The 119,611-nt window shown below is 51.1% G+C and overlaps 1 protein-coding gene and 1 long non-coding RNA gene across 4 annotated transcripts; both read left to right on the top strand.

Moving 5' to 3' along the window:
- The first annotated feature begins 56,680 nt into the window (after nucleotides 1-56,680).
- On the top strand, nucleotides 56,681-80,363 carry SNX19 (sorting nexin 19). Of its 3 annotated transcripts, XR_004244442.1 has the most exons (12): nucleotides 56,682-58,926; nucleotides 59,271-59,409; nucleotides 59,920-60,020; nucleotides 60,169-60,288; nucleotides 60,537-60,667; nucleotides 61,792-61,888; nucleotides 62,106-62,292; nucleotides 64,401-64,530; nucleotides 75,024-75,208; nucleotides 75,946-76,033; nucleotides 76,814-77,510; nucleotides 79,814-80,363. XR_004244442.1 is itself a non-coding variant. In XM_032133762.1 (11 exons), exons 1-11 carry the CDS (start codon nucleotides 57,403-57,405, stop codon nucleotides 76,944-76,946), a joined length of 2,835 nt encoding a protein of 944 aa, XP_031989653.1. In that variant the 5' UTR covers nucleotides 56,682-57,402; the 3' UTR covers nucleotides 76,947-80,363. The 3 variants fall into 3 exon arrangements, 2 of the variants coding, with proteins under 2 accessions (XP_031989654.1, XP_031989653.1); XM_032133762.1 differs by having other exon boundaries at nucleotides 76,814-80,363; XM_032133763.1 differs by lacking the exons at nucleotides 75,024-75,208; nucleotides 75,946-76,033; nucleotides 76,814-77,510; nucleotides 79,814-80,363 and adding an exon at nucleotides 67,523-68,906 and having other exon boundaries at nucleotides 56,681-58,926.
- A 3,108-nt stretch (nucleotides 80,364-83,471) lies between these two features.
- Nucleotides 83,472-117,250, top strand: LOC116455765. The gene is made up of 3 exons (XR_004244471.1): nucleotides 83,472-83,505; nucleotides 94,784-94,820; nucleotides 117,215-117,250. It is a non-coding gene; the product is annotated as an uncharacterized LOC116455765 (long non-coding RNA).
- The last annotated feature ends 2,361 nt before the right edge of the window (nucleotides 117,251-119,611 follow it).

The raw sequence follows: 119,611 nt of genomic DNA, 5'->3' as shown, positions 1-119,611 counted from the left end.
CCCATGTGCACAGTCACGGTGGAAAACATAAGTGGCACATATAGAAAAATATGTTGCACTTGTAGCTGGCATCTTGCAGTAACGATGTGCTTGTAGTAGGCATCTTGTAGAAATTCCTGTGTTCGTTTAACTCCTGGCTTGCTGGAGGTGCTGTTTTTAAGGGTCTGGAAGAGAGAGGAGCCCTTGCAGGCAGGAGCAGGCTCCCTTCCCTCACCGATGCTCAGGATCCCACCAAGCAGGATCTGATTTATTAATTTGAGGGCCCCCATCCCTGGCTACTGTACCTCTGTAGGCCCACAGAGACCTCAAATCATCTCATCCAGCATCCTCTGGAAGACAGCGACAGCCTTCTCCTCTCCAAAGGCTTCGTACATTGAGCCTCGTGCCACAAGGGCATCCTTAGCTGATGGACGTTCCCAGCTGACGGACATTCCCGACATTCCCAACATGCCAGGGGTTCAAGGGGTTCAAGCAGCCCACCCCAAACCAGGCCAGGCACTCTCCTCCCTCAAGTTGCCCTCAAAAGCCACAGTGGGCAGTGACACCTGATTGCTCTCACACAGCTGGTCTCCACTTCAGGGTCCTGCTGTCCTTTGCTAGAAGCTGGCAAATCGATCCTCCCTGGAATTCTAACCACCCTGCCCTGGCCCTGTTCCCCGGGTTTCTGGCCCCTTTCCCTGGCACAGCTTCTCACCAGGCTGCAAGTCCCTCTGCCCAAAGTCCCTTCTCCCTCCTCACATCATCACCTCCACAGTCAGCACTCTGCACACAAATCCCTCGTTCCTCTAGGTCCCGAGTAGATAATTCCAGGAGTAACTATGTTTCAGAAGCCTTTCCATCATCCCTGTCCCTGCATAACCCTGGTCCATCTCCACAACACCCTCTGTGTGCCTGCTGCTCTCCACAGTTCCCACTCTATCCAGATGCAGGATGCAAAGCTTCAAAATGCAAAGAGCTTTCCCCAGCCATGCCACCATTTATTGCTCTGTGGAGGAACAAGAAAACAAATTTAAACAGTGCTGGATTTGATTGATTTCTCCATGATTCCTCAATGGAAGCTCAGCGGGGAAAGTTGGAAGCACAATGGATGCAGAGGAGCAGCAGTGTGGGGGCTGTCCCACACCTTGGCACACAGGCCAGGCTTTACATTTTCTTTAGCAAGCATTAAGGCAGTTGTAGAAACCATAAAAGTCAAGTTTCCGTGTTTCTGGAGGAAGTTTCCCTCCTTGCAAAGCTTAGGGGAACACTAAAAAAACAGAATTTAAACGATCGTCTGTAGAAATAAGGTCATCACAGGTCTAGAGTTCCCCAAAAATCTTCATACTGAAACTTTCCACCCCAAAGGGGAGTTTGTGGCAAAACCTCAAGAAAACTCACAAATTAATCTGTTTCATAGCAAAAAAAAAAAAAAAAAAAAAAAAAAAAAGAAGAAAAAAAATCCATGTTTGAATAAAAACCACAAGTGCTTCTTTCTGGCCAGTGCCAACAGGCTCTGCCAGTGCTTGGCTGCTGCTCACAGCCCTGGCTTGGCTCCACATGTCCCTCCAACCATGCCCAGTGCCAGAGCATCACACCCGTGCCCAGGAGATGATTATGTTATAGGGAATGAAAAGGACCATCAGTTCTCCCCACCTGCTCTGTGGGGGATTTTTAATGCAGAAAGATGCTCGGAAACCGAGGGGAGCATAAACACCCCTAATGAGCGTAATTAGAATTCCGCACCCGCTGCTGATGAACAAAGCACGTGGAAGGTGAAGGGGCCAGGGTTTGATGTGCTGCTTGGTGCCCACTGCGGACACGGCCCCAGATCCCAAACACGGGTGGACTTGAGGGGGGAAGATGACAGTGATGCCTTTTCCTGGTCTTAAAATCAAGAATCAAACATGGTTAGAAGGGAAAAAGGGATTTTACCTTGGTATTTATTTTAAGGATCCTTAGGTGCACACATCCAGGTGGAATGCACCTCCATGCCCACTGCAATGCCCACCCACGATAGATCAGGTATATCATTATAGGTGTTACTAATTAGCAGATCTATCAAAGATTCCCCAGTGAGAGGCTCGAGTGAGCCCCCCTCCCCAAGGAGCCTTCCCTGGATGGTTCTGTCTTAGTTTACAGAATGTGTTCTGGAGAGGACCTTGGGCTCTGGGGCACACTGATCCCGGGCTACAAAGCTTCTAAAATGTTGAGTCTCTTAGCTTGACAAACAAGTCCAAGAATGTAGGCAAAAAGCACTGGGAATACAGAAGTTGTAAAAAAGTATAACAGGGGTATAAAAGAAAAGGCAAAAATCTTCATGGCATCAGCAGGAGGGTGCTCGGGACTGGTGCACAAAAGGCAGGCTCAGCTTGAGCACAAGCCCCGCAGCAGCTGCTCGAGGACATTCCCAGTGCCACTGGAAAGAGGGAAGGAAAGAACAGCAAGACATTTGAGCCCAGCCTCAGGAGATTATGTTAAAAAAGCCTTTCTGAGCACCACGATGCTGCCAGAGCAGCGCAGCTTGATGGGGACAATCACAGAGTCCCAGGATGGTTTGGGTTGGAAGGGACCTTAAAGCTCATCCCGTTCCATGCCCTGCCATGGGCAGGGACACCTTCCACTATCCCAGGGTGCTCCAAGCCCTGTCCAGCCTGGCCTTGGGCACTCCCAGGGATGGGGCACCCTGTGCCAGGGCCTCCCCAGCCTCACAGGGAAGAATTTCTTCAATATATTCCATCCAACCCTGCTCTCCTTCAGCTCGAGGCCATCCCCCCTTGTCCCTGGATGTGAGGGATGCTGCAGAGGAACGACAGCCACAGGAAAACCCAGCTCGGTTCCCAGCTCTGGCATGTCTTCCCACATGACCTTGGCCAAGGCATTTAATCTTGCTCTGCCTCATTTTCTTGGTGCTTTGCCTCGGAGGACTTTGGGCCTGGACTTTGCCTTACAAGGGGTTTGGCTACACTTGAATGCTTACTTTAAATTCAGTAATTGCCAATTAAATCAACATGCTTAGCATACTTTCATGGACTGTGCTTTTTTTTTCCCAGCTAAACATGTTCACCTTAATTAAAGGAGTCTGCAAGTCATTGCAAAGCCATCATGTCCTGCCAGTTCAGCCTCGGCACTGAAGCATTTGTATGCCCACGAAACCAATTTTGTATGATTGGCACTAAGGGATGGGACCTTCTGTTCATTAGGGGCTTCTCAGTGCCACTAGGCAAGAAAATTAAATCTGATTCAGATGGGAGGAGAAGGATGGATGACAAAGACAAGTATTTTCAGGAAAGGGAATTGACTGTTTAACACTGAATTTAGAGATGATAAAACATACGGGACCTGTTCTGAGGCAAAAGGGCCAGGTCTGGGCAAAGCTGGCCACAGAAGTTACATTTGCAGATCTATTTATAGCTTTTCTGCTTTTTAGCGGGGGATGTGATTGCTGTATTTATGGTTTAGCAGGCATCTGCTGTGTTTGGGATGTGATTCTCAACCCCTGCTCCCCAAACACTGGAGGGACCCGTGGAGGAAGTCACTGACACTTAAACTGATTTCAGCTCAAAGTCTGCTCTCACACTGAAGAGCTGAGATCTGGCAGCAGAAGAGGACAAAGGTGATGAAGCAAACACGAGATTTGCCTGTTTTTCCAAGAAAAACAGCTCAGCAGCCCCTCAGAGCCCTGGGCAAGGCTCACACCTGCATGAGGTCCATGCCATGGGAGTTTGGACCCAGAAATGAGCCCCTCGTTCTAAATGATGCAGCCCCTTGCTATCGGTCTGTGCTTGGAAATCCCTGCAAGAAAGTGGCCAGTGGGAAACTGGGCTGGACTGGGAAAAGGCCAGACCCCAACCAGCCAGACCAGTGATGCAAATAGACCGAGGGCTGGGCAGTGAGGGATGGGGGAAGGGGCTTCAGCTGCATGGGGAGGATGATGGGTTGTTACCTGGGGGCTTCTAGGAGAGAAGTAGAAATCAAACACCCTGCAAAGGACCCGGCTGGGACACAGGGACACACCTGGCACAGGCACCTCCATCCCAAACCCCCCAGCCTCTCCTGCCAGGACCTTGCACAAGCACCAAGCAGAACTCCATTATCAGCAACAGTGACAAGCTACAGGCAGGAGGCTCCACAGCACCCATGGGAGCAGCCCAAAGCTGCCCCAAAATCCTGCTGGGATCACCTTCACCAGAGGGCTGCTGGAGTCTTTTAAGGTAAAACCACCAAAACTTTGCAGTGAAGCAAAGATTTAATTTTTTAATTTTTTTTTTTTTTTTTTAAGATTTGTTTCAGAAAAGCTGTCAAAAATGTTTAATTGATGAAAAGCTGGATTTCCAAGGAAAGACATGTTTGAGAAGTGACACTGATAGCCATGTGAGTAGAGAGTCTGGGGTTGAGTGTGAGGAGTGGGTGGGAGCACAGGGGAAGAACACATTAGAGTTGCAAATGCAGAATGGAACAAAGCCCTCCATCATCCTAAAATCTTTCCTAAAAGGGAGTTTTACTTTTTGACCTGATCAAGAGTTCACACAGAGCCGAAATGCCAGGCCTAGCTGAGAGCAGCAGAGAGGTGTTTTAGTCCCTTAAACACCCGTTTTGAGCTCACAGGCAGGGTTGGTCTGACATTTCCCAGCAGGAACCAGGACTGGAAAATTAACCTCTGTCCCAGTGCTGGCTGAGACCTGGATTTCAGCTACCCCACTCTCTGAGCACTGCAAAGCTTGTGCCACTCCCTGCCAAGGAGCTCAAAGATGGACTCCTTGCTCCTGTACCATCTCTTTTGAACAGGAGGTGCTCATTTACAGAATTCCAGAGGGATGTGGGATGTGTTTCTGCTGTACAACTGGCGAGAGCCAGCAGCCAGACGTGGTAGGATACTGAATCCTGCAAACGGGTACCAGGAGAGCTCAACTCCAGCTTTGATGTTGTAAAACTGAAGTTTAAATGAGCAGGAGAACGCAACGAGGATAGAAATACTCCCTGGTATTTTCAGAGAAAAACTTCTTTTTTACCCCCGTGGCTTATAAATCATGCAACAAAACTACAAAGCTGGAGATTGCTGTGTTTGACTAATGGGGCTGTGCTTTCCTCAGAGAGGAACGGTTTGACCTCAGGATGTCAGCATTAAATAAGACAAAACCATCAGCCACGCTCTCCTTTTTGCATCAGAACCGTTGTCGCCGTGTTTTGCCCATTTCAAAGTGCCTCATCTCCGCAGCTGGATCTCTCCAGGGAGCCTGTTTGCTGTAGGACACCCACAGAATTTCAGGAGCCGGTGCAAGTGCTGCTTAGACAGCCCCCTCCGTGCTGAGGCGCATCCCCCAAAGCTCAGATTCCCACGGATAAATTCATGGAGCAGGGTGTGAAGCTGAAGCACGGCCCCAGGATGGGGAGCAATGCCCAGGAGCAGGGATCACAGCCCTTGGTGGGAGGTGGCACCGGTCTGAGCAGCCCTTCTTGGAGGAAACAACAGGTTTGTTTAGCAAGAAGGAGCAAAAGACTTCCAGAGCTGCCTACAAACAATCAGGGTCAGCACAAACCAGGCCCAGACACTGCCATACCCCACAGTCCCAGTGCTCCGTGTTTCCAGGTCCTTTTGATGCCTTGGAGAGGCTGCCTGAAAACAGAGGCTAGACAAGATTAAGAGAATAAAAGCAGGGATTTATTGAAGGGCCTTCAATAACGACACACGATGGGTACAGAGCCCTAGGGCTACACCCAAAAGGGACGCCGGATCACGGGCTTTTCACACTTTTATAGGTTTGGTTCATTTGCATGTCAGGGTTAATTCTCCAGTTACAATTTCAGGTAATGATGCCATTACCCCATGTTTGTTCCACCTTTCCAGAGGCTTAGTTTACATATTTCGGGGCCTGGGACAACAAGGTGTCCTTGAGTCCAGGCCCAGAGAGGGTTTGTTATGTCTAACCAGAATGGGAGAAGAGTAGCTAACAGGCCATGGAGTTTTAGAGTTACACACTAAAGCAGTACAGGATCTGAAAAATAGAAAAGCTAAATCCCAAGGCATCACTTTCCCATAAGGATCTGCCAGTTCCCCATCTCCCAGACAGCCCAACGGGTGTGGTGTGAGCCTGAAGGGCTTTGGGGAGAAGACAGAGATGTCCTCCAGCTTTATGAGGCAAAACACCCACCCAAGGGTGGCTCCTGGGGAGGCCAAGTGTTCAGCGCCACCCCTGTGGTGACCTTGTGCCAGTCGAGGCTGGTTCTGGTCTGGCAAACAGCTGGAAAACAGCTGGAGAAGAATGAACCTCAGTCTTTGCGGCTGAAGGAAAGGGTTAAGCTATTCCTTGAAAGTCAGTGGGTCTTCACATGGAAAAAAAAAAAAGCATCAAGGTGATGCCTGGAGACCTCCAACATCCAGGTCTGAATCTAAAGTTGGTCTTAAGAGATCTCTGATAGCGCAAAATAAGATAGCTCCTATTTTAAATCTTCCCCCTCAAATTTCCCATGCAGGGAACACCTCCAGGATGTTTGGCCTCCTGATAAAGCCCGGAAGAACAAGCAAGCAGCACAACAGGTCAGTTAAAAGCACGCACCTGTGCTCCTAGTGCTGAAAACATGAGCAGAACAGTGGAACCAGCTGAAACACCCTGCTTTCCGATGGCTTTTTTCTTCCACCATCCCTTCAAAAACATCCTGTATAGCTGCCTTTATAGAAAACACGCACCATTTGGAAACAATTTGCCTCTTTTTTTTAATTTCTTTTTTCCTGGCTGAAAACATGTGCTGAGTCGACCGCTTGGGTCAGCACAAAACCACGTTTGGGGATGAATAAAGCAGTTGCTGGGAGCAATTTGCCCAGCGCCGCTGCAGGCCAAATTGGAGAGTTAAACTCACCGGCACTGCAAGCTGGCCCGAAATTACTCCATGGACTCCGAGGCCATTTGCTCCGAGTGAAAAACTAAACATTATTTACCAGGAATAATCCAAGAGGATGGTTGCGTAACCCAGGCAACCTGGCTGCTGCTCCAGCACGGGCTCTGCAAGGTGAGCTTGGAAGGAGGGAAAACTCCTGCCTGATTTTGGTGGGTGTTTGAAACTTAGGGAGGGAGCCCATGCTCAGGTGCATGTGGCGAGGCTGAGTTTGGATGGTGTGTAGGGGAGGATCACACTTGAAGCCACTTCTCCTGATCCCTGCTCCTTGCTCAGCCACGAGCATCCAGAGCAGGACTCAGTGGGAGCTGCTCCAGCCCTGCTCCTCCTACAAAACCATGAAGAAACTCCTTTGAGTCCACAATTTGCCCATTTTTAAAGTAAACGTAAGTGTTCAAAGTGCATCAAACCTCAGGCAGGGCAGCAGGGATGGAGAGGGAAGGTCTCCAAGGAACTTCGAGGAGAAGAGATGGGTTTCTTCCCTACTTTTAAGAGGTGGACCCAAACTCAGGAGGAGAGCAAGAACACCTCTCTTTCTCCAGGTGATGCTCAGTCCTTATTAGAGATACAAGAAACCCAAACAGGATGTGCTGAATCACATGGGGCTGGGAAGAGGATACCATTTTAAAGCAAAAAGGAGTGAACACAAGCCCAGCTCCAATCTCTAGCCACAGGTTATTCAATTTAAGTCTTTTTCCCCCATTAGGGTAAATCATGGAGGGAAAAAACATTACAGGAAACAGTTTGCTCGAGACTAAGTTGCTGGTGGAATAATTGAATATTCAGCAAACCTGCAGCCAAAAGTGATGGGCAATTTTCAAATAGTCTCTTACAAGGATCAGTCCTCAATCAGGGCCCTTCTGAAAATTGGGTCCACTCACAGGCACCTTAAATAAAATTTTGAGGAAAAAGCTACGGACGCAATTTGAGATTCTCAGCCTCTTGTCAGCTGTGATTCTTTATTTCTGAGCTCGCCGTGGTCATCTGGAGGCATTCGGGATCAATTCTGCTTCCTGATTTTTAGATAGCCAGCAAGAAAAATTTCCAGTACAGACATGGAGGTGGCAGTCTCCCACCTGCTGGCCCTTTGGAGAGGAGCCAAACATGGGGCAATGAGGAGGAAAAACCAGCCCAACACAGAGCCTGCACTGGGTTTGGTGACTTGTAATGAAGCAGAGGAGCTGGATGCTTTAATCGAGATCAAGCCAGCCAGATTGGGAAGGAGGGAGCGAAACCCCCCGAAAATGAATTCTCTGCGAGACGCAGCTTGCCAGTATATCTGCTTGGTGACACCTCCTGTAAACTCCAGAAATGCAAATCGCAGCCGCACGGTCCCACCTCTGCGGAGAGACCGAAAGGCGACGAGCAGGATGGCACCGAGCAGCCGCCCGGAATCCCAATGAGGCTCCGCAGGCACCGTTCCTGCAGCGCTGGCGGATGGCTGGGACGGATGGATGGCTCGCACAGGCTGTGGTGGTGATGCTCTGTGGGCTGCTAAAGGATGCTGTGGCTAATGCCTGGTTGAGGCATCCAAAATCCTGCGGCGTGGGAGGGATGGGTGTGAAGATCACCTGCAAGGGGCTGCCTGGCACCTCCTAAGGCTGGCAGAGGAAAAACCCCGCAGATTGTGAGAACAGCAATTCAGGACCTCCACAAGGCCCTTCCCATCCTCCAAGACTCAGCCTCCCACTGAAGCAATGCTCACCCAGAGAGGAATCCCTGGGTCTTGGCTGTTTGTACCCACCAGGCTCCTGGAAAGCCCAGGACACAGGAATACACAGGGATTGTCCTCCAGCTTCTGAGGGCACAGCTCAAGCTAATTACACAGCTCACCACCCTGCCACCCTTTTCCTTCTAGTCCCACCTAACAACATCCAGACCCAGCAGATCTCCAGCACCTAGGGACGCGGTTTAGTGAACATAGCAGTGTTGGATTAATGGTTTGACTTGATCTTAGAGGTCTTTTCCGATAATAATTAATAATTCTATGATCTCCTAAGTCCCCCCCTCATCCACACAATGGGAGCACCAGGATGTGGTGCTGCCCCGCATCAAAACTCCGACAGCTCCTGCCTGGCACAGCAAATCCCTTCACTGCCTCTCCAAAACCATCCCCAGCGCTGGCTCCAGCTACATTCCGACCCTCGTGTGCCCACCAGGCCACGCTGGCGCACAGGAGGCCAAGAAAGCGTTAAATATTGCAGCAGCACAGAGCCAGGTGGGAACCCAACCACAGACCCTCCATCGCTCCCACACCGGCCCCAAGGAGACCAAAAACTGACTGAATGACTCTGGCAATTAACTTCCTGAGTCTCTAACCCAGCTCCTTTTAAGGTAAATTTGCTCACGTTAATGGAAAAGGGTATTTTGGTTTTCCATCACCTGCCAAGTCATTTAAAAAATTGTTTTCCCCCTTCTCCCCTCTGCATTCACGGCTTAATTGCAACAGCTCTTTGACAGCAGATAGGTTCCAGTGGGCTGCCACTCCAGATGTCAGGAACGTGTTAGCAGGAAGGGGCCCTGTAGGATATTTATGGCTTTAATTCCTCGGTAGAGGGTTTTGTTCTGTCATGCGGTGACACACGAATTGCTACTCATTTGATCCTGTATTTCCACATCAGTGACACTTTATGAAGGGCTCCTGGTTCTCTGCACTGTCTCCAGAGTTACTGGTCCCTCTTCTGCCAGCGCTTGGCCTGGACAAGCTCGGTGGCTGGAATTGCCAAAAGGGCTGTTCAGCAGCAGGTCTCCCTCCTGTGCAGCACTGGCAGAGGATGAGAGAACTAAGAACTCAGAAAAAAAGACCAAAATGTGGCTGAAAAGCAGCCACAGAGGTCATTTACCTCCTCCTCTCCTCTCCATCCCTTATCCACAAAGCCGAGGCATTTGCAGTGACCCCCTTGCTCAAGTGTCTGCAAGGCTTTCCCAGAGCAGATCCCTCATCTCATCCCACAGCCAGGAGTCTCCAGTCTGGGTCTACGCCCTGTGATGCCTTTTCTCTGGTCTTAGAGTCAAGAGGCAGACATGATTAAGGGATAAAAAGGGTTTTTACCTCGCTATTTAGTAAGGACCCTTACGGTGCCACAATCTGTCGAGGTGGAACACGCCGAAATGCGCACACACATCAAGTGTACAACTTACAGACCTTGCAAATTAGCATCTCTGACACAGATGTCCCAATGAATGGCGTGACGTCCCCCTACTCTAAAGCATTCCCCCCCAGATGGGCCTGATTTCGTTTGCAGGACATGTTCTAGAGAGGGCCGTGGCTGCTCAAGATGGGGCAAGGCTTTTCGGCCTCCAGCTGTGAGGCCTTTAGGATGTTTGGTCTGCTGGCCCAGCAGAACACCAGGACTGTGCTGAGGTATCAGGCTCAAAGAAGTACAAGCATGCATGGTAAGGGTGCTGAGAATACATAAAAGGTGTATAAAAAGAAAAGGCATAAAATCATCATGGCATCACCTGAATGAGCTGAAGACACCAGGCCCTTCCCCATGGAGCTACACCTGCAGCTCTCGTAACAAATACCAAGTGATGCACAGCCCTAAAGAGACCATAAATAGATTCAGGATCAAGCCCAGCTCCAAACTGCCGGAATATTGGCAGCTTGATCCCAGGTGTGGGATCAGCAAGCACGTTAAGCAATTACTCTTCAGCAGCACCACTCTCCATCATCTCACTCACACACGAGCATGTGATGAACCACTCCATAAAACAGGGGAAGCTGAAGGGAAGGGATTGCAGAGAAGCTGCGGCTGCTGCGTCCCTCAAAGTGTTCAAGGGTTAGATGGGGCTTGGAGCAACCTGGGATAGTGGAAGATGTCCCTGCCCATGGCAGGGGGGTGGAATGACAAGAGCGTTAGGGTCCCCTCCAACCCAAACCAGCCCGGGATCCTATGATATTGAACTGGAAATGGGTTAAAGGAGCAGATTTTACCAAAAGAAAAAAAAAAATACCATAAAAAATCCCACTGTAGTGTGGGCTCAGCAGTAGTGGCCAGGTTTCCTGACAGAGGGAAGGAGCAGAGCTGCTGGAGGGAAACCATGTGTTTTGGGAAACCAGCCCCATGCTCACACAGATCCCACAGGCTTGGCCACAGCGGGACGGCCTGAGAGCCAACACATCCCCCAGCTCGTGCTCCTTAGTCAAAAGTCACCCTTTAAATTAGGGAGCATCCCGGGAGACAACAGATGGTCTGCGAGTTGTGTCTGTGTCGGTGGCACGGGCAGGACTAAACCCCATCCCTCCCTCCTGGGGCAGGAGTAGGGTGGGACATGAAGTCAGACTGACCTGCCAGTGCACTGAATTCCCATCATTTCCCAGTTCTGAACTGCCTGAGAACAGCAACACTAAAAAAAATAATCCTGTGGATTTCTATTTGCTGCAGTTTATACACAACAAGAACAAGTGCATACAAATACTTTCATTATTTTGTCAATACAATTAGCTCGGGAAGCACCAATCTGAGCCACCGCTTCCCTCACCCTGTTCCTGGAGGAAATTGGCTTTGCTAAACGCCGCAGTTTGATTTTCCCCTCTCCAACATGCACATTTGCAGGCAGATTGGGCTCTCCCCCCTTTCCCCGGAAAAGCAATCTCGCTGGAGCATTGAGATTTCTCTGGTTGATGGGGACACCCTCCTGGGAAGCACACTGGGGGTCCTTCCCTCCATCAGCGCAGCATCCCTGCTCTTTGCTTCCACCAGGCAGCTTGCCAGCAAGCAGAGGAAAATGGCAAGGGGAGCAAGGAAAAAGGCCAGAGAGGATGGGGGATGACAGCACAACGCAGCCTCGCTCTAGGGCTCCTTGTAGCACATCAAAAATCCTGCAGTTACACCATAAAAGCCAGGAAGGAGCAGTAAAGTCACTCTGCCATCGAGGAATCAAGTCACTGTGCCATCACAAATTTGCAAGGAATAAAGGCCCTCTGCCGCTGAGGAATAAAGTCACGCTGCCATGGCAAATGTGCTCGGCGGTTTCTGACACATCAACTTTGTCACAGCCCGGATCAAACGGTGTCCGTGCGTGTGGCTGCACAGGGAGGGAGATCTCACCTGCTTCCCCAGGAGCAGCGTCCTCACAGAGCTCAGCACCGAGGATATTGAATGAATCTGGGGAAAACAGCTACCAGAGGACATCGCCGCCCCTTGCAGGGCGAAGTGCTGATGGCAAAGCCATATGGCTCTTCCAACAAGGGTCTTGCAGAGAGCCCCAAGCCCCTGGCTTGGGTACAAGGAGCTTTTCGGCTCTCACAGAGTTTTCTCGTGCCAGGGAGCTGTGATGTTAACAGCATTGCTGCTCGGTCTGTGGGGAGCTGGCACCAGGATAGGACGAGGGGGAATGGCTGTAAGCTGAAGAAGGGTAGATTCGAATTAGATACCTGGAAAAAATCCTCCCTGTGAGGGTGGGGAGGCCCTGGCACAGGGTGCCCGGAGAAGCTGTGGCTGCCCCATCCCTGGCAGTGTCCAAGGCCAGGTTGGACGGGGCTTGGAGCAACCTGGGACAGTGGAAGGTGTCCCTGCCCATGGCAGGAGTGGGATGGGATGAGCTTTAAAGTCCCTTCCAACCAAAACCATTCTAGGATTCCACTATAGCACAGCAGTCCCACTGCTCCCCCCAGTACAGACTGGCTCCACACACCCCCTTCACCACTCGACCCTCCAGCACCCGTCTGCCCCACAGACACAGAGCCCTTTCAGGGCTCACTGACTTCCTTTTCCCAGTCTTGTCCCATCCACACACACGGTCACGCAGCCATTCCTCTTGCACAGGACATAGAAAAGCCATTCAGGCTTGGGCTATTAATTAAAACCCAGTAATGCTAATTTTACTGCCAAGTTGGAAGATCCTTACTGCATTTTATTAGGTAATTGCCACTTGTAAGGGGTTTAAATTGATGTCTTTATTAGACGATGCAATACAGGATAGTTATGATAATAGCTGAAATCATATCCTATAAATGTTCAGCCACTTCCAGACGTTGCTCCAGCCTGTTCCTCCCAGCTGAATGAGGAATTGCTTTGCCCTCAGAGACCCTGATCCCAGGGTAGAGATAACCCAAACCAAACAAATCCTGCAAAAATGATACATTTCTGGCATGTGATATGATTTCCCCAGTGAGGAGAAAGGGAAAACCAAAGGGCAGCCAGGACGAGCCTTTGATCACCCCAAAATGTTGCATTTCCACCACCTTTTTGTGTTCTCTTTTGATCTGTCCTCCAGCAGGGAAAAGCCAGGCACCTGCACTGCTGAGTCATTTCAAATCTAAGCTATAAAGCCAATGCATTTTGTCTTTTCAGAAGCTTTTTGCCCATTCAGGGAGCTGATTTGTGTCAATCTGCATCTCCTGGGTTTCCTGTTGCAGGGATAACTTATTTCCCAGCAGACGTTGTACACCTTCCCCTTAACAGAGTCTCCTGGAACATGCTGATCCCTGACACCGAGCACCTTCCAGCCATGCCTTGGACACACGTGACATCCAACAGGAACGTTGGATTTCCCATCCTTTCCCTGGGGAGAGGCACATGGGAATGATGCTCATGGGTCAGCAGGCTTTGCTTTTCCTTGAACACCAGGTCTGTGGAAGAAGGGAACAGAGGGACCAGCTCTCCAGGACCACCCTGAGGGCTGATGGCGATGCGAGATGTTCCCATCACAGTGGAGAAGCACAAAGTCTCACGAGCCACAGCTTCCAGCCTTCCCAGCAGCAATCCCAGGATATCAATTTCCCTACTCCTTCCTTCGGCTCCACCAGGGAATGTGAAATAAATAACTCCAGCTTAAAGCCCAGGGATTTCAGGACTTACAGCCTATGGACAGCTTGAGAATGGGTTTGGGGGTCACCGGAGCTCAGAGGCAGCAATGCCCACGAGCACAGGGTTTGGATCCCGCCAGTGCTGGGAAGGAGCCAGGGGAGGTGATGCCCGTGTGGGTGGGACGGGGCTCCCCCAAAATGAAAGATCCCAGGAAGCTCCTGCTCGAAGCTTTGCTACCCCACACACCACCGGTCTCTGCCTTCAGCTCTTTGTCCTCTTCCTCACATCCCTGCCCACAAAAGCTGCCTCTTCCATCTGATCCCTCTGCATGCCAGCTTCCCTCCACACCTTCTTGTCCACCCTTTTCTTTCTTTGCTTTCCCCATTTCTTTGTTCCCTCACCTTCTCTCCCTTCACAAAGATTAAAGCTGAGGATTTTTTTCCCCCTCTCTTTGGCAGCCTGGAATTGCTGGCCTGCACTTCTTGGGAGGAAAAGGCCCATAGCAACTGCAAATGACATTGGAAATCCCCTCTGCAGGCGTGGAAAGGGGAGATGGTGGCTTCAGGAAGGCGGGGACCAGCATTGCCCCAACCTCAGAACAGAAAACAGGCAGTGAAATAGCCTGGGGAGAATTGTTTTGTATTTAAATGAGGGAACTTTAATTCCCAGCTAAAAGGCAGGAGAAGGAGATTTACTGGTAAATGTGGGGGTCTGAGGGATGCCCTTGTGTGCCAGACACCCTCAGCCGAGGGATCTCCCCTGCCAGGTACAGACAGGAGAGAGCAGGGGTGCCGGGGGGCAGGAGAGCAGGGATGCCAGGGAGCAGGGATGCCAGGGAGCAGGGATGATGAGGAGCAGAAGTGCCCGTGGTCACCTGGCAGCGATGACTAAGTTTAAAAAGCAAACTCAAATTAACCCAGGAGGTTTGAAACCAGGGAAATTACAGGTTCCCTGCACTAACAAGGACCCAGGGCTCTCGTTTCCCATCAGGCTCCTCTCAGCTTGCAGCAGACTCGACCCTGACTGATAAATTTACAGCGAAGGAGAAAATAAACGCTGGAAATAAGAGGATTCACCTTCTTAGAAGTTTAAAGCCTATTACCAAAATAAGTGCACGGTGTTGCCATTATGAATGTCATTCCTAACACCTCCTGATTTCCCCCTTCCCGCCTCCTCCACTTTCACACCGAATTGTTCAAACTATTAGGGAACAAAAGGAAGCTGCCTTTTAAATCTCATTCACTCGGGCTCCTTGCCTGATAGATGCCTTCCCCTCTGAAGCTCTGTTTCACATAAAAGCATCTCAGCACGGTGCTGTAAATCTGGTCTGCACCAGCTTTTATAGGAGGCTGGGCTGGGTCCACGACTAAATTACCATTTATTTATTTGCTTGCTTCAAATATTTTTATAAAACGCCGCTGCTGCTCAGATTGGAGGGCTGCCATCCCTAAATGCGCGTTGGGAAGGGGGCTGGATGGAGCAGAGGCACCCCAGGCCTCACCTCTATCAGGATAGAGGAGGAGGCTGAGCTGAGCTTATCCATCCGTGGGATCCGCCCTCCCCGACCCGGTGCCCGTGAGGGATGAGCAGGGTGCAGCTGATGTGGAGCCAGGAGCTTCATCCTTGCAGCTCCAGGGTGCCCATCCAGCTGCTCCGTGCCCCCACACTCTCTGAATAATTACACGTGAAATAATTACGAGTTCAATAACGACCTCTGAGGCGGGGAAACTGAGGCACGGAGGGGTCTCACTCACCAAAATCCACATAGTAAGGGAGGAGTAGCTTTGCCATTCCCTCTGCCCCACCCCTTGGAGGCAGCACATTCACATCCGTTGCAAGAAGAAGGGGATCAGGTTGGGGATTTTACCAAGTGTTTTGGTTTCCTTTCAAGCTTTTATCCTTTCCATTTGTTGGAAAAGGGAACAGCAATGTTTCAAACAAAAGGCCAGCTGAACCAAAGACCGCTTCCATTCATAATGGAGGTTTTTATGTGTTTTTAAACTGATTTTTCCCAGACAAACATGAAAAACAGTGAAAATCCTCACCTGATTCCTGTCTCCACCCAGTGGTTAGCGCTGCCACATCCCACTGGAGAAGTGGGGATATCCCAAACCCATTGTGAAGCTCCTGGATCAAACACAGCCCCTCCTTCTCCTCACTCTCATCCCTTACAGATTCCTGTGCCACGGCAAAGATCCCAGCGAAGAGCCGAGCGCCGTGTTCCCCAGGAAAAGCCTTCACCCACCCCCCACCCGCCTGTCCTCGCTTACCCAGCTGCTCTCCGCAAAAACCTTCCCTCTGCCTCACTGTGAGTTTTACGGCCTCCTGCCCCCTCTTCTAATAATCAATATTGATTTTACTGCCTGTGCTATTATCCCAGTTTAAAGATTTATTTCCCTGTTTTGCAGCGTGTGCAGACGGGTGGTTTACAGCACGAGCCCTTCTCCTCCTCCTCGGGATCGTTATCCAGCCCCACCGACGAGCCAGGGCGCTTATTCCGTATCGGAAAATAATCATCGGCTTTTAGGCGGAGGCGTTGGGGTTACGATCGGGGCACGCCGGGGGGACACGAGTGCATGAGCTCATGGCAAGCCCTTGGACCTGCTCTTCTTCCACTTATTTCCATCAGCTCCTGTGTTTTAGGCTTTTCCTCTGGTCCCGGTGCCAGCTGACCCCGTGGCACCACGGGTCTGCCAACCCCTGCACCCAATTAGCAGAACAGACCATGTGAAACACACGCTTGACGTTGATAAGATTTAACATTAATAACCAGGTTTCAAATATTTATTACAATGGCTGTTTTTAATAAATATTTCATGAGCACCAATTTTTTTCCATTTTTTTTCCACCTCTCTCCCCCATCCATTGCCAGCTTTGTGGGCTTAATTTGCCTTAATGAGAATAAAAATCACTCTGATAAATTGCTCCTTTGCAAATGCACGCGACGTGAGAGCAACACTTGGCTGAAATATTTGTCATGGGGAGCTGAGTGCTGCAAACAGACTCTGGGAGGGAGGAGGCCCTCGGGTACCCCCCCGGGACAGGGCTTGGAGCAGCCTGGGCTCGTGGAAGGTGTCCCTGCCCATGGCAGGGATGGAAGGAGAACTTTAAGGTCCCTTCCAACCCAAACCATTCTGGGATGATGCCGTTTTTTGGGGACTGTAGGAGGTCCCAGACACAAGTTGGAGCACAGAGGCAGCTTCACCACGTAACACACAGGAGAAGATAAGGGATCTCCCACTTCTATCAGCTATTGATGGGAGCATCCAAGACTTCCCTTGCAGGAAGAGCTCCTGTATGTTCATGCCCCGAGCCCAGGGAACTCTTGGGTTAATACACTGAGGCTCAGCACTAAGAGGTATTGAACTAAAAGCTTTACTGAGCTAAAGCTGAGACTTTTACCAAAACCAACCCAAGCAGAAATCCTTTCCCTGCAGGCACCAGGCTGGGAGGACCCTCAGCATCACCCCCAGCCCCAGGGCTGCACTCAGCCCATCCTCCTTTCCAGTGGGAAGCACCTGTGGCTCCCGGTACCCGACTCTTCCCTCCCACAGGCAGCAGGGGTTTATTTTAGGAGCTTGGCTAGCTTGGCCAGCTCAGCAAACAGTATCTGGGTTTCTCCCTGCTCCAGTATTCCAGGCATGGGAGACAATTAGAGCTGTCTAATCAGCAGTGCCAGGGGCAGGGCTTTCATGTGGGGACTCTTAGGAGGGGATATTACCATATGAAGCATCCTTGGCTCAGCTTTGCTCAGCCACAGCTTTCTGCCCCCTCCTCCAGCCCCAAACCAAGAGGAAATCCAAGCAGGATGTGCAGGGACAGCCACAAAAGGTGCTTAAGAAGCAGAGCTTCACTTTCTTTTGCTGTCGTTTCATTTCTTTTGATGTTTCATTTTCCTTCTCTCCTTAGCTTTATTTATTCTTTTATATTTATTTTATAAGGCACATTTTGGTGCATATTACAACCCTTCAGCTTTCTCTCCACACACATTCCCCTCTTTAGGATGCTGGGGAAAGCATCCCTGATGCAGAAAGTGGGGAGACAAACCCCATCCCACAGCCAAGAGTCCACAGCAGGGGCAATGAGGACAAAATCCGAACAAAGCCAGGTTGGAAAGGGCTTGGAGCAATCTGGTCTAGTGGAAGGTGTCCCTGTCTCACCCACAGCAGCTATTTCCAGCAAGAACAGCAACTTTATTATCCAAACTGAATGGTGTGGAATCAAAAATAAATATATCGAGCTTTCTCCTAGAAATCCTCCTCTCAGCAAGCCCAGAAGGAAACAATATTTATTTATACCAGCTGAAAAAAAAAAAAACCATATATTGGAACCATCTCACGAAACCTCCCCTCCTCAGGAGCTTGTTTCAATAATCCTGAGGTTTTGGGGGGAAAGGAACAAAAAGCATCATATTCAAGAAAGCCCTCTCCAATGGGTCAGAGAGGCAAAACACAAAGGGATCTTTGCCACACTAAGTACAAATAACCCCCCAAAAAACAAGGTAATGGTCATTCGGGGCCATAAATATGAATAAATGAAGCAGGAGCTGAACACATTGGTTTTAATGAGAATTATCTTGAAAAAGGTTTTTTTTTCCCCCATCAGCAATTCAGGATTTTAATGCCTTGAACTTTTCCCCCCCCAATCTCACTTTTACCAGGTGTGCAGAAAGTTACCAAAAACATCAATTGGGAGATGTCAGAATGAAAAATCTCAGCATTTCACTTCAAAGCAAAGCGTTCTGCTTCAAAATGTCGGTGGTTTATAATTCAATAAGCCAATTTAAAGCATCTTATCTGGCAGGCCTCTGTCAAAAATGGGAAAATCGACTTTTTCTTCCAACAGTTTTGGTAAAACCCTATATTTCTTAGGCCCATTTTCAGTCACATTCAATCACCTTTTGTTTTCGTGTTATCTCTGCTGAGACTCCTTATAGAAAATCTTTTCCTGCTTAGGAAACAGGAGCTTGTCTCCAGTCAAATCCTGAAACACTAATAAACAAGATTCCTGGAAAAACACACCCAGGGCAGGAATATCACTTATTGCTTAGGCAGGTGATGCCACGCAGGAAATATCAACCACATATTTAGGGTAAAGTTTGTGTCTTGTGCTCATTGTTCAGCAGAACAATTGGATTCTCGCCCAGCCCCAAGGCACTGGGGGATTAAACACGACCAGTAAAACCAGTTTCATGGTTTCTAACAACAACACACACACCACTTCCCACTGGAAAAAGAAACACTTAGAGACACAAACTTGCAGCAGGAATTAATGTCAGGGATGATCATTATGAAACTCAGCCCCTCCATGGAGGGAAAATCAGTTTTAAAAGCCTTTGCAAAGCCCAGCTTGAAATCTAGCAGCCAAAAATCTTCCCTGGACAGGATAAAACGTACAAAAACACAGGAATGAGAGCAGCCAGGATTCACATCTCTGACCAGCTCCCAGTGGGCAGCAGCATCCCAGAGCCAGGGGATCTCTCTCCACGTATTATTGCAGAGCAAAGTGACCAAAATGGATGTTTTTTTGCAGCTGCAGAGCGTGACTCCATTTTCTTTCCCCCCCAGCAGATAATCATCTTCCCAGGGTGTTTTCTGCATACGCACACATGTGGAGACACAAGGAAAATCTGTGCTCTATTTTATAAGCTCATCGAGATTCTAATCTTACAGCAAATAAGGCATGGCATCTAGATGGACGGTATTACAGGAAAATCAATATTGATTATTAGGAGCAAAGATGCGGGATAGAGCTGACAGTTAAAAATCCTTTTAAGATCTTGGGAGAAAAATGACAGCTCGACACAACAAATACGGCAGCGCTGATTCAACAGCTTCATCACCCAGGGGATCAATGGGGACTTTGGAGAAGGCTGGGGACCTGCAGGAGCCTCAGCCTGGGGGAAGGCAGGACAAAGGTGCGTTATTTTACACAGGGGGAGCACCACAGAATCGTTAAAGCTGGAAAAGTCTGTAAGATCAGGTCCAACCATTCCCCCGGCACTGCCAAGCCCACCACCAAACCGTGTCCCCAGGTGCCACATCCACAAGGCTTCTAAATCCCTCCAGGGATGGGGACTCCAGCACTGGCCTGGGCAGCCTTTTCCAGTGTTTAACAACGCTTTCCATGAAGAAATTTTCCCAATATCCAAACTAAACCTCCCCTGGTGCAACTCGAGGCCATTTTCTTTCATCCTGTCACTGTTCCCTGGGAGCAAAGTCTGACCCCCACCTGATTCCGGCCTCTTTCAAGGAGTTGTAGAGAGGGAGGAGGTCCCCTCTGAGCCCCTTCTTCTCCAGGCTGAGCACCCCCAGCTCCCTCAGCCACTCCTCATCAGACTTGCACTCCAAAAGGGATGTGGGAGGTTTGGGATTTCTGAATATCAGCTACCGGGATAGACAAGTCTGTAGGTGCTCCAGGCTGAAGGAACAACCAGTGGGAGAAGCACCAGGCGGGTGTAGGAGTCGCTGGTACTCCCATTTAGGGTCAGCTGACAGCTGTATATCCATATCAACACACCTGTGCAGGGAAATCCAGGGATTTCCTCTCCCTAGCCGGGTTTAAATTTGAGCTCTGGGAAGAAAAGGAGTTTCCCTGCCTACTGCACAGGGAGGCTTTTCCTGCCTTTACAAGCACTTGTTTTCCACTCTGGACACAGGACAATCCAGCCTGGCCTTGGGCACTGCCAGGGATCCAGGGGCAGCCACAGCTGCTCTGGGCACCCTGTGCCAGGGCCTGCCCACCCTCCCAGGGAACAATTCCTTCCCAATATCCCATCCAGCCCTGCCCTCTGGCACTGGGAAGCCATTCCCTGTGTCCTGTCCCTCCATGCCTTGTCCCCAGTCCCTCTGCAGCTCTCCTGGAGCCCCTTTAGGCCCTGGAGGGGGCTCTGAGCTCTCCCTGGAGCCTTCTCCTCTCCAGGCTTTTCCTCCCCTGACAAGCACCTGTTTTCCACTCTAGCCACAGAGAAAATCCACAACACAGGGTGTCCTCCAGGCCTGTGGGAAGCATTTCACATCCTCAGTTACGAGCCTCGGGAATCACACAGCCGCATCCCCTTCGTTCCTTGCTCCACTGCAGCCTCACTCCTGCAGCACATTCCCGCACACAGACATGGATGTCACCTCTCCTGTTGCACCCTGCTTATCCTCCCTTCGTTTTTATCATTAATTCATTTCTGCTCCCTGGGCAGCTGCGCCCCAACCCGCGAGCGGTGGCGGCGGGGGGAGCCTCCCCCTGGGAATGACCCTCATTCCTGTGCGCTCTCTGGCCTTCCACCTGCCCAGCTTTCCGTGGCTCTCCAGAGGCTCAGGCCGAGGGAATGGGGTCTGTCAGCGCCCGGTGTGTTCCGGGGGAAGGTGTGATGTGTGCTGGCAGGCGGCCGGGGATGGCACGGTAATGAATGTCACTGCCACGTGCACCCCTGCCAACAGAGGGGAACATCGTGTTCGATTCCAGCCGAGCACGGCGCCCGGGAACGTGTCCGTGTCTCCCAGCGCCTCCTCTCCCCTCCTCCGGCCTCCCCTCGCTCCGCGCTGCAGCATCTTCTGGGAATCACACAGCCAGGGATGGCCTCCAGCAAGCCCCAGAAGTTTGGGACTCCGCTTCAAGGGAAGCACTCCGAGCCAAACAGGGAGGTGAATCCCTTTGCCCAGCACACCCTCAGTAAGAAATCAATTAGGGGTCCAAAAGAAGAAAAGGAAAATCATAGACCCACAGAATGATTTGCGTTGAAGGGACATTAAAGATCATCTTGTTCCAGGCCCTGCCATGGGCAAGGACACCTCCCACTGTCCCAGGCTGCTTCAAGCCCCCTCCAGCCTGGCCTTGGGCATCTCCAGGGATCCAGGGGCAGCCACAGCTGCTCTGGGCACCCTGTGCCAGGGCCTCACCACCCTCCCAGGGAACAACTCCTTCCCAATATCCCATCCATTCCTGCTCTCTGGCAGTGGGAAGCTATTCCCTGTGTCCTGTCCCTCCAGCCCTTGTCCCCAGTCCCTCTCCAGCTCTCCTGGAGCCCCTTTAGGCCCTAGAAGTGGCTCTAAGGTCTCCCTACAGCCCTCTCTTCTCCAGATGAACACCCCCACACCACAGAAAGGCTCCTCCTCAGCCCAGTTTGCTGTGCCACCCTCCCCTTGCAGGGGTGTGGAGCCACTCAGGACCACAGAGCCCTGGTGCTGCACACGAGGCTCTTCAGGGCTTGTACCTCTGGTGCCAAAGGCAGCTGTGCAATAAAACCAGCAGCAACGAGCCCCACGATGAGCCAGACTGGGCAAATGGAGACCTTCAGTGCTTTTGGTCATACACCGTCTCCCAGTGGGAGCCAATTATGTCCTGGGAAGCCCCAGAGTTCCCAAAGTCTTTGTGAAAGCAGGTTCCCTACCAAAGATGTTATTTTTCAAGCAATAAAGGAACAAATTAGGGAGTTTGGGATTTCTCCTGCCTCACAGAATTCTACAGCAAGGACTCGCCTTGCTCAGAGCGCTGCAGAAACAAGGACCTGCCTGCTCAGAACACTTGATCCCAGCTGATCCATCCCCACCCTGATCCCGACTCCCACAATTACACTGAGGGTAAAGCAGCAGCTGAGGTGGGAAAACAACAGGGATCGAGTGGCTCTAAGGCAAGAGGTGCTCAGGGCACTGAGCTGATGAGGCTCCTCAGTTCCTCCCTAATTGGGATGGATGTTTAAAATAAAATAATGCTGCCTAATCACCTTGAGATCCTCCCAGGCGCAGATCTTTGGGAAGACTGATACCTTAAAAGTCACCTTAAAGGAAGCAGCACCAGGCTCATCCTCTGCCTAATGAATATTGGGGCTGATTATTTAAAGGCAGAAAACACAACGCGTTCCCTGCGGACACCCAGCTTGCTGCAAGCGCTGGTTTCTTTGGGATTGCTGGGATGCAGCCCTGCTCCCTAACGCTGCAGCTTCACATGCCAGACCCAGCGATTCCTCCGTGGAATAACTGGGAAGCCGTGCTGCAGAGACATTGAGGGACGTGCTGCTCACACTGCGGAGGCATCGATCCCGCCGATCCCTTCACAGGGACGCGCTGATGTCACACCCCAGCCCGGAGAGGAGCTGGACGGATCAGAGCCAACCCTCAGAGGAGGATCTGCCCTCTGGGCTTTGGGTAAAGACCAACGCCGCTTCCTCTCGTGCTGGAGATAAGGACCAAAGGACAGCCAGGGAGAGCAGGGATCCCTGCGAGGGATAACGTCGCTGCCCAGGGATACCTGCCTCACCCCTAGGTCTCCCACCATGATCCCAGCTACCCTTCCAGCCATCCCACTGCCTCCACAGCCCCTCCCTCCCAGCCTCAACACATTAACTCCACACCCCGATGCCCTCCAGCAGCCAGGATTTCCATCCCAGCTGTATTTTCAGCAAGGCACAACCTGAATCTTAACCTTTTCTGAAGGAAACCCTGTCCCAAACCTCACCTCCACTGCACGCCCCATCCTTAGGCAACCTCCATCCCCTCATCCTGTCTCTCACAGGCGGCCCTGCTAAAAGCAGCACCGATGATGAAGTTGCAGCCAACTTTTCCAGAGTTCAGCCGGAGCCAGCTGCCCTCTGTGCCGCCAGCACGATCCACCTGCGGTTGCCGGCTCAGTGGGCGTGAAGGGGCCGTGTGGAATACAAATGGACTCTTTCACTTAGCAGGAGGCAGGTAATTTCTTTTGTCCCCGCTGATGCATTATTGATTGTGATGAATGTCAGAGCAGGAGCCTGTTCCAAAAGCCATTAAACAATAATTTCATCTCCGGAGGGTAATTGATTGTCAGAGGGAGCAGCTTTGCCAGGCACAAGGTGGCGGTGACGGGGAATGTTTGTATTTGGGTGGGGACGGAGGGAGTCTTGGGCAAACTGCATGATTTATTAATCAAACATGGAAAAAAGAGTTGGGAGAGGGAGTGCACTGGAAAGAAGGAGCCAACTTCTTCCAAGCTGCTGGGCAAGGCTGAGAGCCAGCCTGACCCCAGCCCGGCTCCGTCACGCTTTGGAGAACATCCCTAATGGCACTTTGCAGGGGGCTGCTTGGCTCCAGTGACACATCCCAACACTGACCTGTCACCTCCCCGTTATTCCAGCCCGTGACCCGCACATTAAAGTGCTTTTCTGACACACCTCAACTCCTTCCCTGCCTCTCCGTTAATGCACTGCCAGCACAGCCAGAGCAGTGAGCATTCTGCACCCCAAAGCCCCCGGCTCTCCCCCTCCAACGCTCCTCCAACCCAGCACAGCCCTTTCACTGATTTCAGAGGGAATCTAAGGAATTTCAGAGGGAATCACATCCCCATGAAGAGAGCACAGGAAGAAGCAGAAGAAGAAGGGTCTGGATTTGGGAATTGGGATTGGAGTTGGCAGTTTGTGGTGTGGAGCTGGAATGAGATGAGGGGAGAGGGGGAAAGACCCTCCCATCCCAGAGGAGAGGGACAGGAGCCCAAGGGCCCCAGAATTAATTACTGGTAATGGTCATTTGCCAGCATTTAGAGACACAGCCCTATGAAGGAGCAGGGGGACACGTCCCCAGCTGTGCCCAGCCTTCCCGGAGGACACGATGCACCAGCCCTGGGTCTGTCTGTCTGTCCACCCACCAGGGGCAGAGGAGGGCAGGGATGGAGCAGCATCCTCACCACATCTCCTGCAACAGCCACAGGAGAGACAAATCCCTCTGTCAGGAGAAGAGAGGGAGTTTATCCGTCTCCTCTGTGGCACATGAGAGGTGGATTTATCACGGATTTCCCTTTCTCCCATGCTTTATTTAGTAGTTCATTATCTTGTCAGCTGGAACTGGCCAGCTCCCACAGCACACTCTATCACTCCCAAATCCTTGCAGGAGCCACTCGAGGTAAAATGCCCACCTGGACCATCTGAAGGCCACATCTGATCTGGGAGAGGACAGTTCCCAGTAGTGGGGAATAGGCTGGAGTGCAGAATGAGACAGGAATCCCTGTCCTTTGGGTGTGAAGATACAGCACCGAATAAGCAACTCACTATTAAACGCCCTCCCTGTGTCAGGCTAGTTAAAAAAAAAACCAAAAGACAAAACAATAAAAGATCAAAACCACAAGGAAGTTGAAAATTAAAGTCCTTCCACGAGCATTAGGCAATGTCTGTTGCCTTCATATCAATCACAAGGCCTGGAAATATTTCTAATAAAAAAGCAGATTCTGTCCCCACCACAAATCTCTCCAAGGAGCAAGAAAGAGCAGTGAAATGTCAGTTCTAGGGAAGAAGGAGTAATGCAGCCTTCCACGGCCTTTCCATGAGCTGAGGTGGTGCAATACACAATTTCTGGCCATATTTGCCAGTTATCTTCATAAGAGGTGGTTGTGATCAGTATCTACAAGTAGGTACCCGCCCAGCAATAGAATCCCAGGGTGGTTTGGGCTGGAAGGACCTTAAAGATCATCTCTATCCCACCTTCCACTGTCCCAGGTTGCTCCAAGACCCTTTGAATCTGGCCTTGGATGCTTCCAAGGATGGGGCAGCCACAGCTTCTCTGGGCAGCCTGTGCCAGGGCTTGACCTCCCCTCCCAGAGAAGAAATATTTGCATATTTAAACCCCTCCCACTGCCATAATCATGTTCCACCTCCACACTACCTGAGCAGGTACGAGCTGCATCACCCTACAGAGGACACAGACGCTTCCTTGACTTTCAGGACCAGACCTTGAAGAAGTTCAGTACAAACCTTCTGTGTTTGTTTCCATTTATTTTCCCCATTACTTTTTCCACGATCAATACCATTATTTGAATAAAAATGCACAATGTACAAGAGGAAATGCCACACAGAGAATACCAATTGAACGCAGCGCCTTGAAGTGAAGCCATCGAGAGGGAACACAATTCTCGCAGGGAGCAGGAGGCCATCAAACCCTGATAGCAGCACAGCGCTGAGCCGCGCTCCTTACGGAGCACTGAAGGCAACAAAGAAGAAAACCAAAGCAAAGAACCAAATCCCCACTTCAAAAGCCTCCCCGTTTCAAAGCGCGGCACAAACATTAACTGCCTTGTCTTCCCAACAGCCCTTTGTGGGAGCACTGTTATTTCCTGTGCTGCAGGAGCAGCTCGGCTCAGGCCGAAGCTTCACGGGCTCTGTGGTTTGAGGTTTGCAGCAGACAACGAACAGGGGGGCCCCTGGGTGCCATCCTGCCCTGGGAGCTGGTGGGCAATGCCAGGGTGGAAAGGGGCAGTACAAGCTGTTTCTTTCTCCATCTAAACCCTCGAGTTTATTAATTATTTTATAGCACCTTCCCCACACTTAAAGGGGCTCCAGGAGAGCTGGAGAGGGACTTTGGACAAGGGATAGAGGGACAGGACACAGGGAATGGCTTCACACGAACAGAGAGTGGAGTTAGATGGGATATTGGGAAGGAATTCCTGGCTGGGAGGGTGGTGAGGCCCTGGCACAGGGTGCCCAGAGCAGCTGTGGCTGCCCCTGGATCCCTGGAGATGTCCAAGGCCAGGCTGCTTGAAGCAACCTGGGATAGTGGGAGGTGCCCCTGCCCATGGCACGGGGTGGAACGAGATGAGCTTTAATGTCCCTTCCAACCCAAACCCTCCTGGGATTAAGCTGTTGCAGATCCAGTGGGAAATCTCATGTGGAACAACATCCATCCTCACGGTGAGTCCCTGCCAGACAGATTCCAAGACCAGAACCACCAGGGCGCTGTCCTGCATTGCAGGAGGACACGGGGTCCACGCTAAGGAGACACAACACACCAAAGCCTCCTCCTTACACTCGACACCAGCAGGAAATACCCAGGCAGGGTCTGAGCCCTGGGTTCCTCTCCCAAGCACCCTCCACAACCATTCCAAGCCACTGCTCAGCTTAGGAAATCAAAGCACGGCAACTCGAGGCGCTGCTTCCAGCTTAGCTCTCGCTGCTGCTCTTAACCCCAACGACCTTTCCAGCTCTGCCCTGCCAACACAGAGGAAAACAAGCCACTTGACAGGCTCCCTTCTGCTCCAGAGGAACATTTCCCCAGGAAAGGAAGATCAAGGAAGGCACCAGCTCTCTGTCTAAAAGATGAGGAGATATATTCCAGCTGACATTCAGCACTATCAACATTTTATGAGCTTTGGAATCCAGTTAGTTAGCCAGTATTTTACTTAACTCCAGTTTAGATTTAAAAACTTGACCTTCTCCGAGCGGGTCTGCGTCACATTTCACTGGGCTCGCACAGCTCCGTGTGCAAAGTACCAGGTTATTTATCCCCCCTTTTTATTGCTGCACTGTTATTTGTTTACTTGTACTATTCAAAAATCAGTAGAAAGATGGGGGTCCCTGAACAGGCGCTTGGGGCACCCACAAGGCTCTCCAAGGTGCTTGTCACACGTAGCAGGAGGCAACCAACCCGGAGCAGCTCTTCTGCTGGCCAGGAGGGCTGCAAATCAGGGCACAACGCAGCCCTGATCCTGCTCCTCTTGCTGAGGGAATAGAAAATTGCTTTTTAGCTCAGAGTAGGGGAGCAGTTTGGATGTTCAGATACAGATCAGAGCCCCTTTGTGCCTGGAACTGGGAGGAAAAGTCACCACTGCTTGGTCATGGAAAAGGCCCAAGGACAGAGCAAGGCATCCATGCCAGCCCTGGCAGCAACAAAACACACAGAGCAAGGAGGGAGATCTCCCAGAGGGAAAGGGAGCAGTGGGACAACCACCCACAATATCAGAGCTGGAAGATCACCCCAGGAGTGTGAGCGACGGGTGACAACAGCAGTGACAAGACACCAACACGTTCACCTGGCTCCTTTATCTCCTCTTTGCAGATAGAAACGTTGCAATAACGAGGCTCATTAACACCCCAACACCTGGCTGGCTGGACACACGACTTCCCAGAAGATGCTCCTCACTCCACTTGCCCATCTGGGATCACACACCAGACCCCACAGTTTCCTGATCACATCTCAGCACAAGCAGCCTGTGGTAGGCAAACAACCCCATTCCCCTTCTCACACCACCTGCCTAAAGTAATACTGGATGAAAGAAATGTGTTTTAATAAAGAAAATTGATTTAGTTTGGTTTATTCATTAACACGTCAATCAGGAATGATTTATGGCCACAATTTGCCAAATTATTTCTCTATTGATCAGCCCAGGGTTGTTTTCTTGTAGGTTCAGTCAATTAGAAGGAGTAGCACTCAGGTGGGTAAATTAATCAGTCTTAAGTAGAGCCCGCCCACAGAGAGGGGCTTGGCAAGCCCTGGTGCCAATGCAAACCCTCACTGAGCAGCCCTGCTGAGGTGAGATTTCTCCTCACAAAACAGCCAGCAAAAGGTGTTCAGCACCTCCTCCTTCCCAATAAACACAGGCTTCAAAACTCTATTCTCCTTCCCATCACAAGCAGAGTGATTCAAATCTGCAAGGCTTCGCATTCAGCCCTCTGAGCCCAGCTTGTCTCATCTTAGAATCCCAGAGTGGCTCGGGTTGGGAAGAGACCTTAAAGATCATCTTGTTCCATCCCCTTCACCAGCTTGCTCCAGCCTGGCCTTGGGCACTGCCAGGATCCAGGGGCAGCCACAGCTGCTCTGGGCACCCTGTGCCAGGGCCTGCCCACCCTCCCAGGGAACAATTCCTGCCCAATATCCCATCCAGCCCTGCCCCCTGGCTCTGGGAAGCCATTCCCTGTGTCCTGTCCCTCCAGCCCCTGTCCCCAGTCCCTCTCCAGCTCTCCTGGAGCCCCTTTAGGCCCTGCAAGGGGCTCTGAGCTCTCTCTGGAGCCTTCTCCTCTCCAGGTGAGCACCCCCAGCTCTCCCAGCCTGGCTCCAGAGCACAGGGGCTCCGGCCCTCTGATCATCCTGATGCCTCCTCTGGCCTGGCTCCAGCAGCTCCAGGTCCTTCCTGTGCTGGGACCCTCGAGCTGGAGGCAGCTCTGCAGGTGGGGGTCTCACCTGAGCGGGGCCGAATCCCCCCCTCCCTGCTGCCCACACTGTGGGGTCAGCCCAGGACACAGTTGGCTTTCTGGGCTGCCAGGGCACATCCCCAGGCCCCATCCAGCCTTTCATCCAGCAGCACCCTCAAGTCCTTCTCTCAGCAGGGCTGAACTCCCGCTGTTCAGTGATCCAGTCAGCCGGACTCAAGGGGTCCCTTGGCTCCAGAAGTGCAACTCCTGTGATGGACAGACCCTCCCTGCAGGCTGCCATCAGCAGAACAAGGGGCAAATTGTCGAGAAAGTAGCATCCACATGGATCAGCATCGTGCCTGCCCAGGACAGAGCAGCAAATGCAGGAAGGGCAGCTGGCCATCTCCCCAGAGCAGAGCAGAGCAGCCCAGCCCCTTTTTGGGAGCAGGTACACAGCTGCCAGCAAACCCTCTGAGTGTGGCTTGATGCTCTCCTGCCTCCTGCACCCCCATCCTGCCCCCGAGGCAGCGCTGATGGATGGGGCTGTGCCCTCTCCTTATCTGCTCCAGCTCCAAGCCAGGCAGCGATGGGGCTCGGGGAAGCCCAGGCTGAGGCAGGCAGAGAATAATCACACGGGCTCATCTCTGCTCCCAAACCCAGCTTTTAAGGACCATTTAAGGCACTTTCCTTAATCTCAGTGTTTGCAGCAGAGCCCAATAAATCACAGCACAACTCCCCCACCGGCAGCCACAAAGCTGCTCCCTGCAAATGCTGCTCTTCCCAGATTTTTCCCCCATGCCGGAGGGAAGCATCCCTAGTGCTGGGCTGAACCTCACAGGAAACACATGCTCAGGGCACAGAGTCCCTGGCCGAGCAGCCCGAGCGCTGCTCAGCGTGGGTAAGGGCTCGTCTCTGTCTTTGCAAATGTCAGGGCTTATTCTTTCCTGAATGAGATATGGATGTGGCAGCGTGATATTAAATTACAAGTCAAATAGTACAAAGGCTTTTAATTACACGCCAAACACAAGCTGCTGTCAGAGAGGAGACACCGGGCTCGATGGCCCATCAGGCTGTTCCGCTCTGGCAATTCCTATCTAGCCGGTAAAAGTCCAGGAAATTGGATCGGTAATGGGAACGGGGGCCTTTCACCTCCAGCCCAGCCATTCACGTCCAGCCCGGGAGGGAGAAGCAAAGTCATTACCAACCTGCTGGCCGGGCAGCAGCCGGGGCGGGATGAGTCGGTGGGGCTGCAAACCACCAGGAGAGTGAGGAGTGGGTTGTGGCCCCTCTAAGCAACAGCAGCTTGGTGGGATAAAGTTGTTGGAAGTGGGAGAGAGCATCCCCTCAGCTCCCAGCACTTTCTGCCAGCAGACGGATGCTGCAGCACCTCGTTCCCGCAGCATGGAGCGTGATCAGCCCTCCTGGATGAGTTGAGAGGCAGCTCATCCCCGCCCTGGCTACAGCCTGAGGATATTCCCTCCCATTTATGGAAAACACTGGAATATTTACGCTCCTCTCCCAGCAAGGGTGCTGCAACACTTGGGTCCTGCAGAGATGAAGGACGAGCTTTGATGCCGGCTGTTTTTAACAACCTCTCACTGCAAAACCCACCCCTCTTCAAGGGATGTGCTCGTACCGTCACAGCGCCCCGGGAGGTGGAAAAGCTCTGAACTTGTCAAGGACAGGAAACCACAGCAGCAAGAGATAAGGGACTTCACGGCCACCACAGACCCTGGTGGCAAACAGAGAACAACTGCGTTTCATCCCGCTCCACGAGCAACTTTCCTCCTCGTTCCAACTCCCCAGACAGCAAAGCCAGGGATGGTGAGACAAGGGAGGGCCGAGCTGCTTTGCCAGAATGATAGTCAAGGTGTAAATTGCCAAAAAAAAAAAAAAAAAAAAAAAAAGGCCTCTGAGAGTCATTTTTCTTTGGCATTTTGCAGGAATCTCCATGCTTTGGTACCCAGGCTGTCGCATCTGCAAGCTCTGCCTCCAATCTGTAAGGCTAATTTGTTCAACAGCTTTGTTCCCCCTTGGGAATGGGGGTCGCTGGTCACAGAAGATTGATTAAGCTTTTGGTGCATCAACATTAATGAAAATCAACACTAATGAGTGTTTTTTATGGCAACCCCATAAAAAGCATTAGGACAGGTAAACACAGGAACAGCCAGGCAAACCAACAGGGTCCTGTGTTCTTACAAGCTGTGCTCGCCTTTGCCAGTCCCTCACATTCCTGCAGACTTATCTGCAGGATTATTCAGATTAAACTCCCAGTCAGCCCCTTGTGAGAGACATGGCGAATTTAGAATCCCGGGATGGTTTGGGTTGGAAGGATCTGAAAGATCACTTAATTCCACATCCCAAAATGGGCAGGGACACCTTCCACTAGACCAGGTTGCTCCAATCCCATCTAAAAGGGCCTTGCACGCTGCCAGGGGTGGAGCAGCCACAGCTTCTCTGGATATTATCTCTGCATATTGGGAATTTCTAGCCTGGGAATGGGATGTTTCATCCTTTATCTACCACCCCCTTTCTGCCCTCTGGGCTAAATTTGACTAAATTGGCACCAGGGTTGTTTTTTTCCTGAAAACTCACTCCTTGCAAAAAACTGGAATAAAAGGCTACCCTGAGCCAAGGATTTGGTTTCTGAGACCAGCCAGCCTCCAGGAGTGGAGACAAACATCTGTTTTAGGGCAAATAGCACCAGATCAAAATGTTCCTGGTGGCCCTCTGGGCCCCAAAAATGATGCTCGGGGGGGAAATCACAGATAATCAAATTGTTTCCCCCTTCCAGCCTTCAACTGTGGCATCAGGGCTGCAGCAGGGATGATCAGCCACTGCCAGAGCACGGAAAGGCCTGGCAGAGATTTTTTATTTCTTCCCAAGGTGCTTCAGCCCTTCAGATTTTTCCGAGTCATCCTTTAGAGGTTCCAGATCTAAACGGGATGATTGCAGGAGGCTTCTTGTTACAGGACATCATTAAAAATAATGTATGTGCTTGAACTGCAGTCGGCGGGGCCGTGCCAGGGATGAGCGAGGGGAAAGGAGAGTTCTCTGATCTTGGAAAGAGAGAACAACCTATTAAAAAGGAATTTAGTTCTCATGTAGAGCTATCAAACTGTTGGAAAGCCCTGCTCTCTGCCTCTGGGCTCTTGTACCTTTCAAGGATAGCAAAACTCCAGGTTTAAGCTCTTCAGCTGTATTTGAATATTTAATTTTTTTTAAAAGTCAGCTCTTGTACTGCTTTGGCACCAACTCATTTGACCAGGAGAGTTGAGGCCCTGACAGCTCCTGCAGTTTCAGCTCAGTGATAGTATCTTCCCCTTGAAGCACCAGCCCAAGTCCCTCCCGTGGAACAGAAATAATCTCTTTTGTTAAATATACGCTCACCAAAAAAACCTTCTGAGGCTGAAATTCTTACTAAATTTTGACAGACGAGAGATGTACAAGGCACCCAGCTGGGAATTCCCTCCTTGTCACAGGCATGACAGCGAGGAGGCAGCTCAGGGAGTTCTCTCTCAGCCTCCCTCCCTCGCAGCACCCCCAGCCCCAGCAGGAGCAGCACCAGCACCTTCTGCATTTGAAAGGCTCCTGCAGACCCCACATAGATCCCAAATCCTTGGGACTGCAGTAAGAGCCGCTGCAAATCTTTACCGACAGAAAAAAGCCAATTTTCTGCTGCTCAGAGAGACTGCAGCTGCCCCATCCCTGGGAGTGTTCCAGGCCAGGCTGGACAGGGCTTGGACAACCTGAGACAGTGAAAGGTGTCCCTGCCCACGGCAGGGGTGGGATGACGAGAGCTTTAAGGTCTCTTCTAACCCAAACCATTTTGGGATCCTGTGATTTTTGATAGGGAGAAACGAGCTCCTGCCCCGCCCTGGACCCAGCCCCTCATTGTTCCGCTCCTTCTCCACCTGTTCCCGGTCTCTCCCAGGGATCTCACCCAGAAGCAGCCCCACTGCTCACCTCCCCAGGCTCCAGCTCTGCACAGCCCTTGCCACAGCCAAAATCCCGCAGCGCCCTCCTTGGACACAGAGTATTTATCGATACCACGAGTTCCCGTGCATGCAGCCCCTCGTAGCTCTTTGGCCTCAGCAATGTATTTATTATTTTATTATTCACGCGCTCATGTGTTCCTGCACCAGCTGAGAAAAGTGGAGAAAGATTAATTCCCAAGGAAAAAAAAAAAAAAAAAAAATAAACAAGCAGGATTGCTGCCTTGTTTTTTTTTTTTTCCAAGGGACTCTGATCCATTCAAAGAGCTGCCTTCTCCAGGCCTCCCGTGTCACTGTTGATTGAGTTTGTTCCCTCCTCACCTCCTGCTTCTGTTAGAGTATCTTGTCTCCTCAGTATTACTGTCGCACTTCCTTTTCATATGCCTGAAACACACACTATTGTGTTCCGACTTTTAGTTTTTGTGCAGGGATCCCTTTCATGTCTCATCTTCTGTAAAGTCCTTTTTTCTTGGCAGTCAAGTGCATGAATGTTTGCTGCCAGGAGATTTTGCTTCTATTGTATTCCAGACACATTATAAGGGGTTTTTTTATTTTATTTTATTTTTTGTTCTATATTGTCTGTGAGGTGTTCCATGGCATTTTTTTTTTTCCATGCTAGCATGACTTTTTCCGTGTGGATGCTGCCTGCCTTGCCCCTGTGCACACGGGAGCAGCGTCCTCAGAAATGAGTATGAGGAGGGGTAAGAGGGCAGGAGCCGGAACAGCACTGCCCAGGGACACGATGGAATTCATTATTTTTCCCCACATTACACGTGGTTTGCTGCCAGCATTCCCTTTGCAGAGCTGGGACAGGCAACAGCACAGTGGTCTGTGCCACGTCAGGATGCAAGTGTGACCGAAAAAAACAAGCAGCCAGGGGTTTTGGTGCCAGGGTCCATGAAAGGACTTTTCCGCTAATCCTGATCTAAACGGCCACTGGATTTTCTTCTGCTAAAATTCACCTCTTCTGGTGACTTCACTGGCAGATTTCAGGCTTAAGAACAGCAAAGTCCAGATGAGCAACACAAAAAGGGAAAATGTGTTTTTAGGAAAGCCAAGGGCACGAGCCATCGGGAGGCTGCTGCTGGAGAGGAGAACCCCCCACCTGCAGGACCCCATCTGTCTCCCCAGTTAAACTGGGATCCTGAACCCGAGTTCAGCAGGAGGCTGGTGTGACCACGGGAGCAGTAAAAGGGGGTCCCCATCCCCCATCAAGAACATGCATTTTGGTTACTCAGCAGTGCCAAAACTTCACTCTTCATCTCTCTGCCAAGCTGAAGGAGTCCTTCCTGCAGCTCAGCCTGGCTCCCCAAGCTCTGCTCTTCCTCACACCCCACCTCTGCAGGTCCAGGAAAAACTCTGCAACCCCTTTAATCAGCCTCAACAGCTCCACCAGTACAACCCAGTCACGCATCAAGAGCAACAGCCTCAACGCATGGGGTGTTTCTAATCCTCTAGAAGTGAAAACATCAGAAAACCCAGAATTTATACGACTTCAAACAACTCTACTGGGGGCCTAAAGTCAGAACAGCTTCTAGAGAGATTAGTTCTCCCGTAACACACTCGTGACCAGGCTTTCTGATCTCTATCAGCATCCCTCAAAGAGCAGCTCCTTTTTCCATCCCTTCTTTGGACCCCTCTCCTCAACTCTTTGACTAATTATAGTTTGTTGGTTGTTATGGCAACTACAGATTTCTCTCGGCATCCAACTCTCACAATTTGGCTGTAAATTGCAACAGTGGACGAATACAAATAGAGCTTTAAATCCTTCTTGCTTGCCAACCTTCCTGGTAAATCCCCCCACAATGCAAGAGCTGCCCCGTTGGCTCGATTGGATTGAGGTTACCCAGGGGGCTGGCAAAGCCAGGGCAGCCTTCAGAACCCCATGGCAGGTGGAGAATGGCATCACTCCAGACTCCCAGCACACTCCCACCCCAAAGGATCACGAGCAGGGCTCATTAGTGGGCAGACGTTAATGTACACTCTCACCCACTGCATCTCAGCCCTGCTGGGGAACCACAGCTGCTAAGGAATAATTTAAGCCAGACACACACCAGGAGTCAGGCTAAAGTCAATTCAACCCCTTCCAGATGAGGATGGATGCTCCAGCAGGACTGCACAGCCAAGCTTAGGATCACTTTTTTCAGCTGATGCAAAAGCACAGCTGGAAGGTAAAACCAAGCGTTTCCCTGTCCCCACCCCCTGTGCACACCCAGATATGGATTTGCACAGCTCAGGGACTGATTCCAGCAGCAGGTACCAGGTCACCCTGCACCACCAAGGAACATGGTCCTCCCCTCTCTGCTCCTCAAACATCTCACCTTGAGGAGAGATGGATGTCCCTGGGTCCTTCCACAATATTTTAATTAGAGACAGCACAAACACTGCTGTGGACTCCATTTCTTAACAGACACGGTGTTCCTTGGCTGGGATGGACAGTCAGTGCCCTGTGACCAGCTCCACCAGAGTTTGGAGCCCTCCACTCGTTCAGCACAGCGTCCCCTGCGTGGGGACAGAGCAGGGAAGCGGCTCAACAGCAAACATCACACTCTGCTAATTGTCACCCATAGCAGCAGTACAGGGTGACCAGAGGGGTAAAATGAGGAGAAAAAAATAAATAAATTGCTTGTCCTGAACTTACAGAGACAGCAGCACCCTCCTGAGCTGTGATCCAGCTCCCAAGAGCACGGGGGGTTTCGGTAGAGGTTTGGCAAATTAATATGCCCCACACACTGCTGGGTTCTGCAGAGTAAAACGTTTCACACCTTACCCTGCATTACCAGCCAGGAAAAACGCAGTTCTCATCCACTCGTGACCCGCCGTTATCCATCACACGTGCCTAGTCACGTCTATTCGAACCTCAAATATTCCAGGGAGGGTATTCTGCTCCCTGTCCTCAAGGACCCTGCAGCCAGGCCTTTGCAAGTGATGAATCATTTTGCCTCAGCCATGAAAGCTACAAAGGCACACACCAAACCAAACCAACTTTCTTCTCACCAAAACTAAAGGTGAGATTGATGGGGATGAAATCCCATGAGGGTAGAGCAAGTAATTTGACTTTCAGGTATGTGATATAATGCAAAAAAAAAAAAAAAAAAAAAACCCAAAAGATGGATCCCCCAATTTGAGCCTTGGATCACATCCCATTTTCCTCCTAAAATAGAGCAAGGATCTCCCAAAGGGCTGATGAGTTCTGGCACAGGCTGCCCAGGGAAGTGGGGGAGTCCCCAATTCCTGGAGGGATTTAAAAGCCATGTGGATGTCACACTTGGGGACATGGGCTAGTGGTGGCCTTGGCAGTGCTGGGTTAATAGCTCTACTTGGTATTTTAAACCAAACAAAATATTTCTGTGATTCTTCCACCTCTCTGGTGGGTAGAACTCACTTTTCTCAGGAGCACGTTTCAGCAACGCACGGAAAATGGGAAGCCCCACAAAGTACCACCAGTAAGTCACCAGCCCACAGCATAAACAGGACACAACCACCCACCTGCCACTTGCAGCCTCCCTCCCATGGATATTTGTGGTGAAAAAATCCAGTCTTAGGACCACAACTGAATGCCCAGTGGGTGCACAAGGGGTGGCCCTAATTCTTCCTACTCCCCCCCAAAATGGTTCATCCTTTCCTCGCAGTGCTCCGGATGAGGAGGAAGTTGCTCTGTGACATTTGTGGAGCGCCTGCTGATGGAGAGCTCTGTTTACCAGCTGGGGAGGGACCGACCATCAGCTCCCAGTGTGCAGGAGATCAATACTGTAATTGGGCCTGTTTGTAGCACATGAACTGTTGTAGCAATTGGGGCAAGGAGCGGGGAACAGGAGGGACTGGCTTAGCAGGGCCTTGCTGCCCTCTGCTGTGCTGATGGGGCCCTCCTTTGCTACTTCTGGGATGGGCGCTGGAGATGGGATTGCATCCCAAATGCATCATCAGGGAGCGCTGACCCACGCTCCTCCCGCTGCAAACCCCACTATCCCCCCTCCCGTGCCAGCTGAGGCAGCTGTGGAGCCCCCACATCCCCTCTGCAGGCAAGTAAAGGGCTGAATTCCTCTTTTTTCAACTTAAAAACAGATTTACACCCAGGAAATCACAAACCTTCAAACTGATTTCAAAGAGGCTGGGAGGAGGAAGGAGGAAACCCAACAGCTGCTCGGATTGGGAGGGAACAGAGAAAACGAAGAGTTACAAGTGGCAGTGATCAATAAAGCATCAATGGAGCCTGACACCGAGCCCTCCACTCAGCCTGGGCGAGCAATTAGGCAGCTAATGAGGGGAACGCCCCAGCAGGCAGTGCCTTCCCAGGGGAACGGGCTCCCCTCCTCATCACCAGGTCAGAACTGCTGAGCAGGCCCATCAGCCAGGCTGCCAGAGGGAAGGAGCATCAGCTCCATCTTAGAGAAAATAAAGTGATGGAAGGGCCTCTCTTATCTTTTTCCATCCCTGGGAGTGTCCAAGTCCAGGCTGGATGGGGCTTGGAGCAACCTGGGAGGGACAGTGGAAGGTGTCCCTGCCCATGGTGGGAGGCAAGGGACAACGAGATGGGCTTTAATGTCCCTCCAAACCCAAACCATTCTGTGACTCTTCAGCTTCTCCCACCTTTCAGGATGCCACAGCAACTCATGGCTTTGGACGTGCTAAAAGAGCCCCGAGCGCTGAGTTTTTAGCCAGTCCGGCAGTTCGGACCACAGCGTGGGTTTACTCCCCAGCCCAGCCGGAGGTGCTCAGGTGCTGCATGGGCACCGTCTGCCATCTCGTGGGCAGTGGAGGACTTTTCCCGCAGGGCTTCCTTCTCCCCTTTGTCCTTATCAAGCATTTATCCCATGCCCCGGCGTTCCCTGCTCCCCCAGCACGCGCAGCATCACTTCGCAGGTCACTGAGCCGGCTGTACATTGACGGGAATTATTCATAGGCCAGTATCAAATATTAAAAGCAGAGTTGTGTCGACATATTCTTTGTATATTCAACACTTTTACCAGCAAATTGCCCTTTTTTTTCCCCCTGCTCCTTCAGAGTCTTTCCTGAGCAGCCTGAGGGGTTGCTGCTGTATCTTGCTGTTTAATTGCATCTTCACACTCCCACACACTCTCTCTCCAGCTGGAACTTTCTGGAAGCACAGGAATCACCGGGGCCAGCAGGCTGTAAATTTCTGGTCTTCTTCAGCAAGAATAACCTTCAGCCCCGCTTCTCCCACCTCCCCCCTGCTCAGCTCAGCAGTCTCAGAGCAAATCCTGCTGCCAGCATTGGAGAGAAGTGTGGCCTCTTTAGTGTCACACCTTAGAGATCACAGGATCTCCTGTTCTGGCCAGGAGAAATCCAGAGGGAATCATCTACACCACCACCTATTCCAGCTGCTTTGGTTGCCTTTCTGCCTCCACCCCCCAGGAGCCACTGGATGGAAAACACTCAGCTCCAAGTCCCAAATCATCCCAAAAAAGCTGCCCAGATGCTGCTCCTGGAGCAGGCTGGAGTCACCTCCACTTCCAACGCAGTGGGGTCTGACCCCACCTTTCCTCCTCTCTGACACCTGCAGAATCCTCCCAAGAAGGATGGACAAGAAAAAGGCAACAAGTGAATACACCAGGCAGCATTTCCACAGGAACCTGCAGTGCAGGTGGACTTGGAGAAGCCAGTTCAGCCCCAGCAACACCCGCTCCCACCCGAGGGATGGGCCCAGACAGCATTGCTGCCTCTCAGCGGGATGGGAGGGCAACAACGCGGGAAGGAAATGGCACCAGTGGTACTGGGGAGGTTGGCAGCTTTTGTACAACTGGGATGAAGAGTTTTCCTCCTCCTCACGAGGCCATGGAACTGCTCCAGTGCAGGTTTCACACTGCGACAGGTGGAGACGCAGCCCCAGCCACTTATCGGAACATTACAGTTCTCCTAAGCCGCCGAGTTAATTCCTCAAACGCCCTTTCAAAGGGCCAGATAAATACAATCTGGGAGCATCTCCGCTCCCTCGGCTCACATATCTTTAGTCAGGCAGGGAGATAACATTTCATACAGATTGAGACAGTTTAAGCAAAGGTTGCTGTTTAACCTTTCCAGCAGCGGCCGTTTCCCGCGCTCTGGTTTCCCTCCCCAGCAAGGGGAACCAGGGCAGCCCAGCTCCTGCCTGTCCAAGTGCTTCCAGTGAGTAATGGCAGGATGCTGCCTCCCCACACCGGATAGTCCCAAGTCATCACCTGTTTTTTGTCAGCTCTGTGACACCGATGCTTCCAAAATAGAAGGATGAGTGCTGTTACTCCATTGTTACACCCTGTGCGGACACACCTGTGTAGTTCACTCCAGCTCAGCCTGCCAACTTGACTTCACCTGGTTCTTAGTGGTTCACACCAAGGGCAACCTCCTTCTCTCCCAGTAAAGACCAGTCCTCTCTTCAAGGAGGTGCCAGTACCCTCCACAGCACTGCTTACGCCTCACCTCGGCAGTGGGAACTGTGGACCTCCCTGACCTTGAATGACCTGGGCTCCAAACTGATCCCCGAGCTCTTCCCAGACACAGCAGGACACGGCCTGTGGAGATCTTCATCTCAACAATATCCAAGCACAGCCCACATGCAGCTTTCAAGTCTCCAAGAGCTGAGACAAGTTTGGAGTGAGGGTTTTAGCAGAAGCTGTCAGCCACAGCATCCAAGCAGGACAAAACCCCATCCCAGACTCCTCTGCTCAGCTGGGATGGGCTCCAAGGGCAGCAGAACTGGATTCCTTTATCGCTCATCCCTCACCATAGGAGCCCCCGGACAAACAGGCAGCACCAGAGCAAGATGGGAAACATCTCCAAAGCCATGGCTGGCACGGGAAGGAAGGAGGAATACTGGCAAATGACAGAGCCCTTATCTTAATTACAGGCTTATTTGCATTTAAATGAAGGTTATTCTATAATTACCACCAAATGTTTTGTGTTGCAGCTGAAATACCTCTCCATGGGCTGTCAAGCTCCTTCCCATTTTCATTTTCATTTTCTCTTGCCATTCTTCTGCTTTCTAATCAGCTGGCACACACAGGGAGGGATCCACACGGCCCAGCAGTGCCAGCCCACCCTTCAGAGGAGGCTTGGGTACCACTGATGCTATGATGATTTTGTGATACACCTTTTATGTATTCTCAGCACCCTTACCATGCATGCTTGTACTTCTTTGAGCCTGATACCTCAGCACAGTCCTGGTGTTCTGCTGGGCCAGCAGACCAAACATCCTAAAGGCCTCACAGCTGGAGGCCGAAAAGCCTTGCCCCATCTTGAGCAACCACGGCCCTCTCTAGAACATGTCCTGCAAACGAAATCAGGCCCATCTGGGGGGGAATGCTTTAGAGTAGGGGGACGTCACGCCATTCACTGAAGCCTCTCATCAGGGCATCTGTGTCAGAGATGCTAATTTGCAAGGTCTATAAATTGTATACCCGATGTACCGTGTGTGTGCGCACTTCGGCGTGTTCCACCTCGACAGATTGTTGCACCATGAGGATCCTTATTAAGCACCAAAATAAAAACCCTTTATCCCTTAACCGTGACTGGCTCTTGACTCTAAGACCAGAGAAAAGGCATCACCACCCCAGCCCTGCATTGCTCCCAGGGAGACGGAAAGGATGCAGCTCCCTGGCTTCCTCCAGCAGGATCATGGGGGATGAGCAGCTCTGAAGTTCAGGCACTGGGGTTTTGCAGGCTTCAAGTTCAAAACCGAAGAGTTTTCTCTGTGCACACACACATTAACTCATTAATTAACTCCAACTTGTTGCACCGGAGTGCTGTGAAAGGCACAAGGGTGGGAAAAATCTGTAAGAGATCAAATTCAGGGAGAAAAGGGATTTGGAGCAAGAACAGTCTCACATATCCAGCTCAGAAATTCCCTAACCACAGGCTGCTGGAAACAAGCATCCAAGGACATTTCCAGCCTTCCCTGTCCTTTTGTTGTCCGTGGTTATTCCTGCAGGCAGCATGGACACACACCAGAACCCAGGAGCTGTGTTTGCACTGGAGCTCGCACTTGCTGGCAGGAGACAAAGCTCTCCCATAGAGAAAATAACACCCAATTACATCATTTCGAGCAATCACAGTGAACAAACCCATGCAAATGGCCAAATTAAGGCTTAAAAGGAGCCTTCTGCCATTTCCTAAATTGTTATACCTTTCATCAAACCCCTTTAACAATCTCTCTGAACCTTTTCTCTCTCTAGCCGGGAGATCCACATTAACCAAGCAGCCCATCCAGGGCTGAACATGACAACAGCGATTACAGACACAAAGTCTCCTGTTTATGAGGGGGTAGAAATGAAAATAGACACTTCTCTCTCTCTAGACCCATCACTTCTCTCCCTGCTCAATCCTGGCTCCTGCACAGCCTCTGCATCCCCCTGCCAAACTCCAAGTCTCTGCCTCCATCTCATGGAGAGACTGGATCTCTTCAGCTTTGTTGTTACTTTTTTTTTTTTTTTTCCCTTTCTTAAACCAGACAAAACCCACCCCCTCTACCCCAATTTCACATAGCTCCAGGCAGACTTACAGCATGGAAATTTTTAGCCTGAACAATTATCGCTTGGCAGAGAGTTAACTCACTGCAAACAGGATCTTATAATGGGCAGCCTTGGCTATAAACAACTTGGCTGGCTTCATTTTAAGCAAGTTCCATACCTCGGGATAGATCTCCCCCCCCTTCCTCTCCCGAAGTCCATTTCACAGCTATTTATGTTTAATAAGAGGCAGCACGGGAAATGAGCAGCACATCCACCATGCAGCTTGGGTGCTGGTGCACACCCCAAACCAATTTACCTTCTTCCTCCATCACAGACACCACAGATTTAAGGGCAAAGCCTTCCAAGGAGCCCCAGTCCTGACAGGACAACCAGATCCTCTTCTCCCAGCAATCCCAGCAAGTGAGGGAATAACCACAGCTCCAACCACTTGGCCCCCACAGCCAGAGCTGCCTTTCTGGTATTTCCAAGGGCAAATGCCATGGCTGAACTCTGTTTCATCCCCACTCTCAGCCTCCAGACACTGCCCAGGAGACCCTGGGGAAAATGCTATTTTTACAGTCCAGTTGCCCCCAAGCTGCACAGCAAGACTTGAGCAGGGATGTTTTGAGGTGCTGCTGGAATTCTGAGTGGGATATTTTAGCTGCAGAAGCCTCTGCCCATGAAAACTCCAGCAACTCATCATCCAGTAACATCCTTATAAAATCTGAAAGGCCCTGCTTCCTTTCCCTCCCCCCAGCAGCAGTTTCATTAGTCCACACTGCTTCCCATCTCCAAATTGCATCAAGGGGAGACAATCCTGCAGCCCCAGCTCCCCTCGCAGGCACCAGGCAGAGCAGTCCTGTCACAGGAATTGTCAGGACTGTGATGAGCCTTTGGACAGGGACTGCTGGGATGGAGTCACGGGCTGGTAATTAAGTGACAGAATTTGCCTGATGCTGAGCTGGGAGTGGAGGAAGGATCCGCTCCAGGAGATGCTACAGACAATGGGAGGGGGATACAGCTGCAGCACGGAACGCTGCATCTCACCGGGTGCAGCTCCAAGGCGGGAAGGATCTGCTCAGGCAACACAAGACCCTCATCTCCCACCCTGATGGGGAATGACACCTGGTCCTGTCCAAACTGATGATACAAGAGGGGAAAAAAAAAGGCAGGAAAGTGCCACATAATACAATTTCTGCTACTTTCTATTGTGTAAAAAATCTCTATAAAGTGGACCATGTGTTAGAGGGTCTGGAGGCAGATTGATTTTTTTTTCCCCAAAAAGTTTTAGAAGGCCTTTCAAGAGCAAACCACTAAATTTTGCAACACATCCAAGTTTGGGGAAATAGCTGCTTTTATGTCATTTGCTGTAATGGAGATTGTTAACGTGCCATTACCACACGCCATGACTGCTCATGTAATTTCAGTATATGGATTAATGTGTTGTGTGAGCGGCCAAGGATCCCAACATCGAGCATTTGCAGATGGAAAGTTTTGTTTCAGACCCATCTTTAAGACATTGGGCTGTACAGAAAGAAGCGTCCCAATGTTCTGTCTGGAGCCCCGGAAGAGCCCAGCACTGCAGGAATGCCAGACACCTCACCCTGGAGTCAGTGCAGCTCCTCCCCTTTGCTGTCAGGGCTTTCAGTACAAAATGAAACTCTTCCAAGCTCCTGATCTAGTTAAAAATCTCTTCCAAACCTTGCCTCCTCTGGAAAGGGAAAAAAAAAAAAACCAGAAAAGAAGCAAGAAACATCACATCTCTCTTCCTTCTCCATCTCCCTCCCCTCTGCCTTCAAGTGCTTCTTGGAGTGTCTCTGCAGAATCATGTTTATATGCAGTGAGTGCTGTTGTTAGTTAATAACATCGCGATCGCTGAACCTCCCTAATGAAAGAGAGAGACAACATAAACTGTCATTTCAAACAAACATGCAATCAGGGTACCAGCAGCTCTGAAAATATTATCTTCCCCAATTTCACGGGCTTCACGCAGGAAATAGGCTGCTTTCATGGAGATTCTGGTGCACGGCTGCTCACACGCAGGATTGGGGAGCGGGCTGGGAGCGGTAGGGACACATCAAAGCCATGAAATTGTCTGGGCTATGAAGGAGGAATTGTTTTAACAGCTGGAGCCAGGAAGGACAAATAACAGCAGTGATTATATCTTCATTGCTCATCGTAACCAATGCACCAGGCAACTTGTAATTAGGCTGTGGAAGGCTGAAGGTTTGATAGCGAAGGCTTTGAGCTCCTGATTAGACACAGCGCATTTGTCCTGCCCCACAGCCACCCCGGCCCCTTCAAAAGCTCCTGTCAGACTCTGAGTGCTGCAAATGCTGCTCGACCTGCACAAAGCAGTGCCCAGGATTCTGTGGCTGCACACTTCCTCCTCTTCCTCACAGCCCTCATCACAGGATCCCAGAAGGGTTTGGGTTGGGAGCGACCCCAAAGCCCATCTCATTGCAACCCCTTGCCATGGCCAGGGACGCCTTCCACTAGAACAGGCTGCTCCAAGCCCTGTCCAACCTGGCCTCGAACATCTCTGTCTCCACAGCTTTTGGAAAAAACAGCATTTTCCAGCTTTGGGGTGCTCTCCAGCTGGCCAAGCTTTAAGATTACAAAGCAGTGCAGATTTAAGCAGCTGATCAGCTCCTTGTTTTGAAGACCTCAATAACTTGAAGTGTCAATTGTCCTAAAGAGCCACATGGATGATGCAATGGTCCTTCCAACACAGAGGATGTTTCCCCTGTAGGTTCAAAGACCTGCTGAGGGTTTGACAAGCCACTGGAGCTTGGAGATTGTTTCCCTAGCCACAACCCACCTTGTTCAGAGCCAACGGAGGCAGGAGGAATCCTGCCTGGTTTTACCTGGGACCACCTTACACAGACCTTCTCAGGAAGCCAGATCCAGAATGGATTCACCTCACAGCTTCATGGTCTGACCCTGCCTCTTGGACCTGCCTGGATGAGGAGCTGCTGCTTGGTTCTTACACCAACCAGTATCATCTCCTGACAGTCTGTGCTCCTGCACAGCTTCAAGGGACACCTGAACGGAGAGCGGGCAGAGCCAGAGCTGACACCTTCCAAGGGCTCTGCCTCGGCTCCTTCCCCCCATGAACATGAGGGAACCCTCTGGAAAGCAAGATTGAAAGATAAAACCTCATCTTCCTCCTGATGTCATCACCACCAAGTGATGCCATCATTTCCAAGGCAAGTGGAAGAGGATCATGGGAATGCATTGGAACTACTGAGGGCTCTTAAGGAGAAAAACAGAGAGAAAAGGGACTCACTTTTTTCCTTGCAAAACATTTAATTTGGGCATCATTTAAAAAAAAAAAAAGAACCTTAGAAAAAGCTGCACTGCGCCTGTTTACTGGTCCTGTCTCTGACCATCATGGGATGGAAGGAACACAGGGTGGGAAGAGCCGATCCCCAGCCCCACACCAGTGCCCTTGGAAAGGGATAGGGCAAGGGAGGTAAATAAGGGGCTAATTTCCCCTCACCTCAACATTCTAATCGACACCCACACATTGACAGGGCCTCGTGGGAGAGCCCTGCGGGAGGTGACAGCGCTGCCACCCAAGCCTGGCAGCCAAATTCAAGCTGAGTTTAAAAACTCTTCTGACATTTAAGAAAAATCAACAAGCACCTTCAAGTGATGAGGGGACCAGGCATCTAACGGGCTGAATGTCACATTTAAAGCTGCAAAGATAGCAGCTGCTTTATCTCCTCAAGCAGGTGGCTGGGCTGGGAAATAAGGCACCGAGGGCCGGATTCTGCTCTTGCACCTGCATTTCTCCACTGGCGGCGATGGAGCGACTCTGGAGTTGCACCAACATGACAGACAGCCAGGATAGGACTGGAGAGTCTATTAAACTTTAATACTTCTGAGCATCAACAACGAGCGTGTTACCAGCCCCCTGCCTCGACTCCAAACATCCATACGGGTCACAGTCGCACCAGTAAAAATTTATTGATTTAAATTGGCAGTGCCCTTTTGGAATCAGTTGTCGTTCTGACTGATGCACAGATATGGGCAAAAGGACATTTGAAGCATTTTAATGCACTTTTTACTGCATTATCTCTCACCAGGATCTTCACTGCTTCAAGGAAATGACTCACATAGCAAGTAGAAGAACCCAATGTAATTAACGACCTGGCAACTCTATAATGATCCTTTCTACATAAAAAGGTCTTCCCTATGCTATGAATAGACTTCAAGTAATTTATTGCGAGCCATATAAAGAAGAGACTGCTTTGACCTTGGTGATTTTAAGTTGTGGTGGGTTTTTTTTTAAACAACCATAATTGCAAAGAATATTTTAAGTGATAGCCCTTAAAAAGAAATTTTTAAATGCAAAGTGAAAAGTGAAGAATCATCACAAACAGCCTTCCAAGAGAATATTAACAAGTATCGTCTGTATCATTTACGGATGAGATTTTGAGACTAAACAAGAGATTCTTCCATTTCTTACAGGTGTTAGTCTAAGCCTCAATGCACTGAAACACAGGTGTGGTTTTACTCACTCAAGGAGCTCCCAGGAAATTATGGGTTTGCAGGAAAGCCCATGGGGAAGCCAAGAACGAGCAGTTTCACTGCATTCCCCACGAAGCTGATCATCTGCCTTTTAGGAACCGAGCCAGGATGACCCAGAGTTTTCACAGAATTATAGAATATCCTGAGTGGGAAGGGACCTGCAAGGACTGAGTCCAACTCCTGGCCCGGCACAGGGCACCCCAACAACCCCACCCCGAGCATCCCTGGCAGTGCTGTCCAAACTCTCCTGGAGCTCTGGCAGCCTCGGGGCCGTGCCCATTCTCTGGGGAGCCTGGGCAGTGCCCAGCACCCTCTGGGGGGATGAACCTTTTCCTAATACCCAACAAAACTTTCCCAGGCACAGCTCCAGCCATTCCCTGGGTCCTGTCCCTGCTCACAGAGGGCAGAGGTCGCAGCTGCCCCTCAGGAGGAAGTTGCAGACCCAGATGAGGTCTGACCTCAGTATCTTCTCCAGGCTGGAGAGAAGTGTTTTACACACATTCAGCCCACGCTCCCTCCCTTCTGCTCATGCAAGGCTCTTTGCTCCCCATCCTGCGCTCCTTCTGCTCACATCAGCACTCAACATCAGAAGGAGCTCAGCTGTGATTTACTGCGGCGGGACTCTCGGTAAATTGTTGGCTTTATGTCCAGCCTGAGTGTTTCATATTGGCTTTTACAGTTTGCAGTAAAGCCTTTACTCTCTCCCTCTCACGCCTTCCCTGCCCGTGCGCGTTTCCTGCTTTCCCCTTGTCTCTCATTTCATCTGCCGCGTGCGTCTTTCATATCCCCCAGTCCCCTGCATTTTCACAGGGACAGAACCATAGGCAGGTGATTTAAGCAGGAGTTGAGTTCAGTCTATCAGGGCTCTTTTCAAGGTCTTTGAGAGAGGCAGGGACACCTGGGAAGGGGTCACATCACACGCCGGATTAGTTGTCACAGGACATCTAACACGACGTGCTAGAGTGACTTCCACCCTTTGAAGTACCCGGAGCTGTTTTGATTCCTTTCCCAGAGCTTTGGGGATGTCTCGATTACAAGGAAACACGTTGAGCAAAGGAATAAATCTGGCCCAGGAAAGGCTAAGTTGCAAGTTTGACTGGAAAAAGCTGGGATGGAACCACTTTCTGTCAGAAATGAGATTTGCTGGAAGAGAAGCACTTTGTGGAGTCAGGTCTTTTTCTGATGAAATTTCATTTCACAGAAGAGGGAGAAAAAAATCTCATCTGACAACTTTGAATCATCCTGCTTTGATACTCCTCAAATCCAGTATTTGCATTGTTTCAAAACAACTTTAACCTCAGTCTTGTTTTCCCTCAATTGTTTCCCTGTTGTGCTTTTGCAACAAAGACATAAATAAGGTAATGCAAACCCAAGATATGTTCCTGCCTGTAATGTTTTAAAGGAGCGAGGAAATGCAGCTTTTCACTCCCATTCGAATCAAAGCCACCATCACCAAAACTCACAGCTGAAGACAGAATTTCACTGGTGGAAGGGCATAAAAATTCATTTCAAACATATTTCAGAATTGGATGAGGATAGAGTCACCCTTTCCATCAAGTGGAACTGCTTGAAGTAGTCAAGAAGCATCAAATTGATGACAGCAAAACACCATTTATTCACCTCTTCTAGGCCGTTTTATCACATTAAATATACAGGATTAAATTTTCATATGATTTAAGCTGAAGTATAATTCTCACATTTAATTAAAGCAAAACAAAGCAGCGACATGTCAATACCCACTACTTCAATTACAAATCATTTCAAATGCTGGGAGAAGCGAGGAAGCTCCAAAGCATCTCCAAGAAGAAAGTTATTCCTCCCAAAAAAAAAAAAGAAGAATAAAAGCCCTCTGCCATCCTGCTTCCCATTGACTATCAGATCACATCACTCTCACTCGCTACCATAGCTCACATTAAAAAATTAAGTCCATAACTGCAGAGAAGCATCTCCCCATTTCTTTTATAGCTTCTTGCCACAACGAGCGATACATCTCCATTATCCCGGCGCTCGCACCAACACACCATAGATCGGAGCCGGCGCCATAAATAACGTTCCGTGTAACGAAGTTACGCCGAGGAGAACAGGCATAAATTAACACTCAGCCCTGTAACTCTAAATAGTATTTTAGGCCTTGTCAGAAACCAATTATGCAAAATATCCTCCTCGCCAAGATCTGCTCGTGATCCTTCAAAGGATTACCTCGTTTCCAGCACCGTGGTCAAGGCACGGGGATGTGGATTGGGAAAGGAGGGCTTAGGTGGGGGATGCTCAGATGATTAAACCCTCTGAAGTCATCTAATTACTGACATCATTGCTCAAAAGCATCTGTGCACTTCCAAACAACATTTTAATTTGCTGTTTGTAATGAAGATGCTTCCAGTCAGAGCCGAGCCCGTTATCTCAAGTCAGTGAATATCCTGAAACAGGAGGGACTACCAGGAACGAGATTTGCAAGGCGTAATCAAAGATATTACCAGTAGAGCTTGCGCTGCCTGTATCTTTACACCATTTTGGCCATAACGCAAAGGAACAAAACATCACCTTATTCCAGCCAGGAATGAAGATTAAACACTTTTCTCAAGGTCACACAGAAATGAGTGGCAGAGATGGGGATAAACGAGAAGCATCTGTTATCTTTCCATCCCAGGTTGGATATCCAAGACTGGAAGCAGTCAGAAATCCCTGACTGGCTGTAAAAAATCTTGGCTGCTTTCCTTCAAATGAGGAATGGGTCTGAAAATCCCTAGGGATGTTTACTAAAGTCCCCGGCAATTGTTTATCAGCACGGATTTAATTGTCCCAGCAACCCTGTCCCTAAGAAACCAGCAGTTGGGGCTTTAATCTTTGTTGTTATGATCCTCCTACCTCACCCAGCAGCCATTCAGATTTAAAAATTTCCATGATTCTCCCCAAAAAACAAAGGCCAAGCACAGCTCCCGCTGATCCTCGGGCTCCACATTGGCTGCTCACACCTCCCTCAACTCCAAGAGTTTGCTGCAAATCCGATGGCAGATGTGATTTCCAGCTGGGTCTATAGACCAACCACAGCAGGTTCATTAATAACAATTATTAAGTGCTTTATGTTACAAATTAGGCCTGTAGGAATACAGAAAATATCCAGCCAGTTGGTTCACAGGCTCTTGTCGGGAAGAACTGTAAATTCCCATCGTCACAACAACATCACCATGACAAAATGGGGAGAGGAACTCATCATAAATTAGGCTTTAAAATAGCTAAATCATCATTGGGGGCAAGAATATAAATTAATAGTCAGATGAAGCCCCACGGAATGGCTCAGATAACAACTTCCATTCATCAAACACACGGATTTTTAGAAGCTGCATGGAAAACATCTTCCTTTTGCTGCTTCCCAGCACACAGAAGTTGCAACCACATAAGTCCAGGCGTTTCACTTAAAATATATAGCAAATCCTTGTCAAAAACCTTTGGAAATTGATAGATCAGGCAAGAGAAGCTGCTAAAATGATGGAGGGAGGGAACAAATCACTCCCAGTCATGTCCTCAAGAGCTTCCATGGCTCCTCAGGCAGGCTGGGAAGAGTTGCAGCTACCCAGGCAGCCAAACACTGTCTGGAAAATGCAGAGGAGCAGGATGAGAAGAGGGAAAAAAAATAGAAAAATGTTCCTTTAATTATTTTTATTCCCCATTTAATTATTTCATTCCCCACCCTAAGGGACAGTCTGCCCTGGAGAGATGATAGGAAAGAGCAGAGAAGCTCCTTCTACTCCATATCCTACTAATAAACTTCAACTCCTCAGTGTGTGGCACCATGGCACCAAGAAAGAGGGAAAAAGACTCAAAGCCAGAAGAGACCTAGTTTTTTACTTCAAAAAAATGATGGGAAAGCCATTTCCTTCTCCTTACCCACCAGTCCCCACAAAGCAACGTTTCCCAGGATCCTGCAGAGGACACAGAAAATGGATCCGTGCGCACAAGAGATGCCGAGGCCACAGAGCCCACCAGGGATATCTCAGGAATTTATTTCCAGTCGCTTCTGCCCAAGGCTGGATGCGAGGCAGCAGAGGAGAGGGAGCTTATTCATCCCGTTACTGGGCCCTTGGGGCATCCAGTTCCCCCCACCATGAAAATTTTAATAAAACTGGTGCATCGACTTTCAATTAGAAGGCCGTAAAACGGTTCATTTTCATCTGTTTGTTGCACAGTAACACAGATCCTCGGGAGAAAACAGCGCCTTTTCCAGACTGTCGGCGACGCAGAGAGCATTAATTGAATATTCTGTTGAAACCACCTTCAATTAGTGCCTCTGAGTTTCGCATGACATTCATCACTGCAACTCGCCCCGCTCCGCACGCGGCACGTTTGGGGTTTCGTGATGCTCACATCGCATTAACTCACAGCATTAGCCCGAAAATAACAATTTTATTTGCTAATGAGATGCTAGTTGGGGTAGGGGAAGCTGCTGCAGGAGGCAACACCTTCGTGGCATAAAGCAGAATGGGTTCCCCAGCCACACAATAACCAGCACTGATTACAAATTCCTCATCTAGCCCAGACCATGGCATTGCTCTTCCACTTTTGCTGAATGGAGAAGGTGAGGGCAACCCTATGGCTGATGTTGTCATACAGACACAGCTCCCTTCGCTGGAGCTCCCCCACCAGAATCAAGTGCATTCACATCCCAGATGGAATTTAAGTTATAAACGATTGTCCTGTGGATCCTGAAGCACCATCAAGCTATACATTTCCTTTTTTTGGCCATACTTGAGGCAAAATTCGAGCTGAGTGGGGGCCAAGAGACAGACACAAGGACAAAAGGTCCACTCCAGGCAGCACTGCCAGCTGCAAACCTCCCACACACCAAAAGACAGCTGAAACCACCCATCCCAGGGCTGATTTCTCCCAAAAAACAAAGGAGTTTTGCAGCAAACACTGTCCCAGGTTCCTCCAGTTCACAGAGCACAAGTTCCCACTGTGATGCTGCTCCCCCTCCCTCATCATGGAGCAGAGATGCTGGAAGATATTCGGGTGGAAAGGTGCTTTCATGACTCAAAAAAAAAAAAAAAAAAAAAAAATCATATTTCAGTTTTGTATTCATCTCTGCTGACTGGGGGATCTTTTTCTGCTGAGTCCTTTCCACTGGCTCCTGCAGCTACCAAAGTCTCTGCAGACACTGATGCAAAAGGCAGAGGGGAGCCAAGGTGTCTGTCAGGCACCCAGGAGCTCAGGACTGAGCAGCCCCTCAGGAGAGGCAGGGCCAAGGAAATCCAGTGGATGCAGGGGTGAGGGATTCCCACACACTGCACACCGAGTGCATCCCGCAGGGAACGGGGCAGCTCAGCTGCTTCAGGCATCACAGCAAAGCAATGCACCTTCACAGAACCACTGAGGTGGCAAAGGACCTCCAGGGCCACCGAGGCCAAGCTGTGCCCGATCCCCACCCTGTGCCCAGCCCGGAGCACCGAGTGCCACATCCAGGTGTTCCCTGCACACCTCCAGGGATGGGCGCTCCACCACCTCCGTGGGCAGCCCCTGATGATATCTAACAACCTGTTCCATGAAGAAATTCCTCCTAATATCCAACCTCAACTTCTCCTGGTGCAACTTGAGGAGTTTCCCCTTGTTCTGTCCCTTGTTCCCTGGGAGCAGAGCCTGATCCCCACCTGGCTGCACCCTCCTGCTCAGGGAGCTGTAGAGAGAGTCCCTCTTGAGCCCCATTTTCTGCAGGCTGAGCCCACCCAGCCTCTCCCAACCCTTTCCCATCCCTGGACACACTCCCACCCCCCAGGGTCTCTCTTCCAGTGAGGGGCCAGACGTGGACACAGCACTTGAGGTGCCTCCCCAGCAAAAGCCCAGCCAGGCAAGGAGGATCCACCACTTCCCTGGGGCACAGCCTCAGCTTGTCCAGCTTTCACAGAGCTGGAGCATTGTGAAAAAAGAAGGAAGCAGATTTTGTGGAGCATGTTGTCACTTACAGGAGCGCACTGTCACCTCCCGAGGTGACACACTGTATTAACAAGGTGATATTAATAAGCAGATCCTACGTGCAGAATTTCACCCACAGAACTGCAATGACGTTTAACCTTGTGCCAAGTGCGCAGCAAGCTGATTATTTTAATTCCAGGGTGGGATTTTTTTTTTTCCTTTCCCCATTGCGGTTCCATCGTGAGCTTCAGCCACATCACTGAAAAGCTGAAGGTGAGGAGGGGCCCGTGGCAGCGCCCAACGCCTCTGTGCAATTAGGAGTTGGTCACTTGGCTGAGCACCACAGGTCCCCTCCCAGCCCCAAATCACCACTCAAGCCTCAGGCTGGGACATTTAAGGCTCAGCACAGAGCAACTTGCTCTTATTGTACATAAAACATCTCCATTTACACCAGGTCTTGGAGCTGGGCTTTTGGCTTCCACCAAAGACAAAAAAACCCCACATTTGCTTCACAAATAAACCCAAATACAGCATTTTTGAGAAACCCCACACAACAGCCAGCGTTGTTTTAATTGTTCCTTAACTTCCTATCTGCAAATCTGCAGAGCACTCTAATATAATCAGGTCCTCCGTACAAGGGATTAGCAGGCTTATATCCCGTGGATCCAATCAGGAAAGTCTATCAGCAAAACATACTTATGTTGATACAGCTATTATAATCTGCATAATTCTTCTGAGTTCACATACTTAATGGATAGCAAACAGAGTCATTACTGCTGCAACTTCCATCCGTAGGATCTCTACGAGCCATTCACTGCAGTGTTTTTTATTATTCATAGCTTTAGTTATTGATTTTCAGGAGAAGATACATGCTTTTAAGCACCATAAAAGCAAGAGAGGAAAACAAATAGCACTGTTCCAAGATTAATACTCTGCTCATAACAAAAGTATGGCTGTCACATTGCGCTGGGTTGAGCCGACGGAGCCTTGACAAATTCCATGCAAAATGGCTGAGTCGCTTAAGCAGTTCGTTAAATAATTTAAAGGCAAGTTTTACTGGAGGCAGGAAAGTTCTTCCCCAAATCCACTTCCTTCGATTTATGAGTCTGGAGTACGTTAATCAACCCAAGTGGATGCTGCATCCCGGAAGGGCACACGCTGTGCTGAGGGGTTGAGGGATGTGTGATACAGGATGTGCTGGTGTGTGATCCCTGCGGGCTCCACGTCTGCAAGGATTCCAGGCCCGAGTGCAGCTGACAGGCCTGGATGCAGTGATTACCCAAATCATGGGACACCAGGAATCCCCAACGTGGGGCACATGAACCTGGAAAGTGCAAGGACCACTCATCTTTCCCCTTTCCCAGCTCTCCAACACAGGATTGATCCCAAACACTCGATGACCTCACGTCCTCCCAGGGTCAGGACTGGCTCTGAAGAGACTCCACTTCTTGCTCTGATGCATTACCACAGCAAACTCCTGGAACCATGTGGGTTGGAAAAGCCCCCTAAGACCATCCTGTCCAATCCTTAAACCCAGCACTGCCAAGGCCACCACTAATCCACGTTCCCAAGTGCCACACCTGCACGGCTTTTCAACCCCTCCAGGGATGGGGACACTGCCACTGCCCTGGGCAGCCCGTCCCAACCCTTCCAGTGAATAAATTCTCCCTACTATCCAACCTAAACCTCTCCCTGGCACAACTCCAGGCCATTTCCTCTTGTCCTGTGCCTTGCTCCCTGGGAGGAGAGACCAGCCCCCAGCTCACCACAACCCTTGTTCTCCCTCCCCTGGCAGGCAGAGCTGCACTATCAAATCCATGGGAGATCAGAGCTATCAACCCTTGCAAAAAGGCTCCCAGATTCAGGGTACTTATGGGAAGAACAGCTTCCAGAGCCCAAGGGCCCCTTCGAAATCGACATTGCAGGGCAGCAAGCACAAAGCTAAGCTCAAAACTGCCAGAGCATGGCAAAAAAAAGCAACAACTTGTTCACTTAAAGGCTCATTTAGGAGGTGAAGAACCTACCAAATAACATTTTCATGGCAACTGGGGTCCCATTGGGGTCTTCATGTTCCAGACACTGTACAGGCTGTCTCCATGTTAATAACCCTGCCTCCCAAGGGGGCACAAAGCAGGGAAAACACCCACAAAACCAAATACAAGGAGTCAGTCTGCTTTAACACCTGGGCAAGGAAAGCTCTGCAATAAAGCTGTTTGTGACATAAGCACCTAAAGGACTTTATAAACAACTCTCCAGGGCTGTGCTGGAGCTGCTGTGGAGATCGAGCCACAGCTCAAGCTGAGAAAATCACCCCAAAAGCTCCACATACCCCTCTTAATTCCACAGAAAATTCTGGTGTCAGTCTTCCATACTTGGCTGCCCAGCTCTTATTTTAAATAAGCAGCCCATTTATTTGCAGGTCTTCAGGCAGACACAGCTGGGCTCAGGAGAGACTCATCCCCCAAACAGCACAGCAACATGGGCAGCAGCCCCAACTTCATGACAGAAAATGATCAGGGAGAGGATTTATATTGCTCCACTTTCCCCATCCATCGAATTAAGCTGCTCCTGATTTTTCTGTGGGGGGGGAGAAGGGTGTAGAGGAGCCCTGGGATGAAGCTGCCTGCTTCAGCAGCACCTTGGCACACCCACTGGAATTGTGAGAGGAGAAATTGTGCTTTAAGTCACTTCCCACATTGGAAACTGTTGTCAGAACAAGGAACTGCAGATATTTTTCCTCCTTGGGAGGAGCTCTAGGTGATGGCACACTCAAGCCAGTTCATTGTTTCCAGCAAAAAAATTTTATCCATCCCATTAAAACTCCCTCAAAGCAGCTTTGCAGCCCTTCCCAAGAGTGGCCTGGTAAACAAGGCACAATTCAACTAAAACGGGCACAAATATTTAAGGACCCCTAAATTCCTCCCTGTCCCCACCCTGTGGGTGTGACCTAAATGGGTCCAGGTGCTTGAGAAAGGCAAAGCACCTCAGGCAGGTGTTTCAGTCCCAAATATCAGGGTCTGGGGAGAGCTCTCATGCTGGAAGGTTATCAGGAGCTGCTTTGTTCGGAGCCTCTCCCCTCCCGAGGCTCTTTGCTCCCCGTGCCGTGTGCTCTGCATTTCTCCATTAATAATAAGCTGTCAGACTCCTGGGCTGCACCTGTTATAAATTAAACTCTTAATTGGCCTCGCTTCCCAGCCCAAGTCGACAACAACAGCTCCCAACGGGTCCTGCAAGCCGCAGTTACACAGCGGGAAGAGTTAGAACCTGCCCAAGGACCTCTCCCACCCGCAATAAAAAAGCCAGTGGGGGAACAGGGATGTTTGTCACCGCTGGAATCGCGATGAAAAAGCGTCGGCATCGCTCTGGCAGCTCAGCATCCTCCAGCTCTGGGATCCTGATATACAGGCAAGGCTGCTCAGCTCATCCAAAGCTTGCAGCGGTCCCAAATCTCCGTCGGAGAAGGAAAGGAAGCAGCTGGGAAGGGCTGGAGGTAAAGGGCAAACTGAGGCACAGGGTTTGAACTGCAACGTGCCCGGCGTGGTGAGAGCCGGCAGAGGAGGAGGTTGGAAATCTCTTGGAGGCTTAATCCCGGAGCAGGATAAGCCTGACTCAGCTGCTCAGCTTTGTTAACCCCGAAAATTCAAGCTCTCCCTTAGTTCCGTGTATTTCAGAGCGCACTTTGGAGCCAGCAACAGCTCACAAGCTGCATTTTCCTTCTAAAACATAATCAGAGCTGCTTCAGCGTTTATTGGCAGCCTGCTGACACAGGGTGCCAGGTACTGGAGCTCTTTTAACGAAAGTATTCACAGCATAACCCACAAAAGAGAAGTGGGGGCACAGCACAAGCAGTTCCAGCACCCGCAAACAGCCCTGGATGGGCAGGAATGCGCCCCTGCAGCATCACCCCTCTGCTTCCTCGAGGATGCAGGCTGCAAAGAGCCCACTGAAAAGTCTAAAAATACCACCCTTCAAAAAAAAAAAAAAAAGAGAAAATGAAAACTCTGATTCAAGCAGAAAGATTTTGATTGAAAAATAAGGTTTTGATTAAAGCCAGTTTCCTTTGGTGCCTTCACTTCCTGCAGTACTTATACACAGCTAAAAGACACTCTCAAACCTGACATATTTGGGGCAACTTTTACAGTCTTGCAAAATTCTTCATTAGAAATGAGCAATTCCACTTCACGATTCCCATCCCAGACACCCGCGGCACCCAAATCCCACCCAACACGCGCTCCCACAGGCAGGAGTAACCTCTATTCCCACTTGTAGTTTATTTTTTTGCACTTAACACCAACCCAAGAGCCACAACCACACACGCAGAAGCAGCAGAAAGCCCCTGGCAAGTTTGGATGTTGCAGCTGGGGAGTTCCTCAGCACCAAACACAAATATCATCAAGAACAAACAAATCCTGAAGCAGCTTTCCCAAAACTCTTCCAGCACCTGGATGCAAACAGGGCTCTGGTGGCAGTGGGGACCCCTCTCAAGTCCCCCGCTCCCCAAAGCGGTTTAAAATGAGTTTTTAAAATTTCTCTTACATTTTTGCAGTGATGTCTCGTCCTGCTGCCATCCCATGTTGTCTTTCTCGTGGGGTGTCCCTTGCAGCTCCACAAGCAACTCTGAGCCTCTTCTAGAGAGAAGTCGGGGTCTCCAGAGGAGCCACACCTCCTTAGTCCCCTCACGAGAAAATCCTGGTGTATTTTTGAACATCCAAAAAACGTTTAATTCCAAATTCCTTCGGGACCAACCCCAACGCCGTGTCCAGGATCTCCCACATCCACAGAGCATCAACACAGAGGTCGTGCTCCCCCGGCCCTTTTACAGCTGAGCAGCATCACCCCATTAATTACCAGCTGTAGGTAATTACCCTCACTCCTATTTCACCAATCACACCTCTTTTTCTTATTGTTCCTTAATGAGGTAACAAGGCTCAGGTGTTTTCCAGGGCACTCAGCACCTGGAACGCAGCAGAGCTGCCTGTTTGCATCAGCAACACAACTTCTCCTTTACTTTAAATAGTAGAAACCCGCAATTTTTTCCTTGTTTATAATAACTGCATAATGAATTCAATTTTATTTTGTATTCATGCAAAAAGGAACGGTATTTATCATTTTAAAATCTATACATTTAAAATTGTGCTTGCATACTTTCTCTATTGCATATAAAATAAAAGTTGGGGGAGGTGAAAACTTGTTTCGCGTGGCTGCGAAATGTAATATTTTTAGGGGGTTTTTTTATTATTTTTATAGCTTAAATTGTGTTAAGAGGACTCCCGTGAGACCTCCGGCCCGCTAGGGGGCGCTGTGGGAACAGCAGGACCGGAAGCGGAAGTGCCGGCGGAAGTGGCGGGTGGTGCCGGCGCAGTGCCCGGGCGGTGAGTCGGGCCCGGGGGTCCCGGTGTGGTGGGTTTGGAGGATACCCAGTCAAGGGCTCCGGTTTGCTGGGCTCTGTGAGCCCCAATGCCTGGTGAGGGACTGGGCTTGGGGGGATCCGTGCCTCTCCCCGGTGCCCGGTGAGGAGCACGGTCGGTGCGTCCCGGTGCCCGGTACGGGGCTGAGCTGTGCCAAGCCCCAGCGCTCGGCGAGGGGCCCGGTCTTGGGGGGGCTCTGACCAGTCTCGGTGCCTGGTGAGGAGCCCGGTGTGGGGGTCTTCAAGGAGCCCCGGTGGGGGACCTGGGAGGCTGTGCCCCAGAACGCAGTCAGGGGTCCCGGTGTGCTGGGCTCTGTGAGCCCCGCTGTCCGGTGAGGGCCCCGGTCTGGGGGGTTCTGACCCACCCCAGCGGCTGCTGAGGAGCCCCGGGCCCCAGTAAGGGTCCCAGACAGCGGAGCCCCGGTGCCCAGTCAGGGTCCGGATCTGCTGGGCGCTCTGAGCCCCGGTGCCTGGGGAGGTTTCGGGGTGGTTGAGCCCCCGATCCCCACTCCGGCAGCCCAGTCTGGGGGGCCCTGAAGAGCCCTCGGGCCTGGTGAGGTGTCGAGCTGTGCACCCCGCTGCCCGCCCATCCACGCTGTGACAGCTCCCCGTGCCACCCCGCCGTGCCCACCCCGCCATGCCGCCCCAGGGCCCCTCGGCGTCCCGCCGGCCGCTGCTGCTCTTGGTGGTCGCCCTGGGCTGGCTGCTGGCCCTGCAGCTGTTGCTGGACCTGCGGGCGCTGGGGCTGCTGTGCGGGGCTCTGGCCGTGCTGGGGGGCTGGCTGGGCCCCCCGGCCCTCGGCCCCCGCGGCCGCCGGCTGCGGCTGGAGCGGTTCGTGAGCTCGCTGCGGGCCCCGGCCGGCAGCCCCGCGGATGAGGCCCGGCTGGAGGAGGAGATCGCCAGCACCGTCCGTAAAGTGGTGCGGGATTTCGTGGCCTCCTGGTACCGCACGGTGAGCAGAGAGCCGGCCTTCGAGGCCGAGGTGGAGAGGGCTATGCTGGGGCTGGCTGCGGAGCTGCGGCGGCGGATGAGGCGGGTGGACCGGCGAGCCCTGGCCCGCCGCCTCCTCCTGCTCTGCGGGCAGCACCTCCAGAGCTTCCTGCGGGCACGGGACTCCCTGAGGGCTGACCCCAAGGGCGGCCGGACGCTGTGGCGGGAGTACAGCCGGCTGGCGGGGCCGCATCCCGCCCTGCTGAGCCCCGCAGCCGAGGTGGGCTGTGCCCGGGCCGCTGTGGACACGCTGCTGCGGGCGCTGGTGCCGTGGCCGCACCTGGAGACGCGGACGGGACGGTTCGTGGTGGTGGAGCTGGTGGCTTGCAACGTGCTGCTGCCGGCCGTCAGGAAGATGTCTGATCCCGACTGGATCAACCTGCTGCTCATTGGGGCGTTCTCCAAGAAGCCCCGGGGTGGGAAGCCCCACCCTACACCCCCAGTGCCGGATTCCTTGCCTTTCTCGGCACAGACGGACGTGGCTCCTGCCGGGCTACCCCCGTCCCCGAGGGCTGCAGAGGGGCTCAGGAGAGAGGCGGGGGCTGCTGGAGAGGAGGGAGAGGAGGTGAGCAGGTCATGCCATGCAGAGGAACCCTTCCTCCGCCCCCGAGCCCTGGGATCCCTCTTCCCCTGTGAGGGTTTGGAGCTGGAATCGCCCGCACCCGACATGGGCCAGGACGTGGAGCTGCTGGCACCTTCCCCTGCTGGGGAGCTCCTTGATGAGGCCCCCCAGGACCCCTCTGTGCCAGAGGGAGCAGCTGCCTCAGAGGATGGCACAGGGGACCTGGACCAGGGCCCTGGCCCCAGCTCGGATGCTGGCCTGCTTCCCACCTCTGCTTTGAGCTCCTGCCCTGACATCCAGATCGAGCTGGCGGTTGAGAAGGAGGAAGAAAGCCCAGCTGTTCCCAGGAGGTTCTCCTCACAGAGACCCTCCAGCCTGGGGAGAGATGTGGGCACAGCCGAGGGCCCACCACAGTTTCCCCCAGAGCCCGGGCAGAGCCTGCCCCTGCTCTCATCCTCCCCGACAGCTTCCGTGAGCACCTTCAGCTTCGAGCCCCTGAGCAGCCCCGACGGGCCGGTGGTCATCCAGAACCTGCGGATCACCGGCACCATCACTGCCCGGGAGCACAGCGGGACTGGCTTCCACCCCTACACCCTGTACACTGTCAAGGTAAGGGTTCCCCTGGCTGTCACCCCCCTTCCCAGATCCCTGCCACCGCCTGGGCTGGTGTTTGGAGCTGAGGACTTGCTCTGTGTCTCCACAATAAATTTTGTCTGGGGGAATGCCAGGCACTGGGGCTGTTGGGTAGTGGCACAGGGATTCCTGTAGGGTCCTGTGGGGCTGGTTGAATCTTTTGTATCGTTCTTTTGTTCCGTCATGATGGGTTCCTTCATCTTCAGGGAAGGGTTGATGTGAGGAATTGCTGGATGGGACATGCATGGGGCCTGGGGGGCCAGCAGGGACCGGGATTGTTTTAGGATGTGTAAGGATTGTGCCTTTGCCTTCCTCCTCAGTATGAGACAGCCCTGGAGAGCGAGGCCGCGGGCAGCCTCCAGCAGGTGGCTTATCACACCGTGAACCGCCGCTACCGGGAGTTCCTCAACCTGCAGACCAGGCTGGAGGAGAAGCCGGAGCTCCGCAAGTTCCTGAAAAGTCAGTGCCTGCAGTAGCTCTCCGAGGAAATCCTTCTCCCTCTTGTCCCATTCCGTGCTCCTCTGCTCTGAGGGTTTCCTGCCCTGCTTGTGCAGCTCTGGATGCTGGGCTGTGTCTGCTGCCCACATCCCCCATTGTTCTGTGCAGAGCTGGCTGGAGGAAAGATTCATCTCTTCTGGAAGCAAATTCCAGTGTTTCAAGACATTCCTTTTCCCATTCCACAACACCTGGCTTTGTAGTTTTGCACCGTAACAGTGAATAGAAACACTGGTGTCTGTGTATTACCACAGGCTGATGCCAGGCAGTGTGTAGGGATAGCCTTAATCACATAACCACCTTTATTAAGGTTTTAATAAAGACTAAAATCTGTGTTTAGATTTTAAGATTTTAAAAATTTTAATTTTTAATCTTAAAATTTTTTTAATTTTAAGATTTAAAAATGTTTTAAATTAAGGTTATTATAATTTTGCAGTTTTCTCAAGCTTGCCAGTGGGTTTGTTTCCTTTGTAGACATCAAAGGCCCAAAGAAACTGTTCCCTGATCTCCCCTTTGGAAATATGGACAGTGACAAAGTGGAAGCCAGGAAAAGTCTGCTGGAATCTTTCCTGAAGGTGAGATATTTGTGTGCCCCTGTGAGCTAAAAGCAGAGCTCAGGACAGCTTTGTGCAGGCAGTGGAGCACCCCGTGTCTCTTGCACGTTACATGATCAGGTTGGGAACTTGACTCCAAAATGATCTGAATCTCCATCTGTCCTTGCAGCAATTGTGTGCAGTCCCTGAGATTGCAAACAGTGAGGAGGTGCAGGAATTCCTCGCCCTCAACACCGATGCCAGGATCGCCTTCGTCAAGAAGCCCTTTGTTGTCTCCAGGATAGACAAGGTGGGAAAAGTGGGAAGCTGGTTACCTGAGCCCCTGGAGATGCTTCCTAGGCTTCAGTGTCTCCTAGGAGCCAAAACCCTTCCTTTGTAGCTGGGCTCAGCTTGCCCAGAAACCCGTAAAGCTACAGAGGGTCAGAGCTCATCTTAAAGAACCTATTTAATAGAAAATACAGTGCAAGTCTCAAAGCTCCCAGTTTGTTTCATTAATAAGGATCAATCCAGTAATGAAAGGCAGTGCTGGCTTTGCAGATCGTTGTCAATGCCATCGTGGACACCTTGAAGACAGCGTTCCCCAGGTCAGAGCCCCAGAGCCCCACGGAGGATCTGAGTGAGTCGGAAGTGGATGGGAAATCCCAGACAGACGGGAAGAAGGTGACCAAGTAAGAGCTCCCTCAGCTTTCCAGAACAAGGAATTCATGCACAAACCGAGCCCATCGTGGGGAAGAACTGACTGGGTGCTTTATGTGTTGGGTAGTAAATTCTGTCATGCTCTAACTGAAATACTTTGTTCTTCCCTTGCTGAACGCAACTGTTTGAGTTCCTCTTTAGATAAAGGGTTTCCTAGGAATGCTCAGGTTTCCACAGAAGGTGGGTTTCTTCCTCAGGGAGCTCTGAGGTGCTGCCATTTGCCAGCAGAGGCACTGATACTCCTGGGGAATTGCTTTTTAACCTTCGATATGTGCATTGCTTATATAAGGAGTGATTGCAAAATACAGCCTTAAATTATCTACCTGAAAGTTCCTTCCTGCCTCTCCCGTGTGTTCCACACTGGCCTTGCCCAAAAAACATTTAAGTAGCTGTTTATGAGTAACATTTAAGATCGTTTCCGGTATGTTCCTTACCAAATGTTGGTGCTGCTGACAGTGCTGGGTCTCATTGTGCTTGTCAGTGATTCTTCCCTCACCAAGGAAGGGAAGATTTCTGCACAAGTATAGCTTTTTCTTCCCAAAAAAGTGATGTTTTGCTGGAAAAAATCTGCTGTGGACAAAAAGACAAACTAAAGAAGTACTAGTTTGGAACCATTTTGGCTGAAAAGGACATTCCTTAATGATAAACACGCTATTTTACAATTTGTCCCAAAATCCCAGTGTCCTTTCATATCCTCCTTTTTGTGAGTGTTTATAATTAGATTTCACAATCCTGCTGAGTGATTTCAGCCTCAGAGGCTTTCCTGAACACTTCCCTGTGTGTGCTGCAGTGCTCACACCTTGCTGATACCTGCCTACATCTCCCTGTCAGCTTCTGTGTAACACCTCTCTGTGGAATGTTGGAAATTCAGCTCAGGTGTACATGAGGAAAAGTGCTTTAATACTTTTGTGGTGTGGTTTCACTGCCATCTCTTGGTTATCCTGGAGGCAGATGTTTTCTTAAACCACCTAATCGGGTCTAATCAGATTTCTTAGCTTGGATGTGGACAACAATAACAGGTCCTGGGTCTTGGCTGAAAAGCTCCTGACTTGCAGCTTGCAGAGAGAACTGACTGTGCCATGGCTCTCCTTTTCAGGTCCAGGCTGAGGTTCTCATCCAGTAAAATCACTCCAGTGCTGAGTGTGAGTGAAGCTCATGACAGGATCGTGTACTCCATCAGGGAGGGCAGTGCTGTAAGTTCAGATCCTCTTGTAATCCTTTCACAATCCCTGTTTGGGAATAATTAACATACACGAGGGTTGTGGCTGCTGCAGCCTTGTTGCCACGTGCCAGGTCTTTGCAGAAGGACACTGAGCAGCCCTGGCTGTGCTGTTGGCTACAAACCAGGAGGTGGGAGGTTGTCTGGGCACTGCAGACCCCAGGTTGTGTGGCACTAATGCACTTTTGTAGGTCTCTGGCACCCTGTCGCTGGCTGCTATGGAATCCTTCATCCAGAAGCAGGAGAAGCTGCTGGAAGCAGTCCCCAGCAAAGCTCCTGAAGGCGAGGGAGGCAGAGAAGCCAAGGAAACCCCTGAGCAGGAAGAAATGGATGGGCTGAGCACACCGGAGCAGGGAGCACATCAGGACACTGACTCTGGTGAGCTCAGCCCCTCTGTGCTTGCATTTCTCTCCCTCAGTACCACAGCAGCTCCAACTTGGGCAGGTTCAGCTTGAAAAGTCTTCAGGACCTGCTCTCCTGCCTGTTGCATCTTGATTGAAGGGAAAGCAAATGAAGTTTTCCAGTCCTGTTTGGTGATGGCTCTGGGCACTGTGGCTGGTGGGAGCAAACTGGGCCTTGGCTCAGTTGTGTCACTGCAGATCTTCACCTTGGTGTGCTCAGCTCAGTCACTGCACAAAGAAGTTTCTTAAGGACACGGTGCTTAAACAGGCAACATTCTAAAATCGAGCTCTTGCGAACTAAAAATTGGCCGAATTAGAGTTTCCTGGTAGTTCCAAGTTAGCCTTGATATGTCCATACACTATAAAAGGACCTTTTGAGATTAAGTCTGGATAGATTTGATGGGAGGAGTAGCACAAATGTAATCTCAGTTCAAGGAATGATGTTCCCTTTCTGATTCTAGAACCCTCCTCTGAAGCACAGGGGTGCCACAGCTTCTCAGAACAGTTACAAGATTATCCTGAACACATGCAAAAATATGTTCTCCAGTCTTTTTCTTGGAATAGCTGAGCTGTATCAGCTGGAACTTCCCAAAAACTTCTCTCCAGTGGTTCAAGTTTGGCAAGCTCTGACTGAAAGCACATGCTTGTGACAGGATAGGTCTGGTGTTCTGAAACCCAGCCTGTGCTACCAGCTTTGCCTTGTAGTCTTGGAACACGTGCCCGTGGTTTTGGGGAAGCAGGACTGGAGTTGGAGGCCAGGGTTCGGCACAGAGCAGGCCAAGTTAACTGAACTCTGAGGGAAATGGAATGTCAGGGATGTCGAATAATTGCAGATCTGGGATGCCTCAGGCTGGGCTGGCAGGGTGAGGGGAACAAACGTCTGGATAAAAAGGCAACCCATGTCCCTATCTGCTCATGGAGTGGCTTCTGGGAAGTGGTTGGCCAGCAGCTCTCTGAGGAAGAGGGCTTGGATGCTGTGGGAACAAACAGCTTGCTGAGGATGCTCCCTGGAAGCAGTCCCCAGGTTAAGGGGAAGCTGAGCAGCCTACTCCAGAGTCTGCACTGGGAAGTCAAGTCTCGGGGGGCAAAGCAAGTGAGGAGTAACTTAGGCACGGCCCTGAGCAAGAGGTGCCAAGTGCTCTGTCTTTTCCAAGTGAAATCCTGGAGTTAATTAGTCCAGCTTTTAGGAAGAGGAGGGAAGGAGAGGTGTGAGGTCCAGAATCCCTCTTCCCTTTATTTCCAGCAGTAAATTGTGAGTGTAAATTGTCTCTGTAGGCAGAGAGGTTGGAAGATGAGGCATCAGGGCAGCCAAATTAGGGAAAGCTGCTGCACAGGATCTCACCTGGCCAACAGAGCCAAGGCAGCAGCCTCAGGTTGGGGTGGTGGCCTAAGAGTAGCTGTCTGGGGCAGTTTTGTGGCACATTAATGAGCTTGTTCAGCACAACACCTCAGGGCTGAACAGCATGGAAGTAATTCCTTAGCAAGTAGAAACTGTTTTTGCTGAAGGCTCTGTCATCCTCCTGAGGGTCAGAGGGAGGTTTGGTGTCCCAGGTCTGTGACAGCAGAGATATGTGGGTTAATGTTTTAACTGGTAAATCTGGGTTATCCAGATGTGGTTCATCCACCTTCCTGCCAAGGCTGGGATCTGCCACACGATGGCAGCCCGCAGCCACCAACAGAGCCTTGAGCCTGGAAAACTGTTGGAAGAAGGGAAAGGAATGGGGAAGACAGGGATAATAGTCCTCAGCAGTGCACCTTTTCCTGGCTACAGTCACCACCTGCTTTCTCACCTGTTTTGGGCACACGGCCACCCCTGTGCATGGACTGGGATTTGATAATCCTGCTGTTAACTGAGAAGCAACTCAGCCTTTGGTGCAGCCCTTGGTGGGAGACTGGGGCTGCCTGCGTGAGGTGGAAATCAAAGAGTGGGGAGGGCAGGGTCCCAGGCTGTCTGGGCTGCAGCAGGTCATCTGTGTTTGCACAAAGGGCCAAGCTGGGGAGAAAAGAAGGAGTTTAGGGTGATGCTTTTCACCAGATCTGCCCTGAAGTGGCTCCTTCATCTGCCCCTCCTCTTCCTCCTGGCAGACTCTGAGACAGCTTTGGCTGACCTGGCCCTGGACGTGCTTCGCCTGGTGCTGGTGGATCACTGGAGCTGGCTGTGCACGGAGAACATCCAGAAGGTCTTCAACCTGCTCTTTGGGACCCTGGTTCAAAGGTAAGGCCAGAGTGACCACGCTGGCTGCTCTGTGAGGGGCATTGCCTTTGGAGTCACAGCTGGAAGTGGAAGCTTGTGGCTGAATGCAGATCAGTGCTGTGTGTGCATCAGCCAACAAGGTTCTGCACAGCAGGTGCTCCGTGTGTGTGGAGTAAACACCTTGGGGATCTGCACTGGGAGCTGTTTTCCCTGTGAGCGCTGGTGTAGCTCTAGTGAGCAGCCTCCAGGCCCTTGATATCAGGGAAAGGAAAGATCCAGCCCTGGGGTGGGAGTCTTGGCTCCTGACAGGGCAGCAGTGCCCAGCTCTGTGGCTCTCCTGGGAGGACCGGCCTGCTGTTCTCTTGCTGCCCAGGGCCTCAGTGTGTTCTTTCTGCAGAAGTAGAATAAACAGGCCCAGGGAGCAGAGACTTGTCAGTGACAGCGCAGAGTGTGGTCTCTGCTCTCGCTGCTGCACCCCTCTGCTCTGCCTGTGCCTGGGGCAGGGACCCACACATGGAGTAGGGACAGGCTTCCTTTCCAGCTGGGATGGACTTGCCAAGCTTTCCTGGGGCCAGTGCCTCTGGGTGGTAAGGCTCAAGGCCAAGACACACAAACAGAGCATTCCTGTTTTTTGGTGTAGGTTGGTGACTATCACTAGCTGAGGATGTGGTTTTTTAGAGTACATGGAAAGCCTTCCCTGAATGACTTGGGCTTGGGAGAGTCTTGGAGCAGTGCTTTTCCCGCTCCTGCGCCCTTTCTTCTCCCGCAGGCATCCAAAGATGTCAGATCTAAGATTCTGCCGTCAGAATGTGCAGGGCAGCACATTATAACTGAGCTGGTAACTTAAGCTGCCCTCAGCAGATGTTGCCAAAGTGTTTTGAGGTCAGGGACTGCTGTCCTTCAGTCCTGGTCTGTTCCCTTTGGTGGCAGGAGGTGGGGGTTGCTCCCACTTCTCCAGAATGGGCTCTGGTTTCTTGGGAACAAGCTGCAACCCAATCCCTGTGTGTAAGCACGGAGGTATGAGAGCTTGAATAGGCACATCATCATCACCTCCTAATAAGCTGTGTCCTGGTCACCCAGGGAGCCTGCAGCACCCACACGTGGCATTGGCATTTTCCACTAGAGAAGTTGGGATACGCACAGCACATGCCTGCTCTGGGTGGTGGAACAGCTCCCTGAGCTGTGCTGGTGCATTAGAGTGAGGAGGAATGTGTCTGTGGCTGCTCCACTTGAACAGGTCAGAGTGAACCCACGTGTGCTGCGGGCAGAGCTTTGGCTGGGGGTGATGTGGGAAAGCCCTGGGACTTCTTGGTGTCACCATGAGGTCAGGGTGCAACTACAACCTGTTGAACAAACTCTGTGTCTGTGCTGAAATCCAGATGTTGAGGCTGGCTCTGCTCATGTTCTGGGACAATCAGGAATCCCAGGGGACAGGGGAAAGAGCTGCACAGTGGGCACTGACGTGTTGCCAGGAGGATGGTGTTCCACCTGGATTCCTGCAGGGAACATTTCTGTTGCCTATAGTTACCCCTAGCCCGGAGGAGAACTGGGAATGGGGAGCCTTCCTGCTGGTTTGGCGTTCATCCTGGCCCTGAGACTTGGCCCAGGTGGTCACTGCTGTCCTGAGCAGACCTGAAACTCTCTAGCTCAGACCTGCCTGTCCAGGGACACAGTGGGGATTTGGTGGCATTTCTCTTCCATTTAATTATTTACAACTTGATCACTGCTCAGCCAGACCTGGCACTGCCATTCTGGCTGGCGCTGTGTCTGGGGACCTTTACAGGTGGGGAAAATACCAGAAACTCTTCTGGGAGCATCTGCTATTCAAGGATTTGTTGTTCCTGCCTCTGAGAGCAGGCGCACAAACATGGGACAGCAGATGGATTTGCATTGTGTCTCCAGCCATTACTGGCCACAAAGTAGGAGTGGGCTTCATCCTTTCAAGAGATGAGATCCTTCCCTGTTCCTGTCAGTGGCTGGGTGAGGTGGTAGGGGATGAAAAGGAGGTGTCCTAAAAGTGTTTTGGGGGGCACTGCTGGATACTCCTCTGCCAGCTTGCATTTGGTGAGTAGGTGCTACTCCTGCTGCCCCCCTGCAGCTGCAAGCTGATGATTCTGCTCTGGCACGAGACACGGTGCAGAGTGATAGAAATGGGCACAAACCAACAAAACCCACACCAAGAATGAGATCCAGCTTCTCTCAAGAGCCAGTCCCTTTCTTGGAGGATTTTCTCCCTTGGGCTAGCAGTGACATCAAGTGCTTATGGGGCCTCCCTACCTGCTCCATTCACTGTTCTCTGCAAGGAGCATCCCACCACCCTCCTCCTTCCCCCCTTCTCCGTAGCTGGGGTAGCTGGAGCCAGCCCCCATCCATCTCCCAGAGTGTCACTTTGATGGCAGTGGGAGAGGAAGGCTCCATGACCGAAAAAGGGATTGTTGAGTCAAGGGCGGCCGCGTGTGCGAGCCCGGATCCGCACTGCGCTCATCCCATTATGTAACAGGGAGTGATCCTTTTTTGGAGCTGAAAGGAGAGGCGGATGGAGGGGAGGCAGAGGGGCTGGGAGTGGGAATGACCCTGGGGCCGAGGATTGCTTCCAGCAGCCTCTCTGCGTGCTGGGGCCGTGCCTGTAAACAAACCCGCTGCCCCGCTCCCGCCTCTGTCCGGCTCCGCTTCCCTCCCGCGGGCTGGAAAGGCTCCTCTCCTCTTCCCTTGGGAGGCTGCAGCGGGAACCTGTTGGCACAGGGGAGGAGATGGGGCTATTCTGGGCTCTGGGGGTGTTCAGTGCAAGAGCTAAGAAGCATTTGGAGAATCTGGGTGCTTTTTAGAGCCTTGTGAGTCAAAGAGGTGTTAAAAATACGCAGCAAACACGCGAACCACGCCGTGCTGTGACCCTACACCCTGCCCTCAGTTGTCCCCAGTGGCACAGTAGCCACAGGTCTAGGGTTTGCCATGCAGAGCATGGGGGCAGTGCTGGGGCCAGGGTGACAGCCACCACCTCTGCTTTCCCTTCCAGAAGCGAGCCCCAGCAGAGAGCCAGCATCCCAAGGATGGACCTGGGAGTATTTGAGGGGCAGATCCTGGTCTGTAAGCTTTTCCTGGCTCCTTCTCATGCAGCACAACAGAAAGCCATGGCCACAAACCGCTGAGTGGGGGGAAGGTGTCTCGGCACACCCTGGGTGTCTGTGCCCTGGAACCTGAGCCGGGCTGGGGCACAGGGTCCGTGCCAGGCTCGGAAGTGCCTGCCCTGAAAGGAGCGTGTGGAACTACTCAGGCAGCTTTGATGGTGTCATGTTCCACTGAGCATGAGTTAAAATAAATGCAAATCATCCCTGCCTTACCCATGAGCTCAGCCCTGCTTGGCTTGCTGCTTGCTTTGGGTCATTCCCGTGCTCTTCCAGGCTTTGTCCATGTCCCCTCATCCCTTGGCAGAACTGGAAGATTTGAGGAGGTGATATTCCGGTCTGTGTGAGCTGTAGGTGGAGTGCCAGGGGTGCTTTGAGACTGACTGCAGGTGACCATCCTGCTTTTGAGAACTGATTCTTGCACATTCATGCTGTCACCTTGGTCTTGGGCTCTTCCACTGTGTCGCTGTCAGGCTGAGTGTCACGGGCACTTGTAGATCAAGGAGGTCTGGAGCTTCGGAGAGCTGCTGGCTGGGTGCTTTTTTCTGGTTTTCTCTTTGATTTTCTTTGATCTCTGTGCCAACAGAACTGGCACAAAGAACCTTGGCAGCCACCTTGATCCTCTTGACTGGAAAGTGCCACCAGCAAATAGTGGTGCCTGACCCTCTTCAATGTCCCTGAGTAAACCTGGAGCAGCCAAGCACCCATGGGCTGGGAGTGCTGGGAGTGCTGGGAGCACAGTGCCCATGGGCAGGGAGTTCTGCCAGCCCTGGAACCACGGAGGGGCCGTGTCTGACAGCCGAGACAGTGCTCCCACTTCCCTTTGGCTTCCTGGCTGGCATGTGCCATCCAGCCTCAGGCAGTGCCTCTGGGTTTTGCTGGCAGAAACAACCAGGCAGAACTGCAATATCAATGCAGCTGGAGCATTAAATCCACTCATTCTCGTGGTTTGTTACCTGGGGAGGGGATTTGGGTATGTTGGGTGAGGACCTCTGCAGCTGCACACACAGGGACTGTGCTGGCAGGCCCAGGTATGTGGCAACGAAGTCACTGTCCCTAAAAAACAAGCCTAAAAGCAGCACCAGAGTTGGGAATTAGGGGAAGCAACCTCATGGCATCTTACTCCTCATCTCTGGATTTGGCTGTTTGCGTTGTAGCCGTGAGGAGCAGCAGGAATTGCAGCCTGTGGTATGTCAGTAAAAGCGATTTCAGGACTCTGTGTGTCTTCATGTGTATATGTAAAGTAAATAAAATCAGCTTGGAAATGGGCCTCGATTCAGTTGTCTCCAAGCACCTGGAAATTTTGGATCTGGCTTTGAATCTCTGTCCCAAACAAAATTTATTTCCCTCTTCTAGAAGCAGCCTTCTTCCAAAAACAGCCACTAGAATGAAGCCAGCACTCCATGCTTTGATAACAATTGCAACATTATTTTAACTCTGATTCTGTTTCAGCAGTTACACATGCCAGCTTTCTTCCTGGATTTAAAAAAGCACAACAGCTTCCTATTTCAAATGGAACAAAGAAGAAAAGGGTTGAGAGGAAGTAATGTCTCCCCATTGGTTTTAGTTTTCCCTGGTTTTTGAAGGGTTAATAGTGGGTTTATGTATTTTGATTCTGAAGTGGGCTAATGAAGCAACTGCTCCAAGCAAGGCCTGGCCGAGACAGCCTGGCCTCTCCCTGGGGCACCACTGAGAGCTTAATTGGCTCAATAAATACTTGAAGAAGATGTTATCAAAAGCCAGGATTGCTTTGTGAAAAATCAAGGAAGTTTGGGGACGATTATTTTAATCACGTACCTTCCCCCCTTCCTTGAGCCCCAAGGCATCGCAGGAGGATCTAGGTTGGGAAAAGCAGAATTTGGTTCATTCACTGCAGGGTGAAGACGTTGGAGTCCTGTGAGTTTCCATGATTGCTTCTTGCAGCAGGTGTGTTTTGAGGGAGCCACACATAAAATGGCACAGAAATCCCAGCACCGAGGTGTGGGTTCCTCCCTGCAGGGATGAATGGTTGCCTACAGAAGGGAATGGTTGATCTTTTCTTCCTCTCTGCCCCACAGTAAGATGTCCTGCACACCCACATCTCCCAGGGTTTCTGCCAGCTCCACCTCTCACTGCCTGGGTCAAGCAGGTAGGAAAACCCTTCTGCCCAGGATGTCCCCAGCCAGGTACAGGACAGGTTGTTCACAGCTCTACACGTTCATAGGGCAGCAGGGGAGGAACATTTCAAGAAGGAGAGTTTACTTTGTGCAGAACTTTGAAGGGCCTCGGGATGCTTCATGTTCTTTGATTTATGGAGGTTATTTTTTTACTTTTCTTTCCCATTTCCTTCCTCAGCACAGGGTTTACCCATGGCTTGGACAAGTGTGAGGTTGCTTTGAAGGTGCTGAGCTGGGCATGCTGCACCCGTTTCTGCTGTGTGGAGAAGGTGGATTTAGGCTCAGGTAGCAGGTGCTGAAAGCTGAGCCTCAGGGCAAAAACTCTCCATTTGTGTTTTTCAGTTCTTACTGTGCCCACTGCAGCTGTTGCTTCATTTTTACAAGGTTTCCTCAGAAAGGTTTTGCAGTCAAAGCATTGAAATGTTGCTCCTCCTGAGCCCTTGAGTTAAGGATAATCTTGTGGTTCAAGGCATTATCTGGGGAGGAATTTGAGGGACAAGAACTGGTGAGGGAGGGATGGTTGGTGATTTAAGCACCGGCCTTCCTTGATTTCGGAGTCATGCTTGAATGCCTCGTGTTTTCCAGATGTTGCTTCTTTCTTCAATCATTTTTGCTACCTTGGTCCCACAGGCCTCTTTTGAGCTTCTGGATAGCCACAGTGTATTCCTTAGGGAAAGGGAGGCCATGTTCTGGGGTGGGAAGCAGTCAGTGTTGAGCTGGACATGCTATCTCATGTGTATTTGTAGGGCTGTTTGTATTTATACAACTAAAGCAGAGAAACTTTCTCCTCTTTGTCGCCTTCCAGCTCTGGCCTCGTCTTCAGTTTGTGTTTGTCTGAATCCTTAAAATCCCTGGGTGTGAGGAAATCACAATGGCTATTGCTTCAGATTTCAATTGTAATCAGCATATTTAACTTGACTGTTCCTTAGCTGAAGTGATCTCAGTTCTTATCCTCACCTTGATGGACAAAAAGAGCAGAGCTTTACCTGCTTGTGGCAGGTGGTTGTAAATTTGGAGAGTGTTGGATCTCTTTGTTCATTCATAGCACATCTTTATCGTCCACACCAAGCAAGTCCAACCTGTCCGGGCTTTACTTGCTGAGCTGAGCTGAGCTCCCTCATCTGCAGGTGAACCCTCTGGATAGTCCACTTGAGTGAGTGGATCCAGCCAGGTAGAACCAAGCCCATTTGCCTGTTCCTGACTCTCGGCCTGCCTTTCCTCCCTCCTAGCAGCCCTTGTTGTTTCTAGGAGCCCAAGGAAGGCCAAGGTATGCACCCCCAGCCCTTGTTTTTCATTCCCAGGCCTTCTCATCATAACAGACCCCTTTAGCTGACCTTGCAGGTCCAGCTTAAACCATGGCATTAATTTGGCTCTTTTTTAGCAGCCATTTCATTCCTCCACCAGCAGCTATTTCAAACAGAGGTCCCTTACAGCATGGGCAAGTTATGCACCTCCAGATTATCTTCCAGGCCTCAGCAGCCTTTGCAGTCTGGCTCTTTGCATTGGGCACTGTCAAAGCATTCGAGTGTCTGAGCCCAGGAGGTCGCTTTATCTATTTCTGGTCTCAGCTGAAGTGTAAGGAGATGGTTCTGTGATGGGTTTATTTTTTCTTTCTTATTAAGGCTATTTCTTCATGAAATAGCAGAATGAAAATAGTAACTCATCAGCCATCAAAAAAAAAAAAAAAAAAAAAGAGAGGTCTATTTATGTTTCTTGGTGGATTTATTTCTACCTGGGAGCAGCGTGTGTGTGCTTTCAGTGTGGCATAGGAATCTCAAATGCTTAGGCCTTTAATAGCACAAAAAATCATCTGTGACCTGCTGGTGAAGGTCAGCTTTGAACCAGCAGATATTTGGAGTTCCTGAGCTGTTAATCCCAATCCTGGTGCAGCAAGTCTGTGTGATGGAAAGGTCAATTTGCCATTTTCTGGGGTTTACTCAGGTAGGATTTTTCAATAAAGTTGGTGTGAATCTCCCTGAGTTGCAACTACAGTTGTGGGAGTTGAGGTGGGATTCTTGGGATGTCCTGTGCAAGGCCGGGAGTTGGACTTGACTTTCCTTGTGGGTCCCTTCCAGTTCAGGATATTCTATGATTCTGTGAATTACTTTGCTCCTCACAGTTTAAATGCTGCTGGTGCTGCCCCTGTGTGTGTCGAAATGGGATGTGATTCCCCGAAATGGGTGTTGGTGGTTCACTGTGGTTGCGAGGAGGGAGGAAAACTCAGGTCACTCTGTTCTGAGATCTTCTTTTGAAGCCTCAGCTGCTCTCCCAGAGTGGATTTAGAGCCACACGGATCACTGCAGGCAGTTCTCTTCCCGGTGCCTTCAGAACAGCTCCACACACTGACAGACTGGCAAGAGGGAACCCAGAGTTGAGGTGCTTTGGTCTGTGTTCCATTTGCACCTGCCTGTGGTTTCTCCTTCTTTCTTGTCCCTTTTCCTGTTTAGTTCCTTCGCTTTTCTTTGTAAACTTTGTGGGTTTGGGTGCTTCTTCCCCAGCTGTCTGAGCACCATGTAATGGGGCGAGTTGGCCTCTTCTCAGGAGCTTGTGTGGAGCTGTGCAAGATCCATGGAGCCGTTCCCAGATCCTGCCCTGTGCTTCCCAAAGTGGAAGGCAGTGAGCTGCCAGACTCGGGAAGAAAATCCATCAGTGGTGTTGCACAACTGTGGGAATCAAGACCTGTAGGCACTGGCCTGTTTGCAGTATGTGCACGTGTGATCACATTCAGAGGTGTTACTTGGGGGCCTTGTTGCCTAACTCAGGTGTTTTTATGGACATACATGAGCTGGAAACAGGAGGTTGGTTGTGTGGGGCCTTCCAGCATTTGTCAGTTCTCAGCTTGCTCTTGAGCTGTCTGGAAACGTGTGCTGTCCTCCGTAGGTTCAACTTTCTCTCTGTCCACTCTTTGCTTGATTTTTTGCTATTTTAGGAATGTCCCTAAGAAAAAAGAAAGCTTGTTCTTTGCTTTCTGCAGCCTTTTAAAGGCTGGACAGTGGCTGTTGCTGTAATGAGTTTGGTGTCAGTGTTCAATCTGAACCCCCTCGGTGCAGGGTTGACTCGTTGCAGCTCTGTCCCCAAGTCTCTGAACTTCTGTTGCTTGTCAGATGTTTTCTCAGCTAGGAAAGCAGATTGTGTAAGAAAACATGTTAATGAAAAGCCATGTTAATGAAAAACCATGTTAATGGAAACTCTTGCCCCTAGAGAAGTCAGAGTTTAACACTTTAATTTGGTTGGGAATAGCTGGAGGGTTTACCATGATCCAGAGTGTTAAAATCTGCTGATGGCTGGAGATAGAAACCCTTGTAATTTTATTTCCAACATGACTTTTCCCAGGCAGGACTGGGATGTGACATTTTGTCCTCTAGGACAGGTGGAAGGTTTGCACCTCAGGCATTATCTTGTAGCACCATCCAGGTCCGTGGTGATGCTGAGCATGAAGGATGTGCTTCCCCATTCCCAGTGCCAGTCCTGGAGCACCGGCAACATCCCCTGCGTCCCTTGCTCTGGGACATTCCTGGTCTTACTGCTGCACCAAGGCTCCTTTTCAGAATTTTCAATGGCCTTTGCTTTCCAGCTGGCATTTCCTAGCTGTGCATCCCTCAAGATCTGCTGTTTTCACCTCATTTCCTGCTGCCAAAGGGATGCTCACACCGCGGCCCTGCCCCGCACGATGCCAACCTGCTTCCTTTGCCCTGCTCACCTTTGGCTGTTGCTATTCCCGACTCCCCAGTCGTGTGGGGAAGGACACCCTTGGCCCGAATGCCTCGCCCAGGAAGAATGCAGACAGTCTGGCAGAGCGCAGGTTAAATAAAGTTTGCCTTGGCAGGGCTCTTGGATGTACTCGGAGCTGCCGGGGCGTAGTGGTGACGGAATTGCAAGCACGAACACCAGCTGCCAAGAGGAACGGGTCTCCTGGCCCTGCTGGCTGACTCCTCTCCTCTGGGACTCTTGAAGTACTGGCGCAGTCACAAGCCTTGTCCCTAGCCCAGCGCCGTGCCGGCACTCCCAGCTTTGCTCCGGAGCCTCCCGCCAGTGAGGCCAGCGGCACCATCAGCGCTGCACCCCGAGTCCTGCTAAACCAGGGAACCATCCTGGGGCCTCCGTGGGATTCACCCACGGCCTCTGGGGATTCTGAGGGGAAAGACTCCAGGCAGTGCAAGTTCTGACTGACGGCTGTGGCTTGTGCTGTGACATGGGAAGTGATTTCCCGTCTGGGCGAGAGGGTCCATGTGGTTGATTTAGGAACTGTCCCTGGCCAGCACTCGGGTGGTGGGGTCACATCATCCCAGTGCAGCTGCAAACGCCTCCGAGCCCTTTTGTGGAGCAGGGATTTTGAGATTTGCAGGTGGTTACTGTAAAAAGGGCACAGTCCTGACCCAGTGGGAGGGAGCATCAGCAGTTCTGTTGGACTTTGGATGGGAACAAAGAAATCCTTCCCTGGGAGGGTGGGGAGGCCCTGGCACAGGTTGTCCAGAGCAGCTGTGGCTGCCCCATCCTTGGAAGAGCTCGAGGCCAGGTTGGATGGGGCTTGGAGCACCCTGGGATAGTGGAAGAAGTCCCTGCCCAGGGTGGAATGAGATGAGCTTTAAGGTCCCAAAATCAAAGCGTTTGGGGATTCTAGGATTTCATTGCTTGCCATCAGTGGGCAGAGCAGGACTGAACAGCAGGGAAGCATGAACAGCAGAATGAACAGTAGGATGAGAGGGGGGATGAAGCATCAGGATATTCATGGCTCATCCTTGGAGTGTGTTTTGGTCTCCAGGAAAGACATCCTTGACTGTCTTGGTAGCAGAGGGACTGATAAAAGGAGCAGAGGCTGCCAGAACAGAGCTCATGTCCTTGTAGTCCTTCCTGGGGGTTGTTTGTAGTTAAACACCAGTTCCTCCAGCTCCATCTCGGACTGTGCTTGGGGATAACTTAGGAGCTTCAGGCCAGTCATATCCCTGAGCTGGGTGATTCACTTGGGTTCCTGTGATTAGCAGGGTGATGGGACTTTTTATGGCCTTCGCTTTTCCCACATTTGTCTGTAACACAGGGAACATTTCCTACTTTTGGTGCGTGGAAAACTCAGCTAATTAATACTTATGAAGATCTTTGACGTAGAGACAAGAAAACTGCACATTAACAAACCCAGGAAGCTGATTTACCCTTCCAGGGCTCTTGATGGGTGGAAATATCCCAACTGGGTCCCAAGCCAGACCCTCCCTGACCTTTGTCTCTCTCCCTGTTCCTGCAGGTGGCTGGAAGTGCAGATGGTTACCCTGACCTGCACCCAGCGCTGGGTCCAGTACCTCCAGTTGCTCCAGGAGTCCATCTGGCCTGGAGGAGTTTTACCAGCAGTGCCTAAATCCCCCAGGACAGAGGAGCAGAAGAAGGCAACAGCAGAGCAGGCCCTGCAGAGCCTGATGGGGATCTTGCCCAGTAAGTGTGTCCCAGAGACCTGTCAGCTGCCCGTGGGATAGGGCAGTGGCTGGGGAACACTCCAGCACACCAGAATCTCTGGAAATGTGGTTAAATGCAGAGATGGAGTCTGCTCGTGCCAAGGCACTGGGAAACCTTCATGACCCTTGAGGTTTGATGGTTTCCTGCAAGCAAAACCCGGAGTTTTCCAGTTCTGGATAGTTTGTGTAAGGATTTGGGAAGCAGCCCAGCTCGGAGGGAAGGGACACGTGTGTTGGCCATTCCCGGATGTAGCCAGGCCATGATTCAGTGCTCACAGTTCCTGCTGAGCCGCCTCACTCAGGCAGGGCTCAGGACAGCTCTGCTCCCACCTGCTGCCAAAGGGTCCCATGGTGAGGAAAGTCACCATGCAAAGCCTGTGGCTTTTCCACTGGACTGAAATCCCGAGCCCAGCTGCACTGGATTTCCCTCTCTTGAAGTTTGACATGGGGACCTTTGACATTAAAGCAGCTGCTGCCTAATCCATGTGAGTGCAGTCTGAACTTTTAACTCCTTGATGCAGTGTAAAGGGCCCTCACTATCCTTTGGGAGTGAAAAGGCACTGCTAGTACGTGCCCTTCTAGCCAGGAATGCTTTGCTGGCACTCCCTGCTGTCCCAGGCTCAGAGCACCATCACAAGCTTTGATTCAGCACCCACCAGGACAAGACTGACCTGTGGGAATATGCAGCTCCTAAAGCTTTGTCTCCAACACTTACAGATGTGATCCAAGAAATCCTTGGGACCAGTAAGTGTCGGATGAGCTGGAACCTGGTGCTGGAGTCGCTGAGCCAGCCTGTCATCAACAGGTATGGGATTGTGTTCTTTACCCTGGTGCCTCTCATGGGGTCTGAGAGCTGTGCCCGGGGTTTTGCCGTGCGATTCCCACTGCTTGGCACCGAGCACATCCACCTTGTTATTCCAGACTTGTAATATCAGGGGCATCTGCGTGTCCAGAACCTCAGTCTGGCTGCCGATTATTGAGCCAGTCATGTTATTAATGTTGTTTGGCCTGCTTAGTTAGTGCATGTCAGGGAAGTAAGACAAATCCTGGTTTAGTTTGGTGTGGGAAGAGCTGCAGCTCTGTGTAGGGGGTGTTCTTGTCTATCCCCAGTGCTGTGAGTCTGGAAAAAAAAGGGTTTGGTGATGGATAGCAGAGAAATGAGGGTCAGACTGGACATCAGGAGGTATTTCTTCACTGAAGGGGCTGCCTGGGGAGGTGTTGGAGTCCCCATCTTCTGAGGTGTCCAGGGAACAACTGGACGTGCACTCAGTGCTCTGGTCTGGTTGGCAAGGTGGGGATTGGCCACAGGTTGGACTCGATGATCTGGGAGGTCTTTTCTGTCTTTAGTGAACCTGTGATCCTGTTAAACACAAGATGCATTTGTGTTTTCTGTGCTGCTCAGCAGCCTTAACACCCACTGGTTTGGGGGAGGTGAAAAAAAGCTGAACCACCCCTGAAAACATTTCTCTTCTGGGGACCCAATATTGTTCCTCTCTCCCCTGGAGCATTGGAACACCCCTCCCTTGTGCTGAGCTTTGCCTCCCATGCCCTGACCAGCCTAAGCTTCGTCTTTTCTCCATTCCAGGCACCTGGTGTTCTGCCTCCTGGACATTCTGCTGGAGTTCTTGGTTCTGAAGGGCTCCAGCAAGGAGCCCAAGGCTGCAGCTGCCACACCATGTGCCTGTAGTGGCCTGGACAAAGCTGTCCCAGCCCTTTAACCGGGGCTGGTGCCCCCAGCAGTGGAGGAGAGAAGCAGCCACAGGCATGGAATGATTGGATTTTCAGCCTTTACTGAACGTGCCTGGGAGCTTCTTGTAAGGAATTTCTCCAGCCAGTGCTAAATGAAGCTGCTTCCAGGCTTCTCTGTTTCAGCTGGGTGGTGGATCAAACCCAGAGTGAGGGGCTGAAGATGCTGTGCAGCATCTGTTTCATTGCTGACCCGATGGAGAGCCTGGAATGAACCAGCCTGACCCGTTGGAGAAGGAGCCACAAACCCGTGGTCTTGCCCCACCTTCCTGAACATCTCTAACATCTCCAGGCAGAGAGCACAGGAGATTTGCTTTCGTGGCTTTAGAGCCCACGTGGCACTGAGAGAGTTGGTGTGATGGGACCTTGCTGATGGATGTTCCTGCAGGACAGGTGGAGGGAGGAGCAGTGCTGTCCCTGCTTTGTGAGCAGCCTGCGCTGCACAATCTGTGTCACAGCAGGAAGAAGGGGAAAGGATGGAGTGTGGAGATGTGCTGGTCCTGAAGTCAGCATCCAACTGCCCAAATACCTGGGAGGTGAGAACAGGGGTCAAAGGTGCTGCCCTGCCTTGGGGACAAAGATCAGCTGCTTCTCCCTGCCACTGCTCTAGGATGCAGTAGGGTGGACTGTGATCCTGGGAAAGAGACTCTCCTCAGGCTAGGGAGGAATGGTAGCTCGGCTGGACTTTAGGATTCCCTTCTATTGTGCTTTCTGAGTCACCTTTTAGTCCCTGGGACAGTCACCTGGAAGGCACAGGACAAAAGGAGCTGACCCATGTGGGACACAGCAAGTAAATCAGCTCCCACACAAACGTGCTTGTCACAGGAAGCTCTGGAAGAGGAATGAGTCCCTTGGAGCCTGGGAGGAATCCTGGACAGCCAGAGGCTCCAGCACAGGGCCTGCAAGCACTACCTGAGCTCTGCTCCTCATTGCTGTGGCACTGGGCTTTGGTTTGCTTTGCCTGCTGCTGCAGCAGCTCCGGGCAGGGCTCTGGAAAGCCCCTCAGGTCACGGAGCATGGATTTGGCTGCTGCTTCTCCAGGTTGTCCAAGACTTGTTTTGTGAGCTGATGTTGCTCAGCAGTCAGGTTCCTGGGAGTACAAAAGGACTCAGAACATGCACCAACACACCAGTTTGGTGACCTGCTTTGGTGTATTTTCTGGGAGAAATATGGACTGACCAGTGCTGGACTTGGCTGGTCAAGGTGTTGTCTAGAGACCAAAGGAGGCTGCACACAAGGGAACCATGCAGGATCACTGTAGTGTCTGTGCTACAGTGCCAGATGGTTTCATCTCACAGAACCATGGAATGCCAGGCTGGAAGAGACTGCCTGCTGTTTGTGGGAGCTGGATGCTCCATGGCATGTTTGGAGAGAAGGCAGTGTAACTCCAGCATGCCAGTCCTGCTCTTTCCCAAGGAGCTGCTTAATGATGGACTCACCACAGTGTGAGCTGCTCTGTGCTTCTGTGGTGTGAAAATACCGGGAGGGATCATCTTGCTGCCAGCAGATGGATTTTTAGGGAGCTCTAAGGACATCCCAAGACCAGGCAGATTCCAATGTCATAAAGCAAAGCAGTTCCGCATCACTGTTGGAGCCATTTCTCAGCAGGAGATGGTAGCTTGGCCACCTGCTTGGAGAAGAAGGGAGATGCGAGTTAAGTGAGAGTAGATTAGGTGGAGAATGCTTTGGGATAATCCCAAGTGGCTGAGCAGCAGTTTGGGAAGCAGGACTCAGATATATCCTTAAATATCTGCTTGGAGCAGCTGCTTCACCTTGTCTTTCACTGCCAGGTTCCTGTTCCACTCCTTTTTCCTCCTGCTTCCATTTACTACCCCAGCTGCCAGGAGGGGGAGAAGGAGCCACCAGCCAGAGATGAGGCAGCAGAGCCCTGTTGTGCTTGGTGGCCTCTCAGATGCTCCTGGTTGTGCTCGTTTGCTGTTGCTTCCTAATTAATGGTGTGGTTTTGGGGCTCCAGGACTGGGGTCTGTCTTTGATTAGGGATAATATTAAGAGTCTTTGCTGAAGAGGATCATGGAGTGCAGGTTATCCATTGCCAGTTCCAGCTTAGGGCAAAAGTCTAGAGCTGTCCCTACACGCACTGGAAGGACGAGCTGACACTTCTTCTTTGCCAGGAAGCCCAAGTTCTCCCTGCTTTAAACCCCCACCTCTGAAATTATGCAAATGACTGAATGTTCAGTCCTCCTGGTGGAAATAATTTGTGATCACTGCCAGTTTGGGAGCTGGTGCGTGGCTGGGGTGGTGCAGCAGCGATTTGGGGTTGTCCCAGCAGCAACGTCCCCCTCTGTGTTAAGATACAAAGAGCTGGGGCAGAGAAATTAGATTTACTTATGTGCACTGAGAGTCAGTGTCGGAGCTGGGAGCAGACCTAAGGAGTTTGAATTGCAGAAGGGTTGTTTTACTCTCCAGAACCCCCTTCTTGCCTCAGACATGAGGGGTTTGAGCCCTTTCTCATGCTCTCACTGGCTGGGCTTCAAATTCCCATTCTCTCCTTGGGAGATCTGAGTACAGCCTTACAGCTGAGGTGGAGCTGCCCAGGAGCAAAGAGCCCCTCTCTGCATCGTGTTGTTAAGGAGTAAAACAAATCCAGTTAAAAGCTCAGCTTTTCTCCTACTGCAAGTCCTTTGCCTCACTGTAATTTTGGGATTTAATTGAGCACAATGGTGGCAAATAGAAACTTCTGCATTCAGGTGGGCTGAAAGTTTATTTCCATTGGACTAAGACTAGAAAAACTGCTTTGGTAAAACAAACAAGGTTGACAAAAAAACTTAAGCTCGCTCTGTGTGTGTCATATTCTCAGCAAGCTCCTTTTTTTCTGCAGGAATTTGTAGAAGGAATTTGCAGAAGGCTCCTGCCACCTCTCTGAAGGGCGGGTGGTGAGAGCAGCCAGATTCCATCTCAATGAAGAGTTGCAGCCTGGTGTCACGTTAGGTAAAGAGCAGTACCTGCCTCAGGTGGGTGCTCAGCTCTCCCTCTCCAGGTCCTTCTGGCTGTGCGTGATCCGCCTCCAGCCCACCACTGGCTGATTTTGTGGAGAAATATTTCCTTTCCTTCTTCCTTAGTTTCCCCCAGTTGACTGGAAGCTTCCTGGAAGCAGGAGTTGCTCCTATGTGTGGCTGAGTGCAGTGGTGTAGAGCTCCAAGGCACCACTCTGAGCTAAATAACTGTTAAACTCTGTTTTTAGGGGAAAAAAATCCCACCATGCACTGACTCCCTATTTCCTGTACTCAACCTTTGTATCAGCTGCTTGTGGTGCTGCTGTTGGAGTCTCTGTGGAATTGTGCTGCCTGGAAAACCTGGTTAATTGTTAAATGGGGAGCAAAGCTTCACTCCCAAGTACTTGTGTGCAATAATACTTCATTTCAAACTCATTTCTCTGTCAGAGTTTTAAAATTTGCCTTTGGTCTGTAAGGCAGCCCTCGGGAAGAGAAGAACAAGTGGGGAAGAGGCTGGGTGTGAGTGGGGAAGGGGGGAGGTGTCTCCCAGGCGTCACAGATGTGTGGCTGGGGCAGCAGGGTGGGTGACAGTGGGTGTGGGACAGGGGTTTTCCCTCCTGGCACACAGTGGGGCTGCTCAGGCATGGGAAAGACCAAAGTCCTTAAAGCTTGGTCCGGAGTCGGAGCAGTTTCCCACCTCACCAGCATTGCTGCTCTCTCCCTGACACAAACCCCTTGATTTAGGCTTTCCAGGGAGTCTAAAACCAGGGAAGCAATGTGGATCATTTGCCTTTCTTCTGGAAAACAGGGAAAGACTCCCCTAGAAGCAGGGATTGTGCAGACCCATCTCCACATGCCTTGGGCAGCGCTGCTTCGGAAGCTTTCCTTGCTGTCAGTGCTGGAGTAGGAAAGCTGGTAAGCTGTGAGGAAATAGGGCATGTCTGAAACTGAGGAATTCCACGGGAAATTTACAATATTATGTTAAAGGGGAAAAAAAAAAGCCAAGAGGGAGGAAGAAAAACCTGATACAATGAATGCTTGGGTCATGTATTTTTCTGGATTAGCTGTGCCACGGAAGGAGCCCATAGACCCTATGAAATCCATTCCCTGCAAGCCAGCGAACATTTGTACAGCACATGATGTGGGATCATGGCTGAAGCCAAGTTCCCCAGGATCATATCCACCCGGGATAGATTGGGTCATTTCCAGTGTCAACAGCCAGAGGATTAAGCATTTATCTCTGCAGAACAGGATAATTAATACCAGATCGAACTCGGGGCTGTGCTCTGAGCCCGTGGCTGAATTTGTGCCCGAGTTGTGGGGAGTGGGAGGATGTCCTGGGTGCTGCAAGATGCAGGCATTGCCTCGAGATCCACGGGAATGGCACTGGGATGGCATCAGGCTTCCCAGGTGAAGCTGAGGGGGAGCTCTGCTGTCGTGGCCACACGAGGTGGGTGTTAATTTCTCACCCCTATCAGGAAGACTCTTCCTGGCCAGCCAAAACTTGGAGGAATGAAATCAGGGCTCTGTGATTTGCCATCTTCTGGGTTTAAATGGAAAATCCAGGTTTTGGCACTTCTGGCTTTGTTGAAATAAGTGAACACAGTTATCCTGGCCACAGTCCAGGTCAGGTAATTATATTCTTCCTACCTTAATGCCTCTGCAGCCCCTGTCTCCCCTGGATATGCTACACTCTTTAATTCCTGTCTGGAACTTGCTTATTAGGTTACAAAGTGGGGGTTTTTTTCCCCCTCTCAGTAGAATTTGTGCACAGAGCACCAGCCAGGCCCCAGCATTGTGCTGAGCTGCTAAAACAGGGAAAAGCTGCCCTAGATGTTTGACTGTGCCTGGTGTTGTCCTGGAGCATCTCTCCTGGCTCGTAAGGCTGTGGAGCTGGGAAGGTGGGTGACGTGGAAGATGAGGGGACATGTTGCAGTCCTGTTTGATTCAGTGGCTGCTGGAAACCTGCTTTTCTCCTCTGTCAGTTCCTGAGGCTGGTGGTGAGTGTGTTTGTGGGAGAAACTCAGGACTCGTGGGTGGTGTCTTATCTTCCTCTCCTGTCATTTCTTCAAAGATTTTGGAAGACTAACATACGTCCTTAATGGGGGGGAAAAGTCCTCCTGCCTTCAGGAATATTTGCCATGTCCAAACCTTGCTCATCAGGCAAAGCAGCCCTGCCTTGGTTTGAGGTCAAGCCCTGGGAGCCTCCATTTCCCTGCAGTGCCTGAGCTGGTTTGGAGTGCCTGGTTTCCCTGTTGGGAGCACAGCTGCTTGTGTGTGTTGGTGGCTCCTTGGCCTTTACATCTCCTGCAACTGATGCATTGAGTTGGGTTTTTTTTTTCCTTTTGAAAAGTATTTATAAAGTCTCCTTCTTTCCCTACCCTTTCAATCCCACTCTCCCTCTCCCGGCCTTGCTGAGCGGGTGAAAAGGTTGCTCAAGCAGTACTTGAGGACAGCATCCCGCAATTCCACGTCCTTCCTTCCTGTTCCCAGGCCCCTCCACTCTTCCCCGGCCCTCGAGGACAAGGAGGGTTTGAGGGACAGCAGGGGTGAGGATCAAAGCCCCTGAACCACTGTTTAAAACACAGAGTGCCCACTGCTCCTCTTGAGAGTCGCATCTGGCAGAGCCTCATTAACCTGCTTCCCCCTCCTACTCCTTTGCCCCTGAAAATCAACAAAGCCAAACATAACAAGTTGCCTTGCCTGAAGCAGCCTGAAGTGTGTGTGCTTAGTGTGAAAAAGCAAAGCCAAGCCATTGGCCAAAGCCCCTTTTCTGTGCAGGCCACTTCACATTTATTACACTCCAAGCCAGAGCTCTTTAAGCCCTGATGCTCTTTAGAGCTGAGCTCTTTAACTTTCTCCCTTCCTCCCCTTGCAGGCTCCTTTCTCCTCTTGTTCCGCTCCTTCCGCTCCCTCCGTTCCCTTTTGTCCTGTGAGAACGAGTCTTTTAATCCCCTTGTACTGCAGATTAAAGCTGTTACAGCCTCCCCAAGCTGACATTTTCTCAGAGAGGCTCACAGCCAGACCTTTATGAGAGCTCTCTGTCTGTCTGCTGCTGCCTTTCTTCTCGCCACACTAACCTCCATCCCTGACCTTTCCCTGAGGAGGGAAAGGCTCAGGAGTGCAATCCCATGTAGGCAGTGCCTGGGCTCAGCAGGGCTCGGGGTGCAGGAAATTAAGACCCATGGAAATTAAGAAGTAGATAAAGAGAGAAAGAAAAGACGATGGGAATTAAGAGAGAGAACCAAAGCAACATTCAGCGTGTTTGGAAACCAAATGCTGGGCTGGGGTCTGAGCTCATGAGTCAGCTTGTCTTTATGAGGAGCCAAACCATTAACCTGGGACCAATTTCCAGTATTCACCTTCCAGCACCTAAGGGAGCTCCCAAGAAGGCTGGAGAAGGACTTCTCACAAGGACATGTAGGGATAGAATAAGGGGGAATGGCCTTAAGCTGAAGGATAGAATTAGAGTAAATATTGGGAAGGAATTCTTCCGTGAGAGGGTGGGCAGGCCCTGGCACAGGGTGCCCAGAGCAGCTGTGGCTGCCCCTGGATCCCTGGCAGTGTCCAAGGCCAGGTTGGACACTGGGGCTTGGAGCAGCCTGGGACAGTGAGAGGTGTCCCTGCCCATGGCAGGGGGTGGGACTGAATGGGCTTTAAGGTCCCTTCCAACCCAAACCAGTCTGGGATTTTTTTTAGTAGCAGATTGGGGTTATCTGAAACCCAGACTCCAGTCTGCATTTGTTCCAAGAGCAGTGGACCCAGACACCCACAAGAACAGATGCTGTTTGTGAGCTTACAGGGAATGAAGTGACTTCTGCTCCTGGGGGCTGTGTCTGTGACAGCAGATCTCTTACTGTTTGTCACCAGATGAGTGTTCTCACCTCCGAGACTGCAGAGTGCATCGATGCACCAGTCCTCGTCTTGTGCACATCGTAAAACCACAAAGGATCAAGGTAACTTGCCTAAAAGTGTGCATTCTAATGGCAGAAACATCTTCCCTCTAGGTTTCTGTCTCGTCATCAGCCCTGCCACTGCAAGGTGTCCTACAAATGTCCCAGAGTTGTTGGCAAAGCACCAAGGAAGGTGAAAATCTGGTCCTGAGATGCATTTCCCAGAGAAATGGTGTAAAGTGACCCCAAACAGGCCTCCTTTCAGGTCTGTGTCCAATATACGAGGAGGCATTAGGGAAGGGGAGAGGTGTCTAACGCGCTTTTTGAGCAGGGAGGGGACAGGCTGGGTCCTCTCAGAGCTCCTGCGTGGACTTGGCCTGGTTCATCTGAGCCATCGTTTCACCCAGGTGTCGAATGGGGTTTGTACCTGACCCAGAGCTGTGCAAACATCCCGACACTGCCGTGCTCTGGGTGCTGAGCTGCCCCACCTAGCCTGAACCAGGGAAACCACACCATACCTGTGACAAGGGAGTGCATAAAGGTCGAGTTTGGTTCCTGTGAGACTTCACCTGCATCCGTTTACACCTGGATCATGTTTTACCTCCCTTGTGAAAGGACAGAGGTTTGTCTTATCTGTGAGAGCAGAGTCTCCTCCTGTCTGGGGTTAGCAGATGTTTGAAGGGTTGAGTCAACCAGATTTTGCTAAAATAGGTGGTGACCACATATAAATAATAGAGCAGAGAGATACGGATTCCCATCCCTGGAAGCTCAAGGCCAGGTTGGGACAGTGGAAGGTGTCCCTGCCCAAGGCAGGGGGTGGCACTGGATGAGCTTTGAGGTCCCTTCCACCCCAAACCATTGTGGGATCCTGTAAGAAGTTCCCCCACACTAACTGGCCACGACAGGCTGCGCTGACAGCCCAACTCGTGGCACTTGTGCTCTCCCATCCCATGGCCGAGCAAAGGCAGAGGCTTATGGGGGCAGCAGCAAAACTGCTTTCAAAGCCACGAATAAAAGAAGTGCAACTTTCCCTTTCTGGGAACTCATTTCGGGGCAGAAGTCCCCCGGCAGCCCAGCTTGCTGATAATGAAATCAAACCAGGAGCTTGCCCCTGGAGGGTCCGTACGTGTGAACCACTGCCGTGTCGAATCCGTATGAATCCTCCTCCAGGAAAGCCCCAGCCCTGTAATTACTGGTTTTCTAGCTAGCAGCCTTTTCTTTCTCTTTGTGTGGGCCCTCTCCCGCCTCCCTCTCCCTCCGTGAGTGCACAATAAGAGGATATTTGTAATGAAAATCACCGGGCAGGAGCGGAGAACAAAGCGGGGGCACTGGGTGGGGATATTGGAGGCACTGGGCTCCCACCTGCGGCCGGTCTGCTCTGTGCTGGGACAGCACGGTGGGCACGGCGGGCTGCGGAGCTCTTATTAACCTTGATCTGCAGAGAGGGCTCGAAGCCACGCTGGGCTCCGTTTCATAGCTACCCCAGCTCGCTCCCAAGCGTGCAGCCTTATGAAGGGACAGTCTCCCCAGCAACTCTAATGCGTTTTTGCACCGTGCCCTCTAATCTGAGGGAGAAATGTCACCGCCGTCACACCCCAGGCTGGCAGCTCCCAGCCCCGGCCGTTCTGGTGAGCACATATCCAGCTTCAGCCTTCTGGTTGCTGGGGTGAAAGGGCCTCTTCATCTCCACGGGGAGAGGCAGATGAATCCCTGCCTCCAACAAGGGACCTGCTTTCTTTTTTACGGACCACTCCCACCCCCCCATCCGCTTCAAGGGCTCTTTATTATGTCTTTTAATTCTCGCCTGCGAGTGGGAGGGAGCAATAAGGCGAGGGGGGAAAAGCCCTCACAGTGGGGAAAGGCCCCAGTCAGCAGTGTGTGAAAAGAGAAGGCAGCGTGGGGATTAAAAACGTCAACTTCATGGGAAGTGATTGATATTTAATAGCTTCACTTGATTGCTGTGGGGCTGTGACATGCACAGCGCCCCGAGGGCAGCTATGAGCCCTCGGAGAAATCCACTCGACTTCCACTAGAAGGACTAGAATTCCACTAAGCTGGGCTAGTGGAAAGTGTCCCTGCCCATGGCGGGGAGTTGGGAACAAGATCACCTTTAAGATCCCTTCCAACCCCAACCATTCTGGGATTCTGGGATAAGCAATGCCATTTCTGGGTGTCCCGGGCACTCTCGCAGTGCAGGATGGGGAGAAAGAGCCATGGGAGGTGAGCTGGGGTTACTTGAGGTCAGGTTGGCGGCTCAAGGGCTCATCCTCTCTGAGCCTGGCTGGCACAGGATGCAGGACACAAGTCCTGGCACAGCAAACAGAGCTGAGCTCCCCTCCCTGCGATGGCTGAGAGCTCTTGAGACTTGTTTACTGCAAAAATGCTGCTGAATGCTCTGTCTGCGAAGTATTCTCCAGTTTGCTCCTGTTTGCAGCCACTTTCAGAGCATTAGCTCTGGGTAATCTGCTCTCCTCAGCAGATGCTCTGGTGCTTATCTGCCTCCTGTACAATCAGAGCCACTGGAGGGATCTGTCTGTGCGACAGGAGCCTGTTCCTGCACCAAGCAGGGATTTCTGCAAGATTTTTATCTTGTTCCTGCACCAGCAGGGATTTCTGCAAGATTTTTATCTAATCAGGCCAACAAAAAGTCTTGGATTCCTCCCTCATCACGAGCATGCCCATGCTGCAAACACCAGCACCCAAACTGCACACTCATTTCTCACCCCGATTGCTTCCCATGCCCCCCTGGATGCAGCCTTGGGAGAGGAAGTCGCTGTTGGAACAAGCAGCTCTGAGAGGACAGAGATTGCTTCTCGTTGCTGCTTTTGTGACAAAGTGATGAAGACACTGGAGCTTTGCTGGCGTGGCTGCCAGGTGGTCCCCAGCACTGCACCTCATCACTCTCTCAAAAGCCAACGTGCCTGTATTGTACCAAGGCTCCCTGATGCCTTGAGGGGCCACCCAAAAACAGAGACTAGACAAGAATAAGGGAATAAAGGTAGGAATTTATTTGAAAGGCTTTCAAGGGGTACCCCTGGGGAGCCAGAGGGCACTGCCCACATGGACCCCAAGATGGACAACAGGTCATGAGTTCTTCACACTTTTGTAAGTTTGGTTCATTTGCATATCAGGGTTAATTCTCCAATTAAAGGTTCAGTTAATGATGTCGTTTCCCCAAGCTTGCCCCCCCTTTAGAGGCTTTGGTTTACACTTTTTGGGCCCAGGAGGGTCTGAGTGTCCTTGGAGAGCAGGCCCGGAGAGGCTTTGTTATGTCTGCCTGGCACGAGAGAGCAGAAGTGAACAGGCTACAAGAAACTCCAGAGTCACACACTAGACAATACAGGATTTGAAAAATATGAAAGTTAAAACCTAAGGCATCATCCCAACCCTCCATCAAGACCATGAAGCTTTTCCTTTCACCCACACAAGTGAATTCTATAAACTGGCTTCTCTGGCTGCCACTCTCAACACGCTTTCAAACACATCCTTGCATGTTCCAAGAGCTTTATCCCAGATTCATGTGCACCTCCAAAGCACCAGCTGAAAATCCCCCTCTCCTGTGAGGCAGGCACTGGCAGTGTTTTTTGGCGATATTCCTGCCAGCACCTGCCTGGAAAAGCAGGATGCATTCCTGTCCACCCCTTGGCTCTTCTGTCTCAAGGAAAACAGCGTCCAGGGAACAAACAGCCACAATGCACCACGATTCTTTTTTAAAGGCTGTTCTTGTCCCAGTGTGCTCCACTAACAAAAATAACCTGTTCCACCCCCCTCAGCGAGGTTCACCTGGAGCCCAGAAGCCTCTTTGGAACGGCGCGTACAAAAGTGCTTCACACAACAAGGCCTTGAAAATAACACTGGTCTCTTTTGATCACATTCCTCTCCACCCCAGGCTGACGATTCCCAAGCCAAGAATGTCACTAACTTCTCATATTTCTCCTGGTCATTTCTGTCCTGAAATTGGAATGCAGCCACAAGCAAAAGGGGGCTGAACGCCCTCATGTCAGAGATCCAGATTGGAGAGACATTATCTCACCCATAGTGGACAACAGCAAGGCTGGCACACCATCAGGCAGGATATTCCCTGGAAGGTTCAGTGCATGTGGCAAGGGACACAGCGAGGCTTAACTCCAGCGTGGAAGGGTCCTGGCAGCCTCGGAAAAGTATCTCCATGGAGCTGGAGGGCAGAGTAGGCCAGGGAGGCAGAGGTTGCAGGAAGGCTGAGAACAGTCCCACAGCACAATGGTTAGGAATGAACAAGTCAGATTGCAGGGAGGGAAGGAGGGGAACAGGACTGAAATCTCTGGAGCAGCTGAGGAAACTGGGGTTGTTCAGTCCAGAGAAAAGGAGGTTCAGGGGACACCTCATTTCTCTCTACAACTCCCTGACTGGAGGGTGCAGTGAGGTGGTGGTCAGGCTCTTCTGCTGTGTCTCAAGTGAAAGGACCAGGGAAACAGCCTGAAGTTGCATCAGGGGAGGTTCAGACTGGATATCTGAAAAAAGGTTCATTGGAAAAGTGGTCAGGCATTGGAATAAGTTGCCCAGGAAGGTGGTGGTGTCTGGATGTGGCACCTGGGGGCATAGTTTAGGGGTGATTATGATATTGCTGGGTTGGTGGTTGGACTCAATGATCTTGAAGGTGTCTTCCAGCTGTGCTGGTTCTTTGAATTTATGTGAAATCTGCACTTCTTTGCTGTGGCTTGAGAGGAAAATTCCGTGGCTGAGGGAGAGGAGCACACAACAGGTACCCTGAAACATCCGGGTGCGAGGTCAGCGTGAGACAAGGGGACTTACAATCCTTCTCTGGGGTGGCAAACACGGAACTAAAGCTACATCTAAAGCTCCTAATACCCTTTAGAAAGCTCCTTACGCTTGTATTGTCCTCAAGAAAAAGCTCATCTCTTGTGCTTGGCAGCAGCTGTGTTTGGCCTGGAGTGCGGCACAAGCACTGGCAGATAAGGTGGCACCGGGAGGTTTTGCAATCTCTGAGCCCTCTGGATCCTTCTGGGGGAAAACTTCAGAAGGACCCGATTTCATCATGCTGCGAAATTAGAAGATGCTTTCAGTTGGGGAAGAAATCACGTGGGAAAGAAAAGGAACAGCTTCATACGAGTAAATCCCCTCCAGTGCTGTCCCAAATCCCGTTAAAGTGCCAGCTCTGATCCTGCAGGTGTGGAAAGCCTGGCAGGCACGGGCAGCATTGCAAGAGTGTTTGCAGGGAGCATCCTCCTGAAACTGCCTGAAACTGCCAAAAAACTCATCAGTTCGTTATGCTGCCTGTAAGATTTGTGCCTGCGGGCACCTCAAGAGGGACCCAAGCTCTTCCCATTTTTGGGGGAAACAAATGTCGTGGAACCAGGTTGCTCCTAAATCCGTGCGTCATGCTCCATGGGGGCAGTCTGAGCTGTCAGATCCAGCCTTGCCCACCCCAAGGGTAAAACCTTTGCTCACACCATGTCCCCGTGTGGATCCCGGGTGTTGTGGATGGACTCGGGGGTGAACATGCTGTGTCCTGCCATGCCCAGGAGTGGTTTCTCCAAAATTTTTTGTTCTGGGGAGCAGGCAAGCTGCAGAGTTCGGTTTGCCCTCACGCCTGCTCCCAACCCTCCAATTCAAGGGATCGTGGAATAACAGAGCAGTTTAAGTTGGAAAGCACCTTAAAGCTCAGCACATTCCACCCCCTGCCATGGGCAGGGACACCTTCCACTCGCCCAGGTTGCTCCAAGCCCTGTCCAGCCTGGCCTTGACGTGCAGAGGAACATCTGGGCTGCTGTGACCCGCTGGCTGCAGGATCCACGAGAGGGAGCTCCAGGGTCATCCCCAAAATCCTTTCCCAGGCCAAGCAGAGTCACAAGATGGTGCTGTTGTCTCGGCCATCGCAGGGCCTGCGAGGGACAAGGGAAAGCCCCTGGGGACAGGGGACCCCCGGGACCCCCCCCGTGCCACCACACCGCCCGTGCAGGACAGAGCCCAGCTCCCGGATGGGAGCTTCTCCCAAATCCGAGCCCATTTCCAGCCCTCTAGGGCGATCCCAAGGCTCTGCCTGGTTTTTCTCAGGAAAAGCTGGTGGACCGACGATCTAGAAGAGAAACGTGCCAGCAAGCGTGGCTTCACCTCCAACCTGCACTTCCCGTGTCCTGGGCTAATGTCCTGCCCTCGGGGTGAAGGGTCTGCGTCCCTGGGGCTGCAGCTTTTATAAGGGGTCCAATCAATCTGTGGAGCCCGGAACCTCACGGTGAAGGGGGTGGGGACATGGGGGGCAGAAAATCCAGAGGGGGTGAGGGTGTCCCCATCCCTGGGGACCGCCAGCTGTGCCACATGACGGGGATGTGGGGTGTGGAGAGCCCTTGCTCACGCTTCCCAAGGGGAAAGCTCCAGCCTGGGCTTGAGAAAAAGTTTCCCATGAAAGATTCCCTGAAACTGGTACGTTCCCACAAGGGGCTTTGATTTCAGTGTATTGGCATTTTCCGATGAGAAACCGTCCCATTGGAAATTCCCAACCAGCAGAGAGGAGCTCCGTGGTGTGTCGGGGGAGGCATCCTGCCGCCCGCAGCGGGAATTCAACACCAGCGGAATCCTGTGTCCGGAGGCTCTGGATAAAGAGGGGCGAGTGCAGCCAGCACTGCTCCCAGCACAGGGAAACTGTGGAGTCCTGCAGCTGAACAGCTTTGCTCTCCACAGGCTGCTCCTTGTTTTCCAAACACTTTCCTCTAGGAATTCCTCTCCCATCAGGGTGAAGCTGCGTTCAGTGCAGGCAGAGGGTGCAGCGTGCGAGCAGCACGGACCAGAGGCAGGAGCAGCTGGGGCTGTGGAGGCACTGGGAGCACAAGCTGATGCCTTGGTGCGGGTCTGAAGCTAAAGAGGATCCATAAAATTTGAAATAATGGGAGAAACCAAGGCAAGCAAGTTAGATATCAGCAAATTTAGGTTTTAGGAGGAAGTTCTTGGCTGTGAGGATGGTGAGGCACGTGTTGCCCAGAGAAGCTGTTGCTGTTCCATTTCTGGAGGTGTTCGAGGCCAGGTTTGGACAAGATCAGCTACAGTCATTGGGCATCGAAGCCTAAGATGTGCCCAAGGCCAGGCTGGACAGGGCTTGGAGCAGCCTGGGGCAGTGGAAGGTGTCCCTGCCCATGGCAGGGGGTGGCACTGGATGGGCTTCAAGGTCCCTTCCAACCCAAACCATTCCGTGTTTCTATGACCTGCTCTCAAACAGCTCTGATTATTCAGTGGTGCTGTTTCCACATCCCCACCACTCCCCAGTCCTGTGCCTCAGCTGTGGAGGAAATTTCTGGGTGTGCAATGGAGGCAGCTCTTCTCTTTTTAAGTTTGGGGTACCCCTAGAGCAATGACCAGTTCTTGCACCCCCGAGGGACCTTTCTGCTGGACCGTGGGACGTTGCTGTGAGGGGCGGCACTGGAACACCCTGGACTCACCTCAGTGCTTTGTGGCTGGAAAATGACCTGGGTTTCTGGCATCCATGAGGAGCTGCTGAGGTAGGGCAGGCAAGGCGAGGTGCCTGGAGGCAGGGAATGGGGCAGGCCGGCTGCTGGCCCTGGAGAAGGCAGTGCCCTCCTAGGGGTGCTCGCCCTTCATCAAAAACCGAAAGCTGGATCATGACCTGGCCCTCTGCTCTTAAAAGTAACCCAAAATTTAGCTCTTGATGCTTCTCTTTGATATCATCACTGGCTGCCAGGGAGGCGCTCACCTCAGGTGCCTCACACAGAGAGGAGGACTCGCTCCACGGGAGGTTCCCCCACTCTCCAGGTGACATGTGCTGCTTTCAGGAGGGTTTCCAGCCTTGCCCACGCCGTGCTGGTGGAACTCACACTCAGTGTGTCCTTAGTGGGATAGAAGTGATGGAGCCAGAGAACTGAAACCATGAATAGATCACCAATCCCCCTCTCTCTACCCAGGGTCTCCTCTTCCTGCACCACACTGGACTCTTCTGTCATGCATCAACTTCAGGGCTGTTGCACAGGAGCGAAGGAGAACAGACTCCAGCCACGAATTTCCCCAGGGCTTTGTCCCATCTGGTTTGGAATGCACTCCCTGAGAGGGCTTTCTCCAGCCCTCCTGGGATCATGTACCACGGCCTGCTGCAGCTCTGATGGAAACCGTGCCTCTGTTCCGTGGCAGGTACTTCATCTGGGCTCCGAGGCTTCCTTCCCTCCGCTTGTTTTCCTGGTGGTTGTCTCTCCAGCAAGTCCCTTTGAGAGGCCTGCACTTCTCAGATGTTATGTCTGGAAGTTTGCTCTGTTTTTTTGGCTAAGGGGCCCAGGGTCTGGAAGTAGAGAGGCTTTTGTGGGAACCCAAGTCCCCTTTTGACACGACTTCCTTGTGCTTAAATTTCAGGTTGAGTTACAGGCTCGAACAATTTCTGGTTGGATATCTTTCATTGTCAGAGGGGATTAGGGCAGCGATTATTTACATGCACCTCTATTACACAGAGTCTGTTTCTTTTCTTTCCTTTCTTTTTCCCCCAAGTAATTCCACATAATTTGCAAACCTTGATTGAAGCAGCCCCGTAGATGGGGGAGAGGGAGTGAATGAGGCTCCTGCCGGGCAAAGTGGAATGGGCAGGTGGAGATCTCTGAACTGGGAGACGCCTGTGGGGCTGATGATTATGGATCCCCAGAACTGTCTGGATTGGAAGGGACCTTAAAAATCATCTTGTTCCACCCCCCTGCCACGGGCAGGGACAATTTCCACTAAACCAGACTGTTCAGAGCCCCACCCAACCTGCCTTTGGGAGAGCATCCTCTTCATCCTCCTCCTCGCACATGTATCCCGAGCAGGCAGGTTCCCCCTGGAGCATCCCCTCTCTCCAGCACTGGAGCTGCTCCCAGCAGAGCTGAATGCCTGGCACGCTGGGCTGCTGGTTTGATCTAGGGCAGCTCCTCTGGAGCTTTGGCTGTTCCCCAAGAAATAGGGAGATATTTTTTTTAGAACCCAGCGTGCATGAGTTTTAAAAGGGATTTTTGATAGAAGTCCCATTTACTCCTTTATTTGGCTTGGGAGGCTGCAGTGGAACAGCTTTCTTTACATATCCTTGAGTGTTATTTGATTAAGGTTATGACTGCTAATAAACACTCCAGGGCTATTCTCCATCCCCACCACTTGTAATTCAGGCAGACTGTTGCCTGCATGGGACTACACCTTTTTTATATCAGTACAAGGGACCAGAGTGCTGATTCTGCTCCCTTTCATCAGTTCGCCAGGGTATTGCTCACTTTGATTTATTCCAGCTTTATAATGTAAGGGAAAATAGAAATGGGAGGTGTGCCAGGAGTGTTTCTGGCACAATAACCAGTTTACTTCCTTTTCCTTCACTTTGCCATTTAGAATCACGAGTTCTTCTATAAAACAGCTCCGAGAAGAGCACACATTACCCTGGAGTGAGAAAACTTGAAGCTGCAGCATCGAACTGATGAAACCCAAAATCTTGTTTGAAATGTAGGAGAAGCAGGTCCTGCTTGGAAAAGCAGAGGAAGGAAGGGAGCCCAGAGGACTCTGTTCTGCCCCCTAGAAAATGAGTGCATTTCTTAGTATGCTTAGGTTTTGCCATGTAAGTAAATATTTTTAATTTTTCGGGCAGGAAAAGAGAGGAAGTGATAACGGACACCTGTGGTACCAGCACTGCCACAGCTGTTGGGAGACATCTCAGCCAAAACCAGCCAGCCCTGGGCTGAGGAAAGAGAGGGTCAGGCTCTTCTAGGGGTACACAGCATGTCTGGAGAGGAGGAAGCAGAGCCTCAGGACTCACTCCGACACTGGTGAGTGCAGTCACCAACATCCAGGGAATAACCAGGGCACCGCAGAAGTTTAAAAAATTACGACTGTGCCACGTGCAGTGAAATCAGGATGTGCTTGGGTGTAGCCAGGATGCAGCTGAAAACACACACTGATGGCCAGGTGGGAGTCCAGGAGAGCACAGAGAGCTCCCCGGTCGCTCCAAGCTCTTCTGCTCCCCTTTCCCCTGCAGCCTCCATGGCTTTTTCCCGGCCATGCAGCACCATCTCTCCACAACAGCCATAATAAGTCTTGGGCTGTGCACTAATGAAAAGCTGTGTGGGCCAGTCCCTAATTACACCCATCAGTTAAGCTGTCAGAGGGGGCTCTCGGCCTCCTTGTTTCATTATTAGATCTGGGCCTTGATGAGCTGCAGTCAGGCGTGAAAGGGCAACCTGAGCCCATGGAGGTCTCCACTCCCCCACGGAGCTTGGGAGGTTTAGGACTAGGCCTGGTTTTTCAGGTCTGAGCTTTACCTATTGCAGGGAGAGAGCTGAGAGAAAGGAAGAGGGAAAGGTGGGGAGATCCAGAGGTCTTCTCACATTTTCTGGCCTTTTAGAATCTTCAGGCTTCAGCATTTTGAAGACAAGAAGCCATTGCCTTCAGTGCAGGCTTTCCTGCATAAAAACTTAAGGAATTGCAGCTCTGTATGTTCAGCTTCACTACGAACGTGGTGCAGGGATGAGCCCAAGCCATGGTGTCTTTCAGCCACATCTGGATTTCAAAGTGTCCCAAAGGATGGTGTTGGGGGCTATTTCTCCATATAAGTGGTCCCTTTAAATTCACATCAGACCCAGTGGAAAACAGACCTGCAGATGATGGGGTTTAATGACAACAGCACCAGTTTATTTGAACCAGGGTCTTTATGGGGAGATGTGTTTGTTTTCTCAGGCCACACATTATTAACTGATCCCCAGACTTTGTTTTTACAGTCGCATTGTGAGCAACTTCCCACTTCTCACCCCTTTTCTCCATCAAAACACTCTGGCTCTGGAGTGGTGTGTAAGGCACCCGGGCTGCTGCTGCGGGGGGTGAATTTCCATTCAGCAATCCTGCTGAATCCCACAGAATCCTCCTTCTTACTGGGAGAGTCAGACTGGGAACTTCCTGCTGCTCTTTGGACAAGATCAGCTACAGTCATTAGGCATCGAGGCCTAAGATGTGTTCCAAGGCCAGGTCGGATGGGGCTTAGAGCAGCCTGGGATAGTGGAAGGTGTCCCTGCCCAAATGGAACAGGATGAGCTTAGAGGTCCCTTCCAACCCAAACCATTCTGGCATTCTGTAATTCTGTTCCCTGTTGGTATGAAGGGGTAATAATATTTTTTTTTTTTTTGTCTTCCCCATGTATCAGCCCCATTGTTATTCCAAAGCCCCTTTTCCCAGCTTCTCCTCTCCCAGGACAAGTCTGTCACTTGCTGGATGCCTGTACCGGGGGAGAAGAGCCCATTTGCCAAGAGCTCCGAGTGAAACACTTACAGGACCTTCTTCTGGAGTATTTGGTTCTGTTAAACCAGGAGAGAACGGGCTTTTTGCCATCCCTTCATAAATAAATAAATTTGAGAAGCGTTGAAATAATTAATCATGGCTGTGCATGAGGTGCTGGGCAAAGCTGGAATGCTGGGAAAGGGATGGGATTTTGGGCAACGGCTTCTCCTTGTCAGGTTCCCCACCTGTGACTTCCACAGAGTCTCCTCCGATCAGTCCCAGCCTCCGCCTGACAAGCAGGAATCTGAAACGGAACAGCCTGTTCTGGAGGGCTCGCGGGGGTCTCTGCTGCATAGCTCCACGCAGCTGTTAATCACCAAATATCTCTGGCTCCCAGCAGCTGTCCGGTGTTTATCTTTGCCTGGCTATCTCCAGGCCCAGCCCGCCGAGAGCAGGCTGTGCAGCCAAGCCAAATACGAAGGGAACACGGATCATTTGCACACAGGGATGTGCGCGTGGGGCTGTGCGTGTGCGCGCACGGGCTGGGGCTGCGTCCCCCTGGAGGTGCCCGCCAGTGGTCTGTGTTAGTGAAATGTGCTGTTCCTGGAGGTGCGGTGAGTGGAGGTGTGTGAGAAGTGAGAGCACTCAGCGAAGTGCTCTCGCTCAGTAATTCCCTGAGTTCTCGCTAAGCCTTGTGAAGCTTTTGAGATAAAGTGGAAAAATACAGATCTTCCCAAATCTTCCAGCATCAGTCACAGAGAGGCTTTAAAGTGCATCTCAAAGGCAGTGCCCTGGGCCATCCCTTTGGGAAAAGAGAAGGAGGAGGAGGAAGAAGAGAAGAAGGCGGAGGAGGGCTAACAAAGTAAACTGTACCACCTGCAGAAGAGAAGGAGGGTTGACCCTGTGGCTCCAATTAACCTGTCCTCACAGGTGTGTGAGGGCACGAGGTTATATAAATCAGGCTCAGGAGAGGCAGAGTTTTCCTGGGAAGGGTTGAGAGCAGCAGCTCTCTTGGCCTGTTTGATGTTGTTTCTGTGGCAAGAAGCTTGCAGTGACCTCAGAGATGAAAGGCTTGAGGCGCAGCAAGGAGGATGTGAGTGTGTTATACCCTGATTTTTCTGAAGGCTTGCCCCTTTCCTTTTCCCTGTTTCCAGGTCCTTTCTGTAACAGAGCATCCTGAGCTACCACACGACAGCAAAGGATGTCCTGGCTGCATCCAAGTTGCTGTTTGTGTGATAAGGTAGGGTTTAGCTGAACTTATGGGGTGTGGGAACCAATGAAGTTCTCTCTTATTGAATTTTAGCTGCAAGTGTCCAGAGAAGAACAAGGTTGTGTTGCTGAATGTTGTGAAGCTTCCAAAAAAAGGGGTTGTGGTTTTTATTTACCACGCAGTTGGCTGGGTATTTAATATTGTTTTGTAAAGAGAGCTTGAGGTCCTGGTTGCTGCTGACCCTCCCCTGAGGGTTCAAAGGCTGTCAGGCACTGAGAGTTACAGGCCCTGGCTGTACAGGATGGTGTGTGCCTTGGACTTGTCTGAGCCCTGGAAAGGCTGGAATCTTGCAGTTTCTCACACTGAGTTCCTCAGGGCAGCTGCATGAGATATGCTGCAGTGCTGGCTGCTGGAGAGGGCGTTTTTGGGGAGGTGGGAAGCTGGAGGCCTGTGCTGAGCTCTGTTTTGGGCTGAGTGAGGGGGTGTGAGTTTGCTGATGCCTGGTTTGCCTCTTGCTCTGTGAGTACAGTGAGTGCTTTCCATGGACATTGTGCAACAAAGGCCAGGGCTTCTTCTAAAGCAACTCTGCTTTCTTGGCTGGAAATGCCCAGTTTTCCTTCAGGTCCAGCTCTGGTATTTATCAATTAACTTCCTCCAGATCCTGGGAACAGCCACAGCTGTCCTTCCCTGCAGCCCAGAGCACCCACTTCCTCCTGCCTTACCTCATCCTGCAATTAGTGTCCCTCAGGGCACCCTGGGCTGCAGCAGCCTCTCCATCTGTCCTGTTTTCTGTGCATGCAGCGAAGCCTCGGAGGATACAGGAATGGAAGAGAGAGAAGCCAGTTGCCCAGGAGGGGTGTTCAGGCAGGACACGCTTGTGTCTTTCACCTGGAGAAGTGGGGGTGAGCCTGGAGTGGGGATCTGGGGCTGTAGTGAGGGTAATGAGCTGCCAGGAGGCTTCTGCTGGGGGCTGGGGGAAGAAAAGCAAGGGAGAGGTTGTGGTGGCTCCTGTTCCCACCAAAAACAACAAACCCTTGGGCTCTCCAGTCAGAGCCTTTGCTGTAGGTGAGAGACTTCTCCGAAGGGAGAGCCCCACTTTCTGGAAGGCAAAGGACAGGAAGGGAGGAGTTCAGCTGGACCAGACTCTCTGATAATGAGCTCGTCAGCTGTTAATGTGCTGAGAGGATGTGGCAGCCCATGGATCTGCTGGACTCTGTGTGCAGTGATTGCTTGTCTGAAGAGCCAAGAGTCTCCTGACGAGCAGAGGTGCAGACCCTTCCTTTCCTCTGTGGAACACCAGGAAAAGGCTCTTTGGGACTGTCACACACCAGGGTCAATGTGCTGCCCTGAAAAGCGGAGTGAAAAACTGCACAGAAACGCTGCTGTGCCCTGGGGAGAGGGTGGTGGAGACAGCTCAGGAGGCACCTCGATGGCAGGCACAGTCTAGAGCTCCATCTCCTCTGGTTTATTGTCCTTGCAGGCTTCTTTCCAGATGGCAAAGGGAAGCGTCACCTTTGGCTTTGCCTCGTCAGATGTGCTTTGGGCAGAGCTGACACGTCGGGGCTCTGCAGTTTCCACGGGGCTGGCACAGCACAGAGGAGTGTGGGGGTCCCTCCGGAGAGTGCTGATGCTCAGGGTGGATCAGGGTGCCTGCGGGACTGCTGATGGTGGTGCAGTGGAATATTTGCCTCCTCCCCATCCCAGAGGCACCAAAAATCTTGAGGGAAATTCCCAGGCTGCTGTGCCTTGGCGTGGGCGCTGTGGAAGCAGTGGGGTGTAGAGGGAGAGTGGCTTTGCTCTGCCCCTGGACAGCCCTGCCAGACAGAGCAGAGGGAAAGGGGGACAGCAAAATTATCCCCGGTGCTGGCTTCAAACTCAACTCAGCTTCAAGTCCTTGTCCTGCCTGCTGGGAAGACCTGCCTAGAAGGCTGTGGAGCTGCAGGAAGGTGATGTGCTGAGAAAATACCTTGTTCTGAGTGCTGCTGCTCTTCCTCAGCTTCCCAGGGCGCATCCCCTGTGACCATCTCCGGTGTTCATGGCATCCCAGCCTGCCCTGTGTCCCCCCATCTTGGTGAGATGTACCGTCTCGTGGTACTTGGGCACTGCCATGGACATTTTTAATCAGTTTTCTCCCCTTCCCTTGTTTTGTTGGGAAGAAAAAGCCAGAGCCAAAATCCAGCTGCTGTCAGTGGGGGGTCCTGTGGGTATTTGTGTCCCGAAATCCCATTTTCCTTTCTGAGCTGTTGAATTTTGTTGTTTCTGGCCCCCACTGATTCAGGGAGCAGACATCCTGTTCTTCTCCATCCTCTCCATGTCCCTTGGCTGATGTTTGGCATTAGCTGAGGACATTTGGTAGCCCACTGTGCAAGCCACCATGGGAAGACAACATTTCCCCTTAATTTACACAGGGGCATTGTTGCCTGCTTTAATGTGCTCTGATTTAAACAAAATGCTGTTTTTAAATGAGCTTGGCGGGGTTTGTTGCAGAAGGCAGTAAGTCTGTCTTTAAAAAGGGGGGGGGGGTTTTGTAGAGAGGGGATTCTGCCTCTGAGTTGAGGTTGCTGAGTCGGGCAGCTCTTACGAGCCTGTATAAAAATGTGTATGAGCCCTCCTAAACCTTCTTGTAATTCCATGAACTTCAGCATGGCTCTGACGGTGCTTGGAGGGGGGAACTTCACGCTGGAGTCGCCTGGCACTGGTCCCAGTCAGGATGGAGGTCACTTCTATCGACCTGAGCTGCATTCAAAACAATCACTTAGGTGTGAAAAAATCCACTGCCTGTTCCCAGGGCTCCTCAGTCCCCACCCAGAGTATTTTTAAAATATTCATAATGAGCTGTCATTTTGGCCAGGGCTCACTTGGCCATTTAGGGCTGGTGGTAACAACGAGACCACAACGTGCAGGCACAGGCGAAGGAATGAGGGGCTTTCTGCTGCTTTATTGTTTTCCCCTGCTTTGCCTTCGGTTGTTTGGAGTCCTGCAGTGGTTTCCAACAGCTGGCCCGGCGATCATCCCGATCGTGTTGCTCTGTGCTTCACTGAGCTGGGGGGACTTGGCAGCCCGGCAGCTGTCCCAGAGCCTGAGCCATGAATGAGCTCAGAGGGGAAGGAGAGAGGCTTGGATGGGAGAAAGTGTATTAGTGGTGGCTTTTTTTCCAAGTGAGAGGCTGACGGAGTTGACTGGATCCAGGCACAGCCTGAGCAGGTGCTGTGTGTGCTTTGCCCTCCCGTGTTTCTCCTCCCTTGCCTGTGCCTGGACCCTTCTGGATGTTATAAACATGTATTATAATATTGGCTTCTCGCAAGTATAAAGGTAGATATTATATAATGTTAGAAATGCTTTTTGCTGTGTGGATGTAGTTTTCTCTCTTCTTAGCAAGAATGTTAGCAAGTGTGAGCAAGTAAGAGAACCTCCAAGGGAGCAGAGGATGAGGCCCGAGGAGCTGCTGACCAACACTTTGTCCAGAGAACAAAAGGGCCCAAAGGCTGCTCTGCCCGGAGAACGGGCGGCCAGGAGGGTCCGAGAGCCGCTATCACCGCTCTGCCCGGGGGCAAAGAGGCCCAAAGCTGCAATCAGCCCTGACTGTCTGGAGAATTAAGAGATCCACCCTACCATCGACTCTTACCTAGCGAGCCCAACCCCAAGAATCAAGAGAAATAAAACCACAAGGCAGAAGACTACGCATGCTCTAAAAAGGCGGACCCAAGGAGCGGCCATGCAGATCAATTCCTAGAAAAGTTTGAATATGAATAGAGAACAGACAGTAAAAATGGTATAAAAAGGACTCACCTCGAGCATCAGGTGTGCTCTTGGCAGAGCACCAAGGCACCCGGCCATTATCCCTTTGCTTTATTTTATGTGTCTCTTATTGTCTTTATATTAAACTCTTTAAATTCTCACAGGAGGTTGAACCCCGTTTTTCACATGGAGCACTTGGGGATGGCCACAAGAAGGCCTCAACCTGGCCTGTCTGAGCATCCCTGCAGCATCAGGGCACTGCTCACCGCTGCCCCGGGAGCTCCCATGTAGTTCTGCCAATCTGTTCCAGTGCTGATGTCCAGCTGCTCTTGGCTCTTCCCACTCTGATGCCCCACACAGATCTATTTTTTAAGCTGTGTTTCAGGCTTGAATGCAACCTACTCACAGCCTGCCACAGGTTTTATGCTGCAAATCCCAAGTGCCAGAGCTGCTTAAAAAAGGGTTTTGAGCAAGATCCTCAGTGCCCCTTGCAGCATCCTTGTGCCCAGTGCAGCGCTGTCCCTTGATACCAGACCTAATAACTCAGGCTGGCGTGAGATTCAGAGGATATTTTACACCATGCACAAGGTCGGGATGAGAGCTTCAGCCCCTATTTCATGCCTGTGCCCTCAAGCCCATATTTCAAAACGACATGGGCTGTGTTCAAAGTTTCCTTAAAATACCCCGCACGGACCCAGTAAAGTTGCAGCACGGTGTAAGGGTGTGGTTCCCTTCGTGTGGAGCCTAGAACACTCCATGAACATGGTGACCCCTCCCTAAAATGTGGCTTGCAAAGCAAAATCCCACTTCCGAGTGGGTGTGATGAAGCAAGGACACAGAAATGTCTTGTGGTGCTTTCCTCGGGTGAGAAGAGTTGGGCGAAGCACCCCAGGCTGCTCCTGCTTTTAAGAAGGTCATCTTTAACTGGTTTGCTGCCTCCATTACCAAGTGTTGCAGTGGGGATCCTGCAACACGCATATATCAAACCAGGAGTCCCGTGGAAAGGAAATATATATGGACAGACAGATTCTTGCTAGATGTTTCAGAGATGTTTATTTCTCCAGCCGCATGGCCGGAGCTCTGCCCAGGAACTGTTCCAGTCACGGGACCAAGGGTCCTTCTGCCCGCGCAGGGAACACAAACCAACCCATGGGAACGAGGCTGAGCAGGGGCAGGGAAGCCCCGTGTCTGTCCCTCAGGGCCTCTCTCCCAGGGCTACACGGCGGGGGAGGGACCCCAACACCTCACCCGTTTTATTTTAATAAAAGGAGAATGAAAACAACTGGATAAACATAACAAGAACAGTTTCAAAACAAAACAAGCCACCCTCCTGAGTCTTTAAATGTCCAAACAGATTCTCTGGAACATCTTAGGGCTGACAGAAGGGAGACAGAATTCTCTGAGCATGCTTTGTGGGGAAACTGAGGCAGGAGAGGGTTTAACTTCTTCCCTTCCCCTTTTCATCCCCCACTCGGCATTGGAAAGGGATTTTTGGGGAAACAATTGGCAAAAGCATGGTTTTGTGAGGGAAACCATGGATGAAAAAACGGATTGGGAATACACTGGGGGTAATAGGACATAGGGTAAAAGGGAAAGGTGGGATTAGGAAAGGGAAACTGTAGGGGGGGCTTACAATGGAGATATTGTCTAACATGACTACGATTTTTTGCATATATACTGCCTTTTACAGAAACACCATCAGGCCCAGTGACCTGCGATGCTTGTAACCCTTTTCTCCCTAGTACAATATTAAATTCCACCACCTCTCCATCTCCCAAGCTTGGGATGCATTTTTCAGGGTTATTCTTTTTAATAGCAGTTCTATGCACGAATATGTCTTGCTGGTTGTCACACCTTGTTATAAAACCATAATTTTGCTTAACATTATACCATTTTACTATCCCTAAGGTCTTAGTTACTATGATCTTTTTCCGAGTGGCTGCTGGTTTTTGTCTCGCTGCGTCTTTGCTCTCTCCTTCGGTCGCTCCCGTGTTGGAATTGTCGGGGCTGCTCGTGCCTGCGCGCTCTTCCCGGGGTCGCGTTCGGGGCTGCGCGGGCCGGGCCGGGCCGCGCCGCTCAGTTCTCCGTGCGCCGCCTCCTCTGCTCGCAGCTTCGCTGCCGATGCCGGGCGCTGCATCCACGTCTCGGCCGGGCCCCCGAGCGACGACCCCCCCGCGCCCTGCTCCAGCGCGCGTCTCGGCTGGGCGCGGCTCCGCTCCACCGGCACCGCCGCCCGCCGCCGCCTGCGCGCCTCCCCTCTCAGTCGGGCGTTCACGGGGCTCGCTCCACCACGCGCTGCACAGGACCGGGCGGGCACCGCCGGGTCCCGCCGCTCCCCGCTCCACCACCGACACTGCGGCTCGCGTGGCTCCGCCCACGCGCGGGAACTGCCTCGCTGCTGCTCGCAGAGCGCTCGGTGCACGTGGCCTGGGCCGCACGGTCCCTGCGCCAGGACACAGCTGACATCGCTCAGCAGTCTCGGTAACTAAATAATATTCACGAAAATATTCTTCCATCGGCATATATTTTGACTCCAGTATTAACTGTGTCCAAACGGTTTTCCAAAAGCCCTTGGTAAGAATTAAATCCCAAGAAACATAGAAAAAGTTCTTAAACAACCATGCCAGGAAGTGTTTCAGTTCTTTTTGAGCTTGAATCAAGCTAAAATTTACAAATCGTTGTTCAAGAATCATTTTAAGTTTAAGATAAATGTCCATATGCGGCTCGGAGAGCCAAGAGTCTTCCCACTGTTCCTCCATAGTTTAGATACGGAATAGCAAAGCAAAACCAAGAAGAGGAATCCAAAGTTTCCAGGGTTTACTCACACAAATCAGTCGCTTAGGGATCGGGGATCGTTCTGCCCGCATTCTCTACCATTACGTTGCAGTGGGGATACTGCAACACGCATATACCAAACCAGGAGTCCCGTGGAAAGGAAATATATATGGACAGACAGATTCTTGCTAGATGTTTCAGAGATGTTTATTTCTCCAGCCGCATGGCCGGAGCTCTGCTGAGGAACTGTTCCAGTCACGGGACCAAGGGTCCTTCTGCCCGCGCAGGGAACACAAACCAACCCATGGGAACGAGGCTGAGCAGGGACAGGGAAGCCCCGTGTCTGTCCCTCAGGGCCTCTCTCCCAGGGCTACACGGCAGGGGAGGGACCCCAACAACCAAGGGCAGTCCTGGAGGCTGCTGGGGGTTCCATTTGCAAGGCAGTCACTCGGGCTTTGTGGAGATGGTGATGATGTGTGGCAGGATGATCTCCAGCAAGGGGTGGGGAAGGCTGAATCCAAAGCCCCTGTGAGGCTCCGCGTGCTCTGAGCTTTAGGATGAAAGAAAGTAAGGGACTGCTTTGCTCTTCCCTAGATGTGGCCTAGGTCAGTGTGTCCGCACTCCTGCTCTGCTGTTCCCCTTTCCTACCAAGCCTTGGCTTCTCTGGAGTCTGACAGAAGCTCCATGTGGATGCAGGGATCTGTCTGGATCTTACCCATTGGCATCTGGAAAGCTCCTGACCTGTGTTATTCCTGGCCTGCATCAAATCTCTCCATGGTGACAATCCTTTGGGCTCATCCCCCAAAACATTTTGTGGGACCTGTCAGTTTCGATTGGTGCTGCTGTCTGCAGCTTTTATCAAGGATGATGCTCCTGTGCCATTCGCCCTCGGGCGTGGCCCATCCTTGCTCCTGTTACCTCACAGCACAGCTGCCCTGCTGTGCTGCATCCTGCTCTGAGGTCAGGATCAGGTGTTTGTGCTTTTGGAAGGGGCAGACTGAACAGGTGTCAGAGACTGAAACAGTTCATGCCTCAAACACTGATATCATTGGGATCCGTGGAGTGGTGATACGTTCTTTATTCTGTCTCTGTCAAGCTCTTTCTGTTCCTCCCCCACACCCATTTTCTGTTTCTTTCCCTCCCTCTCTCTTCTATTTACTATCAAATAAAACCCACACTATTGTCACTGGCCTGTGGTCTCATTTGCACCTTAATTCAGGCAGGGGCATTTCTAAGAACGTCAATAACCGGATCCTGACAACAGGCCAAGTGCTTGGTTGGTTTTGGGCTTCTCAGGCTTGTTTTCTTCCAACCTCTGCCCTCAGGGACCACAGAGAGGGGCAGTGGTAAGCACAGGGCTGAGATCAGCCGTGCCTGTGAGTGAGGGAACAATCAACCTTTTCTACCTCAATGCTTACTGCGGATGCCAGGTCTCTCGTGTGTCTTTCCAGACATCTGCCTGGGCAGGTGCCATGCTCTGGCAGGGAACAGGCCAGCAACTGGCTCCAGTGTTGGAAAGCCAGCCAGTAATGGTGGAAAGAACACTTGTGGGTTTATTTAGATACCAGTGCCCTGCTGCTCTTTTGAGGGCATTTGTTACCTGGCACTCGAAGCTACAAATTTTTTGCTGTTCACCTGAAAGGGCTTTTGAAGCTGGGAGAGAAGGGCTGGGATGCTTTGTAAGCCATGAATGGGAACTGGTTGGGGGAGACAGTCTTAATTCTTTGACATAATGTGGAACTTCAGCGGTGAAATCCACATTAAATTAAGACAGATGAGTGTGGAAGGAGTTGTTGGAGGAGTTTGCTGTGCTCAGCACAAGAGCGCCAAATCTGTGTTCTCTTGGTTGTGTCTCAACACTGTGGATGCCTCAAGGTGCCTGGCATGGGGCTATTTCTGCTAAGATTGAGTTGGAGCTTTCAGGGGATGACATTGAACTTTGAATAAAGGCTTTGGCTCTGTCACAGTTTTTTTCTGCACTGAGAGGAGGGAGCTCAGGCCTCTGCTGCTTTCTCTGACAATAAACCCTACCCTGAGGTGTGCAGAACAGCTCTAAATCTCAACTCCCTGTGAGTTATTTCCTTTGAGCTCTTGATTATGCTCTAGCACGTGATCCAGGATGGATGAGGTTCCATCCATTCCTTCTGGACACCTCATGGATCTCCAGCAGCTGCGAGCAATTTATTTTGGGTGCAGTCAGTTAACGTTGTGGTGAAGTGCTTTGAAGATGTACAGCATCCTCGAATGCTGAGCTTTGTTTCATTATTATTATTACTATTTAACATCTCTATGCAGCTGAACTACTGTCAGACGTCCTCACTTAATAACACATTTTGTGTCTGGATCTTTTCTGCAAAGGCAGATTTTTGGCCCAGGGGACGGTGCAGTGATATAATAGAGTCTGCAGTTACACACTGCCTGTCATCCCAGTCTCCCAACATGCGCTACAGGCAGCACTTAATTCTCACCATTTGGTAGGGCAGGCTGGCAATCCATCATCCATGATTCCATGATCTCCGTGCTGAGGCTGAGAGGGAAAGGCTGACCTTTGTGAGGTCAAACAGGAAGGAATTAGCCCCACATTGCCCAGAACCTGCTCTCCCCATTGCAGTTCCACTGCATCCACACCATGGCCTTGTAGGAACCTCTCCCACTCCTTACAAAGGGATCTGGCAGCTGCTGTCTTTATATGTTCTTATTTCGGATCAAAAAGCACAGAGCTGGAGTTCGCTGTCATGCAAAAAGCTTGTGCAGTGCGGAGGTTGAAACCCAAAGAAGCAGGAGACAGCCTGGGTAAGCAGGAAAGCAGGAATGAGCAACTCCTGGAGTTTGGAGTGAGGTTTCTGCCACCGGGGGATGGGTGGGTTGTTGTCTTTGCTTTCCCTTCTCGTGATGCCACCTGGAGACCAGGCATTGATTCTGTTATTGAATTCGATTTCTGGCCAGCACGATTGCTGGCAGAGCTCTCCAAGGAGCTGCTGTTTGGGATGCTGTGGGAAACCAGTCTGACCAGAGGCCACCCAGCAGCCTAAATCCCCCTCTTGGGAGTGGGGGAGAGGGACTGGGCCAGTCCCTCCGTGTCAGAGCAGGGCAGCTTTCCTGCTCTCTCCCGTGGCTCTTCAGACTGATGGCTGTCAATCCCCGCTTTTCACCAGAAAACATTAAAAAATCACTTTAAAATTGAGGATGTGATAGGAGAGGGAGCTGTGGAACTCCATCACCTCTTGGACATGAACATCCAGCCTAGAAGACTTGGAAAGCCGTTCTTCCCCTCCATGCATCCCCCAACCCACCCCAGGGACAGCAATAGCATGGAAATAAATTAACTGGCTCTGCCGTTCTGACGCATAAAGAGCAACTCTTCATAAAGCCCTCGGTGTTGTTCTCCCTGCCAAGAATCATTTAAGCAGCGTCGTTAGTGACTTATCTGTGCTGAAGCACCAGTGAGAGCTGACAGGGAGAGACCCCGTCGGCCGCTGCTGCGCTGAACATCTGTCTGCAGCTCCAGCTGTTTGCACCCTGCGTGGGGAACCTCCTTCCCTCAGCCACGCGCTGGGACACGGGGCTTACAGCTCCTTCCGAGGCTCAGGGATGGCTCGGAGCAAAGTTTGGGGTGACTGACAGCAGGGAAATGCCTCCTGCTTACTCACAGCTTTATCAGAGCCCTGCTCCTCCCAGGGAAAGCTTCTCCTGATAACCCGGCACTGCAAGCAGCCATAAGGGGTGGGAAGTGCCCCAAACAGCCCTCAGTGGGATTGGGAATTGGGCTGCAGATCCCGAGCGTCTCGGAGCCTCTTAACCACTGGCAGCCTCTTTATCTTCCTAATGTGCCCATTAAGAGAACAAAGTTATCTGCATCTTAAGGCAGGGAATGAAGAGACTCTCACTGCCCTCGAGTCTCCCTGGTCCCAGTGTCTCCAGCTGGTGCTTTACTGGAGTCTGAATTGCTCTTAAATGTCCCCTTGCTCCCCATATCACTGCGTACAGGGACTGGAAAGGGATTTAAGACGACTGAATATGGCCCTTAACGACTGCCACAAAAGTGCATCCCAGGGAAAGGATGCAAAACACTTTAACCCTTGTAAAAGTCCAAAAGCCTTGTGTTAAATCTCCAGATCTGCCAGCTGAGGTTGCCCAGGTTCCCTGTCTGTGCCGGGTTTGTGTGTGAAGCTGTCTCCTGAAGGCAATGCTGTGCAGGGTCATCTCTGCCCAGCGAGCTGAGGTTCAGGATTGGCAGCCTGATAAAATGAACCAGCCTAAAATTTGCCTGGAATTCTAAAGTCTGGTTTATGGCTGTTAAATTTGAAACCAATCAAGTCAAACTTGAAACCAATTTACTTTCTGAACTCTTCTTTGCTTGCTTGTTCAAATACTGGGAGGGAAGCCAGCTCTGGAAATGAAGTCACTTTTGAAAATGGCTGCTCTCCCCAGAAGGAGGCTCTGAAAATTCCTATTGTAATTTAAAGTCATTTTCCCTCCTCCTCCACCCCCCCCCCATCCCCAAAATATTACAAACTTGGCTTCTGAATCAGCCCCTCCCATATGTCCTCAAATTAAAAAGAGGGAAAAAAAAAAAAAAAAAGACAGACACTGGCACTGCGAGACCTTTTTTATGGCACCAATTTTATTGCACAGGATTCAGCCCATTGACAGGCTGTAAAAGTTTATTGGAAGCAGATAGAGCCTGTCAATGGGCTGACCAGTGCCCCTGGCTGGGATTCACCCCCAGGCTGCTGGAGAAGGGATGTGGGTTTGTGGCATTTTCCACGCTTTGGCTGGGTCATCCAGAGGGAGAATTTCCTGCAGGGAAATGCCCGCTGGGAAGCGCCGGCGCTGGCGCAGGGTGTGAGTCAGTTCTGTGCAGGGATGAGGTGCTGACGAGCTCTGTGGTGAGTCTTTGGGGTGAAACACATGGCCGAGGTTATTCATGCCAGCAGGTCTTTCCCTGGCAGCTGGATTGCACTTGGATAATATTCCCATGGATGCATCATCAACATCGTGCGTGAGGTCTTCTGCACGAGAGGAGCATCCCTCTCACAGAGCCCACCAGGCAAAATGCAAACCAAGGCCTTGTGCTGTTACTTGGGACTCTTGTCAACTTGGAAGGGAGCTTTTCCTTGGGAAAATGGCTCTTGGTTCCAAAGGAAAGCTGTTCTTAATTCCTGTGTGCTTTTGCAGGATGCCTGGCACACCTGTGACATGAGTTTCAGGTGCCTCATCTGTGCAAAAGCCTTGGAAGCGTGGGGACTGCCCACAGAAGGTGCTGCCTCATCCCTCGGGGGCTTTGGAGTCTATCCCAGCAGTCCTTGATGGTTTGGGTTGATGTATCTTATGTACAACAAGGACAAATTCTGCCTTTTTACCTGCGTTCTGTCCCTCTTCCCTGCTTCATGCTGAGCTGCTGCAGCAAAGTTTGTCCAAAACACAGTGAGCTCCTCAGTGGGGAGCAGGGTGCCAGATCTGCTGCGTTCCCAGGGCAATGAACTCGAATGACTCTTTCCCTCTGAGACACTCGGGGACCCTCAGCAGAACAGGGCTGTCCCCCCTGCCAGACCCCTCACCTTGTTGGCCTGTGCCACTCGGGCTGTGCTGTCAGGAGCTGTTTGCTGGGGGAGCAGCCTTAGGTAAACCCCTGTGTTTGTATCCACAACAGCGTTGCATCAAGGTTGCCGCGTGTCATTTCATCACTCTGGCAAGCGACAAGCTCAGGGCTTGGAGTGTGGAACCTTATTTTTAATAAAGGAAAAATCTTTGCACTTTTATTCTGCATCTGTCAGCGATCTCACTTGGCTCAGCCCTGGAGGAGTTCAGCTGGCCCTCGTGTTAAGGAAAACCAACAAATTAGTACAGATGTTTTTCTGAGAGCTACGGGGATCAGGGATCAGTGATTTAATACTGCCTGATATTTGATAGGGGACGCCCAGGGAATATGTGCTGGAAACCAGGAAGTAATATTACATGAAATCAAAATATAAATATGTTCCTAAAGGTTTAGGTAATTTTTTGCAATTTCCCCTTGTACAGTTTTAAATGAGGTCTCTCCTTCTCCTCCTGTTCTTCCTGCACTTGTTCATGTAGGAGCTGGATTCAAAAAGCCAGGGAATAAAATGGAGGCTTTTTGTGTGGTTTTTGGGGGGTTTTTGTAGGATCATGGAATCCCAGAATGGTTTGTGTTAGAAACTACCTTTGAGCTTATCTTATTCTACTCCCTGCCATGGGCAGGGACACCTCCCACTATCCCAGGGTGCTCCAAGCCCTGTCCAGCCTGGTCTTGGACACTGCCAGGGATCCAGGGGCAGCCACAGCTGCTCTGGGCACCCTGTGCCAGGGCCTGCCCACCCTCCCAGGGAACAATTCCTTCCCAATATCCCATCCATCCCTGCCCTCTGGCACTGGGAAGCCATTCCCCCTTGTCCAAAGCCTTTCTCAGCTCTCCTGGAGCCCCTTTAGGCCCTGCAAGGGGCTCTGAGCTCTCCCTGGAGCCTTCTCTTCTCCAGGTGAGTCCCCCCAGCTCTCTCAGCCTGGCTTCAGAGCAGAGGGGCTCCAGCCCTTGGAGCAGCTCCGTGGCCTGCTCTGGCCAGCATCTTTCTGTAGGCTTTAGCACCGCTGAGGAGCACACATTCAAAAATAGGTATCTGGGGAGGAAGGTAGCCTTCACCACCAGAGGTAGAATTTTGCCTTTGGGAAGCATTCAGGCTTCAGGATCCATCATTCATTGTGCCCTCCCTGCTCCTTCCAACCCTGAGAACTCATGAGAATCAGGATATTCCATGATTCTAGAACTGTGAACTGAGTTGGACCCACAAGGATCATCAATTCCAGCTCTTGGCCTGCAGCTTCAAGCTCCTGCCAAGATCCATCTTCAGGAAGGGACAGCGTGGACATGGGAAGTCTCTGTGGCACCGCTTTTCTTGGTGACGTGCCAACGAGTTGTTTCTCCGAGGGGTTTGCGCCATTACTTGATCCCTGGTGGTCCAAAAGGGCACCAGTCTGTTGTCTTTTGGAGTTTTATATAATTTTCCACATGTTCTGGATTTAGTGACATCTCTGAGTAGGCTTATCATGACCATAAGGAGCATCTGCAATTCTTCTTGGTGGTTCTGGACACTTAGGAGCTCATGATGTGTCACGCTGGTGAGTCTTTGCCTGCCACATCTCCTCCACGGGGTTTTTGTGTTGCTCAACGGCTTCACCGCTGCTGGGTTGGGTTTGCTGATACGTAAATAACTCACAGCATGAGAATTTATTCACACCCTCCAAAAACCACAAGATATGGAAAAATTCATGTTATTCTTGACTCTCAAAAACATAGCAGTGACTGAGATGAAGTCATAAGGGCTCTGCAATGACCATCAGGGGGGATTTTGAAATAATTCCCAGACCTTCTCTCTGTCCCTGGGATGCCCAGGGTACCCCAGCTGTCTGGCAGAGGGGAGTGCATTGCTAAGCACTGGCAATTTTGGAGTGGAGAATGGCTTTTCTGCTCAACTCAGAGCTGGCAGGGCCTCCCAAGCAGGCACAAGACGACAGGGTTGTGCCTGAAGATTTTTGGGTTGGAAAACTGGCTGGTGAAGGTCACACCAGAGCTGACCTCCCAGGCTGCCGCTGTGCCTTGGGCAGGGCAGTGGTGCTGCTGGGGCCGAGTTGCATCCTCTGGGTAACATGGAACTCCAAAGCGTTAGGAAGTTTGGCTGCTCAAAACCCATTGCTTCATTCCGGAAGATGACACAAACAGCAACTCTTTCCCCTCACATTTCCCTTCTTGCCCTTGGGCAAGGACCCAAACCCTTCCTGATGTGTAATGGATTTACTGGTCCCTCACCAGTGGGATGCTGTTCTGGCCTGGTTCTCGTTGCCAGAGCGTCACAGCTTTTGGTGAGTGCCTGGAACATCCCCAGTGTTCATCCTTGAGCTGCGGTTCGTGGGTTTGGATTCAAATAAATGAACTTTTTATGAATGTCGTCTTGAGGTTGTGCTGCAAACAAAGCTAATTAGAAGCTTCTTGGTGATGGAAGTGTTGAGGCAAGGAAATCCAGAGCAGGGAGTGACAATGTCCTGCGCTTCACAAATTCCTGCTGTGGCTGTTCCTTTCCCTTTGCTCATCCGGCTGTGCCTTCCTGCAGCACACAGAGACTCAAGGATCTCTTGCCCATCCTACCCCACGGTTTCTTGGCTTGCTGGGATTCTGTAACTCTTTTGGTAGTCCCTCTACAGGGATAGGAAGGCTGAGGTTTTTGTAAGGCCTCAGTTGGCTTTAAATTGTATAAACTTCATACTCCTTTTACATCCAGCCTGCAAACTTAGGGAACGTATTCAACTCTAAAACAATTTCTCAACTTAGTGACAAATCTGCTTCCTATAAACCCAAGCTGTTGGCATTTGCTCTTACACTCCTTTAATGCTTTATTAATGAAGTTCTTTTACAGCTGTTCCATTATTTCACCTGGGATAAGAGTCAGGGTCACAGGTGGATAATTATGTGGGTCATCCTGTTTCTATCCTCTTAAAACTCTGGCACAACATGAGCTTTCTTCCAGCCCTCAGTGTTCCAAAGACTTATTAAAAGTCAACATTAACGATCCAGAGCACTCTCTGGCCAGGTCCCTTTTAAATACGAGTTCTCTGTGCTTGCTGATTTCAAAAGACCTCATTTACTAGCTGTGGCTTAACATCCTCCTTAGTTACTGTTGGATTAGGAGCTATTTCATCATTGCGTGACACAAGCAAATCCCATGGCCTCCTCTCAAAGCCCGAGTGGTTGCTCCTGTGACTGGAATACCTTGGAGCTGTGGAAATACCCCTTGGCTAAGTGTGATTGTACTCCTTTTCTCAAGTCAATACCATTGTTAGGGGGTTTGTTCCTCTAGAGCTGTTTGAGGTGTTTGTCCCACAGGGACTGATGCAGAAATTTGCTGTTCCCAGGCAGGGAGATCATCACCATGGGGGGAGGGACTGGACGTGGCACAAACATCAGTCCACGGGCAGGGAGAAAAGGAAAGAGGGGCAAGAGAGCTTTTGTGCAGTGGAGATTGTCCTAGTGGAGAGTGGAGAGTACATTCATGCCCAGACTCAGGAATGAGAGAATCCCAGAATGGTTTGGGTGGGAAGGGACCTCAAAGATCATCCAGTGCTATCCCTGCCATGGGCAGGGACACCTCCCACTGTCCAGGCTGCTCCAAGCCCCATCCAGCCTGGCCTTGGGCACTGCCAGGGATCCTGGGGCAGCCACAGCTGCTCTGGGCACCCTGTGCCAGGGCCTGCCCACCCTCCCAGGGAAGGATTCCTTCCCAATATCCCATCTCAACCTCTTCTCTTTCAGTTTAAATCCTTTCCCCCATGTTCTACAGAAACCTCTCAGAGGAAACCCCTGGGACATGTTAGGGTGGGACAGGGGCCGTATGCGTGGCCCTTGGAGAAAGGGCTCTTGGGTCACAGCAGGATCGTGATGGGATGAAGGCAGGAAGTGAGAAAAGGCCATCTGGGCTGGCACTGAAGGGACATCTGTGGCATAACTGGCACAAGAACACATCCGCATAAAGGAGTAAAACCAGACTTAGCCGGGGTCTCCTGGAGACCCTCCTTGGAGAGACGCTGCTAACGTGGAAACAAAAGGGTGAGAAGGGGAGCAAAGGAACAGTGGTCTAGCAGTGAGCCAGGGAGGTGACAGTAAAAGAGAGGCCGTGTGGAAGTCATTCTTTAATCGCTGCCACATGGATGCAAGAACCCGGATAAGCTGTGGAAGAGCTGGCATTGCACATCCGAAGCAGGAGTTTAAGCCAGGCTGAGGCTGGGAAGGGTTGAGGAAGTGGAAGGCAGGAAATCCTTGACCACAGACAGGGAGTGGGCAAAATGGTACAATGTGGGTGTTTAGGTCTCTCTTATTACTGGACAACTCAGTGTTTCCTGCTTGAAAGGGGAAGTAAAATATTAACTGCTGTGTGATGGTGCCTGGCCAAAGTGGTGAGCAGGATGAGTGCTCTGTACGTAGGTGGTTGTTTAAAGATGAGCTTTGTTTTGGAAAAGTATCACAGAGAAGCAGCTGTTGGATCACTTCTGTTGCTGCTGCTTCTGCTTCATCACAGCCGTGTTCTGAATCTCTGGAAATAAAGTGCCATATACGATGTGGGAGATTTTTTTGCTACTCTTGGTGGGGGAGAAGCAACTGAGCACAGAATGGGAGCTCAATAACCTTCAGCAGTCAGCAGAGGTGGCTCCCAGGTTCCTATAATTATGCTTTTCTCTGCTTCAGGCAGTTTAAAATTAGCCTGTGTGCCAATTCTGTGTTCCTCAAGACCTATACAGGGAATTTAAGCTTTATATTGCAAAAGGTGAGCTGTACAGGAATAAAAAAATTCCGAAGCTTCCATGCATGCTTCTGTTGGCTTTTCTGATCCCACATGAATTGAAGATGTGCTGCCTCTGGGTTTAGCTCGTTTGATCAATCCAGACTTCAAAACTTTGGGCAAGTTCAGCATAAATAGTACCCAAACTCCCATCGAACTGCTCTGTGAGCATCTTGCAAATAAACATGTGTCAGTGCAAAGAAACTCTACCCCTGTGACCTGTGTTACTTGTGATGGCTCCAGATCTCTTTTGAAATGGAATCCTTGAAATATGCAGTTTTTCGCCTGGTATTTACTCAAGTGCTTGCCATGACACAGAAGAAAACAAGTCAGTGTCAGGGAGCAGTGGCTACCTCTGGTGATTTATTCTCAGCCAGGTAACTGAATTGCCTTTCCTGCTGGGTAACCACATATGAGGATGGGGAAGAGTAAACCTGTGTGTGTTCAGGTTGTTGGCACTGTGTCGTGGCCCTTTCCCTGCCTCGGGAAGCACGGTCTGGAGGCTGCTGTGAAAAGGTAGATGTGAGCAGGAGAAAACCAGACACACAACAGTTGCTGGTGGTTCGCTGCCAAAACAGCAAACCTAATAAAGTGAGATTTTGCCAGGCATGGAAAAAAACCCCACTCAAACCCAAAGTGTTTCATAATCCCGGAGGCTGTGGATGATAGGACAGGGAATACGTGTGTCAGTGCTGCCAGTCAGGGAGGTGCTGCCCGAGGATGGGATTAGCTTTGGAGGTGGATGCTGCAGGGGAGAGAAACCTCCTCCCTTCTGGGTGGGGAACAAACCCCTGGATGTAATTTGTCATGGATAAGGTTTGCACATAAATCACCAGGTGCATAAATAGAGGAGGAAGAAACACTGGCCAGGGAAAGCTCTGCCTGGGAGAGTTTGGAGCTGACCTAGGCCCGGGTCTCTTGTGGTTTTTGTATTGCAAATAAAAAGACAAGTATCGTGCTGGGAAGTATAAACAGGGCTCTCAAGCCCTCGGGCTCCACATTAACGTGCTGTCAGCTGCCCCTGGGAGGAGCTGGAGGAAGCTGGGATTATCTCTAAGTGTTCTCTATGTGCAACTCAGGTGTTGGAGTCAGCAGTATGTGCATATTCATCTCTCTGGATTTACGAGTCCCTTCAGGAGTGATGGAGAATAACAAAGGTGAGCAGTGCCGGTGGCACCTTTCCTCTCTCCATGACTCCTCTGGGAGCTTTGAACTGCTAAAGGGGTGAGGAGTCCTCAGGATTTGGAGCAAAAGCCATTCCCAAGTGGCAAGTTCTTCTCAGTGCTTCGAACCCTGGAATGACTCTGACAGTTTAATAGCAAGCAGCCTTCATGGGGAACCACCCTCTTCTTAAGCCTTCCAGGAGAAAATTATTCCATTTAACAGAAACGGCAGCTTTTAGGTGAGGCCAGGGTTAGGTGGGATTTGAGCTCGGAGCAGACCCAAGTCATGAAATCACCCAGTAGCACCCAGAGCATCAGGACTTGCACGTTCTCCAGTTTGCTGCTTATGTCTTTGGAGGGCAGAGGAGCTGGGAATCGGGCCCCCCTGCCCCACTGCTGGTTTGGGGCCTGTGGCAGATGCCGTAAGGGAGGATCTGTGCTCCCTCTGTGCCACCTACCCTCCATTACCCGTGTGGGGAATTTGGCAATGTGGGAATGTAACACCCAAAGGCTGGGACAGGTCACCCTGTTGCAAGGATTTGTTGTGTTCAAGGAAAGCACCTTTTCTGGAATGTGTTGGGTGTTTCAGCTTTGGTGAAACCACTTCAGTGTCCCCACAGGGTTTTAACGATGTGTTGTAGAACAATTTGCAGTGTCCTGCGTGCAGAAATTCAGAAGTCTGAGCTGGGAGTTGTCATAAACCAGACTTTGTTGTCAAGAGTCTCGGGGATTTATGAAACTGGAGGATGTGATGATAACGTGAGTAGCTGCAGGACTCTTCCCTCTAAAACACAGCTTTGGTCCCCAAACCTGGATGGTCCCAGTGGTGGGGGAGGCGTAGGGAGAGGAGCTGCTGAAGTACGACACGTGGGAGGTAGGGGTGTGGGAATTAGGATGCTGAACTCCTTCCCAGCACTGCTGCAGTCTCCGTGTGACTTCTTGTGAGCCCCTCTGAGTCACAGGAACCAGAGATAACGATAATCCTCTGCTCCAGTCCTGTCTGGCAGCTTCACCAGACTCCAAACTTTCTGGGAAGGAAGGTCCTCTATTATTATCATGATTAGCGTAATTGCGGTGCCACAGTCACAAACTTTATCGTACATTCCTGGTTTTTGCTGAACTGTAATGAAACAACCAAATTTTGGGGGACGTACAACTCTAACCTGACTCAACAGGAGCTGAAAGTGAGAGCCAGGCTTTCACTGTGTTACAATTGTGTAACAATTGATCCCTGAGTCTCCTCAGGTGCTTCTGACTGCAGAATGGGATGGAATATGCTGGTTTGCCTTCAAATCTAGCTGGGTGAAGATTGCTGGGGAAGTCAGCTGAGACTGAGGTGTTTACACCTCATGTGGGTTCAGGCAGGTTCCACTGACCATAATTTCTCAACTGACCCCAAACTGATCCATAGGTGTTCCCAGCTGTTTGGGAAGAGCAGGAGTGCCTGGGGGTGTTGCGAGGCAGGATGAGGCAGGATGCTCCAGCACACAAGAGCAGTGTTTCCCTGAAGGGAGGAGATGAGTGAATATCCCTGTGTGTAACTGAGAGCCATGAAAAGCTCACCCAGGAGAGACTGCGCTCTGCAGGGTGCCACCATCTCCGTGCTCCTTATCAAAAATGTAAGCAAACAACAAATTAAACCCAATTATGTTTGTTTCCCAGGCCTTTGTTTATCCAGGGGATTAAGCCTGGCTTCAGCTGTTGGGATTTGGCAAGGGACAGAGCCCAGCTCGAGCTGAACCCGCCTCTGCTCGGTGGCCAGGGAAGAATTGCTGCCTAGAGGCAGAGAAGTGCAAACCAGCAGTTAGTGAAGTGCTGATGAGCGTTTAGGTATGCGAGGGCATCTGGGGTGTCTGCATGCTGTAGGCTGGAAAAAAAAAAAAAAAAAAGGTGTTTTTTTCATTTTCCTTGTCCTTCAGAGCTCTGCAGGTGGTTGGGGCTGAAGCACCTCTTCATTTCACAGAATATTCTGAGTTGGAAGGGACCCACAAGGATCCTCGAGTCCTGATGCTCTTAAGTGGCATCACTTGGCACAGTCAGCTAAGGAATCTCCTCGGCTGTGAGGGTGGGGCAGGGGTCAGATGCTGAGCCAGGTTTGTTAGGGAGGATGGAGCAAGATGTCGAGAAGGTCGAATGGAAAATCTGAATGGTTAAGGGTGGACTTGGTAATGTGGGTGTTTTCTATGTGAAACTTCAGAGCACTGCTTTTAACTGAAAATGGGAATTGAAGAACTAAATTGGAGGGGTTATGTCATATGGAAAGAAATAAATCAAGTTTAAACCTTCTGGGGGGGGATAACTTCCTGATAAATCCCCCAAACAAAGATTTCCTGTGTCAGCAGCAGATGTGAACCCTTTCACTAAAATTGAAGACCTCCTCCAAGAGGGATCAAAGGGGAGGAGGCTCATCTCCGCTGCCTCTGCAGATCTGTTTGCCTCAAATGCACTTGTTAAAAAACACAAAAATATCTCGAGGAATGCTGCCTTTAAAAACAAGTTATTCAACCTGGGAGCTGCATTTTGGAAGCTGGTATTGAAGCAGATGCCAAGTTTCCCTCAGTGCTGTCCATCCAAACGCTGTGTTTAATTTTACAGACTTTCTGGAGCACCAGGGAGAAGAGCTGTAGGGAGATACTGCAGGAATTTCATCCCAAGCATCCAAACACCTTATTCCTAAAAGCAGCTGGAATGCCAGTGCTGGTTTACGTGTGATTATTATTTAGGGGTGGTTATGTGTGATTATTTCATCAGGAAATGTGGTAATAGGACAGGGACTGATGGGTTCAAACTAAAAAAGGGGAAATTTAGGTTAGATATAGAGAAGAAAATGTTCCCTGGGAGGGTGGGCAGGCCCTGGCACAGGGTGCCCAGAGAAGCTGTGGCTGCCCCAGGATCCCTGGCAGTGTCCAAGGCCAGGATGGACAGGGCTTGGAGCAACCTGGGACAGTGGGAGGTGTCCCTGCCCATGGCAGGGGGTGGAATGAGATGAACTTTAAGGTCACCTCTTACCCAAACCATTCTGGGATTCTGTGATTATCACAGGTAATCAAAAACTCTTAATCTCCCAGTGTTGAGATGTCTCAGCAGCATCAGCTTGCTGCATGTTGTCACCAAAGCATTTGCAAATGGCTTTTCTAGTCTCCTGTTTGCAGCTGAAGCCCATCTGTTAGCTGAAGGTGCTGATAAGAGGGAAACAAAAGAGAATTTCTGTGGCTGGATGCACAGGTAGGACCTTGCTCCCGAGGTGTCCTGTTCTGGGAAGCTCTGTGTAAACTGCAGGCAGGTTTTGGGGTGTACCACAAACTCAACCCCTGGCCTGTGTTTGCTTTTGTTATAGCCAGAGGTACTGTGCAGCAAAAACAATCCTGGTGCTTCCTGAGGAGCTGATACAGCCTGGATCCACCTGGGTTCCAGATCCCCATCGCTGGCAGTGCCCAAGGCCAGGCTGGATGAGGCTTGGAGCAGCCTGGGCCAGTGGAAGGCGTCCCTGCCCATGGCAGGGGTGGCACTGGATGATCTTTAAGGTCCCTTCACAACCAAACCACTGCTGATTCTATTCCATGATCCCACACGTGCTCCAGCTCTGGGCTTTGCTGAAGGCATTGCCTGCTGTTTGCTGCTTCTCCTGGCCCCCTCCTCCTTCAGCCACTGGCTGCAGTTTGTATTTCCCCTTTTATTGCCTTTGGCTCTGTCACGATGGGCGGTGCAGTATTTTTGTTCTTCGCTTAATAATCTTTTGGCGGCTGTTGGACATCATTTCTCATTGTATTGGTGGAGGATTAGCTGAGATGATGGGAGATATTTCCTGTCTTAGCCAGCGGGATGGGCTTTGCAGGGATTGTGCCTTCTTTTCTCATAGTGTAATGCTTTGTTTGGGAATGTGCACAGGCAGCTCGGCTATGGGAAGAAAGCGCAGCCCCTGAAGCACGATCGCTTTTATTTGTGGCAAGAAGCCATGGAAAAGGCAAAATCACTGGTATTCCCAGGCTGGACAGACCTTAGGGCTGGGAGTTGAGGTCACTGGGGTCTGCTCATGCCTCTGCATTGTGGTGGGGGCAAATAGACTCCCTCTCTTTATCCCGAGCTTGTCTTCATTGAATCGTAAAATCACAGAATAGGTTGGAAAAGTCATGAAAGATTAGTTTGTTCCAACTTCCTGCCGTGGGCAGGGACACCGTCCACCAGAGCAGGCTGCTCTAAGCCCCATCCAACTTGGCCTTGAACACCTCCAGGGATGAGGAGTCCAGTTAGTTGCAGGTTTTCCCTTGGAAAGGGTTGGTGAACTTGAATGCTCCTGGCACCCTCTGCTTCATACCTGTGTTGTTGAGTTAAGGGATGCTGCAGGGCTTCTTTCAGGAAGTCTGGGAGAGGCTGTGGCTGATGAAGGAGCAGAGGGAATGGGGTCATCAGGGTGGGTGCAGAAGTGTGTTTGCAACCATCGCTCTGCAGGGCAAGAGCAAACAAGCTTTTCTGCAAAAAACAACGCAAGCCTGGGAAAAGGTTGAATTTCTGGGAAAGCGATTGGGGAAGGGTGGGTCTAGGTCCTGGTGACGGTCTGAGGGTGTTATCTGGCATCCCTCAGTAACCACAGCCCCTCTCAGGTTACTGTTTACTGGCCCAGATGGGATCTCCAAGGGAAGTTGTTTTCTCCTTGCAACAACTGCTCGGGACCAAGCCTTGTGCTTGCTCTCTCATCCAGCTGCAAGGCTTCAGTGACTCTTGAAACCCCCCGAGGCTCTGTCTTCCCTCTGCTGTGTCTTATCAGAACACAAGGTAGTCTCCCTGTCCCAGTCTGGATCCCGGATTTCTGTCTGCCGGCACTTCCGTGGCTCGGGCAGGACAGCCCTTGGCTGCTGAGATCAGATGCCCAGTGGGGCTCGTGTTGCTGGATGGAGAGAGGGTTTAATGTTACGCTAGAGATTGTAAGGGGAGACAATCTTAAGACAGGAAAAAAAGGACTTTGCCGGTTCCAAGGCGATTTAGTTCTCTTGTAATAATAAGTGCGAGGTGTGGGGGGAGGGACTGGCCGTGACATGATCCCTCTGCAGCGCTTTGTAAAGACAAGGGCTGCAGACTTCTGCAACCTTCCTGCCAATTCTGGGTGTGGGATGTGGTACCAAAGGCTGAAAACCCAGACAGCTCAAGAGCAGAGGAAGGAAGTTAATGGTTGCTGGAAGAAGCGGGGCATACAAATGCCCCGCTGAGGAGGGCCATGAGCCCTCAGCACAAGAGCCCTCTGCACTCCCTTGGAGGAGAGAGGTCTGAGGCCAAGACAACCTCCCCCAGAGATAAACAACCTTCCTGTGGGTCATGGTGACAAAGTGAACCACCCCCAGCATGCCTTGTTTCT

This window comes from Corvus moneduloides, chromosome 25 (genome assembly GCF_009650955.1).
Source record: "Corvus moneduloides isolate bCorMon1 chromosome 25, bCorMon1.pri, whole genome shotgun sequence".
Lineage (NCBI taxonomy): Eukaryota > Metazoa > Chordata > Aves > Passeriformes > Corvidae > Corvus > Corvus moneduloides.
Note: the sequence above shows the minus strand (reverse complement) of the source record. Positions and strands in the feature narration are given on the sequence as shown.

Coding starts and splice junctions, on each gene's coding strand:
- SNX19 (XM_032133762.1), top strand. CDS start 57,403: ATGCCGCCCCAGGGCCCCTCGGCGTCCCGCCGGCCGCTGCTGCTCTTG. Junction 58,927..59,270: donor ACACCCTGTACACTGTCAAG/GTAAGGGTTCCC, acceptor CTTCCTCCTCAG/TATGAGACAGCCCTGGAGAG. Junction 64,531..75,023: donor TTTGGGACCCTGGTTCAAAG/GTAAGGCCAGAG, acceptor CTGTTCCTGCAG/GTGGCTGGAAGTGCAGATGG.